General features: G+C 34.8%; 4 protein-coding genes across 10 annotated transcripts; 1 reads left to right on the top strand and 3 right to left on the bottom strand.

Annotated features, from left to right (window-relative positions):
- Positions 1 to 22,810: 22,810 nt before the first annotated feature.
- LOC128221078 (uncharacterized) lies at positions 22,811 to 34,159 on the bottom strand. The gene is made up of 6 exons (XM_052929522.1): positions 34,071 to 34,159; positions 31,368 to 31,445; positions 30,194 to 30,836; positions 29,594 to 29,752; positions 28,802 to 29,246; positions 22,811 to 25,966 (listed from the first exon to the last, which is right to left on the bottom strand). Exons 3-6 carry the CDS (start codon positions 30,749 to 30,751, stop codon positions 23,526 to 23,528), a joined length of 3,603 nt encoding a protein of 1,200 aa, XP_052785482.1. The 5' UTR covers positions 30,752 to 30,836; positions 31,368 to 31,445; positions 34,071 to 34,159; the 3' UTR covers positions 22,811 to 23,525.
- A 2,903-nt stretch (positions 34,160 to 37,062) lies between these two features.
- On the top strand, positions 37,063 to 38,236 carry LOC128221765 (histone-lysine N-methyltransferase SETMAR-like). The gene is made up of 2 exons (XM_052930366.1): positions 37,063 to 37,600; positions 37,860 to 38,236. The coding sequence occupies exons 1-2, from the start codon at positions 37,063 to 37,065 to the stop codon at positions 38,234 to 38,236; spliced, it is 915 nt and encodes a 304-aa protein (XP_052786326.1).
- A 766-nt stretch (positions 38,237 to 39,002) lies between these two features.
- Positions 39,003 to 55,064, bottom strand: LOC128222211 (bestrophin-4-like). The gene is made up of 14 exons (XM_052931137.1): positions 54,624 to 55,064; positions 50,709 to 50,843; positions 49,928 to 50,094; positions 49,311 to 49,465; positions 48,894 to 48,971; positions 47,065 to 47,205; positions 46,161 to 46,241; positions 44,834 to 44,988; positions 43,932 to 44,105; positions 43,607 to 43,754; positions 41,240 to 41,535; positions 40,717 to 40,876; positions 39,837 to 40,021; positions 39,003 to 39,530 (listed from the first exon to the last, which is right to left on the bottom strand). The coding sequence occupies exons 1-14, from the start codon at positions 54,800 to 54,802 to the stop codon at positions 39,464 to 39,466; spliced, it is 2,121 nt and encodes a 706-aa protein (XP_052787097.1). The 5' UTR covers positions 54,803 to 55,064; the 3' UTR covers positions 39,003 to 39,463.
- Positions 55,065 to 65,839: 10,775 nt separating this feature from the next.
- On the bottom strand, positions 65,840 to 120,006 carry LOC128221373 (phosphatidylinositol 4-phosphate 5-kinase type-1 alpha-like). Of its 7 annotated transcripts, XM_052929976.1 has the most exons (22): positions 119,777 to 120,006; positions 118,250 to 118,281; positions 114,212 to 114,334; positions 112,142 to 112,272; positions 108,248 to 108,365; positions 106,926 to 107,078; positions 106,279 to 106,338; positions 104,032 to 104,178; positions 103,552 to 103,644; positions 101,872 to 101,949; positions 99,658 to 99,778; positions 95,314 to 95,428; positions 92,994 to 93,126; positions 92,007 to 92,094; positions 85,880 to 85,921; positions 79,476 to 79,574; positions 78,615 to 78,744; positions 77,826 to 78,016; positions 77,227 to 77,364; positions 74,779 to 75,257; positions 71,593 to 71,628; positions 65,840 to 69,026 (listed from the first exon to the last, which is right to left on the bottom strand). In XM_052929976.1, the coding sequence occupies exons 1-21, from the start codon at positions 119,805 to 119,807 to the stop codon at positions 71,623 to 71,625; spliced, it is 2,508 nt and encodes an 835-aa protein (XP_052785936.1). In that variant the 5' UTR covers positions 119,808 to 120,006; the 3' UTR covers positions 65,840 to 69,026; positions 71,593 to 71,622. The 7 variants fall into 7 exon arrangements, with proteins under 7 accessions (XP_052785936.1, XP_052785939.1, XP_052785935.1 ...); XM_052929979.1 differs by lacking the exons at positions 71,593 to 71,628; positions 85,880 to 85,921 and adding an exon at positions 89,843 to 89,860; XM_052929975.1 differs by lacking the exon at positions 71,593 to 71,628.
- Between the last annotated feature and the right edge of the window lie 10,279 nt (positions 120,007 to 130,285).

Here is a 130,285-nt window from a genome sequence, read left to right as displayed (position 1 = left end):
AAACTAGAGTTATCTAACTTGGTTAATTAAGTAGGTTTGATGATTGAGTACCATTTTATAAAGTCTTTATGCAATACATCAAGTAGTTGCTGAGATATTAACCTATGTGTGCTTACATGCAAAACATTAACCAGAATTTCTAAGTCAAATAATAAAGGCCTATTATTTGCATTATATTTAAATATAAGTGTTATCTACATGTAACTTCATTAATTTAGTAGGTTAGATAGTTGGGAATATATATCCAAAGTCTCAATGCATAAATGATGTATTTACTGAGATAATTACTTAAAGCTGCACTCTCACAGATTGAACATTTTGACAACTTTTTTTTATTTTTTGTCTTGGAACGAGCCAATTTTTGCGAAAATCCATGGAAAACATTTAAATAAGGCAGCTGACAAAAAAATTAGAACACAGATTTTTATATTTTAGTTCAAGAATTGATCTTTTATGCATTTTTCTTAAACGTAACGGTTTGGGCCATAAAACATTAATTTTTGAAAGGAAATATGAAAATCTACGATCTGATTTTTTGTCAGCAATCTTATATCAATGGTTTTCAGATAATTACGCAATAACTTGCTCATTCCAAGACAAAAAAAATAAAAAAGTTGTAAAAATGGTAAATCTGTGAGAGTGCAGCTTTAAAGGTGCTTGCATGCTAAACCTCAACATAGATGTGACGCCGACACTGATGCCAGGGTGAGTAGTATAGCTCTCCTTATTCTTCGAATAGACGAGCTAATTAATAGGCTCATTTATAAAAACAGTTTAAAACAGACTTACTACTTAGCATGTACAAGTCATGAATTTTCAAGAAGTATTCAATTGTCGACATAGGACCTGACAAATTAAATTGATGCTTATTCATAGGCAAAAGCTCAACCTAAAATTATTTGTAAGGTTTAGCCAAGTTTAGAAAAAGGAAGATATTATAGAAAAATGGAAATGTTGCTATCAAAATGTACATTGTATCATGCTGTGAAGAACATAAATATCATCATTTTGAAAAACAACATTATAAATGTGTTCAATTCAAATAGTTTTAGGCTTCAACTGCCTGATTTATTAAGGAAGTATGTGTTCATAATCATTTACTGGTCACCATTATTGCAGAGGAGTGCTATTAACGAAAGACAGGGTGTAGCACCCTTCTATCACTCATTGCTAAAACTGAAGTTTATCACTTGAAATCAATATGAACATAAATAATTGCCAATAAAAACAGTGATACTGGTTTCATCAGCTCAGTGGCAGGATCATTCTCAAACCTTAGATTAAGTTTATATAGAGTACATATCAGCATATTAACATCAAGTGTTTGTTTTTCACTTATTTAAGGGTCTTGGGACTGTTGGTTTGGAACATACACTGGTGTTTAAACAATTGGGTAAATCGGGTCAAACAAGTCACAGAGCATTTTGCATAAAGTCCGTTTAGTTGGATGCGTTTAGGTTAATATCTGAGAAGAGCCATCATTGTGGGCTTGCCAACTTGAACTATCATCTCCCTGTCCTTCGCATAATCTCTGATTGGCAGAAGAGATTCAGTTTCAGTTGCTTTCTTTTCGTAAGAGTAACCTTGATCCTAGGGGCTCCAAACACAATCCCATGGAAGTCCTCCGTAAACTCTTCTTACATATCAAGTTTTGTCACAGTATGTCAACCATAACTGAAACAATGATCCATTTTTAGAAACAGTGACCTTGACCGTAGGGGGACCAAAAGAAAATCCATGAAAGCTCTGCATAAACTTGTCCTTTATACCAAGTTTGGTCACACTTTGTCAACCCTTACTTGAGTTATTCAGTAGTAACCATATTTCTATTTTTAGAAACAGTGACCTTGACCTAGACCATAACTCTTGAGGCCCAAAACACAATCTCAGGAAAGGTCTCTATAAACTCTTCCTATATACAATGTTTGGTCACAATATGTAGACCCTTACTTAAGATATTCAATACCAACCCTTTTTCTTTTAATGGTAACCTTGACCTTGATCATAGGGGTCTCAACCGCATTTCGATAAAAGGTCTCCATAAACTCTTCGTATATACCAAGTTTGGTCTCTTTATGTCAAATCTAGCTAAAATTATTCGATACATGAGGTGACTTTGACGCTCCCCTCCCACCAGCTTGCCCGAAGAATGATGCAAGTTATTCAAATAACTTGTTTTTCCTTTATGAAAATGCCGTTAAGAATATAAAAATGTGCCTTTCAAAAGAAATTAATATAAAAAAAGCATTAAAGGGCCATAATTTTTATGTATGTTCCTTGTTGTAAGATGGTCGTCAATAATTATGCGTAATATAAAGTGCATTGAATGAGGGGTATAGAAGTTTTCAGCTCGACTATTCGAAGAATAGATGGGCTATACTACTAGCCCCGGCGTCGATGTCGGCGTCGGCGTCCGGTTAAAGTTTTAGGGCAGGTTGGGATTTTCACTTATAAGTCCAATACCCTTCTTTCAATTGACTTAATACTTCACACAGTTGTCCATGGCTATCACATGATGAGGTTAGATAACTCCATATTATTTTTTACACAGATTATGGCCCCTGATTGACTATGAAACTTAGGTTAAAACTTTAGGGCAGGTTGGGATATTTATTATTAACTTCTATACCCTTTGGTCAATTGACTTAATACTTCACAGTTGTTCAGGACCATCACACAATCAGGTTACATAACTCCATGTTATCCTTAATACAAGTTATGGCCCCTGATTGACTAAGGTTAAAGTTTTAGGGCAGGTTAAAATTTTAGGGCAGGTTAAAGTTTTAGAGCAAGTTGGGATTTTCACTAAAAAATCCAATACCATTTATTCAATTTACTTAATACTTCACACAGTTGTTCAGAGCCATCACATAATTAGGTTAGATAACTCCATATTATCTTTCATACAAATTATGGTCCCTGATTGTCTATGGATCTAAGGTTAAAGTTTTAGGGCAGGTTGGGATATTTATTAATAACTTCTATACCCTTCATTCAATTGACATAACACTTCACACAATTTTTCAGGACAACCATCCAACAAGGTTGCATAACTCCATATCCTTAATACAACGTATGGCCCCTGATTGATTTATGTTAAAGTTTTAGGCAAGTAAAAGTTAAGGGCAAGTTGGGATTTTAATAAAAAAAATATTCTATACTGTTCATTCAATGCACTTAATAAAATTCAAAATTATTATTTACGACCATCTTACAACGAAAAGCATAACTCCATTTTAACCTTGAATACAAATTATGGCCCTTGATTTTTTTTTAAATTTCTTTTGAAAGGCATATTTGTATATGATAATGAGGGCTGTGTAGGAAGGCAGCATCAAAGTGTATCGAATAATTTTAGTTAGGTTTGACATAAAGAGACCAAACTTGGTAATATTACATCGGTATTGTATTCACCTCTAAGTCAAAGTGGCGTAGTCGAACGCGCTGTCTTACGACGGCTCTTGTTTTATTAAAATCCCAACTTGCCCTAAAACTTTGACCTGCCCTAAAACTTTAACCTTAGTCAATCAGGGGCCATAACTTGTATTAAGGATAATATGGAGTTATGTAACCTCTTTGTGTGATGGTCCTGAACAATTGTGTGAAGTATTAAGTCAATCGAATGAAGGGTTTAGAAGTTATCAATAAATATCCCAACCTGCCCTTAAACTGTAACCTTAGTTCAATAGTCAATCAGGGGCCATGATTTGTATGAAAGATAATATGGAGTTATCTAACCTCATTATGTGATGGCCCTGAACAACTTTGTGAAGTATTTAGTCAATTGAATGAAGGGTATTGGACTTATAAGTGAAAATCCCAACTTGCCCTAAAACTTTAACCGGACGCCGACGCCGACACCGACGCAGGGGCGAGTAGTATATCCCTCCTTATGCTTTGAACAGTCGAGCTAAAAATGCCCAGATATTTAAGATATGATATCTAACTGGGCCTTAGAATGAAATGGGTTCAGCTTGATTTTTGTTCTTAAAACTGTACACATGGTCCAAATTTCAAAGCTGTAGCTTCAAAAGTAAGAAAGAAGGCAGGGCTCGAATTAAGCATTCGCAAACTCTCAAAATTGAGTAAAAACTTGAAATTGCTAGTTAAGTTTTAAGGTTTTTGCTAAAAATTTCAAGTGGAAACTCTCAAATAAAAGCAACTTTCAATTTTACTACTCTCTAATTCCCATAAACACATATAAAATTATGATATTTATACCAGCATGTTACGCTTAGCGCACATTGTAGACTTATTTTTGTGTTCAGAATTTAGGCCTCAGTTTTTGGCTTAAACCTTTCTTATGCAGTCCTTCATCATGAAAATGTAAACGTAAATGTAAACAAACCACCGATGACAATGTTCCCAATGCACTGATATGCATATTCTTTTATCTGGTATAAACTTAGGAAAGGATAATACGAGTAGTTTCATGTTTGCTTTCCAAAATTTATTTTAGATAAAATACACATCAGTGATCAGGTTTAGACTAATTCTTAAATGAAATCATCGAAACTCCATTAAGATCTTTCCGAACATGTAAGGGCATTACAAATTCCATATTTTATGAACCGAATTATGTAATATAATTCCCTCAACCAATTCAGTGTTCGGTTCACCATTATTCTACTTTAACATAATGAACATTCAATGAAAATCAGTTTTCAGTCAACGCATCTCTACGGCTACCATAGTTCATTTCCCCCCAGCCATTCGTAAACAACTCATTTTCTTTAATTTATATTAAGATAACGTTAGTTGTCAAATCATTACTGTGAAATAAACTCATAAATGTATATCATTATTGCTGCAGATGGACAACTTTTTTTAATATTGATATGAAAAATTACAGAAACAAGGTCAGTTAATCCAAAAGTTTAAACATAAACCCCTGGTACACGCCATAGAACACTAAAACAAACAATCACAAACCAGAAACATGGAACAACAGCATAAAACCCCACAAAAACACAGTGCATATACACTATAGAAAAAACCATCATGTATGTTTATCAAGTTTATTATTGTTTTAATTTCTTTATTGTATGTGTACCAATAACTTCCCTGTATAAAGTATTTAACATATCAAACAATGAGTTTACAAATACATTATATCTTCCTTCCCTATTCACAAATTTTCAAAGCCAAGATAATGTAAGTTATTGCAATTTGCTACAACATTTATCATTTTAGACCTCCATTACTGAACTCTTTTACTTAAACAGAGTTTTGTTTATCTTATGGGGTCCATCCTCCCCCCCCCCCTCCAAAAAAAAAATTTAAAAAAATAATAAAAAATAATAATAATAATAATAAAATTAAACATTTTGTGATTTTATTGAACACATGTGTACTAGGGTTTGGAAATGACATAAAAATATGTTTAGAAAATAAGAAGTAACAACAGTGATACTTTTAATTGGAGTTAACTTCCTTCCTTTTCAATAACTGTTACATTTCTTCTCCTTTTCAAGTTTGCTTGTAAGATTTTCTAAGATCTACATCAAATATCAACCATAATAATTTAAACTGGGTAGCTCCCAAGATTATTTTTTCATTTTGTTTTAATTGACCTTAAGCTATATTTTAGGGAACAAATCCATCTTAAATAAGTCTTATCAAAGTCAATTTTCAAGCCAGAGTATTAAGCAAAATCATGTAATAAATTTAAGGTAGCATTCAATGATAAATCTTACCCATCAAGTAACAGAGATGTTTTATCTGCAAATCGGTGACCTAATTACATCGCAGGTCAAACGAAGGTTACAATATTAAGAAAAAGAATAAAAGGCCATATTTATTTGAAGATCTTATGACGTCATAATAACGCTGGAAAATCACTGCAACAAGTCATTTTTACCTGTCTTTTTATAGATAAGAAACAGTTTATCATATGACGTCAGAATATATCATGCTTTATCATGAAACAAAACAGATATTTACTTATTATATATGTGAAATGTGCAGTTTATATTGAACGCAGAAACATTATTTACCTCGGCTATTATTCTTCAATGAAGACCTTTAGGCAAATATGACAACATAATTTATTTCTAGATAAAAAGTTGATAACTGTAGAATATATATATATATATATATATATATATATATATATATATATATATATATATATATATATATATATATATAAAGATAAAAATTTGAACACGTTATAAGTTCTATGTTTACTGTATCCCGTTTGCAGGTCGAATGATTTTTTTATACCAGTCTCCTGTCAACAATACACCAATACCGTATAAAGCATTATGAAATCCGATTATTAATGTGTTGATGGTTGCAAATAAGGAAATTTGATTTCCTTTTATATCGTCATCCGATAAGGTAATAAAAATGATATTTTCAAGGAAATAAACAAGTTTGAAATTAGATGATGACGAATGGTTGTGTGAAACATCATCGATATGCGGCTATTGTATCAGTGCATGACTGGAATCGTACTGTTCGCGGAAAACGAACGCCAAAATTAGGTTTTTTTTAACAGCATCCGGTTTTAATTTTGCAAAACCGCTCCTAATTATCCATACTTCAGGATATATATTCTTTAATTTATATACATAATATATACTTAATTTTATAAAATTATTTTAAGGTTTCTTATATTTTCAATATTTTAACGTGTTATTATTTCAATAAAAGAAACATATTTTAATTAGATTTTTAAAGGGCAGTAATTCAAAGGACGAGGAAAAACCTTTTAAAATCTGGTTGGATGCAGATTAAGCTACACTAATCATTAATACATTGTCATTATGTACAATTTTAACTTAATTCCTGCTCGACGGCAAATGCTCACATTTATAAACAGCAGTGTATAAGCACGCAGTTACTGTTTCTCAGTTAAAGTAAACTATTATTCAAAACAAAGGGAAGTAACGCATGTTGCCTGTTTATAAAACAATCACTGAGACTTCCCCTGTGTTTTGAAGCGTCAGAAAATGCGCTATTGTACTAAGAGCATATCCGTTATTTTTTGTCTTATTGCTTTATATGACGGAAATGTGTAATATGGTATTGTCGAATGAATTCAGAAATACGCGATTTATTTATTGAATACTGTCGCTGACATTCAGTGCTTTTTTCAAATGACCGTTGAAATGTGATACTATGCCAATAACTATCCCATGTAAAGGTTTGAAATTGAAACAATTGGTGGTACTGGGTCGATGTTCTGTCTGAAAGGGTTAAAATCCGTTTATTTGGTTGATTTTTGTTAAATGAAATTCGAAACAAATAACATTTGGAAACGTGTAGTTTCAAAGAGCATGAAACTAACTGATGTTAATATGTCAGCTGCATTCGGAACTCCTCGGCCATTTTTATCGAAAACCACCTCGGATGTATGCCGGTACATCATTTCAAGTATTTTTTTTTTAATTATATCATTAACTAAATGTAGTGTTTTAGAGTTGTATTTATTGATCTAAGTTTAAAGTGATTGCCAGTGAGGTGAATTATTGCAAACATCAATAAGATCCCCAAGAGTTAAGTCATAAAGTTTAACTGCTGAATAAAATTACTACGCGATCTACTAGCAGCGGACTTAAACGTACCACTTTTTGATTATGTAAACCGTCCATATACATCCATCCAAACGTACCAAAATTTGGTGAATTAATGCAATCCGAATATGTTCAAGAGAATAGAAATTAAGCCATGTATGTTAATTATGCATTTAATTTAAGAAACATGTATCAATATTATTATAAATAGTTAGTGATAGCCTATACAAACGTTATTTCACACTGATCTCTCGCTGTCATATATTGTCATGTATTGATTTTAATTTCTACATGTATACAATAGTAACTGTATACGTTTTATATTCAATGCGATGTCATATATGTTCTGTATATTATAAATATTGCATTGATCACTTGACAACTTATATATATATATATATATATATTACTCAAATGTATACACATGGACAACATGTCTACATATATTTCTGAATAAACACTATAAAACATCCGAGGCTGTTTTCGATAAAAATGGCCGATGAGTTCCGAATGGTGTCAGCTGCTCGCGTGTTTTGGAGCAGATTTCATGCACGCCATTTAAATATGATTGGAATTGATATAAAGCAGTGTACTTTGTAACAGATATGACACATGTCTGAGATAAAGTGATAAGACTACTACAATTTTGTATGCATATTTTTATTGTGACTAAATATGACATGTTCTTTGTATCGTAGTTAAAGCTGTACTTATCATTTCGCGAGTTAGACGACTAAATGCTTTGTCGAATAGTCCACCACCATAATGGCACCTTTTTCTTTGAGCTAAGTGATGCCTTTAGGGACTTGACGTTTTGAAGAAACAGAAGAAAGCCGATCGTTTTTCAAAACAAAGTACTTTTCATGCAGATTGGTAGTATCTTGAAAAATACCATTTAAATTAACCAATTGATCTTGAATCCTAGTATTCTAATGGAAAATTCTGTAGTTGTGGTGCAAGTCTAACTAAAATATCAGTATTTTTTCTTCGAAACGAGGTACCCCATTTTACGGCATTTTCGCGCCATTTAGATCTTAAGCGAAAAAGTTGCAAGCGTAAGGAAACGTTGACGCCGACACGTCAGAGATGCTCCGACGGTCTCGTCACATAGAGAATGGAGATACCTAAACACCAATACCGGTCCAGACCGTCCCGCATTTTTGGTTCCGGAGATATCGTCGGCATTAACTTTACATTAACAGGTATGGCAAAACCGCTGAAAAACTACGGTTTTGGGAGCACTCTGCGGCCTAAGAAACCGGTGACCGAATAACGTCCCATGCACACCGAAAATTGCGCCACGTAGGTATGAGCAAACCCTACACAGCATAATTGGTCCCATCTTCCGCACGTGCAAGGATGCTTGGCTATCTTCGTTTAAGACTCAGACTCAGAATTTTGATATTGTCGTTTAAATGTTTTTATAGATTATAGCAAAAATGGTAAAAATGATTTATGTGGTACATATAATCTGTTTTACTGTAACCGGGTATACGATGTGTATAAGCGGCACTTGTACGGTCTCGCTATTGACCTAGCTTTTATAGCGACGCGTTAAAGTGTCAGCCTGCAGAGCGACAGGTCGTGGGCTCGAACCCCGACAGGTGCTCATAGCAATTTGTATAGTCCGTTACACTGCAATCAGTCAAAATATTTTGACAAAATTAGTAATACTATAGAAATTCTAAACCTATAATCTTTTTATTTTTCGCGTATCTGAGTCAAGACGTAACCAATACAAACCTAGAAAACCTGCTTGTTCCATTAAAAAGCGATAAAGCGACAATCGCAAATGAAAGGTGTATGAATAAATGATGTTTGCTGTCTATAATCATCATATCTGACTGAATCAATTAGATGTCAATTTGGAAAAGAAAAAAAAAACAGTAAAATATTTTAACTCGTTAAGATAAACGTTATCTGATCTGTTACTTATTCATAAGAAACGTCTAAACTGAACGTCTTCAGCGTTTCCCAGTATCACAAGATTTCCGCCGTTTAACATGGCGGAAGAAGAAATTTCGGTTTTGTCATACAAGAACAATGTTAACACCGGCATAGAAATATCTGAAGAAGCCACACAGGAACCATTTAAGGGTTTTGGCCAGTTTAAATCGTCTTTGCTGATTATTTCTGTTATTTTTACCATCGGTGGAATAATCGGCATTAGTGTTATCGTTAATCGTGACAAGCATATTATACCAAAAAAAGCACCAACCGGTGAGTGAACATTTTATTTCCTTCGAATAAATTTACGGAAATGTGATCCATAGATGATGAAATAAAGTATTGTTAAGTACTTATATGTATTCATGAAATTAAACATGTTTTGGAATGGCTGTTAAAGCTGCACTCTCACAGATTGAACGTTTTGACAACTGTTTTATTTTTTGTCGTGGAACGGCCTTGTTGGAAAATGCATGTCAACCAGTCATTGAAGACTGCTGACAAAAAATAGATCGCAGATTTTTATATTGAAGTTTAAAAAATGATGTTTTTATGTTGTTGTTCTCATAAACGGTTAATAACGGTTTAAGCCATCACACATTCATTTTGGAACAGAAATATGCAAATCATCGATCTGATTTTTTTTCAGCAGTCTTTTATTACTAGTTTGTAAATATTTATGCAAAGAATTACTCATTCCCAGACCCAAAAAAATGAAAAAAGTTGAAAAAATGAAGCTTTAACAAACATATATAAAATATAATTTCTAACACTAACTTCTTATTTTGTTTTGTACGTCCATTGCTGAACTGTATACCAGTTGTTGTGTTTAGTTTTGTGTCAATTAACTAAATTTTAGGGTAAAGTTTCTAGGCTAAACCGTGTTGTTTTTTTCTACATTCGAGTCCAATTGGCTCGAACTTGCTTGCCTCGAACTTGCAACGTTCGAAATCCTCGTTGGCTCGAATTGGATGTAAATGACCGATTTCTTGTAAACAGAATGCTTTTCTGTAAACATTCACGCTTGGTTCGAATTTTCCAAGCTCGAGGTATTTTCGTTGTCCCTCGGACTTCGAGCCAACGATGTTCGATTGTACATTCATTTAAAGATGCACTCTCACTCCCAAATAAGATTTAACACAATTAATGATATTGTTTCAATATTCCTTTAGGGATGAATAAGTGTCCAAAACAATGGTTCTTATAAAGGATACCAGATTTTATTTGAAAGAAATGTGCATAAAACACGGTAGTTCTACCCTATGAGACTTAAGTAGACCACAGTTCATCTTTTAGCATTCCCCAGTCATTTATCATTTTTGTGCATTCTGCTATTAAATACACAGTTACAATCTTGTTTTCATTTATTAATATTTTCCATAACTGCATTATTTAGTAAGTAGAAGAGGTTTATCAGTCAAAGTTGATGTTTGTTATACATGTGCATGTATTGATTTGAATTAATGTGTCAGTTTAAGGCTGCACTCTCACAGACATACCATTTTTACAACATTTTTATTTTTTGTCTTGGTAAGAGCAAGTTTTTGCATAAATATCTGCAAATCATTGCTGACAAAAAATCAGGTCGCCGATTTTCATATTTCCGTTCGAAAAATAATGTTTTATGGCTTAAACCGGTACTAACGGTTTAAGAAAAATGCATAAAACATCAATTTTTGAAATTAAATATAAAAATCTGCGATGTTTATTTTTGTCAGCAGTCTTATATAACTGGTTTCTATTGACTTAAGAAAAATTTGCTCGTTGCAAGACAAAAAATAAAAAAGTTGCCTTTTTTATCTGTGAGAGTGCAGCTTTAAGACTATTGTTATAAATAAGTAATCATGGGTATTCTTACAGTTCCAGTTCCAAAATGGACAATGATTCTCGAGACCAACGAACATGGTATTGAACTTTCCGGAAGCAAACTCGACCTAATCGAAAACATTCTGAGCGGATATGACGTCAGAGTAAAGCTAACACACGTGGTCAACCCTAATTTTGCGATTCTCACAAGTGTGCAAAACTTAAGGGTAGTTGGCATGACGGAGGTGTGCGGTCAAGCGTTGCTTCACGTCGGAAGGCTGCACTACAACGTGTTCATAGATATGGCCTATTGGTGGTTTATAACCTTTTGTAGCTCGGGATCGCATGAAATTGACCGGTACTACATTGGGAATTCGGAATACTCAGGGTCCACGATGGACTTTTACAAACTCCAGTGGTTTGTCAGGTATGTTATTGTAAATAACTGCTGCAATATTTTTGCTAAATCCATTCGGAACTCCTCGGCCATTTTTATCGAAAACAACCGCGAATGTATTTGAACGGTTTACAAACTCAAAAGTCCGCTGCAAGTAGATCGCGTAGTAATTGTATTAAGCAGTTGAATTGTATGACTCAGCTCTTGGGAATCTTAATTATGCTTGCAATAACACTGGCAATCAATTCAAACTTAGATCAATAAATACAACTCTAAAACATTACATTTAATAAATGATATAATTCAAAAAATTACGAACTATTTCTACCGATGTACCGGCATACATCCGAGGTTGTTTTCGATAAAAAATGGCCGAGGAACTCCGAATGTGCTAAATCATGACGTGATTGCCTCCCTTATACACATACAGCAGTGATGTCACTATTCAATGTGTACACAAAATCCCAGCCGATAGGAACTGTCAGCAAGTTAACAGTTGAACTCTGTTCCTGATATAATTATTTTATTATGTTATATTTTGTTTACTGTAAGGCGACAATCATAACTTTCGGTGGTTCATTGGAATCATAAAAAATAATGATCTGTATCTTTTACTTATTCAAAAATAGGTTTTCTGTGAACTGGGCCGTTTGACCCGATATCGAAATACTACGCATACAGCTCAAAAGCACATTAACACAAGGATCTTCGTGAAGTTATTCCTCGACAGATGAATATTCATAAATATAGGCATTGTGTTTTACCTTTAAGAACATCTACTAAAAGAAACGTTTGCGACTTTTCTATAAATAGCTAGTTGTTCTTAATGTCACCGAATATTACCTGTCGTTTCATTTCAGATCTAAATCACCAACCTTTCGTTCATATATTTTTTTATATAACACAAGGACATATTTTGGCTTTATTATTTCCAGGCCATTTTCGGATGAACGATTGCGCACGTCATCTGGTAAAACAGTCAGTGGCAACGCGAGTGACGTCATTCATGCTGTTAAGATGGGTTCGGACGTTCGAATGGTGTCTGATCACAGCATGTATGCATTTACGTTCGACAATGTCGAGGTAAATTTGTCAACACAGTATGTTTTAAATGATCATTCTAGCTCGTTCGATATGACGTAGTCATTATTTTAGGGTCATTATATACAGTCGAACCCCGTCGGCTCGAACTCGCGTGGCTCGATTTCCTTGTTGGATTGAACCTTATGAAAAGGACCTATTTTTTAAACTGAAGGTAAGTATTCCCGCTTGGCTCGATTTTTTCGTGGCTCGAGGTATTTTCGCCGGTCCCTTGGAGTTCGAGCCAACGAGGTTCGACTGTATAACGGTCTCGTTCTTTTGCGCTCATTATATAGAACGCAGTTATTTATTCTGGATCATTGGTTTAGTGTAGTCACGTATTCGCAATCATTCGATAGAAAGTAGTTATTTATTTCAAATCATTAGATATACTGGGATCAATCATTCGCAATCATTTGATATAACGTGATCATAAAATTAGGATCATTGGATATAATGTAGTCATTCATTTGCGATCATAAGAGTAAACGCAGTCATTACGTTGAAATCATGGGGTACAATGCAGTCATTTATTTGCGAAGTCATTTATTTGCGATTATTGGATATATGTAGTCATGTTTTCGCGATCATTTAAAATAACTTTGTCCTTCATTTGGGATCATTTGATACAACGTAATCATTCATTTAAAATAATTGTTTCACTTGAATTTGCAAGTTTAACCTTTTAATTTTATTTGTTTCTCTCATGAAATATTCTCGTTCAATCGGCGATAAGATTGCTTAAGTGTTTAATGTAAGTTCCACACAATATATTCCGATCGTTGCTTTTTTCCAATTCAGGTGTACGAAACTCTCAATATTGCCATTGGCCAATCGCTATGGCGCATCGGAAAAGAGCTAAGCTCCTTAAGTAATGGCTTAGTGTGGAAACTAACGAATTGGGCTAGTGACGGAACGGTCTCTGAAATGACGAGAACCATCGGAACTTACCAGAAAATAGCTGAACACTCATTTCCAATGCAAATGGCTTGGTAAGAATTGGTTTCAAATTCAGGCGCATAGCTGGCTGTACGCAAATACGCAGTTGCGTAATTAAATTTTGACAGGTCGAAGATTTTGTCATACCAAAAAAAAGAAAGATTTCATATAAAAGCCGAAGTGGGGTATGGGGGTGAAAGGGTTATTGTGCTGCCCGTCATCGATCTGCGTTATCCCAAATTGACCCTACCTACGCGCCTGAAATTATTGATATCAGCTTGATATTACTTAATAGGACTAAAAGTGTTCGGTGCTTTAATATTGCCACATACTTAAATGTATGTTTTATTGTCTGTTCCTAAGGATTAAAGTGTTTGATTTTGTATTTATTGAAAATAGAATTTCGTTTAAGGTCAGCGTAAAATTCACCGTTACTGCAAATGGACAGTTTCGAATTTTTATGTGTGTGTATTGTTTGCTAACAAAGGGTCGCTGTATTAAAATGCTTATATTATGTAAATTTACTGCCAATGAACAGTTTCGATCAAGCTTAAACTGCTATCTTCATGTTTGTGAATTGTATAAAACAAAGGGTCGCTTTATTGAAATGCTTTCATTATGTAAATTATGTGTTACGTTTGACAAGACATACTGACAATGTATTGACATTTCGAGCTATGACTATTCAAACTTTTCTAATTTCCACGGATTTTGTTTGCCATTTATATAACGTATACATAAAAGAATAATTTCATTCCCCAAATTAATGCATTGATATGTATTTTAGGTTTAGATTGCTTTAACATTCATAGTATCTCAAATATTATTCGTAATTAACTTAACTGCATTCTTATATCATGCTTGTAAATTGGTATTATATAATGTCAAACTATGTTTTGTAAAATGCGTACATATTGCTGAATAAATCCAAATTTTGAAAAAAAATAGTTTAACAAAAATACAAAAAAAGATTGATATGTACTTTAGGTTTACAGATGACAACTGGAGAGAGATATTTAGTCGTGACACCGAGGGAGATTCCAACGGTTTACACCAAGATCTTATTGACGCCGTTAAGGCTGGCCATCGTGTCAAGATACTTATCGACGATGCTTTCATGACTGAGCCAGATGAAATAGTTATTTCAAATGGGAAATGGTACGGTATCTTTTTGAATATTGCTCAGAGAAGTAACAAAAATATCAAAGAATTTGCTGTCGTTCCATCATGGGTATGGAAAGTAATTTGTACAGATGGCGTGGACAATACAATAACAATTCCCCTTGGGAGAGGGTCCATTAGCACAAGAGAATCAAAAACGCAGAATTTGAAATGGTTTGTCGATACAATGCGCTGGAAGAAGGTGCTGGAAGTTGACGCCAATGGCACAATATTGCATGGATCACGAGAAAAGGTTATGAATGCTGTGAACAGGGGAGCAAAATTTCGTTATAGCTTACAGTTTGCTGACTCGTCCAACGTCACGAACGTCACCTATCACGAAGCTGAGAATCTTGTCATTGACAACCATGGAACAGATGTCGCTGCCATGCACGTGCAATCTGTGGGAACACGTTTGTCTGGAAACGATGAAGATTTGGTGGAAATTGATCCTCAACTCTACAGGAAAATAACGCTTGTAGACACCTTTGGGAAGGTCTCAACATCTCAGTGGACCTTTGGCAAATTTGAAAGTAGGGGGATTCGGAATGATTTTGCAAGAATTGAATGGTTCGTTAACTATTAGCCTAAAGGCTTACGGAAACAAAACACCAGAAATGTGAACATTGTGATCGTGTGTTGTAACTCGATATGTGTATTTTGTTACACTCACAAATGTGAAAGACGATGACAGCGGTCTACATCAAAACCTTTACTGATTTATTCTACACTAAAAAAACATTTTAGTAAAAATATCTGTCTTAGGCCTGTCATTTTCGTAAGTCGCTGTTGCACATGTACAAAGAGCCGACGTACGAGACAATATATGTAGATAAAAGAAGTCCATTAAATGTTCATAAATATTACAACAGTAATCTAATACATAAGATTGTATTTATGATAGATATATGGAAGTAAGAGAATGTCATTAAGGTATTATCTCGCAAACAGCTAGAAATTACTATCAATTATTAAGTATTATGAATTTAAGTTTTCTAGAAAGGTCAAGTTTGGTTTGGTCGTTGATTCATATTGCATTCGCCTCGGTTTCTCTTTTAATCTCACGTTCGAAGTTTTGTTATTTTCGGTAGCGACGTTCCAACCTCATGATTTCCAGATTTAAAGAATATTGTAATTTCACGATTTCAATTACGTTACGACTGAGACTTTCATGATTTTACGAATTCCCGAGTTCACGTTAAAAGAATGTCAACTTCCTGAACTCAGGATTTCGTGATTTCAATTTATAAATTCACAAAAAAAATACACGGACGAACACGCACATACACACACACACACACACAGGCGCCCACACGGACACACACGCACATACGCGCGCACGCAAACACACACACTCACGCACGCTTTCGAATGTTGTCCTTAATGCATCTTGAATATTTCCCAATTGGGTTTCATATTTATAATATACTCAGTGATCTTTTTCTCTTCTTTTTAAATCCTAAATTTCAACTAAATAATATTCGCCTAAAAACACACTTGGTAGACTTTACGAAGATGCGAATACAACAAAAAATAGAACAAGCTTTGCTGTATGTTTTTTTTTAAAATATTCGCAATAAAGCCTCGCGTTTTTGTTGGTAATGAACTGTTTTTGGAATATTTATTGGTTTCACGAACTGTGTATTTGTTGTGACAGCTTCAAATAAAATCAAAACTAGTTGTATCGTTTGTTTTATGAAAACCGAAACTGTTTGTTTTAAACTATAGACACCCACTTTGAGGTGGCTTCGTCGGTTCCTTTCATTCGGAAACAAGCTCACTTAGAAAAACAACATGGCGGACAGTGATCCAACATGTGTGTTGAAACATCAATTAGTTAAAACAGGCAAACGCCCATCTGCGGCATCTTTGTTTTGAAGAAATTCACAAATAATAGTCTCAACATCTCAGTGGACCTTGAGTAGACTTGTATAAAGGGGGAATGACTCCGCTAGAATTGAATGGTTCGTTAACTACTTGTCGTAGAGGCGAACGGAAACAGAACAATACCAGACATGTAAACATTATGATCGTGTGTTGTATCTCGGTTAGTGTATTTTGAATGTGTGTCCAAGCCCCGTGTGTGCTGACTATTGATAAAAAATTGAGAAAGGGTTTAAATTTTAAAACAGTGAAAATATCATTGTAATTTTACAGAAAATTATTTAAACATCACCAGAAAGCATATAAGTATTAATCTTAATTTTGTTTTAAAAATAGACCGAATTATTTTTCGATTATAAACTTTCACGATGTCACAGTAGTGGTGTTTCGATTGATTTTCTTTTGTAGTTCTGGACCAAAATCTCTCGTAATAACATGGAATGTGGCTGTACTGATTTGCTGCTGTAAGTCCAAGACTAATACTTGTCGGTTTCTCCGTGGTCGTGGCTGTACTGCAATTCTTTTTTAGTCCTTCATCAGAATATTTAAGCGAAGTAATATCGTTTCGAAATCAAATTCAAATACCGTCTTGATTTTCAAGTCTTTGGAATCGTTGGAAGAGCCATATACATTTTTTGCACGCTTATTTTCCCAATTGTGAAGATTTGTGTTTCCCTTTCTTGTAATGTGACACAATTTGTAGCAGAATGAATCAGTGTCTGTGAATGGGTCAATAGTTTGAAAGCAGAAACACTAACAAGTATAAGGGATACATAATAGTGTGGGACAGGACGTTCTTGATCAGTAAACTCGTTGAACTTAACCCCAGATAACACCGATGGAAGTCTATTTTTTCATAGACAAAAGCGACAGTGTATTTGAACTTTGCAATAAGGAGGTTGATGGGAGGTACTTGAACGATTCTCATGTACAATCCAAGCAGCACGGGAATCACACATTGTACCATTGCGGACGGACATAATGCGGTGCTGTTGATGCTCTTCCGAAATCATCAAATTCAGCATCTAAAATATATGTATAAAAGTGTATCCAAATCAATGTTCAGTAAACACCTTCTTAACTAGCTTATTTACATAATTCAGTTGTTTTTATAATTTTAATCAATGAAAGGAAACATTACAACATATTTCAACATTTGATGGATCATCTCAAATCTCATATAATTTCGTCTATAAATGAATGAGTTGAATTAATTTGATTGATAAAAAAAATATCGGAAGATATAATGGCGCTTTCTTAACTGTGGAACTGTGTAGCCACTTAGCTAATAATAAAACATCCATATCTAAAGGTAATAGTTTGATATCTTTACCTAAATTATAAAGCCAAATGTGTCAATCATGATAATACATTAATAATGTTATATCCTATTCTGTTCGATTTTAAACAATTTGACTGTATGTTTTGACATTTTGAACAAATTGAAATAGTTCACCTATCAGGCTTGAATTCGTTTCATCATTAATCGAATCCATTTCTAAATTAGTTTCTATAACTTCAGCCAATCGAAAAGATGTTGAGTTAAAATGTCTAAGAATGCCATACATGTGCTGCAAGAGTTTGATTTTTATGTTAAATCATGTTTATTTGAATGCGTTTATTTGTGTATACCACTTTCATTTCATAACACAAACTTATGAATATAGATTTAAAGTTTAGCTAATTAGTTTAGTGTATATTTTATAACGATTGTGAAGAAAGTTATGATAACTTTTACTAAGTCACTCTCGTTGGCACGATGTTGCGCGATAGTGTTGTCTTCTGTTGTGAGGGGAACCGGAGTACCCGAAGTAAACCCACTTGTGCGGCTTGGTGACCACTGAACAAACTCACATGCACCCAGGCCTGGTCGCCTTGGTGAGAAGCGAGTGCGCTAACCACTGTGCTAACCGGCTGTACAAATCAACATCCTCGCCAAGTGTTACCAAACTTTCATAAATTGACTGCAATATTTATTTATTTTTTTAAAGCAATGACGCCATGTACAACTTTGAAAACAAGCAAACGTTATTAATCATTTTCTGACTCTTTGCACATGTATTTTTATGAATTTAGGGTTGATTAATGTAAATGAGCTTAAAATAAAAAATAAATTACTGCCTCAAAGGACCATAATTTTTCATCTGCTTTGTTACCATGCGGTTATTTCTAGCCGATGTTTATGACTGCTGAACTTCTTTGATGGTTACCGAAAGCATGCTTTCCATTTTCAAAGTGAGAAAACTAAACCGAATTCTACGCGCTTTTCAAAGGACATAAAGTGTCTCTTTCTCCCTACGAGTTCTCATCCAATTTTCTAAGAAATATCTGTATAAATATTTTATTTGAATATATTTGGTACTTGAAGGGTTGATTTATTGATATAGTTTTGCGATTTAAATTCTAATCTTCTAATTTATGTATAGTTCATTCTATATTTTAATTGGTATGTTTCGCATTTCTTTAAATAGTTTATCGCATAATGTGCTAATATTTTCCAATGCAATTGTCAGTTACATTGATGCAACTACTATAAGAGCTATTTTGTTTGCCAATGAATTCAGGCAAAAAGTACATGATGGATCTATAAAGGTTATATGAAAGATCATTGAGCAGCTGAAAATACGAATAATCAAATGCTTTTAGTATGTGTCGCATGTGTACATTCCCCGAAAGCAATTGACGTTGGATTGACGTTTTATATTGCTTGAAAATAAGACGTCAAACTCCGACGTTGTCTAAACGTCGGACAAGACATCGTCGGACTTACGACGTAGGAGCAATGTCGCGATAACGACCAAAATCCAACGTATAATCATGGATACCACACAATGCTTTATGTTTCCTTCATCTGTATAGTATTCCAGACAGTACATGTTTTGAAATCGTCGCCATTTTTTTTTGGTATTCGGCTATGATCTTCTGGTAAATAAATGTTCTGTTCTGTTATGTTCCATTATCTTGGATTTAAATATATAAGTCCATGTTTTACGTGTAACGATAGTGTTGTTTGTCATCATGTTTACGGAATAATCGAGTTGCATCTCCAGTTGCAATACAATATTAAGATTGAGACACAAACACCACACGTCTACAAGACGGCCGTGAGCATACTGCAATGTTGGTGAGAATGCAAAAACAGAACGTCTTGTTCAGTCATCAATTACATGAGAAATTTCAATCTCATTGATGTTTTCACCATCAATGACAAAGAAACAACTGAAATTATCAGAACCTTTGTGCCTGCAAGAGGCATCATTTTATGGTAGGAGACAAACTACCACTGCTTATACGTATTGTCATTGCGTGGAGTAATATGAAAACTCGTCAGATTTTAGCCGAACATAACTGGAGCGAGTGGGCGACAAAAATAAACAAAGGATTTTTTTTTAAATTTCGATTAAAAACAGCAGCGGGCGATACCATACCCGTTCCTTACTCTCCATTAATAATGAAACACGATTACTAATATTAATTTATTCTCTCTCTTAAGCGTACGCGGGAGTATATACGTGGCTAGAAATATTAAAACTTTATAACTGTTTAAGTTGTCAAACATATTATACCTCTATTTTGTGGTACTGGATGTAATGTTACTGCAGAAGAAAGCTGTCGAGCATTGTTTCCAAGTTAAGCATTTTCTGTAAAATAGTGGCAAGTGTTCCAATGGAGTATATATTTACAGTGACTAAACATTTTTTAAGGTTTCTGCATCTTTTATTACTGCATTTCAGGAGAAAAATTATTGTGGACCAAATATGTGTTAACAGGGTTATGTATATAATAAATAAAAGAACATATGTGCAATAAAAGGTTTCTGAAGTACTGTTTAAAAACAACATAATTTTGTAGCTGCTGGATTGTGCATTGATTGTATGTTGTATTAATTATTTTTTAATAATTGCAAAATCCAATTCTTATGCATACTGTACATTGTAATACACAAGCATTTCTGGGGGAAAATATTAAAAATAAGCGTTTTAATTCAATCATAGTTATTACATGAATATTATTTGCACGATACATCATAAAGAAGCGAAAGAGGAACAGTGCAATCATGAAAAGGGATTATACCACGAGTTTTCTAACATCAGTTAGAATACAACCTACATTTTCAGCCAATGAGATTGCAGATAGGTAACCAATAACTAGTAGACTTAATCACTTTCACGCGTGTTTAAAAATCCACCTACTGCCACTCACCCGATACATTACTCACTGCGTCAGATTGTGCGTCGACAATGTATCAGACAATGAGGTTGTATCCTTAGTCAGTTAGATAGCATGAAGTGAATTCTTAATAATTAAGAAGGACTCATTCGCTACGCTCACTCCGCCCATTCTTAATCATTAAGAATTCATGTCAGCCAACTATTTCTTACGGCCTTTTCCCAAAAGGGAACTAGTTCAATTATAATTATGGAAACCTACTGGTATCCGAGTATGGTCCGCTTATTGTAAACGTCACCAAAGTACTCGGACATGTTAATATAATTGGAAGTAAACTGAGGGTCATGTGTTCAGGTGGATATAATATACCAACCGGTAGAAACAAATACATCGAATGTCGATTGGAAGAAACTTGGTCCTCTACAATTGTTTCGATGTGTGCACACTGTTTCTTTTCTTCTATGCATTAGTTTATTTTAAAGCGCCAATTAGAGCACAATTTTAGCCAATAAAATTGCAGCTAGGCAATCATTAGGTACAAGGCTTAATCATTAAGTATTTCAACCTTCGCGGTTGTTTAAAGGTCCACATACTGCCACTTACTCGATACTCACTCCCTGCGTCAGATTGTTCGTTGACAATGTGTCGGCAAATGGGGTTGTATTCTAAGGCAAATAGATTACCTATACTCACGCCGCCCATTCTTATTCATTACAGATTTTCTTTATGTAATTTAACTATAACATTGTATTTTTTCTAGTTTAAAGGCATTTCTTTATTCAGGTATTTATGCTTCAACTACACCTCAGTATTTTTATTTTTGCGGAAAGTGTCCGTATTATTGTTTGTCGTGTTAATGCCAGTAACGTATTTGTTTGATTAGTTAAATGTTTATTACATTACGCGCTGACATTCACCGTTAAACTATTCAAAAACATTATATTGTAACATTATTTGACGGCTTTACAACAGTTTTGGGATTTATCATTATACAACATGAAATTATATCACAAATTAAAAGTAATGCGGACACCAAATAAAAGCCTGGTTTTATTGTTGCAATACGCTCTTTTTTCGTGATTTGACTTAAGAGTCCACGATTTGAACCAAAAATGACCTTTATTCACAATTGTCCGTTAATATCATGTTGTCAATATTTTTATACCGTGCTTTTTGAAGATAACATCTTTTTGAATGCAATTTTTTCCTTGGTTTGACCAACTGACATAGTTTTTGACCGGAAATGACCAATAATCATGCTGGTCATGAATACCATGTTAACACATACTGTGACCTGAGTTTCATGTAGATCGATCATAAACTGTTGTACTTATGACATGGGAAATAAAACGATTAATTGTATACGGCACTGGAATGACGCCCGTCCACCCGGGTTTTCGATGAAAAGTCCGGCAACATGTACGATCGTAAATTATTAATATTAAAGGACTAAGTTCTTGAACCTTTCTTAGGCGAAATGATGATGTATGGCGTGTACCAATTTCCTTGACTAGTTTATAATGAATACATCAAGAAGGTTCTGTTAACTCAATACAATTAAATAGTATGGAAGGTATAGGCGTTAGGCGCAACTCATCCTCATGCTTTAGTGAAAGATAATGACTGAACACGAAATATAATGAGTTTGACTGATAAAGCAAAACATAGTTCAGAAGTTATAACTTTGATCTTGAAGGTTGGAAAATGGGTCTTGTGCGCGACATATCATATAACGACGCACGTGATTCCAATACCACCCACTTTCACTTAGTAAAACCCGGGGTAAACAAACCAATATATATTCAATCCTTGAAAAATATTAAATGATATATATAGAGGAAATGTAGGAAGGAAACCATAAAACGGCCTTTGGTTCAACATTTTGTGAAACAAATATTACTTTAGTTTAAACAAATTTTATTCATCAGCGTGGACACACATAAGATAAAGACAAACAGAAAACACATGTACAATCTAGAAAAGGATTAGAACGAAAGATAAATATATTTTAAAAAAGTTCTTCTCCAAATACTTAGCTTATCAGGATGAATATTAAATAGTATATTGAATATTATAGTGATTCATATTAAGCATCAAACATTATTATACAAAGCATTTCTTTACTTAAATGCTTTCCGCTGGTTTATAGGATGTCATCAGCGAGATACAAATACTATTTCACTAGTGTTGATACACTCACTAAATTGAAGCTGTTGACCGTCCTGTTGTTCTGGTCTAACGAAAGCGCGCACTAAACTTGTCAATGACGTCATTTCCGGAATGACTTAAAGTTATCAATATTTCAGTGCACGTTTGCCATTAAATACCAACCAACACAAAATTATTAAGCATACAATAAAGAGTTCACATTTTCACTAGTGGATGCAGCACTCAGTAACATAAAAAACTGTTATCTCACTTGAACAAACAATTATCATTTATCTAAAGATTCTAATTATATTACAAACTTAAATAATTTATCATCATCATCATCATCATCATCATCGTCATCATCATCATCATCATCATCATCATCATCATCATCATCATCACCATCATCATTGTCATCATCATCAACAACAACAACAACAACATCAACACCTCCGTTTCTTGTCTTCAAACTATGTTATCGGTTCCTCAGTGCAACTGGAACGAGTGAAATGCACAGGGTGAGAGCAGTTCTCCACCCTCTCCTCCAGATCCCTCCAGCATCGCGGGGACATTATCACGGCGTTCATGATAACAACGTTGACACAGGGCGGGAGGAATAGTTGGTGATTGCCGAAGGTTGTACCACCGATACGTATTTCTTTTAAATGATTCAGCTTGGGAAGTGTCTTACAAAATAAGTAAATGTTATTAATACGTTCAATGTTGAATGTCATCAATTGCTCGCATTTGTGTTCTAACGACTGTAAAATACTACTTTCAACCTTTTCCGAAACATTCTGTAACTTCAGCACTATTAAACTCGTCGTATTTATCCTGATGTTCGTTGTGTATGTTCCTTGAATGTACAAATAACGTAGATTGCAGCAAGCGGAAAGGTTATACTGTCCAGCACGGTGACTCATTTCCACATGAGTGAGAGTGTCCTTTGAGCAGGTGAACCACTCCTGGATCTCCTCTTCTCTGATCTCCGATGTAAAGATATATATGTGTTGTATCTGAGACTTGTTCATCGATATCAAGGCCTTTAAGGACTCTGTAGGACGAAAGATATTAAGGCTAAGTAGTGACAGTTGAATATTCTGTACATTGTTGGCTTTTGATTCTATATAACCAGAACACATTGCTTCTTGTACTTCGTTTCCGAACGTGCAATACATAAATGGATCACCTTGCCAGTCACGGTTTTCCATTACAGCAATTGACATCATATGAGAAATATCATGTGCAACTTTACTGTTTAGACCACACATGAAGATGAAAACCTGCGAGACATCATACTTCATTGAACCGTACTCAAATTCTTGATTTGAACCTAAGAACTCCTGACGTGATTTATGATCATTTGGTTTAATTACTCTTTGAATATCTTCGGCATGGTGAGCAATGTGAACTGCAGCAAGGAATTCCTGTAATGTTTTGTGGATGAATGAGAAACTCGATGATTTTCTTATTAAAGATTGAGACTTTGTTTCTCGCATGATTCCCGACTTCAGAACGAACAGGATCTCCTCTGGTTTCAAGCAGTCTACATTTTGAAACACCAGGGATGATTTTCGGTCCCTCGAAAACAATTTCTCGAAGGCAAGTTGTGCCAGTTTCAAGACAATATTGTAATAATTTTTTACATGTTCAGTTTGCTTGAAACATTGAAGCAATGGAGTGCTTTCGGGCGCAGCCGTAAGCATAGGGAGCGATGTTCTCCCAAACATCATGTCCATCATGTATGCGTATATGTCACACAGCGACAATGATTCATGTACTCCCTCAAACAACAGACAAACTAGCAACAATATTATGATAGGCACTGAAATAAGATGCATAAGTTTCTTTCTGGCAACAAATATGATAAAATCAAGACATCTTCTCTTTTCTGCTACCCGTTCATTCATGCAAACTAGCGTTTTCTGAACCAATAGCTGTGTGTATGCTACTCCCTTTATCTCTAAGTATTTGCCTATTTTTGTGTCTTTAACGCGGTTTTGGGACATTCGCCAGGGTCTCGATGTTATCAAAACGGTTGCATCCAACATTTGCGATAAATGAGGCATAGCTTTGTCTTCTAGCGAACATCCGCACTTTGTTTCAGTAGGATGCGACCATTCATCCAGCCCATCTGCTATGATGACGCACTTTCGGTTTGACAACACACATTTTAGTGTGGAGTAGCCAGCGGCCATCTCTTCTGGGGGGAATATAATGTTGATGAGCTGATCTCGAATCATGTCTGACAGTTCACAGGTGTCACAGCAATCTCTCAGTTTAATGTGAAACATAAATTCGATTTCTTTAAGAGTATCCTCATCCTGAAGAAGATCATACTTGGGCTTTGACAATAATTTACAGAAATCCACAATATTGCACTCTACATACATTCCATCATCCTCAGACAATGCACGTTTTAGTTCTTGATATTCTCTTTGGACATTAAATTTTATAAGTACGGGGTCATCCAATGGCCTGCAAGCAAAGACGTTCCTCACTCCTATTGCCTGATCTAAACCCTTTTCGTTCAATAGCGGACATTCAAATGTGTTCTTCTCTTCTTCATCTTGATCAAAACCCTTTTCTACACAGTCTCTAATCGATACAGAGAACTGTGAAGCCCACTTTATTGTGGTCATAGCGGAAAATGATGACTTCCCCATCCCTGCCTCGCCGACAAGGAAAACTGTATTGGCCAATCCCTGATCTGTACAGAAAATCTGTTTGTAAGTGGAAATAGGAGAACTGTTTTGTTGTCGATCTTCTTCAACTCTTTTATGATCTTTCGCCACGATCTTCGGAGGGACGTAAATCTTATCCAGCCTCTCGGCCTTGTCCGACAGCAGGGGCGATATGGGTGCGCTGTTGAGTTGCTTCTGATACAATTTGACTAGCCGTTGACGTAGATCTGTGAATAGTATTGGATAATGTTATACAAACATCATGCATGTAAATTCTCGCTACATATTCATGTTGCACTGGATGTTAGTGTCGATAAATGTGACAAATTACTACAAATGTATCTTTGGCCACATATTCTAAAACAAACGGAAATCAACCAGGCCAAATCAGAGCTATCACTGAACGTGAATAATACCCCAAAACGCCGCCATCATAGAAATTGGCAGGAAAATGACAATGATGTGGAGTTTTATTTTCATTTTTATTGAAGGTAATATGTTTAAGGGACTGTCTCACAGATGATAAAATATCGAAATAAATAAAATTGTCGAATAGTGACATAAACTTGGCATCGATGTGTACAATGCATTGAAACTTACTAATTAAAGTACCACATAGTTTACAACTTTAAAGTTTAGCAGTTATATTGTATTTTTCCATTAAAAAGATTACTGGGTATGTCTACCAGGTAGAATTCATTCCTTATGCGTGATTGGCTAGTCGGTGTTATCACGTGATATTACCGAGGTAGGTATATAGCTTAGTCATGTCACTCAAATAGTGTAAGCCTTTACAGCTCATTAAGGAAGACGCTGGACTTCAATTGTGACGACGCAGGTTCGAATCCGGTCTCCGACACCATTTTTATTTTCGATTTTGGTACTTTTTTTACAATTTTTTGGTGCAAATATGTGACACAGTCCCTTTAATCTGCTGCACTAAACAAGCTTACATGACACTATATATATATATGTGAAAACAATATAGTTATACTGAATGACATTTTGATTGAAGAGAAATAAACAAAAGTGCAGTAGAAATAACATGAAATACAATTAAAACTCCCTTTGTTCGAATTACATGTAAACATCAACTTGGTTCTTCTATGAACTTTATTTTATCTGCTGTCACTTATAATGAAATGTAACAAAGGGCAATAAGTCCATAATTAATCATGATAAAGTTCAGACTTTTGTACACTGCAATTCATCAAATCATGCTTAACCAACGCATGATGTTTTATTAAATTCAATTGAGGAATTTACAAGTATTGCTGATGAAAAGAAAACGTTAAAAGTTCAATAACTCTTTAACTAATGAAGAGAGAGGTAAGGTTCTCACACAATGTACTTTATTTGTTTGTGGCCAACCAACCTATGTATGACAATTTCATTCAGTAGTTTTTAAGTTAAGCTCCAGACAAGAAATGTTACAAAGGGCAATAACTCTTGTTATTAACTTAAATAGAATTATAGTTTTTGTATATTGCACTTCCTTGCATTGTGCTTTACCATTGTATAAAGTTTCAAGTCCTATCCAGTAGATTGCAAAGATTGTCCGGACAAAAGTTAAAGACAAATATAAACAACAGCTGTGACCATAACGTGTCTTAGCCTCTGAAAGACCTCGTTGGACATATAATCATTAGTTTTTGGACATATATGGACAGATATCCCAGAGTATGTAACCTTTTTTTATGATAACCTACCATACCTCTCCATGACGTTTGGAAATATTGTTATGTAAAAGGCAAAGACTGTACATGGAGATGTAAAGTCACTGCAAATTGGAGTGAATATTAAATCGTCTTTTTAGGTCGAAGTCATAATCATCCTGATCGTTGACTACTGACCTAAAATCAATAGTTTTTGTCTGCCATTACCAACAAGCCTACCAAATTTGAGGTCTCATGGCCTAAGCGTTCTTCGGCTATTGATCGGAAACGAATGTTTAGCTCGCGGTCACCAAGACCTTGATCTTTGACCCATTGACCTTTTAATCAACAAGAGCAGTCACAACCTGCGTTATCCCCATGTGAAATAAGAACAAAACCAACTATTTCTTTCGACAAAAAATACCAATGAAACTGTACAAAGCACACAAAAAACACAAACAATGATGCAGGCAGAGTTATGGTCCCCCTGAGAACTGCACTCCTCCACAACGGGATATATCTGTATATAGAATTTGAAGTTAATACCTTTTAAACTTTTCATGTTATGCTAAGGACAAAAACTGTGAATGAAAATTTACAAAGGGCAATAACTCGAAAAAGTGAACCGAAAGATATTGTCCTTATTCATTGCTTCCTATATGGCATCCATCTGTATTTGAAGTTTGAAATCAATACCACAAACATTTTTCAAGTAATGCTCCATGCCCTGGAAACGGAATCTTGTGTAGTACCGACAGACCGACCAAGCATAGTGTGACTCCAATATATCCACCTTCAAACTATGTTTGTCGGGGGTTTTATGCAACGATTTCAATTTACTTAGCCACAAGTGAGTTTAAAGTATGCTTCTGTTTTTATTTGATCAATTTAAGCATCATCTGCTTTCACACTGATAGGAAATTGCAAACGTGTATGTTACAACTGATGATTTAAATTTCTTAGTTTTTCATTTACCATTTACGTCCCTTAACAAGTCTGTAACCACAAACCACAAAGATGTGTTATGCTTTTCATTGGATACACAGAAAACATAATTTATTATTTTCTATTTTTGATTGTGTATTTTCTTTAATTATTTACAAGTTTTCGTTTATATTAATTACTCAATTATTTAATCAGTTTTACTGCGAAGACCTACATCCGTTCAATTAACCATTTAAAACAAACAAATACTAAATAAAATGTTAATATCCTCAAAACACTTATCGGGATATTCGTATTTTTTCCATGGACGGAATATTTACATTAAACTTAAAGTGCCATAACCTGATGTGCCATAACCTGATACACATAACAATGAAATTAATTTCCATCTTAATATCATAATGAGTGTACACATATGTTTCCCAATATTGTTTTATTATGCTTCTAGATTTAGACAATTACCTTCTCTTTGTTCTGCTTCTGACATGGAAGAAACGGCTTTTATCCTCTGCAAGGCTTCGTCCACCTCTCTTTTACCGACTTCAACAGCGTCTCTACTCTTTGCAACTGCATCTTCAATCTCGAGTTTCCCTCTTTCTGTAGCCATCCTAGCAGTTGTCATTGCATCTTCTAGTTGAAGCTTTCTGGTTTCGAAGACAGTCTGACACTCCGAAAACTTTTCTTCCAGTCGACGAGTACCTGATTCCATGACCGCTTTGCCCTGAGACACCGTTTCATCTAATTTACGGATTCCAGTTTCAATGGCAGTTTTACCGTGCGACACAACGCATTCTAGCTCTTTCTTTCCGGTTTCTATCTGACGTTTGCCAGCTTCTATCGTCGCTCTAGCTTCTTCTAATAGTTCACGAACGTCTTCGGTCGATATTGGAAGTGCGTCTGTTTCAAGCTGTAAACGTTCAGATTATTTGTCTACAAAATCAATTTTACGTATTTGAAAATACACATTTACTGACGGTTCGGCATGGACTTGGGAATAACATCACAGCTATATAACTAATTTTAAATTATTTCAATACGTCAATAATTTCTTCTGTAGCAAGCTGTATTATAGTACTAGTATGTTAAGTATTGAAAATAATAACTTATTTTAGACACTTATCTACTTTAATATATCATAATTGTTATATATGCTTTTCCTGACAGAAAACAACATTTTAATAAAGATTAAAAGCATGTTTAACTTTATGAAAGTCCAAGTTGAGCTCCTTCTATCAAAGAAACACAAACATTAACCTGTTTCAGTTCAAGGACAGCTTGCTGGGCATCCTTGTCCTTTGCCAGAAATTTAGAGTCTGTTAGAAGCGTGTTCAAAGTGGCGAAGTAGCCAGCTAGGTCTGTGTCTGTCACCTTGAGATCCGGGGAATGGCGAATACTGCGGCCTATATCACGAGCCTAAAATCAATTATATGTCTTTTATTTTTTTAATTAAATTATGACTATATTATCAAGTACTTGTAATTATATATATAGACCTTATTAACAAATATGCAAGATACTTGAGTAAAATTATTTTCCGATGACATTGACATAAACGTATCGCCTTTGAACTTAACAGTTAACATTTCTCCATGTACGCCTTTATCAAAAACCTAAAAGCATGCATATACTGTATATGTAGTTTGTGTTAAATAAACCACTTTGTTCATTATGTCATAGTGCCAAACCTAAATTAGAGCTTGTTTAAACGTTTACGAACAAACACTGTCTATACCAAACACAAACATCACAAAATAATTTCCCTACTTGTACTAGTGCATCTACCTGCTCAAACCAAAATTCGTACGGTAATGTTTATTCTAATACACTTGCAAAAACAGAGCGTGTATATATTACCTCAGTTAATGTGTTGGGTTGGTTGCTAATAGGGAACGACATATTCTGTTGGAGCTCCGTACAGTTGATCATAACACTAATGATACCATTAAAGTCTGTCTCGTCGTACGAAGTGACATCATAGTAGCCATCCGGTGGCATAAAGCATTTTGCAACTTCCCAATGGTTTGTACACCATTGGTCGGCTTTGGTATTCTTCCAAGACGGTCCACCATATCTGTGGGCAGTCCATATTTCATCCCGAAAGACATCGCAAATCTGTGAGGGGCAAGGTCGGTATATCTTCAATGGAGAGTTGTGGAACTTGCAGTTTCGCGGATGTGAGCACAGTCCTTTTGTTGGACACTGAAAGATATTTTCTGTCTGACAGAGGCTGCATGTTTGCCCAGGAGTGTGGTGCCTGGGTTGGAGGACTGAAGAGTGGATCTTTTGCTGAACGCGGCGGGAGTCTCCCTCAACTAGGCCTCGTAGGCCAGCCTTTGTGATCCTGAAGGCGAGGGATCCTTTAAGCCAGTTCTGGTTATCTTTTTCTTTTAGAATGTCTTTATACGAAGCCATTTGCGTACTGAGCCTCACGCTGAAACGTCAGTGAAGTCAATCTCGACTCCACACTGTCTGACGTTGCAGGAATTGTTGGAATTACCTGAATATCACACCAAACATAACGAACTAGTGTGTGTTTCGTTGAAGAAATATATCTGACTTGAATTAAAACCCTTGACTAAAGCTGTAATGCATAATTATTAAGTATGCCGAGATGCAAATACTTGAACAGTCCTCAACGTCGCATAATTACGGGCCAAGATTTGCATTATATGTTTAAGAGAGTTATTTATCTTGATAATGTATGAAGGTTGCATAAATGGGAACTCTTATCCAAAATTTAACTGCAATACATGAAGTGTTTGCTGAGGAATTTACTTATGTGTGGTTACATGCAAAACTTAAACCATAATTCCTACGTCGCCATTATTTGCAAAATACGATTATTTTATTTGATTTATTAAGTTAGATGGATGGTTCAGAACCATTGTCTCAATGTTATACATCAAGTTGTTGCTGATATTCTTAAGATATGTGTGCTTACAAGCAAACTTTTAACTGAACTTTTTAAGCTTAAAGCTGAAAAATAAGTTGCATTGCAAAAATGAGATATTAACTTAAATCTTCTTACATGTGAAACCTTATCCAAGGTGTGATGACAACGCCAATGGTGCGTAGTTTAACTTTCATATTCCTTGAGCCAGTCGAGCTAAAAAGGAAAACTAAAAGTTATTCAGAGACTAATAAATATAATTCCAATCGTTTGTCAAACATAAAGGATGATGTCTAAAAATGAAATAATGATTACAATAAGGATGCATTTGATAAACTATTCACAAGACTAAATTGAATATGGAATCACGATTCGCGATGGGAATATTGATATGCATTTTTTTCTCAACAAATATTCCATCCCTTATTTGGATGCATGTGAATTATGTAACAGTAATTAAGTTGTGACGTTGTGTTTTTGGCCTTAGCATTGTTGCCTCTCGACAGGGCCTTCACTTACATTTATTGACCACCAGGGTCCTAAAGCTGTACTCTCACAATCATACCAGGAACAAGCTTAAAGTTTACACCCAGCTTTAACCTGCCCAACAACTTTGAGGTCCATTGGCGTCAGCGTTCTTTAGTTGTTGATCGGAAAAAGATTACCAGCCCAAGGTCACCACGATCTTGAACTTTGAACTATGCTTCTAACCTAAAAATCAATAGGATGTCCAACCTGTCTACAATGTTTACGATCCCTGGACCCAACGTCTCTAACAGATATTCAACTAAAGTCACCATGGCCTTGACCTTTGACCTACACATCACTAAAGCAATACATCTACTGGTCATATCCAACCTGTCTACAACGTTTAAGATCTCTGGACCCAAAGTCTCTGACATATATTTAACAAAAGGTAACCATGGCCTTGACCTTTGACCTACACATCACTAAAGCAATACATCTGCTGGTCATATCCAACCTGTCTTCAACGTTTTAGATCTCTGGACCCAACGTCCCTGACATATATTTAACAAAAGGTAACCATGGCCTTGACCATTGACCTACACATCACTAAAGCAATACATCTACTGGTCATATCCAACCTGTCTACAACGTTTTAGATCTCTGGACCCAACGTCCCTGACATATATTTAACAAAAGGTAACCATGGCCTTGACCTTTGACCTACACATCTCTAAAGCAATACATCTACTGGTCATATCCAACCCGTCAACAACGTTTCAGATCTCTGGACCCAACGTCTCTAACAGATATTCAACTAAAGGTAACCAAGGCCTTGACCTTTGACATACATATCAATAAAGCAATACATCTACTGGTCATATCTAACCTGTATACCATGTGTAAGATCTCTGGACCTAAGCATTTATTAGTCAATGATAAGGAACCATGGTGACAGACAGACAGTCTTCAGACAGTCGGAAGCATAAACACAAAACACTTACTACCTGATTAATATAATTAAGTTTAATATTCAAAGTTGTGCTCAAGTCAAATGTAATCGAAAGCTTATTGACCTCAAAAGCCTTGTGTACTATTAATTATAATGCATAGCTTTGTACTAATGTCTAGAGCTAATAGCAGAATCAAAACTTATTTAATAATGAATAACTTCGAAGAAAAAATACTTTTGAACTGTACTATCATACAAAAAGAAGCTAAGGTCTAAAAACAATATATTTGTTTCGGGTTACCCGACCCAACCGTTTTTAAAGTCAGATGAAAAAAATAAATAAAAAAATAAATATATTTAAGACTGTGTTTAACATGTACTTTTAAACCTTTAACACATTGTGCAGAATATTAATTTAACACCATTCGAAAAGATGACAGTTACGTTCTTGTATAAAGTGTAATAAAAAATAAAAAGCCTACCTACCCTACCTGTTTTTGAAAAGAATGTAACCCTAACCAAACCATTTTGTTTGGCCTTATAATAAACAACCAGTTTCAATTTAAACAAAATATACAAATTTTATTTACTACTAACCAGACTGATGCTATACTGTGGATATAATTGATTTTGTACAATCCTAAAACATGTGTATGTGCAAATTTTGAGTGAACATGTTTAAATCTGACCATTTTATATTTGAATTCTACAATACTGATATACATAAAGGTCGGTTTGGTACGAAGTTCAGGTTCATAACAAGAATAAAAAATAAAGTTTTGCCTACCTGTTTACCCTATTTTAAATGGAAACAAAAAACTTTGTTTGGCCTTACGTAATAAAAATAGTTTAGTCTCACAATGATGTAGACTTCCTTGTATTACTCACAATCCTTCTAAAACAGCTTTGATATATTGTGGTAATAAATTAACTCATACTGATCAATTTCAGGACGTTAAAGTACATGTACATGTTATTGATTACGAAAATTATATATTTGTTGTATATATATAATGACTTCAATGTTTTGTTATTCTAATTCAACTTTCGATTTCCCTATACTATACTATAGTATCAGTTGTACGTGTAGGGAAATCGAAAGTAGAATTAGAATAACAAAACATTTCAGTTATTATTCACTTTTGAACTTCACAAAACGCCTTTTGTGATAAGGTAACATGGCTATGCTTACTCGGCTACATAAGTTAAGATTGTAAATTCCTAGAATTGTCACCTAATTAATTAACTGTTACTGAATACATTATTGAAAACGGAAGTAGAATTTAGGTTTCATTTATCAGTACTTTCTGTCACATTTAATGACCCATCTATAGATATAATAATGTAATTTAATCTAACAATATATTTCATTACTTTGGTTTAGGAAATTGCAAACAGTAACTGAAGAAAACGATCTAAATTACCTTAAAATTACTTCTTGTCCGCCATAGCTTGAAGTATGATGTTAGGTCGTCATCATTCTCTATACAACCACACGCACTGACTATTGAACTCTATGCAGTCAGAAGGTTTACCGTAAAGTAAACCTAGGATCTGTTGACTGCAGCCAGTTGTCTGCTCCATTTCGGACAATGTTACATGTAAAAAAGGATAACAGTTATGTTTAAGGAATATATTTGACAGTGGTTCTTACAATTATTCGAGTATACGGAAATGCATGGAAAATTAGATATGCTGTCCGAATATTTAACGATTTGTATTTCAGCAGCACAACCAATCAACGCTATTTTTAAACCTACTGGGGTGTACATAGTATACAACTGTAGACAATTTCGAATTGGACAAATGCGTAAAAACTGGGAAACATGCTAGTGTCGTAAGCGATGTGATTCATTCATATATGTTTTGAGTCCAAATACATGTTAATCAAATTACAACGTACTTTTTTGTTCTTAAGTGTCATTTTTAGCCTTTAATATAGCTTGAATACTATGCAATCGTGTAGAAAGTACGGTTCATCTATTTTACGACATTCCTTTCTGACCGTATATATTTCCAATCGTCAGTGCGTGTGGTTGTATGGAGAAGAACACCGTCCAACAAACAAATAACAATAACAAAAGGTTATCTACAACTAATATTTACTTGCTTACACTAACGATAGATTGAAGTCTTGCATCGCTGGCTATAACTTTTATGAAATATTATGTAGTTTTTCTGTAGGCGCCCAAGGAGGGCTTCGACTTTATTGGATATTGTGCGAAAGATAACTTAACTAGGAACGAGTTCATGAATGGCAGAAGGGTTATGCTGGCACGGACGTATGATACTGTTTATATTTTATTTGTTGTACGATAACATGTGAGAGCTCGTGTTTTAAAACATTGTTTACTTTAATTGATAATGAAATCTTGGAGCCTTGAATTTAACAGCCTTGTATATTGTTTTTTTAACAATGTACATACGATGCTTTTAATATTTTATTCGTTGTACGATAACAAGTGATAGATAGTATTTTAAAACATTGTATACTTAAGTTGATGATGAAGACTTAAAACCTTGAATTTAACGACCCTGTATATTGTTGTATTTTTTTAAATTATTGATTTTAAATACCAGCTTTTCCCTAATGAATTTGATATTTCACGGTATCATTACAATTACCTGTATGTTTCTCATTTTCTTGCGCAGTAATCTCCCTTTGCTAATAGCGAACAAAGAAAGTTTTGAAAAAAAACCACTTCATGCTTAATCGATTGTTTTGCAATGCCAATCAAAAGAATTTATTCAATATTGTTTCTTCATTATTTATAGTCATTTTGTTTCATATTAATTTACTCATTGCAGTAAAATATATTTCGAATACATGTATATATCACGGTACTAATACCGATACGGGTTGTGAGGTGTTTTTGGAGTCCGGTAGCTCAGTCGGTAGATCACACGCCCTGTAAGCGATGAGTAAGTAAAAGTACGATGTCGAGCTGTAATGTCGAGCTGGACGGAATCATAGCTCGACATGCGGTATTATTTATTGACATGGACTAATAGCTCGATGTTATTCTGTGAATGTTCAATGTCTAGCTGGAATGTCGAGATGAACGGAAAGCTAGCTCGTCATTCGATAATTATGATATAGTGAAATTTCAATGTCGAGTTGGATTTGGATTGTCGAACTTGATGAAATCCTAGCTTGACAGTCGACATTATAAAATAACCTGACTTTTCAATGTTGAGTTGGATTTAGATTGTCAAGCTGACGAAATCCTTGCTGGAAATGCGATATTATAAAGTGTTTTTTCAATGTCGAGCTGGAATATCGAGCTGGACGGAATCCTAGCTCGACATGTGATATTACAAAGTGAATTTTAATTGTTGATTTTGTCTGTCGAGTTGGACACAATCGTAGGTTGATATTCAAAAAATATATAGTGAAATTTCAAAGACGAGCTGTAATGTCGAGCTGGACGATATCCCAGAACAACATTCGATATAACAAAGTAAATGTTCATTGTCGAGCTTGTATGTCAAGATAGACACAATCGTAGGTCGATATTAAAAAATATAAGTTAATTTTCAATGTCGAGCTGAAGAATATCCGAGATCAACATATATCGATATTACATAGTCAATTTTCAATGTCGAGCTGCAATGTCGAGCTGCAATATCGAGCTGGACGGAGTCCTAACCTTGACCCATGACCATGGAGCGTCAGTGGAAGGTTGCCTGTACCCCTATTGTTTAAGGTCAGTAGGTCAAAGATGAAGGTCACATTCAACAGTCGTTCGAAATCTTTGTTCGCACATGACTTCGAGAACTGTTTGATCTATGACCGCAACATTTTAGCGGTAGGTTGCACTTAAACATCATTTAACCCTTTATGTTTTAGGTCAGCAGGTCAAGGTCAATAATCTAATGAACACTTTGTCCGCACAAACGGTTTGATCTTTGACCATGGTATTTGAGTGGTAGGTTACCCTTAGGCGTTTTCCTGATTATACAAGGGCATAGCCAGAAGTTCGTGGAAAAGCTTGATAAAATGAAAACAATATGCAGCATATCTTTAAAACTTTCATACAATAATAATCAGGTAGTTTGAAATTAGGAATGCGAGTTTCAACGTATAGCATGTTATAACGACAACGTTGTTATCACTATGGAAATAGGTGGTCGCGCATTCCTCCGCAGTTGACAATATCTTGTTTTGTTGACCACTCACATTGAAACCAATAAAACGGCGCGAAAGTTGGCACATTTGACGTGACGTCAATAACGTGTGATGACGTGGAGTTTTAAGTCAGTGCGTTTGTTTGTTTATTTCATAGGAAGCATTTTAGACTGAACGGTATAGTTTAATTGTGTTTAAAATGACGCCAGAAGACATATTGAAAAAAACGGGCAGTGATACAGTTCTGTGTGAACCTAAGAAAAACTCCATCGCAAACCCTTAAAATGATGAATGAAGCATCGAGTAAAACTCCAGTAAAGCGAATGCTCGTGTACAAGTGGCACAAGCGGTTCAGTGAGGGGCGGGACAGCATTTGTGACGACGTGAGGTCTGGGCGACCGGTTTCACAAACTACGGAGAGTGACGTCGAGGCCGCGAAAAACATCGTTGACGCTGATCGTCGAGTCACTCTTCATGAAATATGCAAGATGTTGGACATGAGTTATGGGTCGGTACGGAGGATAATGAAAGACAGTTTGAAAATGAGTCGAGTGAGTCCGCGTTGGGTTCCACGGCTGCTGACAGAAGATGAGATGAGCAAAAGAGTACGGGAATCACGCCGATTCTTAACTCGGTACGAACAGGAAGGAAACCGTTTTTTTGAGAAGATAGTCACTTGCGATGAAACCTGGCGGTTTTTTTACGACCCTGAGACAAAACAGCAAAGCAGTCAATGGAAGACTACCGGTTGCCCGCCTCCGAAGAAGGCACAATCACCCCGCTCGATAGGAAAGCATATGTTCATTGTCTTCTGTGATGTGCAAGGTGTTATTCTACTCCATGCAGTTCCACAGGGCTAATCTGTGACGGGTGCTTACTATTCTAAGGTAAAGTGATATATAACAAAATTCATTTTTATCCATATTTAGTTCTTGATTAAATCTGTATAAAACAATGTTTAAAAAGTTTATGATTAAAAATATGGAATTTAATAAGTGTCAGTTTTAATTATGATAGTTGATGAAGTACGCAAAACGCGACAAATGCATTATGTTATAAGCCTCAGTTATGTTATCCATTTAAGGTTTTGGGCGTGACTTGTACAGGGCGATGGCATTAAAGAGATCACAGGCGTTGCATGATGGGTGGATTCTTCACCAGGATAATGCACCAGCGCATAGATCGGAGGAGGCCGAGACTACCGCGACAATCCAGCTTGAAGCGGAGATCCTTCCCCCTCCTTATTTGGCGGACCTAGCACCATGCGATTTTACCCTATTTCCGAAACTTAAATGTGAACTGAAAGGTAAACGCTTCAATGACTTTCAGGAACTACAGAGTGAAGCTCAGACACACATGTATTCTTACAAGTCAGAGTGGTTCAGTTACATTTACCGGCAGTGGGTAGCGAGACATCGACGTTGTATTGCGGCGAACGGCTCTAACTTTGAGAAGTTATGACGTTGACGTCAGATTATGACGTTTGAACTGCGGGGGCTATACTGACCTCATGTTAATGAAAAAGCTGTAGTTTCCTTTATATTGTATGCATCAGTTTGAAATTTTATATGTCATTTACAGCTGAAATAGATTTTATAGCAAGCTGACGTTCGTTGAAAAATGTTAAAATGTGTTGATTTTATTCAGCAATTACACGAACTTCTGGCTATAACCTCGTATAAGACTAAAAAGGCACAGTTTTTTAAATAAAAATGCTGTGGAAGCCCTGACTTTCATTGCCCACGTTGATCTTCACCAGTGAAAGGAGGTTATAATGTTAGGGCAGGTTGTCTTCATTCTTTTAGAATCCGTATTATTCAAAATATTTTAAAACAAAATAACCTGAATTTTAGCAATTGAGTTAGTTACATTTAATGATTAATTAGTTTTTATTAAGTGTTGTAACAGTTTGTAACAGTCCCTATGCAGTCTTCGTGTTTCTGGTTCATATTTCAAGGCACTTGTGTGACCGACATACATTGTGACCTAATTGATAGCAAAGAGGAATGCACGTGAGTACGTTTTTTTTTAATATAACTGCTTGCTCATAAGGCCAGACACCACTCAATAAAATTTCCTATAATATTCAATAGTCGATTGACCAATTGGAACACAAGAGAACACAGTTTCTAGCCCTTCACGACCACCAACACCATATAAAGCTTCACTTGTGTACTGAACAACATTAGAAAAAAAAAAACGTTTTTTTATCAGAAAATAAAATTAGTTGAACGTTACCACTGTGTATTCGGTAAAGACCGTATCCGGTGTACGAGTACAAACAATGCTGTGAAAATGTAAACAAAAAGTACATCAAGTAGATCCAGCCTTTTGTATGAAATCACGAACCACTCAGCTTCAAAATCTATAACGATGGAAAGTAGTCAATGGTCTGAGATTGTATAACCATGCTTTAATTCACTGTCATATGCTATTTAAAAGAAATAAGCCATGTTACAAAAAATAAGTAGGCACTTCCGAATTGGTGTAGTTTGCCCTTTAGTAGCAAATTTAGCTAAATGAATTGAGATACTAAAACTTGTTATGCGTAACAGTTTCAGAGAAATTGAGCTCTGCACATGTCCTGCGTCTATGACGTCACTTTCGAGTCCATGGTGCACCTCTCGCGAGACTATGACGTCACTCCTCGCGAGTATATGTTTTTTTATTTCTTGTGGGTATAGAACGTCACTCATCGATACTTGGCGGCTCTTTGTCATCGTCGCTTTCAATCAATATCTGATGCCTCCCTGTCCTGATACAGAGACAAGAATACAATGTACACTTCAAACACACAAATTAACAAATACTAGTATATCAATGAATCGATTTTGTATGCCATAAATTGATATAAATACAATCAGACATGTACTTTAACCACATGCATACATGTACACGTAAATAAATACACGGATAATTCAAACATTTTCAGTCATGTACACTTGCGGCCGATTATACAAAACTGGCCAATAGACTCTTCTTCGATTGGCTAACGCTCATGCAATAATTATAACTAACCAATCGATTTCAAATGTGTCCTGAAAATAAGTACCTAACTAACCGTTTTGGAAGTTCCAGGCGCTCGCTTAATTTCGTGTTCTCGAGGTCAGATGGGTCACCTTGCCCCTCGTCCTCGGAAAGGAATACGTCGTCCGCCTCCTCCTCGATGGTTTCCGGAATTGGCTGGACAGTTTCGTCCGTCATTTCTAGTGACAAAATGGAGGGACTGGTTGGCGTCAGGATATCCTGCAATGGACGAAGATTACCTGTTTAACAAAGGTGGATGTAATACTGGGTGTTGCTGGTAGATCCAAACCAAGCTACTTGGTGGGTTCGACCGTCACATCCAGCGCAAATAATGCTTGGATGTACTGGAATGACGGCGACTGCCATTTCAAGGAGAGGATGCAATAACAAAGTGTTGCTGGTGCCAACTTTGAGGCATTGAGATTGACTTGATCTCCTGCAATGAACTGAGACTGTTATTTCAACAAGAATGGTTGCCAATAATTTATGGGTGTCTCCGAAAATGGCACCTACAGATACTGGGCGGTTACGTCTGTCATTTCTAGTGCCAAGCTTAGGGCATTGAGAGTGCCTGGGTTGCCTTTAAACTGCCATTTCAACATGGAGGGAATATAATATAGGTCTGTTGCCGGAATTTGAAGTTCTCACTCCATAACATCACTTCCAGCAATGTTGGATGGGACTCGAGCGTCTCAGGATCACTCACAGAAGGGGCACAATTTCCTGTAGATAATTAAACAGCAGTTTGAGTACATATATAGCATTTGAAATGCGGCGTCCTGGCCCCAATTTCTTGAAACTTATTATTGAAAAACAAAAATAGTGAGCTTAGCTTAATCCTGTTATAAGGGACTTAAGAAGTTTCGAGAAATTGGGGCCTGAAATCAGTTTGACAAGATGCAGCTGGGATTTACCTTGACGCTTCCAATAGTGCTACCCTCCTCAATTGCTGACAAGACTGTTGGGCGGTAGACGGCCATGTTTGACATGTGCTTATCGATTATCTGTTTGTTCCGGGCCGATTTGCTCGCGTCCACCTCGTGGTCGCCTGGCACGACCTCCACCGTGAACCGGCTGCCGGGGGAAAAAAAACGTATGAGTTGTATCAGATATTTTAGGACTGAATGTTTTAGTATTGTAAAGGACCTATAAACCATTGCATAAGTTTAAAGGTTTATAGGTTCGTGGTATAAGCGCTTTTATAAAGAGTGAGCACATAGAAAAATTAGAATCATGCTTGTATGTTTTTATGTGATAAAATGCATTGAGATTGAATTTGAGATTCAAAAAAGGTATTTTCGTTATATTAAGGCCTATTCCTTATAAGTATATACAACATAATTAATAGAGTGCATCTCCGGGGTTATACTTGAAGTTTATTATTTTGCATTGAACACCAAGTTAATGGTAGTCATAGTATGAAATATCGCGGGTAACCTCTTTTGTTGACTTTTTGGTGTTCCCGGCGAGTTATCATCCGTGTCCATGTTGGAATCTATCGAGGGGCTTCCTGAGCGTATAGAGCCCCTTTCACCCAGAAACTCCCTTCCGACTGACGCCTTCGAGTGACGCTTGAGCAAACTGAGCGGGAAACTCCACTTCCGGTCCCGCTCACTTTCAATCAGACTCTTGAGTGGAGGATTGTCCGCGACGGAAGCAGTCCGCGCGCGCCTTAACGGCACGTACTCTGGAGGAAGGTAGACGAAGTCGTTCTGCGACCCCTGGCTTAACGCCTGAGAGAAAGAGTTGACATTAACTGACACTATAATAGTCCTCTTAGAACATCAACTATTTGATCAGGGAAGGTACCTAGGCTGTATGTATGTATGTATGTATGTATGTATGTATGTATGTATGTATGTATGTATGTATGTATGTATGTATGTATGTATGTATGTATGTATGTATGTATGTATGTATGTATGTATGTATGTATGTATGTATGTATGTATGTATGTATGTATGTATGTATGTATGTATGTATGTATGTATGTATGTATGTATGTATGTATGTATGTATGTATGTATGTATGTATGTATGTATGTATGTATGTATGTATGTATGTATGTATGTATGTATGTATGTATGTATGTATGTATGTATGTATGTATGTATGTATGTATGTATGTATGTATGTATGTATGTATGTATGTATGTATGTATGTATGTATGTATGTATGTATGTATGTATGTATGTATGTATGTATGTATGTATGTATGTATGTATGTATGTATGTATGTATGTATGTATGTATGTATGTATGTATGTATGTATGTATGTATGTATGTATGTATGTATGTATGTATGTATGTATGTATGTATGTATGTATGTATGTATGTATGTATGTATGTATGTATGTATGTATGTATGTATGTATGTATGTATGTATGTATGTATGTATGTATGTATGTATGTATGTATGTATGTATGTATGTATGTATGTATGTATGTATGTATGTATGTATGTATGTATGTATGTATGTATGTATGTATGTATGTATGTATGTATGTATGTATGTATGTATGTATGTATGTATGTATGTATGTATGTATGTATGTATGTATGTATGTATGTATGTATGTATGTATGTATGTATGTATGTATGTATGTATGTATGTATGTATGTATGTATGTATGTATGTATGTATGTATGTATGTATGTATGTATGTATGTATGTATGTATGTATGTATGTATGTATGTATGTATGTATGTATGTATGTATGTATGTATGTATGTATGTATGTATGTATGTATGTATGTATGTATGTATGTATGTATGTATGTATGTATGTATGTATGTATGTATGTATGTAATGTTTCAAAGGAGAAATGGAAAGAAATACCTTACATTTTCAAACTTATTCGCGAAAACATAGTTACGTGTCTTTGAATGGCACGAACAAGCTTAGCACCCGTATGGGTCTTTCATAAACATCATGCATTCATTTAAATGTTCGGCTTTAAAAATAGAGAAGCATTTCTTTATTATTGACATCAGTTGAAATGTTGCTTGCTTGTAGCTTCTGACACTCAAATCCATAGATCCATGCAGAGCGAGAACACACGTAATATCAATATAGACATTTTCGCGGATACCGTTTTGAGCCGGATTTTAAAAATCGCTACAAAATCTATCCATTTTCGGAAAGTTTTAACCGCGATTTCTTTGTTTTGAATTGAAGACATGAATGGAGGTGCATATCACGTGATGAATTGTGTTATAAAAGCTTCGTCTGAAGGCAGTATTTTGCTTCGTCTGTAGACTTTAAACAAAGATCATTTAACTATTTCTTCACCATTTTAAATGAAACATAGCGCAGTCTACACCGCTTACAGAGCCTTTGGTCTTTTACCAGAGTTTGATTGAGAGTTAAGTGTTTTAAAACACTTCGACAAACCTTTTCACAAAGCCGCCGCCTCATGGAGCACTGTCAATACATTATTTTGGAAACAAATTTGTCGAAGTGTTTAAAGAATTTTATCACCTCATAAAACTTTGGTAATAAAAAGAAGGCGGGGCTCTTTCAGCGGCGGCGTAGACTGTCATTTGTTTCATTTAAAACGGTGGAGAAAAAGAATAGCTATCTTTGTTTTAGTTCTTTTTAAAGCAAAATATTGCCTTTGAATATAGCATTTATCAGGAAATTTATCACGTGGTATACACACACTGATCTGAATTATCCGGGTGAAACTTCGCAGTGAACAATGCGACAGTAGAAGGTATCCGAATAAAATACCATTACACACACGTTATGGTGAATATCTACTTAAATAATTCGTTTTGCAGCCAATCCTTACAAAGCTGACGTCACTGACGTGGCTGCTCCTGCTGTCCCTGTTTTCCATCTGGGGGTACTCGGCGTTCGGCGGTGCCGAGAAATTGAGCGGACCTAACGCCGGATTGCCGTTAGAAAGATAGCTCAACCTGCCCCGGGAACCGAACTTCCTGTTTCGCAATTAAAAAAAGTGTGACAAACATATATATTTTATGGCATATTTTTTATTAAATTTATGTAAATGAAAAATGTCTTTGTGTTTCAAATGATGTAAGTATTCTTCTAACGAAATGAAAATAAGATGGACAACATTGGGTCGATTGTTCAGAAATGATATATTTTCTTACGGTGAACTAGATCTATTCCCAAACAAACTCCAACTTGATCCGCTGCCGACGGCACCAGCACGCATAGTGGCATTTGAGCGCTTTCGAAGGCCGGCAAAGCTCCCGTTGTTCATGCGCGCCGCCTCGTACGCCTCCGGATTAGGGACATTCCTTTGGGAAACAGTACTTGGCCGCCTAGGATGGACGAAATAAGTCATTGTTTTTAGCTTCACAAAAGAGTGTACAAATTTCATTGTAATTGACATATTAATGACAGTTTAGACCCGCAATACTTAATTACTCCTTAACAATAAAGGGTTTGAAACATAAAATATTTAAATACAGTCAAAGTTCGCGTGGTCAAACTCGTTGGAACTTCGGTAAAAACTTCGGGATAACGAAGATTCGTTATAAACGAAATACAACAAGTGTATAATTAAACCCAATATATTCCAAACGAGTTCGACATAACCAGACTATCGAGATAACAAAATTTAACATAACGAAATTCGGCGGTAATGTATTTACATACAAACTGTAAATATGTGAACTGCTATCGCATTCAAAAACAGAAATAGCTGCTGAAAATGCTTGTTTATACTATTTGATTTAAAGTGAAAAATAGCCTCCTCGGTATTATACAGTCGAACCTCGTTGGCCCGAACTCCCAGGGACCGGCGAAAATACCTCGAGCCTCGGATTATTCGAGCAAAGCGGAATTGTTTACCTTCGGTATAAAAAAAATCGGTCCTTTACATCTAGTTCAAGCCAACTAGGAATTCGAGCCAAGCAAGTTCGAGTCAATGGGGTTCGGCTGTATACCGTATTATAGTAAGCGACTCGTGGGGGATAAGGTAAGGAGGAAGAACAAGTACGCTTCCGCCCCGTTAACTCAAGTCCTCCAAAAACGCCGTTCTACCTACGCGAGGTTATACGTTGATCCCATGAAGTTGGGTCGGCGTGAGCCCATTGCCGCCTCGGTGTAAGGCAGCTCCTCCTTAGCCACGTCGTCAAAATGGATGTCCTTCACCAGCGGCGGGTGCACAGAATGACAATAGTCTACCAGGTTCATCGCCACCTGCGCACAGACAGGAGATCAAAATGACAATGGGTTATTTTAATATATTGTTCACATTACCTATTCTTAGGTATTCAATATTTTATTTTATTTGCTAAATCTATTAAAAAATGTGGGTTTCTTGTGGGGGTTTTTTGGGGGGGAGGGGGGTGTAATTGTATTTGTATCATATTCAGTGCTACGTAAGCGGCGTAGAGTGCGCTATGTTGTATTTAAAATGGTGAAGAAATAGTGAAGTTATCTTTGTTAAAATACTTCATTCGAAGCAAAATATTGCCTTCAGACGTAGCATTTATGACGCAATTTATCACGTGGTATACACACACTGATATTGTACATGTTCAACCGATGTTACCAAGGTTGCTTTTTAATATTTGTAATATACATATGTGTTGTCTTGGGTGGCCGATGGCCTTTAGCAAATAAAATAAAATATATTCTTAGGTAATGACAGGAACTTATCGGTTACAGTTTAGAGCCACTCAAAAGATTGTTTGGTTTCAATTTGTATTGCCTATGCACATTACTGAAATGAGTAAAATCACGCTTGTCGCGCATATCTATAGCCTTTCACGCTTTCAGCGTTTTTATTTGACATAGGTATAAAAGATGCACTCTTACTCCCAAATAAGATTTAACACAATAAACATTGTTTTAATATTCCTTAAAGGATGAATAAATGTCGAAAACAATGGTTCTTATGAAGGATACCGAATTTAATTTGAAAGAAATGTGCATGAAACACGGTATTTCAACCTTCGGAGACTTTAGTAGATCACAGTAAATCGTTTAGCATTCACCAATCATTTAATTTTTTTTTTCACTTTTCTGCTATTAAATACACGGTTACAATCTTGTTATCAGTAATTAATATTTCCCATAATAGCATTATTTAGAAACTACTTAAAGGTTTATCAGTCAAAGTTGATGTTTGTTATACATGTTTATGTATTGTTCTTGAATAAAAGTGTCACTTTAGGCGTTGCATTGTGTGTGGGTTTTTTTCACCTTGAGCTCTAAATATGGTTTAAACTTTGGTAAGATGAGAGCCAAATTCATGGAGTTTTAAAAACTCGCAGCGAAATAGAGCAGGCATAGTTCTAGTCGATGAAAATAACTAAACAATAACATAAATAGCTATCAAGTTTCTCGTATGTATTGTTCAAACTTACGGTAAAATGTCTATCGAGGAGCCAGTTCATGTCAAAATCGTCGTCGTCCTCGCCAAATGGGTTTATCAACTGCTCAGCTACCTACAACTCAGATGAGACAACTCATGTATAAAGTTAAGAAATGAAGACAACTTAGGTAACAAGTTGTCACATGGGAGACAACTCAGCTTAAATGTTTGAATATGGGAGATTAACTAATGTTTAAATAGTACGGACAACTAAGGATATCAGTGTAAGCAGGGGAGACAAATCAAGTCTAAATTTAAATTGGAACACCCCTTGGTTTTCAAGTTTAAATGGGGAAGACACCTAAGGTTTTAAGTTTCAACAGGGGAGACACATCAGGTATCAAGTTTAAATAGGGGAGTCAACTCAGGTATCAAATTTATATAGGGGAGACAACTCAGTTTTAAAGTTGAGACAGGGGAAATAACTCGTGTACAAAGTTTAATTAGGAGATGTTACGGAACTTGTATCCAACTCAACAGAAAAGAAAGGTCATTTATCAAATTTAAATAGCGGAGACAACTCAGGTATTCATTTTAAACAGGGGCGATAACTCAGGTATCAAGTTTAAATAGCTTTTGTGACGGTATTGACTATATGCATGAATTTTAATCTGAATAATATATTAGTTTTTTGTTTGAAGCCAATACTAATACAGAAAAATATACAATAAGCCATTTTCAGTTACTCATGATTTGAATCTTGAGCCAATTGACCTTTGTTAGAACCCACAAAATGACCTTTATGAGTGGGAAAATGCATGTAAGGGTGTCAGTATCGGTAACGGGGGGGGGGGGGGGGGGTGAATACTTCGGTCATACTTGACTGATAATGTCAACTAAGTTGTAGACCGTAAGCCGTATCTCATACCCTGTCATTAACATGTTTGAAACCTTACCTTGAGCCAGCCCATATAAAAGAGAAACTGTAGTAGTGTAAAAAACGGAATGTAGAGATCTGGCATGTCATCCTCGTTTTCGACGTATTGACGTCCAATAAGGCACGCCCCGAAAAACATGTAAACCGCTAAGGTCACAACCTGAAAAACGCCCGAAAACGAAATAAAAAATATGTATGTGTGTACTCTGTGTGTACGTAAGTATATGGGTATGTATGTGTATATTGTATGGATATACATGGATATCATTTCTTAAACATAAACATCCTTTTGTAGATTCAGAATATTTACAAATTCATGCAATATACTTTTTATATTCTTTCAAATAAAACACAATCCATTTTATAATATGATTTTGTTATACTCTTTCTATTCGGGAGTTGTTAAACACTTGTTACAGACACTTTTGGGTTAATTGCTATTGGGTACAATTGTATTTGCAGGACACCACTGTATTTAAGATTAAGTTGCAATGGGTTTGATGGTTACTCAGTTGGCATTCATGAATAAGGTAATAATATACATGTTCAGCATAAAATAGGTTATACAACTATACCCCCAGCAGAGCTATTGAAAAAGTGTATTACGGTTGTTAGCAGACCGTGCACAACTATACCCCCAGCAGAGCTATTGAAAAAGTGTATTACGGTTGTTAGCAGACCGTGCACAACTATACCCCCAGCAGAGCTATTGAAAAAGTGTATTACGGTTGTTAGCAGACCGTGCACAACTATACCCCCAGCAGAGCTATTGAAAAAGTGTATTACGGTTGTTAGCAGACCGTGCACAACTATACCCCCAGCAGAGCTATTGAAAAAGTGTATTACGGTTGTTAGCAGACCGTGCACAACTATACCCCCAGCAGAGCTATTGAAAAAGTGTATTACGGTTGTTAGCAGACTGTGCACGAGAATTTCGAGTTATCACACTAGCCGATACATTGTATTTAGGAAGGCCATAATAATAATATAATGTTTATATTTCGGGAAATATTTCTATTCATCTATTTATGAATCTGTATTTATAAATGCATTTATTTGCTCACAAATATATGCAATACACTTATCGTCGTATAAGTCAGATACAGTTACTCGTTTTTTCTCCAAAAGTGTCCTCGCACAGACGTAAGAAACCGTTTCACTAGGATAAACGAACACCAATTTTGTCCGAAGCTCCGAAAACTCGTACTGTATCTATTACTTAATAGTATACTTTACCGGTCAAGGTTGGACATGACTATTATCACAAATTGATAGTACGACGCTTGATCTGCTCAACAGCTTAATGAGACCCGCTCATGATTTGTAAAATGCACTTTTTTCAAATACGGAATTAAAAGTTGCAAATCATTAGGAGTAAGATAAAACTAGATACTGACACATGGAACCCTAAAGCAAATGTTGATATTTGCTGAAATATCGTCATTGAAGAACACAATTTTAAATTGAGTTACTAAGGAGTTTCAGTGATTAATTGTTGTGTGATTGGTTTATTATCACGTGATGTTATCAATGTATTTTTAAGACCTAAAAAATATCCCTCTCTGTTGTATAATTCCTTGTGACCTAGTGGTTAAAGCGTCGGTTTTCCTTCTTTTTTACTTTACTGGCGTGGGTTCGCACCCAACTAAAAACATTTTTCATCATTTTTTTACTGCAATTTCGATATTATAGAGTAAAATAATTAAAAAATAAGTGTATTCAGATGCATTACCAGAAAAACTTATGCTTTTTGGTGAAAAAAATAGCAAGTCCTTTTAGCGTAGTTATCATACACCAGAAAAACAACGGTATAACTTTAGCGTTAAAACAGAATAGTGGATACAATACCTGAGTATAGACTAATGGAATAGTGATCCAGTCATACACGAAGCAAATGGAGCATTTGTCTCGGAAGTCAGCAATTTGCTGAAATTATTATAAAGTCGTAATTAGTATGCTTCTGTATTTCGCAAGGAGGTCAATTAAAAAAAGCTTGTTAAGTTTTATATAAAAACGTCACAACATGTTCGCTTGACACATGTTATATAATTATTTATTTTTTTACAACAGAAGAACTATTGTATTATACATACGACCATATTTTGTATACATACATGCATGATGTGCCATATGATATGACAATGACATTACTCAGTATGATGCAATGCTAATTACTAGGTGAAAGAAGACATCACCATGTTTACACATGTTTACATCACTACACAATATTTGTATAATAAATACTAGCATAGCTATGAAACAAACCTCTAAAACGAATTTGAACCCGTATTCCGACTCTATTCTACCCTCCCTGCGAGCTGTTGTGAGTACGGTGTTGGCCCAGACAAGAGGCACCCAAAATTTGTTGTATTTGCACCTCACATTCTCAAACATAGCCACTTCTACTTGCGTTAGGAAACCTGCGATGCGAAGGTATGGGCGGAAGATTATTTAATACGTTAGAAAGAGTTCAACTGCGATCTTATGAAAAGCATTCATGTTAGTATACAATTTTCTTTTATGGAAATTATACCGTATGTTTCCGCTGAAATAATGATTTTTAACTGCAGGTCGAGCAGTGTTAGCAAATAACAATCTTACCGGAACAATGCATGTTGTAATATGGTATTCATAATCTTATTTTATATAAATTGATTTGATATCTATGGAAAACACAATAAAGCACCAAGAATATTCGCATAGAGATTAAAATTACAGTCAAAACTCGCCATATCTAAAATAGTTCGAGATAAAGAACATTCCACATAACGCAAATATATCAAGTGTATAATTAAACCAGAACATCGAGATAACAGAGTTCCACATAGCGAGTTTCGACTGTATATTGCAAAGTAAACGAAAATGTGTCAAAGCCAAGAAACCTGCATCAACAATATGTTCCATTGTGGGATAACGTTTCATCACCGAGACGCTTACAGACCGCAGAATGAGGACGAGACTCGCTAGCATGTACCGCGCAACCGTTCTGCGCAACATCCGGCGGTTCTCATCCCGGCCAACAAGATAACTACCCATGATGTACAATGTTCTGTAGAGAAAAAAGGTGAGTTGCATTATTTAACTTTATAATTGAATCCTAAAGGCGATATTGTAGATGAATGAAAATACAGGCGGTAAGTGCTTAGGTATTTTTTTTCAAATATTATCAAAACTGATGAAACATAAAACAATTCTTCAAACTACGTTTATGCCAATTGTAAGAATTTCCTTCTTTATCTACATGGTCAGCTAATGGTCAGCAGTATCCCTCTGTATCATATCGGCAGCTCATTGGCCAGCACTTTAGCACAATCGGATATTAACACAAGGAAGGAAACAAAGCAAAACCGAATTACACCAAAAACAATCAAGTCCGTAAGCAATGTGTATACGCGTTTTACTCGTTAAATTTACCCTTATAAGATAATCTGTCTTACTTTTTCTGGAAAAATCGTTCGCGGAGGAATAACATGCATCAACTTTTAAGCAACCTGTCATCTAAAGAGCTCCTTTATTTTAGCTGCACAGGTCTGGTACTCCTTATTTCCATAACTTGCACAAAACCATGAATGCTCCTGCAGTTGGTTAAGAAACGGCGAACGGACGGATGGGCCAAACAGATACAGTACTAAAACAGATATCGTGTTATAACAAAAAAGTTACCTGTCGGGCCAGGGGACGTTTGTGAATTGGGTCCACCATCGACCTACAATCAAGGACACGTAAAAACCGAGCACGAACGACACGGGTATCATGTTCGTGTAGGCGTTACAGTATCCAACTAACTGCTCAAACAACCTGGAATCCAAGAGTGTAAATAATACAATAAAATACAATGCGGTACAATACAATACAATACAATACAATACAATACAATACAATACAAGACAAGACAAGACAAGACAAGACAAGACAAGACAGTATTATATAAATATCATATCCCATGGAGGGTGATAGCATATAATGTTAACCCGAGAAAGATAATGTCACTTCGGAAGTTTTCTCGACAAGATGTCGGAAATCACCATGGCCTGGTTGGTTTTCAATCTGCTATAATTGTTTAAGTTTTTTTATTGTCGATGATCTAAATTATTTGATAAGGCGGGACTCCTTTATCATTCAGCTTTTGAATGATCAAATGTTATCATTTTACTCGAGCCAGAGTGAAATGATCAAGTTATCATTCACTAATTCTTTTCATTCTTTCACCGATATGCATGATATAATCATATCAATACTGAAACCAAGAAATATATTGCTTCATTCACTAGTTGTTTGGTCGTCTAAGCCGAGGCTGGTTGTGTTCTAAATCGTAAAAATAATTTCTTCAAAGTAAAAATGCTCAAAATATTGTTCATAATAATGAATTCTTTAGCAACCAGTGACCCTTATTAAAAAATCCATTGATTTCCCTTGCAAACCAATAATGTCCTTAGCAATCACTATCTTCTTTAGCAACCAGCGACCTCATTAGCAACCAATGACGTAATCAACACCAATCAATTCCTGAACAACCACTCACTAACTAAGCAACCAATGACCTTTTTATCAACCTGTGACTACATCAGCAATCGCTTCACACCTACTTATTTTTGCCCCCCCCCCCACCTCGGCAACCATTTACTTACGTAGCGACCTATTTCTTATTTAGCAACCAATGTCTTCCATAGCAACTAGTGACTTCCATAGTAACCACTTACATCCTTAGCAGCTATACCTACATTCAAAACAACCAAGGACTTCTTAAGCAACCTTCGACTTTCTTAGCAACCAATGACTTCCATTGATACAAATGACAACCTTAGCAACTTTATTTATTCAATGACTTTCCTTAGCTACCAATGACATTTTTATCAATCAATGGATTCCTTAGCAACCCCTTAATTTTTAAGCAACCAAGGATTTCCTTTGCAACCATGACTTCCTGGCCAACTACCTTCATTCATAGCAACCAATGACTCATAAACCACGTATTTCTTAGTAATTGCAGACATCCAAACCAAAGAATGACTGCCTTAGCAACCTATTACTTCCTTAGCAACACCTAACTTCCTTAGAAACGAAGGATATTTTTGCAATCAATGAACCCCGTAACAACTACCATCATCAAAAGCCACCAGTGACGTTCTAGGGAACTTGTGACTTTCTTAGCAACTGATGATTACTTTAGAAATCACGTTCATCCATATCAACCAATGACCAACCAAAATAAATTAAAGAACACTAGCAGTTATCAATCCGATCGGTGTACTAGTGGTAAGTTGATTCAAAGTTGATGACATTTTCGCCGATTTATTTTTTTCTTAAATAACACACTTTTCTTTGACCAACTCCAATTAATTGTTTTTGAAAACTATTAGAGTTAAAACTGGCCAAGAAGCAGTAACCAAATAATTGACACTCTTATTCAAAATTAGTGCATATACATGTATAACAAACATACAATTTCAGTGATAAATCTGTGTCTACTTACTAAATAATGCATTTATGGAAAATATTTATAACTTAAAACAAGATTGTAACAGTGAATTCAATAGCTGAAAACGCAAAAATATTAAATGATTGGTGAGAGCTGAAAGATTATCTATGATCTACTCTTATCAATTAAGTTAGTAAAACCATGGTTTTTGCACCTTTCTTTCATATTAACCATTGTATTCTTCATAAGAACCATTATTTTTCGACATTTATTCATCATTTTGGTAATTTAAAACAATTGAATTAATTGTGGTAAATCTAATTTGGGAGTAAGAGTGCATCTTTAAGCCCCATAGATATTTCTCGGATTACTCGTTTTTGATAGGCCGGAAAATGGTCAACATGTTCTTTTTGTGAATAAAATTTGTGTTATGAATTGTTTAAAAATACACTCTTACTCCCAAAAACGATTTACCACAATAAATGCAATTATGTTATTATATCAAAAAGGATGAAAAAATATCGAAAACAATGGTTCTAATGAAGGATTCGAGTTTAATTTGAAAGAAAGGTGCAGAAAATACGGTATTGCTTCCTAATGAGACGATATCAGATCACAGTAAATATTTAACAATCATCAATCGATTAATATTTTTTTTGCGTTTCCCGCTATTCAATACATGGATACAAACTTGTTGTCAGTAATTAATATTTTCCATAAATGCATTATTTAGTAAGAAGTTAAAGGTTTATCACTCAAAAATTATGTTTGTTATACATGTGTTTGTATTGATTTTGAATAAGTGTGTCACTTTAGCATCTGCAGGTTCCAAGTTTTTTTTTCAATTGGGACTGTTATAAACTTAACATCGGGTTTAAAGTGACTGTATATAGCATACAAATTTAGTTAATAAAGCTGTGGCCTTACGCCTGTCATAGTGTTTTCTGGCTATGCCTTTCCATATGCATTGTTATTGAGCAAAAACTGACATATATATTTGCATTATTTTAATTTTTTGTGTATGTAACCTTGTTCAGGCCTTGTTTGATTACCTTCGTGTCATAAACAGGTTTTGTCATTTTTGTAACTTGTTATAATTTAACGATTCGTCTTGTCTCATTTTCGTGCCTTAAAAGCTTTATCTCACAATCAGTTTTTATTTTTATTAGTTCTAAAAACTCACATTTCATGCTTGTGTTTTTGTACTTTATTGCGTTTTAAGGCTTTGATAATAGCAACTTATATGAACGAGTGATGTATTGTAAATTAATGTTCAAGGGAATGTTAATTTTAAAGGCACGTAAGCTGTAGTATTAAAGTAATACAAATAATGATATAAGTTATAATCGAAATACCTTTACAAGCATAAAATCAATTCTAACAACACAAGCAAAATAAAAACAAAACAATAACGTTAAGATTGGAAACCGGATGTGAAAACGTACAACACGTGGAGTAATAGAGTGTGCATACACGTGCAACACACGGAGTATCAAAGTGTGCGTACACGTGCATCACATAGTGTCAAAATGTGTATACACGCGCACCACGTGAAGTGTCGCCGTATGTGTACACGTGCACCACACGCAGTGTCACATTGTGTCTACACGTGCACTATTTTGAGTATCACAGTTTGATTACACGTGCACCACGTTGAGAGCCACCATATGCGTACACGTGCACCACGTGCATTGTCACAGTATTCGTACACGTGGAATGTCACCGTGTGCGTTCACGTGCACCACGTGAAGTGTCACAGTATGCGTACACTTGCACTACATTGAGTATCACAACTTGCGTTATCGTACACCGCGCAGATCGTAAAAGTATGCGTACACCTGCACCACATAGATTATAATAGTGTACGTTCACGTGTTTGGCATGTTGTGTATATGAGGAGCACGTACAATTGAACAAAGTGGAAAGTGTGTATACGTAAATCGCATAAAGTTTGTGTAAACGACATCATAATTATGGAGTTTTTATACACATGAAACATTCGTGCACGTGCAAAAAGTACACTTTACCTTTATTTACATCACGTGCCATTAGCGTTCACCTTAAGTTTACGGGCACCTGCCTTTCGTATGTAGCGTTCCATGTACGCACCCGTTTACCACGTGCATTAAAGGACTATAAGGGTGGGGGTGGGCACCTACCTTCGTTGGGTGGCATCCAGGGCGAGTCTATATACGAGGCTTATGATCGCGTACATGACACAGAACACTATTGTCTCCTTGTAGATGAGCTTGTAAACGCTCCCCCTCCATGCCTTAAGCAACCGGAAGAACCCCAAAAACGAGGCGCTCGCGACCTTATATTGATATATGATAGTCATCTTCACTTAACAAGTTTATTGGCTAATGAATGTCATCTTCTTTTCACACCTGTATAAATATCAAACGCAATAATCACTTTTATTTATCGAGTCACACTTATTTTCACTCAAACTGAATAATCGAGCTTAACAACTTTCCAGCAACATCTCAAGAATATACGAATGTCAGCGACGCTGCGTTCAGTATTTTATACAGTTGTAACGTTATCGTGTTAACGTCAAAACCGTTACTTTCCCCAGGCTTAACGTAAAGCCAGCGTCGAAATATTTACATATGAAGCTTTTCATAAATGCAAACTGTCTTGACATGAACTAACCCAGTATCTATGTTTTCCTGCATTGATGTCATATTAGTATTTAAAGTGACACTCTTATTCAAAATCAATACATACACAATCATGTATAACAAACATAGATTTTGAGAGATACACCCTCAAATACTTACTAAATAACGCATTTATGGAAAATATTATTACTGATAACAATATTATAACCGTGTATTTAATAGCTAAAAACGCAAAAATATTAAATGATTGGTGAATGCTAAAAGATTTACTGTGAACTACTATCGTTTTATAAGGTAGCAATACCGTGATTTCTGCACATTTCTCTCAAATTAAAATCTGTATACTTTATAAGCACCATTTTTTGTCGACATTTGTTCATCCTTTTTGGTATATTAAAACATTTCTATAAAACATGTTAAATCTTATTTGGGAGTAAGTGTGCATCTTTAATAAGCAGTGTTTTCATTTAATTTCCCACGCGCAATATGTATATCGCTTATGTGATCATTTCATTAACCAACCACGTTTTGTCTTCATATAATAATGGCACTATACGTAATGAATCAGTTTACTCCTTGTATTAATATTTAATTTTTAAAAAACATTCCTATACAAGACGGTAAAGTTGGGAGTAAGTTGGTAGTGTTGGTTTCGTATAATCAATTAACTACTAGTTGATAGATGATTATTCGAATATTCAACTACCTGGTAGTTGCCTGTAGGGGATTCGAATAACTAACTACATATAAGTTAGATGTTGTTGATATTAAGCTTCACGACCAATTTTGGTTATTTGCGAATATCCAACTACCAACTGGTTATTAGTTGGATATTCGCGGATTCAAATTTTGTCTTGTTTGAAGCGAAAAGATACGCAAGTGAAGAACTCACATATGTATGCATGCTTATATATATTTAGCTAAATGTATTTTATGCATGTACACAGATGTATCTTTGTGAGAAACATTGTTTTATTTGAGTATTTTTTCTACATTTGCCATTTGGATATTCAAACATTTCCAGTTGATTTTTCACGAATATTCAACTCATTCGGAGCTCCTCGGCCATTTAATCGAAAACAACCTCGGATGTATGCCAGTACATCTGTTGAAGTAGTTCGTAAAATTTTGAATGATATCATTAATGAAATGTAGTGTTTCAGAGTTGTATTTGTATATCTATGTTTAAATTGATTGCCATTGAATTGTATTATTGCAAACATAATTAAGAAACCCAAGAGTTAAGTCACAAAGTTTAACTGCTAAATAAAATTACTACGCGATCTTCTTGCAGCGGACTTAAACGTACCACTTTTTGAGTATGTAAACCGTCCAAATACATCCGAGGATGATTTTGAAAAAAATTGCCGAGGAGTTCCGAATGTATTCAACTACCAACCAGTAGTCATAAATAGCGTCATCAGCATCATTCACATTTCTACAGTAACCACTCTGACCCTTTCATTGTCTTAACCACAATTGCATGTTTTAGGACTATGGGCAGCACTCCGCCATGTTTCCCGTGGGCTGCAATGAAGTCGTGTTCTTTTCACTGGACACAAACTGTGTTCAGGAAATTGACGAAATGTACTGGCTCGTAAGAAGCCTACTTGCCCCTCCCATTCTGCCACCGCAACACATAGAGAGAGCGTTGGATGTCAAACTCTTGCTGGACGGTGCGCGGGTGTTCTTGCTATCGTCACTCCGTCAGGACAAACAATGACTGCGAAGGTAATCTATTCTAGCAACAATAAACGTTCAGTTGCACAAACTCAAGATAACGTGCAATTATAACTGCAAATGTTGATTATTGAAAAACATGACATTAAAGTAGAAAAACAAACTTCAGATCGTGCTGTAAATCTTGATACCAATTTTAATAACAATACATGTGCATACAATTTATGGATGTCATTGACGGATCAACGATAAAACAGGTCGCACCAATTTGCATTCTACGTTGTTTTGACATTGCTTCAATGAGCCAGTCGGATATAATACAGCTTGTGTTTGAGCACATTCAGGTCACAGCTGGGCAGTATATAGGGATGTAGACGATTAAGCGGGTCGCAGCAGTTCTACATTCTTGTGCCATTGATGCAATGAGCCAGTCGGACGCCAAATACAGGTTGTGTTTCAACATATTCAGGCCATAGCCAGGCGGTGTATATATGGATGTAGACGTGAAGCTGCAATGCTTATGGACTATTTTGATGACGGGGAAATAAGCGCTTCAGCCTTTCTGAGGTCAATTGGTCAAAAGTCAACCCGTTTGAAATGCCCAACGGTGTATCACTGTTTTTACATCTAAAATGTGGCATATGTTTAAATGTCACAAACATTGAAACAATTGAAATTGAAGTAAAAGAAACAAGGAGTATTAGTATCTCTTTTTTATTTTATTTAAAAAGCTCGGAACGGGAAAGAGTCCACAACCCATAAACGATCGGCAGGATGAACTGTAAAAGCCACACTAATTTTAATACGCCTTATAGGTAACAGGAAAATTCGCTAGCAGGTAGAATGATCATTTGCAATCAGGTGATAAGGGAATTCGCAATCATGTTGTAGAGAAATTCCCTATCAGGTGGGAGGGGAATTCGCTATCATGTTGTAGACAAATTCCCTATCAGGTGGGAGAGGAATTCGCTATCATGTTGTAGAGAAATTCCCTATCAGGTGGGAGAGGAATTCGCTATCATGTTGTAGAGAAATTCCCTATCAGGTGGGAGGTAAATTCGCTATCATGTTGTAGAGAAATTCCTTATCAGGCGGAATTGGTATTCGCCATCATGTTGTAAAGAAATTCCATATCAGGTGGGAGGGGAATTCACTATCATGTTGTAGAGAAATTCCCTATCAGGTGGAATTGGTATTCGCCATCATGTTGTAGATAAATTCCATATCAGGTGGGAGAGGAATTCACTATCATGTTGTAGAGAGATTCCCTATCAGATGGGAGGGGAATTCGCTATCATGTTGTAGGGAAATTCCCTATCAGATGGGAGGGGAATTCGCTATCATGTTGTAGGGAAATTCCCTTTCAGGTGGGAGGGGAATTCGCTATCATGTTGTAGGGAAATTCCATATCAGGTGGGAGGGGAATTCGCTATCATGTTGTAGGGAAATTCCATATCAGGTGGAATTGGTATTCGCTATCATGTTGTAGAGAAATTCCCAATCAGGTGGGAGGGGAATTCGCTATCATGTTGTAGAGAAATTCCATATCAGGTGGGAGGGGAATTCCCTATCATGTTGTAGGGAAATTCCCTATCAGATGGAATTGGTATTCGCCATCATGTTGTAAAGAAATTCCATATTAGGTGGGAGGGGAATTCACTATCATGTTGTAGGGAGAATCCCTATCAGGTGGGAGGGGAATTCGCTATCATGTTGTAGAGAAATTCCATATCAGGTGGGAGGGGAATTCGCTATAATGTTGTAGAGAAATTCCTTATCACGTGGAAGGGGAATTCTCTATCATGTTGTAGGGAGATTCCCTATCACGTGGAAGGGGAATTCTCTATCATGTTGTAGGGAAATTCCCTATCAGGTGGGAGGGAAATTCGCTATCATGTTGTAGTGAGATTCCATATCAGGTGGGAGAGATATTCGCTATCATGTTGTAGAGAAATTCCCTATCAGGTGGGAGAGGAATTCGCTATCATGTTGTAGAGAATTCCCTATCAGGTGGAAGGGGAATTCGCTATCATGTTGTAGGAAGATTTCCTATCAAGTGGGAGGGGAATTCACTATCATGTTGTAGAGAAATTCCATATCAGGTGGGAGAGGAATTCGCTATTATGTTGTACAGAAATTCCCTATCAGGTGGGAGGGGAATTCGCTACCATGTTGTACAGAAATTCCCTATCAGGGGGAGGGGAATTCGCTATCATGTTGTAGAGAAAGTCCCTATCAGGTGGGAGAGGAAATCGCTATCATGTTGTAGACAAATTCCCTATCAGGTGGGAAAGGAATTCGCTATCATGTTGTATCGAAATTCCCTATCAGATGGGAGAGGAATTCGCAAAAATGTTGTATCGAAATTCCATATCAGGTGGGAGGAGCATTCGCTATCATGTTGTAGAGAAAATCGAAATTCCCTATCAGGTGAAAAGGGAATTCGCTATCATGTTGTTGAGATATTTCCTATCAGGTGGAATGGGTATTTGCTATCATATATTGTAGAGAAATTCCCTATCAGGTGGGAGAGGAATTCGCTATCATGTTGTAGAGAATTCCCTATCACGTGGAAGGGGAATTCTCTATCATGTTGTAGAGAAATTCCCTATCAGGTGGGAGGGAAATTCGCTATCATGTTGTAGTGAGATTCCATATCAGGTGGGAGAGGAATTCGCTATCATGTTGTAGAGAAATTCCCTATCAGGTGGGAGAGGAATTCGCTATCATGTTGTAGAGAATTCCCTATCAGGTGGAAGGGGAATTCGCTATCATGTTGTAGGAAGATTTCCTATCAAGTGGGAGGGGAATTCACTATCATGTTGTAGAGAAATTCCATATCAGGTGGGAGAGGAATTCGCTATTATGTTGTACAGAAATTCCCTATCAGGTGGGAGGGGAATTCGCTATCATGTTGTACAGAAATTCCGTATCAGGGGGAGGGGAATTCGCTATCATGTTGTAGACAAATTCCCTATCAGGTGGGAAAGGAATTCGCTATCATGTTGTATCTAAACCCTATCAGATGGGATTGGTATTCGCCATCATGTTGTAGAGAAATTCCCTATCAGGTGGGAGGGGAATTCGCTATCCGGTGGGAAGGGAATTTTCTATCAGGTGGGAGGGGGATTGGCAATCTGTTGGAGAAGGGAATTCGCTGTCATGTTGTAGAAAAATTCCCTATCAGGTGGGAGGGGAATCCGCTATCATGTTGTAGAGAAATTCCCTATCAGGTGGGAGGGAATTCGCTATCGTGTCGAACGGGAATTCGATATCTGTTGGAAGGGGGATTCGCTACCAGTGTGTAGGGTTACTCGCCATCGGGTATAAGAGAATTCTCTATCAGATGATCGGGAAAGTCTTTATCACGTATTTAGACATGTGTGTGACATCATCCAATGTTCTTTATGTTTTCTATATGGGTTATAGGACTGGCGTTTGTACTTTATTTATTCTAACTGTCCAATTTTCGAGGAATGGACAGTCCAATATTTTAATAATGGACAGTCATTGTTCAAATAATACACAGTCAGTAGAAATACTAATATGGTGTGTTTAAATGTAGAATCAAGACGTGTGTTGACAAACTTTCTTGTTATCACAATTGTGTAAAACTATGCATATTTGAAGAAAAAATATCATTTAAACCCTTCTTATAAAGGTTTAATATATAATCATAGACATGTAATTTTTTTGATAACATTCAGATATTTAGGTTTTAACAACTCAATGCCGAAGGAAGATGTTACTAATGTTTGCGCAGTCATTAGGGAAAAGTTAAATGTGTATGTGTTGTATGTCCCTCAAAGAGTAAAAACACAGAGAAAAAACGTATTAAGCAAATCACAATGATGGCACAATTCGCATTTGTTATATATCCGTAAGAGTTTAATTTCAAAGACGATCATTTTAGATAATAACCAAAATATTTACAAATCATATGTATAAAAGCGCAAAATTATTTTGATTTGCCTAAGAGATTCACATGATTAGTATCTTTTCAATGGGTGTGACAGTGTCAAATAAGTTGATACTAGCGCATTGAAGTTCAAAATTTGGACCATGTTTATAACATGTGTATGTTTAAGTAAATGAAACGCCTCAAATCGTCCATTATGTCAGCGAAAAAGAAAACAGCCTCGGCAATGCGCCCGTCGGACTGTTCTCCCTGACATAATCGACAGTTTTCGGCCTTTCACCCTTACATAGGGGATTTCGCTATCAGAGTATTTAAAGTGACACGTACTCTTATATTCAATATCAATGCATACACATGTATAACAAACAAATATTTTGACTGATAAACCTTTAACTACTTACTTAATAATGCATTTATGGAAAATATCAATTACTGATAACAAGATTTTAACCGTATAGTAAATAGCTGAAAACGCAAAAATACTAAATGATTGGTGAGTGCTTAAAAATTTACTGTGATCTTCTATAATCTAAAAAGGTAGAAATACTGTGCACATTTCTTTCAAATTAAAATAAGTATCCTTCTTCAGAACCATTGTTTTCGACATGTATTCATCATTTTTTGGAATAATAAAACAAAAGTTTTAATTGAGGTTAATCTTATGTGGGAGTAAGAATGCATCTTAAAACAGAACTTTTAAATCTTATGCACTTATATATCGGTTAAAGCAGAGAATGTGTCCCTTTAAATAAATTAGCGTATACGCCACAAATAATTGATAAAAAAACAGTGTACTTACGTAAGTTAATTGAAATAACAAAGCTTTCATTGTCGGTTTTTTTATTTAAATTGTGTTATTTTTGCGTCAGTTGTGCGTATGCGCTTTTTGATTACATGACAATGAAAGATCATAAAGGATTTTTGTGATAAATATTAAATTCGTATTGCTATTGTTTGTTTGATTGCTATTTGAGGCGTTGTTGTGTTAAATTTATAGGCTAAACCATTAGTTTTTGAACTAGCTATTTCTGAAGAAAGTAGGCCTTTTATTAGCTCTCGAGTCCGCTTTCTGGTTCAAACTTACCAGTACTGAGAGTCCATTGTAAATTCTCTACGAGAATATTCATCGACCGAGGTTCGAACATCTGTTACTGTGTATATATTTGTTGTTGATTAAGGGTTTACATGATTGTGGTAAATGTAGTATTGATTGTTGTAGTTTTTGTTGTTGTTGGAGATATACGTGCTGTTGTACGCACAATACTTCCGCAATAATTGGAGATGGCACGTGCTTAATAGCGTTCCGCTCAGCTGAGCACAAAATGTGAAATATTTGGATCACCATGTACAATATGTCTTTCCGTTGTTCATATTTTTTTTTAAATATCGTCTTTTCTGGAGTCCAGTCCTTGATGTTTGGTAAGTTTAGAACCATAAAGTGACCCTTGATAATTGATTGATAAATGTTGCCATAGGGGTCAAATCTGGACTCGCCCCTCAGCCTGGGGGCAAACTTTTCATTTATCCTTGTGTATGAAAATAGTATTGTCTGCATTTGCAAGTCCCATAGCTTTGATATGTGGTATGTGGCGACATAGTATATGCAGACTAGTGGTCTTTTACCGACACTTTTCAAACTAATGCCTGATCTCTCATTCGGAACCCCTCGGCCATTTTTATCGGAAACAACATATCGGATGTAATTGGACGGTTTACACCCTCAGAAATCGGTATGTTTGAGTCCGCTGCAAGTAGATCGCACATAATTTAATTTAGTAGATAAACTTAATGACTTAACTCTGGTGAATCCTAATTATGTTTGCAATAATGCACTTCACTGGCAATCAATTTAAGCTTAGATCAATAAATACGAAATGGCCGAGGAGTTCCGAATGACTTCCGAAGTTGTTTTCGCTAAAATGGCCGAGGAGTTCCGAATGCCGATCTCTTTGATTCTGGTGTGGAAAATTCAGCCATAACACGCGCATTAAACAAATGCTGAAAATAAGTGCTCATAAATAAAAAAAGGATGAGGAATGATAGAGTGGTGCCTGACCACTATCAATACTTTCCGATGATGTATACTGGTAACTTATATGCTGAAATGACGTATGAATTCGGACGCGGGAGTGTGTAAAATCCGGTCATCTTTGCAACGTTATGTGAAAAACTCGGTATTTATATTATTTTTGATTCTTAATAAATTATAATAATATTGGTATGATGTGAAGAAGAGATGATGTTGTTTGTACAAATATAAAATATAGACATTTGCTTTTTTTAAAGATGTACATAAAATATTTACAAATTTCTCTATTTATTATTGAACACGTTACGGCCATCCTTATCCACGTGGTGTGAAACAAGCGGCCATACGATGTATTATCAGGGATGTGATTGACCTGGCAACTGGAGGGCTGAAACCATTTCGGCCAAGAAAAACTGGCATTTTAGAAGCTCTTTTGAAGGTTATTCTGACTTTAAATTTGAAACAAACTGGGATATCAACTCTAACAACCAAAAGCACTCTAGTGACTTTGTAAATTAGCTAAAGGGGGGGCTGGGGCCATTGGATCCGCGGAATTTCGTGGGTCCACAGACAAATCACATCCCTGATTATGTATATTTTTTATGTGTGGTTTTTAATTAATCATAATAATGTGAGTATGTTGTAAAAGAGCAGATTATGTACGTAAATGAAAATAGCGTCATTGACCGCGAGATTCATATTATGACATATCTGATTTAAGGATTTATGACCACAGTTTGCAAAATTGCACATACTAAGTATGGAATACTTTTTGGAGTTGGGGCAGGGGGGAGCTTCTCAATAACTTGTACTCAGCTGGGTAAAGGTTAAACTTTCAAATTGAATTTGTTCATGTTCGACGCATTATCAAAACAAGAGGCCCAAAAGGGCCTATGCTCTACTTGCATGGCTTTTGTGGTCATATCAATCCAGAGCATGTATGTATTGGTAAAAGGCAACAAACCTATAGTTTATGTTTTGGGTTTGGGTTACCTGAAAGCGTTGCACGTTCAACATCTGAGCCCAGAAAGTAGTGTAAGCAGATTAGTTGCATGAACTATTTCAATATGTGCCAAGTAAAAGTCATCTGACAAAAAAATGCTTTCAAAACTGTACTCATAGTAAAAATTCCTGTAGTTTTAAAAATTAAATAAAGTTGGTCAAAAGGTCAAAGTCAAGGGCATCCTAGGACAACATTGATCAATTTGAACAAACATTCACAATCAATTGTGCTGTTCAGACCTTTCCCGATTTAAGTTTACCAACCCTGTGAACCCTGGGCGTGGCCACTAATGACACCAGGTGCATAACTTGAACAAACATTCACAACCAATTTTGTTAAGATGAATGCGCAAAACTACAGAACTTAAAGCTAAAATGGCCTTTGGGCTTTCAACAAGAACAAGGCAGAGTAATTCACAAAATCAACTGCAGAAGCAAAAAGCAAATTGTCTCTCTTAATCCTAGACTTGCAAATTGTCTCCCTTAATTCTAAACATAAATTTACATGTACATGTAAACTTGGCTAAAAATAGAATTCGCTCATGCAGACCTGGCTTAAAATAGAAAGCATTTCTTTAAAACTTTCAAGGCCCATACTCTAGGCATTCATGGGCGGATATGGCTGGTTTTCGATAGGAACCAAGCCCTAATTGGTATCTAAATACTGTACAAGTTTCATCGAGATACAATCAAAACTGAAGACTGTATCGCGTTAACAAGAAATTGTTTACAGACGCACGGATGCACGTACGCACATACTACGTACACATTACCATCACATAAGCTCTTCTGGCCTTTGGCGAGTAGAGCTAAAAATGTTAGTTTAAAATAGCACTTTAACCTCAGTTAAGCCGTGTATTGATAATGTCCCTTCAACATACGAGTGCAAACGTTTCTCGAACCAGCTCTATAATTATGACTACCACTATTACCACTGCTACTACAGCTAATAATACTTCTGCTGCTAAAACAGATTGCATAGGTGTTGTTTAAGCATTAACTTTATGGTTTTAGGAAACAGAAAACTCTCAAGGAATAAAACGCCAATTAAACAAGAGCTGTCACAGAGACAGCGCGCTCGACTATTCCGCCGCTTTTCAGTGTAAGGATTGAAAAGTTTTGGCGAAACATGCATGTTAGATTAGATTTCAATGCAATACATGATGTGCGGAGATATTAACATAAATGTGGTTACATGCAAAATTTTAACCAGAATTTTAAGTGTAATAATAAAGGGCCATTATTTGCAAAAAAAACAGTTATCTAACTTGGTTATTCAATTAGGTTGGGTGGTTGAATACCATTGTATAAAGTCTCAATGCAATACCTCAAGTAGTTGCTGAGATATTAACCTATGTGTGTTTGCACGCAAAACCTTAACCAAGGGGTGACGCCGACGCTTGGGTGAGTAGTATAGCTCTCCTTATTCTTCGAATAGTCGAGCTAAAAAATGAGGAAAAGAATCCGACTCACACACACTATTTTTGGATTGAAACCTAAAACAAACATATGAAGATGAATTAAACATGCAAACACACTCAAAATAGGCGAAATAAATTTCTCCCACCCCAGATGAGTAGATCCAAATATTGGCCATGCTTGAAATCCTTTTCTAGTTCACCGGTTAGGCATTTGCGGTGAATTCAGCTGTGCTGGAAAACATCATCTAGCACCCCCATGCCAGATGAGTCACGCGCTGCGACGTAATACCTTCAATTTCTGTTATTATACACTTTATGTAATCATCATTATGAGATTTCAATAGATGAGTTCCATTAACATTAATTTTTCAAAAATATACCCTAAAAACGAAACAAAATAACCCTTAAAAGACGTGATGTCGAAGGAACTTGTTGACGTAAGCAGTGAAAACAAATTACAGCGCGTCATGACGTCAGTAAACAAAATCGCACCCGCTTTTTGTGAAATGTACAAAAATGTGCTTTTTATGTATTTACTTCACAAAAAAGATGTAATTTATGGTTTGCTAGAAAAAAATATGGCCTCGTTACCTAGAAACGCAGGTGCCCTCGGGTCGGATTTTTTATCCGGAACGGGAACACATGACAGATGGCTTCTCGAAACAATGAATCGGTATAAAGAAATATCAAAAACTGCTCAAGCATTTCAACTAATTTATTACAGATGAATCCAATCTTCACAGAAAATTGACAGTTTATGGCAGTAATATACAATTTTTATTCAAATTTAGGACTTCCAAGACTGGTCAGTCCAATCAATATATCATCATTAGAGAATTATGTGTATAATATCAGAATTATAAATAAGTCTGGGTTCCATTTCATCAAGACGCATGAAGAAGCAGTTTCGACCTAGGAGAGATTTTCAATAATAGAAGGTGAAATTGTCATAGAAGAATTTAAACAGTTGTTTCAGAGATTTTCATCAGTTGTAGGAGAGATTTTTAATACTAATGTGAGATATTTTCAACACTTGTAGGAGTGATTTTCAACAGTTGTTTCAGAGATTTTCAACACGTGTAAGAGAGAGTTTCAACAGTTGTAGGAGAGATTTATTTTCAACACTTGTAGGAGATATTTTCAACAGTTTTAGAAGATATTTAGAAGATATTTAACAGTTATGGGGATTTCAACAGTTGTAGGAGATACTTTCAACACATGTAGGAGAGATTTTCTACAGTTCTATGAGAATTTCAACAGTTGTAGAAATGATTTTTAACAATAGTAGGAGAGATTACAACAATTGTTGGAGATATTATGAACAATTATAGAAATGATTTTCAAAAATAATAGGAGATATTTCTACATAAATAGGACAGCTTTTCAACATCTGTAGGAGAATTTCAACATTAGGACTCAGAGTGCTCAGTTTTCAATTCTTCCTTGAACAAATCGCTGCTTAGGATTAATTCTCATGTATTTTTCAAACAGAGTACAAATCGATACATACATATTATATTATAAATAAAACTCCTATTAAGGTCTTAATGAAATGGCTAGTGGTATTAAAGCCAATGGTATATTCAATTGTAAAAGAGACATTGTTTAATCTTCAATTTAATTCCAATCAACGGCGACATATCATCAGGTAAATGCAGGTACATAGGCCTTTTATATTTGAATACAGTTTGATACCGTCTGGTATTTACCCTCCGATACGATAGCGAGTTACACACATCTATGCTCCATATAGGACAAACATTCAAACCGTGGCACACTTTCCTAAGCTTGTCACAAAGCAATGACTGCTAACAAACTTTTGCACAAGATAGTACCAATATTATTACAGTCGAAACCCGTTGGCTCGATATCGCTTGGCTAGATTTCCTCGTTGGCTCGAATTTGATGAAGAGATTCGATTCTTTTACTATAAGGAAGCATTCCCGCTTGGCTAGATATTCGCGAGGCTCTAAGTATTTTGGCCGGTTCCTGGCGTCGAACCAGCGGGTTTCGACTGTATTATCAGTACAACTTATTCTTTTTGATACTGGCCCTAATTTCATGTAGGCTCTGAAGCGAACAAGCATTAGCTAAATTCATTTCTTAACATTGATTTCTCCTTAAAAAATAGTCAATCGTGATTATTAAAAAAAATCCTTTAATTAAAGCCCCAAAACTCCTAAGAATGCAAATATTACACAAAATATACTAAAGCAAAATAAGTATTGTCACATATATATTGGTGATGAATTACCATTAAAGACCTGTAGTAGAACAGATACATGTACATGTCACAATTAGAATTCGGGTCTATTATGGATAGATAACCTTTTGTATATATCATTGACAACCTTCTCGTGCTGGTTGAACATATTGATCGCTAACAAAGAGCAAAGTATGAACACCAAGATGATATTTAACTACAAGATGGAATGGATGTCAGCTCGTTTCTGTTGTCCATTTAAATGAGATTGTTGGGCAGTATTGAAAATGAATGTATTTGAACACTTTGCATAATGCTAGAGAATTTGTTTTGCTAGGGTGCAATTTCTTAATAAAAACATAGAACTGTATTATTGGTACGAAAAATAAAACTCTCAAGTTCAAGATAATGAAGAAAGAAAATGATCACCCAGTGATATAAAACAAATATTCTCTGTCTGAACTTTAGAATTTCACAAAATTTATACAAGTGGACATTTAACATTCAGTTTTGTAATAGGACTCACAGTGCTCCAGCCAGGATTTCAAAATGGCAGTGTGCTAGCTTAGAAAGGGCACTTCTGATGGGCATTGCATGAGCCTTCATGGGACACTTGTAAGGGTCAATGTTAAATGCCTTGTGTGTTTGTGTTGTAATAAATAACTTTCAATACTAATAGGTTGTTCTGAATACCTTAGCTGTTATCTTTACTTTAGTGCCAAAATAATGTTGCTTATTATTTTGAAACTTATTTCTGAAAATTGACATGACAATATGTACAATAAATATCAAATATAGTTCAAAACTGTAGGAAACTAGGTTATATGCAATCGATTAAATACACATCAAAGCTTCGTCACCTAAAGGCCTCGGCAGTGTATAGTAAAAAGGCAGCCGAGTCCCGGAAAGGGGGCAGCACCCCCCACCCCCCATTCTACACGCTATATTTAGGCAGGCCTAGCTGGAGCACTATATGACTACAGTGAAAAGGTCAACAATCACAATGACAGTGGCAGTGTGCATTCACATTTCCTATGAATCTGATTTCTCAAATGTTGAAACTAATTAATAAATCTTGATGGCACTACTTTGATTTGTTATAAAAAAACACAACACAGCTTCCTTAATTATGGCCTTTAAATACATTTTCCTTGTGTACAGTTCCACGCAATATACATTTAATTAAAATAAACAATGTATTAAAACATTTTCAGTTTTATCCATGATGGTTCAATTAATGTGATTATTTAGGGACATTTATATACACTACCGGTATCTTTTCATAATACAATAATTGAATAAATATAAAATCACAAGTGAATCAGGTCAACTGATTGTACTAAAGACATACTACATGATTTCAATTGTTTCGTAATATTCTAATACATCAAATGATTGGTTAATGTCTTATCCAATGGAAATGTACACTAAATCCTCACCCAATTAAATACAGTTACGAGATGATTGGCTATTTTTTATCCAATGGTAATAAACACTAATCCCTCATTAATTCAAATGCATGTTTACACAATGGTTGGCTGTAATGTCTTATGCAATGCAAATATCTTCTAAACTCTCATCCAATAAAATTCAGATACACATTGTCCAATCCAAATGCTTCTCGCATACACCCTCAGCCAATGGAATTCTTTAAAGTGAGTATAGTACCTCCTCATAAGTATGTCTGAAATAAATAGAAAAGACGATGATTACAAATTCGAAAATTATGTTATTTGAGGCATACACTAGTCTCTATAAATTAATGCTAAACAACATATGCTCATGTTAATTATGAAATGAAAATGTTTGTTGGAACCGAAATCAAGCAAACATAAAATAATTACGTAAAATCATGTCCATTTTTTTCAAAGTATCTCGAAATTCACCGTTGTTTCCTGTATACATTCTTTTCCAAGAAGCCTTACCCTACACTAGTGTATATTTTAGCTGCATATGTATAAAGGGTTATTGTGCATAATCTAATACAGCATATTAAACAAATAACTTGACATATAATTATCCTGTAAGCAAATTACTTCTTTTGCGAACAACTTAACTGCAAATAATTTTTAAAAGCAGTAAAACATGAACAATATTCATTTTGGGATTTTTAAGCAAATAGCTTTTCTGTTACAATTAAGTTGCTATGGCAAAATATCTGAACTTTAAAACATTAAAGATGCTCTTGAAACAAACTTTTTAAACAAATAACAGAGCAATTTCTTAATGGATAACCTTTGCTTTCGTATACTACGAGGATTTAAACTATAAAAGCGTAAAGAATGATGCGTTTTAATAAACTTTCTCTGATTTTCACAAAGAACATATAGCATGCAAGGAGTTAGAAATTGGACATTAAGAACATTTATGGGATGGTTCAAAGTTAGAGAACAGTCACTATGTTTGAAAGAATTTAGACCTTTGATCAAAATTATTTAATCTATATAGAAGGCTTCTAAGCGCAAAATGGTTGTTACGCCACGTAAACATAGGATGTACATCATTGTATGACCCCTCGTTGTTCTTTATGTTACTCTATATATTACTTATAGTACGATTTTCAAATCAATGCCCAATCAAATTGGTATCCAAATAAACCATGAATTGACAACAAGTTGCATAGTAGCGTATACTTATTGTATTTTTTTTATTTATCGATGGCCAAGTTTAAAGTCTGTGCACAACACTGCCATTTATGACACCAAGGCTGTGACATTACCTCCACATGTTTCAATTGAAAAACAGACAAGCTTATAAAATGCCGTGTCATATCTTAACGGACTTAATTGATCAGGGATGCCAACACAAATTTGTAAAAAAAAGAGGAAACCAGTACGAAATAAGTAGATCACCATCACACTATATACAAATTAAGATCAGATTGAAGGCAACACTTTTATTTTTAAAGTTGTGTGGCCAAAACAAAGTGGGAAAACACATGAAAAGAGGAAAATTGGCATCCTTGTTGATCTGATGTCTTTCATGGATTTGTGAAATTGCGCTCTATTGCTAAAACTGCATGAAAGCATTAAATAAAAAGAATATCCTTAACTGAAGGGTTCTAACATTGAAACTGATTTTAGATACTTAGGGGAGACTTAGCTTAAAACAAATAAGAACATGGCTAATAGATTACAAAGAACAAAAACACAACCACATACCAAAAGCTATGTCCTCCATATGAAACAACATTAACATAGGAAAACAGGGTAGTTAAAACATTTTTAAATCCTTTAACAGGCAATATAAAAAGCTCCCACAATTGTCTCTGCTTTGGCTTGTGTCTTTTAACACGATTGATCATCTTATGGTATTAGAATTGGTCTATTCATCATGTTTACTTTTATTGTAGTTTTGGGGAATGTTTGAAGACACACAAGATAGATTTGTGTATAAAATTTGCCAAAAACAGCCTTTTTGGATAGAAAGTTTAGAAAAAATGAAGAAAAACTGGACAGATTTTTTAGCCATTTTCTTTAATACTATATTTCGGTCTGGAGTGGTCAAAACCGGTCAAGATCAACAAAGTGAGGGATTTTATAAATAAAGTTTTTAATTTCATATCAGAAAAGTCTTATTTACTGCAGAGTCGAATTGAGCTTTTTAATGAACAACCAAAAAATAAAGAAAAAGAATTTGCAAAGTCAATATTCCTTTTCGAGGTCAGCAAAATAATAATAATATATACATAACTCATAAAAGTATTACATCATAATCTTTTCAGGAAAATTTTGACAAAATAACACCATTTAAACATGATGAATTTTCACGCATTTTGAAGACTAGAGTCTAGAGTGAGACTGGAGACTGCCCATAATCGTGGGCATAGGGCCTATATAAATCATGTACCTGAATTGAGACTTAGACTCAGCAAAGCAAGATTCTATTCTGTGGTTAAGCTGCTATGCCAGAAGTTATTTGACTTCGACTTGACTTGATAAGCAAAAATGGTCATACATCTTTAGTCAACCATACGTCTTCTGTTAAATTAATTATATTGAAGACATTTAGAAACATCTAAAATTTATATTTTCTGTGCCCAAGTCTCAAATTCAGACTGAAGACATCAGTGAATATGGCCCTGGCTGTCAACAACTGAATTAAGTCTGCACAAGCACATAAAGCATGTGATACTATATTAAATGGGCCAAGTTGTTTGTTAACTTATTAGCACAATATGGAGGACACTGTTTGCTAAAGCTAATGATTATATAACAAACATAAACAGAAAAAAGGTTAAACACACAAACCATGAATTCAAGCTGGACATTTCTTTTCAATTAATTCTGTAAAATCAAATTAAGGATGCATGTTCATACAATGACAAGCTAAAAACAACTAAACATATTTACTTGTCTACAACTCTAAAATTGTTTTTTATCTAGAAGTATTCTTGGACATAGAAACAATACACACTATCTGACCGGGGTTTGATCGTTATTAGACCTAAAGCAATATATCTGTTTTCTGCAACTATACTGACTTTAATTTTTAACAGCCGTCAGAAAAGTTATTATTGCCAAACTTAAAATGTCAGATTCAGTTATCTCTAGCCTGTCCTGCTAACGATATTGAAGGCTGTCCAAACTCGTCGCTAAGTAACAAACAGTTTCTTTTCGGGAATAAATATGAAAACAAGGCAACAAATTTTACTACTAGCTGTTACTTTGAAATTACTAAAGATTGGCAAAAAAAGCATTGAGAAAAAAGAAAAGAAAACATGAATGCTCTTACAAAAGACATTCCGTGTTTATAAAGTGAACAGAAATGTTCCAAAAAAGGGAAGAAAAAGACTACCTACTGACCTATATTTTATTCAGCGTGTTACAGAAAACAGATATATTTTTTCTATTTCAGGCCTTACGTAGCTAGATCTGTGGACTATTTTAGTTAATCAACTAAATGGACACGTAAGTGTAGGCTAAAACAGATAATATAGACGAATTAAGTTAATTTCCTATTCACAATATACAAAACTACAATTAGATACAAGTATGTCTCAGTTTAAAGTAACAAAAAGTTATGGTTGAAAATTTCAACCAAGAATGACGTATGCATAATGTTATTTAAGAAACATATCTATGAATTGATATATACTACGAAGGTTGTTTGTAAACTTCGTGGAGAGGCTTTTTCCTATTGATTTTTTTTTGTTAATATCTTCCTTTAATATATTATATATAGTTGTGTCATGATGGTACATGTATATTAATATTTGTTAAGCATAGAAATAATCTTGAACATGATTAAACAAAGCTCACTATTTTTTTTTCGTATTTGGAGTCATTGTATTAACAATCGTTCGACAAAATAACCTAAGATCCAGAATTTCAATTCAATAATATTATTTGTTTGTCTTAAATCAAATTAAAAGTTTACTTGCAAAATCCAATAAAATTTGCATTAACTGGCCATTTAAGCTCGTAGTTTCAAAATATATAATAATAACTCAGAAATATTCATTCGAAAAATGGATTGTTTGATACGATCGTTTATAAGATGTGTCCTTTATGTGAAATTTTCACGTTTTTGGTTATGTGAATTTTTCACATTTTCTGAGTTTTTTAAAATTTGTCTTAATAATGATCACGAGTAATTATTTTTATTAATTAAAATTAACATCAATTAAGAATTCGGGCATAATGAAATAAGCTATGTAAACCTGTTATTCGTAAGACCTTTGAGAAATTGCGGCAAAATTTTACCAGCCTTTAATTTAACAAGAGGATCAGGCCTTAAACCCTTTCAATTACACTTAAACTTAAACATTTAGCAATGGGGTAATACATTTCACACTTCTACATTGATAGTGTTTCCAGTACAATTATCTCATTGAAACTATGCATTCTCATTTTGGTTGAGAATGTGTATTGATATAAATTGTAAAAACATTATAACAGAAAATGCCTACTTTTAGGTTTTCAAAAATCACAAGATGAAATCTAATGCCCGTCAAAGCCTTTGTTTTAATTTAAACACATATCCCCTCAAAACAGTGCAACTATATGCAACCAATTTTTAGCTACAAGTAAGTTCTACTAACTTAAATGTAAAGCACTGCACACATTAAACAAAGCCATTAAAATACCACATCAAACCAATAATAAACATAGTTCACTTAGCGTTTAAGCCAGACTTTTTAATGGTACTCGCTGATGTTTTTGACCAAAAAAAATAGTTTTCCCATAACGCACGTTATAACACTTAATTTATCATTACTTTCCTCTATAATAACGAAATTGCAGAAAAAATAAAATAACAGAATAAAAAGGTATTTTGGTTTTTAGTGGGTTGCGAACCTACACCAATTCAGTCAAGAAAAGGTTTAATAGGTTTAGACATATTTACAATATATTGATAACAACATGTGGCAGGTAATAAATTAATCACTAGCCTAAGGGTTGTTAACGAGAATGAAAACTGTGGTCTTCAAAGACAATATTTGAGCAAAAATCAACATTTGCTTAAGGGTTCCAGCATTTAGCATCTTTGTTTGAACACTCTTAAGTGATTTGTTACACATTATTTTCGCCATACAAACAAGTGCATTTTACAAAAACGAGTACCTTTAAATGGGCAGGGTGCTGCAAAAAGGGACAAGGTGCTCTGGGTAAAAGGGCATGTTGTATCAGGCTGTGAAAATTTACATGATAAAAGTTTGTTTGTAAACTATTGTGTTTAATTGAAGAAGTTTCTGGTTTTAACTGCCACACATATATAGAGTTGTATGTTTCTATAATCACATGAAAGAGCTGTGCTTCCAAAAAGGGCAGGGTGCAACACCCTTCTAAATCCCTCCGGCTAAAACACTAGTCACTTATCTAACTCTTAACCATTTTATAACCATAATCCTGCAACTGCCCCCATTTTATTGACATAAAAACCAATTCTACCCATTACCATAGAAAGTCATATTTAGTCTTGATAAAAGCATTTATAACATTACAACAAAGAACAATTTGTGAATGAATCTGTTTTAAGTAAGTTTCCATTTTTTGAAATCCAAAGTTCTAAACAATTTTGGCGGTATTTTTGTCAATGGATTTTGATAATTTGTCATATTTTGTTTTATGTATAAAATTATAAGTAGTAGATAAATATTCTCCTGATTACACTGCCAAAGAACTAAGCATAAGTGTATACGGTTACCTACAATTTTGCATAAAGAAAGTAAGAAAAAGCAACAAATATTGAAATATGTTTGAAGGTATAAAAAAAACAGAAACAAAGGTACTGCAAAGCAAACGCTAGGTTGTTTCAATCAGTCAATAGATGAAGCCAAGGTTTTGCAAATTGACACGATAAATGAAAGGACGCCAATGTTATGACAACACATTAAACATTTTTTTACTTAGAAAAACATACAAACTAGAAAGAAAGTCAACAGCTACTATCAAACTTCAAAAGCACCGAATCACAAATTAAAATATACTCACGGATTCTTCAACCTCGTTTTCAGCTTCATCATAATTCTGACTTCCTGTTTCTGTCTTCTTCGATCCTCTCCTAATATCACCTTTATTAACATTTCCTATATTTTCCCCATCATCAGCTAGCAATTCACGTTTGTTTACTTTTTTCCCACTGTCAGTCTGATCTTCACTTTTCCCGCCTTTTTCAGTCAAGTCTGACCCTTCAACAGATGCTGAATAATCTCCATCTGCACTGGTAACAACAGAGGATGACCCGTACGAAGTGTCCGAATACCTATGCGTCACTTCTGAGTCTGTTTCAATTTGTTCAAAACTATTGCTGACGATGTTTGATCCACGATGTTGTGTGGGTGGCTTTATTTCTATAGTGGTTTTTATCTTTTGTTCGCTATTTTCGACAGTAATGGTGTCACTACTGCTGTCCATGGTTGTGGTTACATCAGACGGAGTAATTACCCTCTCGTCAGACCTTGACGACTGACCTGAAAGTATAACAGAAAATAAAATTTATTCCAGTCATTTTTTTCTAAAATTGTTTTTAAGTTGCACTCTCACAGATTAGCATTTTTGACATCTTTTTATATTTTTATCGTCACAGAATCAAATGATTTGGGTATAAATGCCTTTAAAGCAATCATAAAATATAACTCACAATACTAGAGCATATCTTAATTCGTTGGGAAACTGGCGAAAAATTCATTTTTTCGTAAAGCATTAGTAACGCGTTCAACCATTAAATAACAACTGTTCGAAAGTAAATATGAAAAACTGTGATTTGATCTTTAGTCAGCAGTCTTGTATAACTGCTTTCCAGAAATTTAAGCCAAATTAGGTTCATTCCAAATCAAGTTTGATGATTGTCACACATAATGTTGCTGCAAATAAATACACTGACTATTCAAAGTTGATTCGTTTGTCTGTCAGCTTTGATAAAAAATGTTAAATTTAAAATTATTTACTCAGTCACATCATTGAACATTTTATTTTATCTTAAATTTAATTTATAGTTTAGTCAGGTTACTCAGTCATCATGCGACCTGGCATCTTGTGATACTTGTTAGATGCTGCAGTGGATGACAATTTATATATATATATAAAAAATGCCTTAGAAATATATATATCTTTTTTTTAAATAGCTGACTGGTCAAATAGTTTCACGCAGTACACAAGCTGCAATTGAATAATTCAGTGTTCAACTATGTACATGTAGTTTATCAGTTTGATACCTAATAACTATGTACATGTAGTTTATCAGTTTGATACCAATCACTATATACATGTAGTTTATCAGTTTAATACCTAATCACTGTGTACATGTAGTTTATCAGTTTGATACCTAATCACTATGTACATGTAGTTTATCAGTTTGATACCTAATCACTGTGTACATGTAGTTTATCAGTTTGATACCTAATCACTGTGTACATGTAGTTTATCAGTTTGATACCTAATCACTATGTACATGTAGTTTATCAGTTTGATACCTAATCACTGTGTACATGTAGTTTATCAGTTTGATACCTAATCACTATGTACATGTAGTTTATCAGTTTGATACCTAATCACTGTGTACATGTAGTTTATCAGTTTGATACCTAATCACTGTGTACATGTAGTTTATCAGTTTGATACCAAATCACTATGTACATGTAGTTTATCAGTTTGATACCTAATCACTGTGTACATGTAGTTTATCAGTTTGATACCTAATCACTGTGTACATGTAGTTTATCAGTTTGATACCTAATCAACACAATATTGTAGTGTTGGGAATCGGTTGCAATTTTACTATCGATGATCGGTTCCACTCAAGTAACCGATTATCGATAGTACAATCGGTTTTTAAAATACTAGATAGTACCTGAGTTGCAGTTTTATTCATGTACAGTATTAAACTCTTAATTATTATATGCATATACCTTATGTCTATGATTGAAGTTATTAAGTGTTGTTGTATAAAAAATAGTTCATTTTCTTGCTCATTGTGGCTTTCATCAGCCATTTTGTTAAAGATAACATCTGAACACTTACTAATTTTTTTTCATTTTTTTTTCGATAATCGATTATAACTAAATACTATCGATTGTCGCCGATTTCAGGCCCAACAAATCGATTTTCGATTATAATCGATCATCAGAACATCACTATACCTAATCAACACAATATTGTAACAGTTGTTTTTTGTTGTTGTTGAACGCTATACTTGCACTAAGTTATTACTTATTTCCATGGGACATATCATCATAGGACAACAACATCCCGATGTTTGCAGGCATTTATAGTATACAAGTTAAACACAACTTATATAACTTCTGTCAAAGATGGACATGGTGCTATATAAGGAGGCTTCAGTCCCACTCCTGGCAGCCATTTACGATGAGGATTTGATTACAAAGACTACTCTACACAGGTTCTTCACCAAAGATCACATGACAACAACACTTATTTTACCGCTGTCAAAGTTGGACACAGTGCTATAGAAGGAAGCATCGGTCCAACTGCTTGCAGCCATTTTGGATGGGGAACTGGTTACAGAAGGGGAGGCTGAGGGAGTCGCAGAGTCTATGGGGAGGTTAGGGATATTGGTGTCTGAAAGGTGGGATAATACATGTCATTGATTTGATAAGAGTAATTTGCAATGTAAAGTCGTGAAATGGAAACAAATGTATTTATTTCCCAAAATAACAATAAAGGTTTTAAAAAAGGATTGCTAATGGAAATAGTATTTAGATGTGGAGAAGGACCTCAGGATGCAGGGCTTTTTCTATAGTACCCACGGGTCCGACTATCGGACCCATTCCCAAAGCAAAATATAAGATATTTTTCCCAACCTTCAGAAAAAAATCCCAATAAAAAATAAACTAATATTAAATCATTTCCTAATCGCAGGAGACTAGACGGGGTTTTTTAACTGTAAAATTTACAAATTTTGGCATTTTCCCAAAATGTCTAGGGTCTTTTTCCCAAAATGGGCAGAAAAAGCCCTGGGATGTTCACCCAAATCTATCTTCATTTAGAATACAAGGCAACTTGTCCATCAAACCACCTACCAAGCACATCGCTAGAACAGCTTGGACTAGATGGGGTATAGCTTGGTGTCCCTTCAGTAAATTCGGTGTAAGTTGGTGTGGAGTCTGATACACTGATGGGGGAATGCCGAACTTTTATATTGCTCATTGTCTGTATATGTGTCTCCTGTTGAGGAATTGTTCGAAACACATTTTGGTCTGTTCTATCTGACCTGAAGAAAAAATATATAACAAATTCACAAAATGATTAAGTTAAGTTGACCAATTCAAGTCCAATGTTCTTTACTGAAATCTCTTAAAATTGTTGATTTTAACGTATGATTTCCTTACTAACATTCTAAAATTTTGGTTGGTGTACAAAATATTCAGGGTATGTAGAGTAAACAGTTTAAATCTGCTCTGTGTCTCTTTATGTAGCAATGAGAAAGTTGAGGGCTTAAAAATAAACCAAACTCAACCAAAATTAATAATCTGAAAAAAATATGTACATTATGTTATAATAAATGAAATCAACACGGACAACCCTCTTTAAATAAAAATAATTCCTGTTGACAGGCAAAAGGTAAAGCAACCTATTCTTACATCTTATATTAAACTATGTGTTGGCAGCTGAATGGCATGGACTATAGTAGGTCTCAGTGAACTAACAGTAGGCAAAATAGTATGTATCAAATGTATCAAAATAAAATCTAACTTAACGCTTACCTTGAAATGTCAATTTCAGAAAGTGTTGGCATCTGGATAGTCATGTGCTCTAAGCCTAACGACCTTTATTAACACACAAACCCTATAACTAAAATGAAAACCTACCTGGACATTTCAATGTCCGCACGAATCGGGGAGGTGTGTGTTCTAGGCCTTGCTCCTGCAACAGCCTCTGAAAACGGAGGAGGAGGCGTAGAACTTCCCATAAGTATGTCTGGCCTAGCTCCCATGGTTCCTGCAAAGACATCAAATTATTCACACTTTCATGATATCCCTCGACTGATATAGTAAAAGAGCACAAGTTTGAGAACAGTATAATGTTGACCCAGTATATAAGCTTATTTGATTGTTAAAAAAGTAAAGATAACATCGCTTTCAACAATGATTTAGTTTCAATATCTTAAGAATTTCCATAAAAAGGAATATGACATTGACTGCACAAATTGATTTAAAAATATAATATCTTACCCGAGTTGCCAAATAATACAAAAGATATAAAACAAGTTGGTGAGCATTATATAACTTTAGCAGCAAGTTTCATACAATTTTGTATAAAATGAAGATTCATAGGTAAAATTATGTAAATTTTAAGACTTCAAGGTTGGATAAGGCTAAAAAAGCATATTTCAGGATATAGATAAAAAAAAATATTGCCGAAACTCTTTTGGAGCGCAAAATAATTTTCTTTTCAACTTTAACAGACAAACATTTGGTCTGGCTAATGCTCAAACAACATTTTTTCAGTCTCATGCATGTGATAAAAAAAATCATTTACCCAGATTTATGGGAATATTTCAAAACATAAAGTAGAAGTTTACATCTTTAATAGTATTCATGATATAACCAGAATGCTATTTCAGCATGTTCAAACCAACTCCACGGTTATGATAATACCTTTACTCTGAAAATAAACACACACACGCACACACGCACACACACACACACACACAAATAAATAGAACAAACCTGTGACATGGGAATCCTTTGAAGTGTCAGCATCGTTCATGCTTTGAGTTCTTGGACCTCTGTCACCAGGTTTACGTTTGGATGGGGAATGTTTCAATGCTGAAAGATTACAATACTGACCATGTTATATTATTGAAGTTCAAAGGGCTCTTAAATAATGAAACTATAGACTAAAGAACCAGTTAGCAGCTTTTTATGTTCTTCGTATGTGAAATGCTAGTAAGCTTTATCACATAATCTTTAAAACACATAATAAGCGCAAGTATGATAAAGAAATATCTGATGAAACTTTATCTTATTTACCAATTCTGTTCATGTAGAAATGTTATGGGGCCCGTATCAATAAAGTATTTTAGTCATAACTTCAAAAAATCTTAAATCTGTTGTTTCACCACAGATTTACCACATCAATTTTTGTTTCCCTCTAATGTATTTTCATCCTAATAATTGGTTATTATTCAGTTCAGGGTGAAATATTGCCAAATAATGAAAATATGACACTATGATAACTTCACTTGATGACTAAAATCTTAATTGAAATAGGCACCTGCAATAACTAAATATAATACAAAGTGTTTTGAAACACTCTCACAGATTGAATGTTTTGACGACTTTTTTTTATTTTTTGTCTTAGAACGAGCCAATTTATGCGAAAATGCATGTAAACCAGTCATAAAAGACTGCTGACAAAGCATCAGATGCAGATCTTTATATTTACGTTCAATTCAATTGATGTTTTATGCATTTTTCATAAACCGTTAGTAACGGTTTTAGACATAAAACATTAATTTTGGAACGGAAAAATGAAAATCAGCGATCTGATCATTTGTGAGCAGAAGTTTGCAGATATTTACGCAAACAGTTGCTCATTCCAAGACAAAACATAAAAACGGAAAATCTGTGAGAGTGCAGCTTCAAGGACTTATTGGCAACTACTTTTAAGACTTATTATTTCAATGTTATGAATAGAGAGGGTGAAAGATCATTCTTTAGATGAAGAAAAGCATTCATTTTGATTCTGGGGCCATATATATCCAATACAAACTGAAATTAACTTATTTTAAGAGCAGGAAGATATTTTTAATTAGGACTGTAAAATTTATTCCAAAAACATGCATGAAATCACTGAGGCATGTCTAAGGATAAGTATAAGAACTACATTAAATATGGGCCCAGAAGTTTAAAAATACCCTAAGAGTTTATCAACACAAAATTTAACTAACAATAAGAACATGACACATTCAATAATTGACAGACATTTTACAAAATTTGTATTTACAAGAACAATATGGAATATGCAGGAATAATACAAAACTGAAAAGGACCAAGGATCATAATTTTGAAATAACAGCAGCTATATAATACAAAATGCCATGCTCAAGGAAAACGTACATGTCATGTCCAAAACAAACACATCATTGTTCCATTCCAACAAAATATAAACAAAACATCTTAGCTGACTATCTGGAGAAGCCGAACAGCCAAGACAAGAAACAATTTACAATGGCATACAAGTTAATGCTTTAAAGTCAGAAAAGCACTGTATCTCATTGTTTTTTTATTTAAAACAATTTGCATGCATAACAGTCCCAGTCACTTGTGCAAAGAAACTTACAAAAAAACATAATTCAAACGTTTGACAAAAAAATGTTAAAATGCTTGAAGCAATTTTATTTCTTGAAACAAAACAAACACCGGAACAGAAACAATTTGGTTGTTAATATGTTATGAATGTTTTTAAGTGTTCATAATAAATGAGGGCCCAATATAAAAACAACATTAGAGTATGTTACATTGGGTATAGAGCTGGAATACACAAAGTGGTCATGTGACCATGACAACCAAAATGCAACATCTTTTTGAGTATTTTTGTATTTAGATCAGGCTTAAATACCAAGAAAAGATGATGGATACAAACCTTGACCTGTTAAGCCAATAAAAATAGTATAAATAAATTTGGTTATTTATATATAAAACTGAGCATCTTTTTGCAATGAACAAGGGTCAAGTTGTAAGCGGTCTGACAAATGCTCAAACAAGCTTCACAAATGGATGCAGCCACTGGAATGTGAACATTCCATTCCATTTTTTTTATTTACAGGGCGTTAAAAGCACGGTGTTTGCATCCAACAAACTGTGTTCAATCTTAAAATATTCAAGTTAATGCTTTTTTTATCTAAAATACAAATAATTATGTATTTCCAAATTATCATATAAGCAGAGCAATTTAACGAATAACCTAAGGAAAATACATAAAACATTTTAAATTCGCAAAGGTACAAAAAGAACAATAATATCATGCAACAGTTAATATCACAGAATAAGGACTCTCGTTTTTAAAAATTAAGATGATTAGAATACCCATTAAAATTAAGGTGCTTAAAATACATTTTTCAACTTAAGTGCTCAGAATACCTCCAACAAATAAGGTGCTCAAAAATAGCCCTTAAAAATAATGTGCTTAAAATACCCTTTAAACAAAGGTGCCTAGAATACGCTTCGAAATTAAGGTGCTTGAAATATTTTTTGAAGTTAAAGTGCTAAATATCCCTTAAAATAAAGGTGCTTAAAATACCATTTAAAATCATGAAGGTGAAAATAATCTTTAAAATTAAGATGCTCAGAATAAACCTTAAAATCAAGGTTTTAGAAAACCTTTCCAATTAAGATGCTTAGAATACCCTTTAAAATTGAGATGCTCAGAATACCCTTTAAAATGAAGGTGCTTAGAATACCCTTTAAAATTAAGGTGCTTAGAATACCCATTAAAATTAAGGTGCTTAGAATACCCTTTAAAATTAAGGTGCTTAGAATACCCTTTAAAATTAAATGCTTAGAATACCCTTTAAAATCAAGGTGCTCAGAATACCCTTTAAAATTAAGATGCTCAGAATACCCTTTAAAATTAAGGTGCTTAGAAGACTCATTAAAATAAAAGTGCTTAAAAACCCTTAAAACAAATGATGTTTGATGTGGCCTAACCAAAACATTTTCAGTGGTTTCCAAGGACAGTAAATATTATTTTGCCTTAATCCAGGCAGTTTTAGATAAATTGGTTGTGCCACAGAAAACAAACAGTTTTACTAAGAATGAGTTTAAACTGTCCCAATAAAACTGATTTATTAGAGTCCAAACTTTGTGAGGTGAAACTTATGTTTTTGGAATTTCAAGGGTTATAATTGATAATTTACGCATTTTTAGACAGTTTTTAAGTTTGTATATTTGAATTACACGAGAGAGAGAGAGAGAGAGACAGAGAGAGAGAGAGAGTATAGCATCTGCATGTATATTAATATCAAACTAATCACAGAAATGCCTTTAATCAGATTAAATTAATAAATATTAATAAAAGTCTATGAAGACCTTTTCTGTTAATAAAATATTTTTGACCTTTATTTTTGTTATAATTGCAATGAACCAACAGTAATTAAGAAACACTAACTGTTTCAACAATCAAATATTGTATTGCAAAATTCATAGGCCTTTGATTGTTCATTTTAAAAAAGTCTTGTATCTGACATGCGTTCTCCAAATTATCATAGATTTCATGAATGCAAACCATGAACAAGCTTTTTTCAGCTTCAGCCACACTTATTTATCTCTACATTTAGCAATACAATATTTCAATGTTTGTCAAAAATCCCAAATAAATTGATTGAATACCAACATATTAAGCATAGCTTACTCCATTTAAAGCCTGTGAGATATAATTGATAGTACAGGTTAATGTGAATTAAATTAAAGAACTATCTGATACAACAAAAGTTACTTTATCATAATTGCATACAAGTCATGTCATGTGCAGTTTAAAATTCTTGACCAACGAAATAAGAGCAGAGATAAGGGTAACTTTTCAGTGACCAATCAGGCAAAAACATAAACTCATGAATATATATCTTATGGCCATGATTTCAATATATAAAAATATATCTAGCTTAGAAAATGCTTGAACTTAGCATAATTTTATTTAGAAACATGCAAAGAATGTGCTTCAACTTAGCTTAGTTTTATATACAAACATTGTAAGAAAATGCTTGAACTTAGCTTAGTTTAATATACATAGAAACATGCTAAGAAACAGTAGAATCATAGTCAGTGCTTTTATACAGTATAAAGAAATGCACTGGACTCCTTCGTCCAATACAAGTTATCAAAAATCATTGTGAAAAATGTGTATGACATATTTTGTAAGCAGACTTAATTTAACGGGAGGATAAGATCATGAAATAGATTTTAAGTTGTACTTCATCAAGACAAACTTTTATCAGGACACCTATGAACATTTACTGCATCATTTTCTAAGTTAAGTATGTAAACTGTTGTTTTGCAGAAATGCTGTTTTTCTTATGTTTATAAAACTGAATAATTTTTAACAATTTGTAACATTCAAATATGATATGATACTTTCAGAGCCTGATTGAGATATAACGATTGTATTGTATCTATAAACAGGGAATTCATTACACCATTTATATAACAACTTCTTGTCAAAATACTGCTACCATATTAAATAAAATATAATTTCAAACACTAAAATAATTTGATTAATTCAAGCTGTAACTGTTAAATTTCTCAAAAAGAATTTTGATTTCAAGAGTATAAATTTTAATTATTATTAATAAATTTTGCAGGCTTAGTGCAAGATGGTTGTAAGTCAATATAGAAAAAGAAGTCATTACACCAGTCTTGTGCTAAGCCTTGTTTAATTGTATAATTATGTTCAATTCAAATTCATGCCCAAACAAAGGGCATTGGGGTCTTTTAATGGGTGTTGACCAAGTGAAGTGCGTCAAAAATTAGTTAACTGAAAAATTCCAAACAAAAATCATAGAAAAGTAACATTCAAAAATTTCTACAAAAGCGGAAAAAGGTACAGCCAAATTTGGAGTCATACACATTTCTAAAACAAGAACATTGCACAGCCAACACTCATCTGTTTGTTTGGTGTTGTTGTTTTTCGGTAGAAAAAGGGCCAAAAAGCAACAATTATTTAAGCCATAAATATGGCCCTTGCATTTCATTGAAATATTATCACTGGTAACATAAGTACATTATTTTATTCAATAACTTGAACCATTTTTGAATTATGGTCAAGGTGAAAGACCGTTCATGACAGCGACAACAGGGAAAATGACACCACGGCAATCACAATACCTCGACTAACTTTTGGAAAAATAAGACAAACTCATAACATACTTGAGGCTCATAACAAACTTGAGGAAATATCGTGCTCTTAATTTATACAGCCAAAATGCAAGTCACAGAATTATTTAGTTATAACGGCTATTCAACAAAAACATTTATGCACAGTGAGTAATTATATGCAGAAACTTACATCTTCTAAACATTTGAGCTTGAAAAAAATAAAGAAATCAATATTTAAAAACTAAACATAACCATTTTTTGACAAAGGTTTTAAAATGCTTGTCAATGGTTTACTTTGAGAAATGTTGAGTTCTTATCATTTTAATGAGAGAGTGCTAATCAATTACTATAGTTGGTGTTTAAATCAATATTTTTTTACCCATTTCTGAATATTAAAATCAAATATCAAAAACTATCATAGTTCTTTGAGCGAGTCGAAAAAGCCATAATTCATGTAGTTTTCTTTTACATTTCTTCTCTTTTTTTTCTTAAACAATTATTTGTCATTGTATTGCAAATACACAGAAGGGATTCTAAGATTGTTACATTATATAAGGTTTAACAAGTTTTAATTGCATTTGATAAGGTATGTCATCAGAGACATAAATCCAGAATCATCATCATCATCATCATCATCATCATCATCATCATCATCATGACAGGGTAAATAAAGCTTGTCGCATTGGTATAAGGCTTGATGATTATTGTTGCAATGGACATAATGTCATTTCATAATTATAGAATATATAAAGGACTTTAACTTAAAGATTTAGGTGTTGTTGAGAATATATATAATGACATAACTGGTGTGCATGTTTGGAATTGCTGAAGGCCAGATGGGAATAGATGTATGAGACTTAGTAACAATTTAAATCATGATTCAGAGTTTTCTGAGATACCTGCAAATATATATAAGGGAAAAATATACGTAAAATACTTTAATCAATAATATAGGTGCTGCTGAGAATATATATATATATATTGGAGACTTGAAAAACAGGAATAAGGGACTTTAAATCAATGATTTAGGTGATGTTGCAAATACATATTTGGAACTTAAAAACAAGGTATAAAGATTTAAAATCCTTGATTTAGGTGATGTTGCAAATATGGAGTAAAGACTTTAATTAGATATATAAAGGACTTTAATTCAATTGCATAACCAGTGTGCAAGTTTGGAATTGCTGAAGGTTGAATGGGAAATGATGTATGGGACTTGGTAACATTTTAAATCATGATTTTGGGGGTTTCTGAGATACCTGCATGGTGTGAAAATCTTCCAATACCCATCCATCCAAACCCTAAAGAAGTTACAGAACAAATATAAATTTTTATTACAACAGGGTCGTAGCTTTGTCAACTGGATAAATTGATTTAGGTGTAACCTACATTTCAAGTCAATGAGATAACATATCATCCTTCAATAAGTACCATGCTTTACCCTCAGGATTTGTAGTTTTACAAGTTAACAGACATGACATCATAATTAAGTTCCTCTTCTGCCGAAAACAGGTTACAGGCTAGTTATTTAGAACTGGGTAAAGCCAAGACCTAGTTTAAGGAATGTTTGACATGATAATCCCCTGCTGTGCATCTCCTGCTAATTGCACTGGTGTCACAGTAGGGGCCAATTTCCTATGTATTTGTTTTATTGGCTCAGTGCCATTTAAGGTCCATTTCTAAAATAAAACTTCTAAAACTGCAGGATACTCAAATCAAGGCAAGTAGATAAAGATCAATAAACAGAGGTTGTGTACCATACAGTTTTTTTTTTTTTTTTTTTTTTTTTTTTTTGGGGGGGGGGGGGGGGGGGTCACTTATAGAAGGCTTAAACTAGGCCTGTAATGACTGAGGACTGCTTGCTCCTTGCTGCATAATCATTAGGATTTTACCGAATATGTTTTAACTTTTACCTAGTTGCATTGACTGACTCCACATTTAAGAGGAGGGTAAATGACAAAAAAACTGGGGTGATAAATGCATTTCGACTAAAATAATGAGAAGCATGTATTAAAATGAAGGAGTTTCTCATAAATATTATTAATTCAGTACTTCATTCTCAAAATGCTCAAATCCAATGCATATTGTATAAGTATTTTAATGTGTTTGTGGGTTGGGCTCATAAAACTGAAGTAACAACAGAAACACTGCAGTCAAACAAATAGTATATACCCGGTATATTCAAAATGTTAAGATTTTTAACAAGCCCAGCAAACATTGCAGGAATTCGGGATTGCATTCATTTCGGCAATTATTTTCATCGAAATTATACCTTTTAATGCTTATATTAATTTTGTGCCATATAAATTTGTTAATTTGAATAAGCCCAGAATACATTAACAGGAGAAGGGCTTACAGGCTTGCGCTAATTTTGTCTACAATACATCCCTTGAAATTCCGAAATAGAAAGCTTAATGCAAGATAGATATATAGACAACTGTCTTGCAATGAGCCATCAAATTATCTAATATAAGACAAGACAAAAACACACTGAACATTTGAGATATATAATGACTTGGTAAGTGAAAGCGAAAATGTTCTAACTACTTTTTTATTTAATGTCATTTAGAACCTTTTCGCTATCATTTTTTGTTTTTATACGAAACTTTTACCTAAACCAACTATTTTCCGAAACCTTTGGGTTGCTTTGAACGTAGGCTGTTCTACTTAGAAAATAGAAGTTTAAATGATTGAATAAGTTTGTATGTGATATTGTATGTGATTATTTAAAGAAAAATAAGAGAACTTGTTAAACTAAGATGATTTGATTTTTTCTCTAAAACATTGGAAAATCTAAACAAACAGCTTAAGATATATAAACAAACTCTAATTGATAATTGTAAAATCATAATTGATTTTTTTCAGCAATTCTTAATTCAATGTTTGCCAAGGTATAGGTCTTGAAATTAATTATCAATTGTAAGTTCTATACAAAGGGTTTCGTATTATATTTTAGAATAAAGTACAGTGTTGTATTGTTTATCTTTTTATTAATGGGTCAGGACCCTTGAAATAGTGAAAATAACAACAAAAAGGCTAAAATTGTGAATTTACCATAGTATATTTCTAAAAACAGAGCAAAACCCCTTTTTACCTGGATTTAATTTTTTAAAGAGAATAAGAATGCATTTATATATATATAAATATATGTACTACTGCAGCTAAGCTAAGATTTTAAAAAAGAAATAATAATTTAGTATGGGAATATTTAGTCCAATTTTTGTGAAAAGCGTATCCTGTTTTGATCGTAAATGGGGCTGAAATTGGCCCCATTTTCATTTTTTTTTAACAAAACACTTAAGTTGTTTTAAAACAAAAAAGTCATATTTTTTTCATAAACATGTTTGGCATAGCCTTTCGTCTGAGCTTTTTTTCCCCCTGCAACATTCAAAATAACAGCCCATCATGTAAAAAACCCTGAGGGGAGTAAGTTTTGTTAGTTACTAATGAAGGGCTATGTCTTAAGATTTTATTAGAACAATGTTAAAAACGACTCCATCATTGAATTGAATCACTTTCCTTAAGAGGATAACAAAAACAAGAGGCCCAAAAGGGCCTATGCTCTACTGGCTGGGTTTGTGAGGTTAACATCACTGTTTTCGAAAAGAACCGACCTCTTATGGATATCTGAATACTGTACAAGTTTCATCGAGATACTGTACAAGTTTCATCGAGATACAATCAAAACTGAAGATTGTATCATGTTCGCAAGTATTTTTTACACAATAGCATTTTTTTATACTATCAAGGCCCATAATCTTATCATTTCAAGGCCCATAATCTAGGCATGCATGGGCAGATCTAGCTGGCTCGGGACCGAGCTCTAATGGATATTCAAATACTGTACAAGTTTCATTGAGATACAATGAGGACGGTATTGTGTTGACAAGCAATTGTTTACACAATAGCATTTTTTAATACTATCAAGGCCCATAATCTAGGCATGCATAGCCAGATCTGGCTGGTTTTCGAAAGGAACCAAGCTCTAATGGATATCTAGATACTGTACAAGTTTCATCGAGATACAATCAAAACTGAAGGCTGTATCATGTAAACAAGGAATTGTTTACAGGCACACTGATTTTTTATACTATAAAGGCCCATAATCTAGGCATGCATGGGCGGATCTGACTGGTTTTCGAAAGGAAAGCTCTAATGGATATGTAGATACTGTACAAGTTTCATCAAGATACAATCAAAACTGAAGGCTGTATCGTGTTAACAAGGAATTGATTACAGATGCACGGACGCACATACTACGTACACATTACCATCGCATAAGCTCTTCTGGCCTTTGGCCAGTAGAGCTAAAAATATGTATTCCTTACTGCAGCTTTATTTTTAACAAGAAAGACTGGTCTTATAATTTGAATCATCAGCTTGATTTTATGACCAATAGAATATAAGTTCCTAACGATATATCGCTCTATGGTACATAATAAGAAACTAAGGTAATCTAGCTGATAACTAAGTTATACATAAGTACCAGGGGTACATGTAGATTACTATTAATAAGTTAATAATAATAATAATAATAAGCCTATGTTCAAAAGTATGGTAGATATATTAAATTTGAAGCAGGTTATATAATGTAATAGTAGGCAAATCTACATGTATGTTAGAAACAAGTGTATTATAATTGATCCTCAGGACATGAATGACAGTCAGCTCAAAATTTAAATTTGTAAAAAAAAAAATTGAGTAAATAATTTTCTAAGTTTCAGCATACTATAAGTGTTATCAAAATTTACCTAATTGGACTGCATGAGACAATTTTACCTCGATTTAAATATTGAACGAGTTACCGATCTTGTGCAAAGCCTTCAATTTACTTTTTTTCATTTATTTTGACGAATAAACAGTTCACTTTATGATATGCTCTTTAAATTTCCAAATGAATCCATGTTAGAAAGCTAGTGACTCCAGTTAAACAAGCAATAATCGTTATGACAGAAAAAAATTCCATCACCAGCAAAAATATATTTGATCTTGGTTTCCAGCGCATATTTTTTCCCCATAAGGCATTAAAAATCATAATAAAAATCCTAGCACCCCAGAGATTTGTTTGATGCTAAAAACATTTTATTTCCAATCAGGCTTGTGTTATTTCATGATCGAAAGGGAAACTGTATTAACTCACTCTATATATTAAGTTATTAAATACAGTTTTTCACTCGGTATTTGATAATGTTAAAAGTATGAAAATATAATGTTGTTTTTACCATCTACCGTTGAAGGTTCTGAAATATTCATAACTTAACGTACATTTAAGAACTTTTAATCATTCTTCAATGGTATATGGCACATACTGGTAAATTATATATGTTTGCTTTGCTTTGCTTTAAAGCTGCACTCTCACAGATTGAACGTTTTGACAACTCTTTTTTTGTCTTGGAACGAGCAGTTTTTTGCGTAAATATCTGAAAACCAGTGATAAAAGACTGACGACAAAAGATCAGATCGCAGATTTTGTCAGCAGTCTTTCATCACTGGTTTGCAGATATTTACACAAAAACTTGCTAATTCCATGACAAAAAATAAACAAGAAACGCCGCAATGCGACGAAACCAGGTTTTTAATGATTGACAGAAGAACTTCAGCCTGTGTCTGTTTTTCTATTTTTAGTAACCTTGACCCTAGGGACCCCAAACGCAATCCCATGAAAGGTCTCCATAAACTTTTCCTATAGACCAAGTTTAGTCAAGATATGTCATCCCTAACTAAAGTTATCCAGTTTCAACCGTTTTTCTATTTTTAGTAACAGTGACCTTAACCTTGACCCTAGGGACCCCAAACGCAATCCCATGAAAGGTCTCCATAAACTCTTCCTAAACACCAAGTTTAGTCAAGATATGTCAACCCTTACTAAAGTTATTCAGTTTCATAGGTGAGTTTGACGCCGCCCGGCCGCCTGCCCGCTGCCCGCCCAAACAACGACGTTCATAATTCTAATAACCAGGTTTCACTATGTGAAAACCTGGTTAAAAAAGTTGGAAAACAGTAAATCTGTGAGAGTGCAGCTTTAAAAGAGAAAGCAATGTTCTAAAAGCATGTAGAGGTAGATTTTGTAGATTCTGCCATAATTTTACGTTGCAAGAATTCAACTTAAGACGTACCAGCAACAATTCCTTTTGTTCCGATTCTTTTCTGTATTGATATCATAGTATAAAGAGTCATTACCTGGGGCAGTATTCATAAAGCATCTTAGTGAAAAATTTCAACTTAATTTTTTTTTAATTATAATTTGGATTAAAAAAAAACGAACAACGCTTTTACACCAAGAGTAAGAAATATTTCAACAAATGTCAAAATAAGAAAAGCATGAGAATAAATGTGATGAAAAGATATTCATTGTTAAAAAATCATAAGTTGATTTGTTTTCACTAAAGTACCTTTATGAATACAGATCCCATTCTTTATCATAATTTTTCCACTGTATATTACCTTTCCTATGATATTATTTACAGTAAAATTCAATAAATACCTTAATAAAGAAAACAAACATTATCTGTACCAATAAAAACTCGGTATTAACATAATATCAGATAACTGAGTAGAACTTTTCATTTTAATAAAAGCAATCACCGATTTGAAATGAAATACTGTTACAGCTAGCCTAAGTTTATTGGTACGCATTTTTGACGTCTTTAGATGTTGCATGAAATTTACATTTTTAACAGGGGATCAAATCAAATTGGTTTTCACTTGTTTTAGAAACAAGTTTTTTTCAAGGAAATGTACAATAACAATCATAGGCTGTAAGAAATTATAGTAACAACATCTTAAAGAGTACAATAAACAATGGACCGATTGCTCATAAATTTGTAAAAGCTTAAAACATCATTAATTGCATCATTGTCAACTTTCAGGTGAATTAAATTATGCTGTGGCAGTGTGCCCAAACATTAAAAAAAACATGGACAGTTGAAACCGTCCTCTGTGATTACTTATATCTTAGGGCTATTCCAGTCAAACATATAACCCACGGCAGAAAGGCGATTATTTAAATAGTATATAGGTGGGTGTCTTTTTTTCAGTAATTTGGAGTCCTCAAGGGTTAATTTGCTTCTGTAGGTGGGTGGCATAAATTAAATATGCCTTCCCCCGGGGGTTATATGTTTAAATGCAATAGCCTTTATTAGAATTGATTGAAAATCACAAATGTTTCCATAACACAGAGTGAAAAAGATTTGAAAGTTCGCATTGACGTTAACAATGTTGTTAGCTTTGACAAAGTTCTGTACAATTTCTTACTATCAATTTGACTGTGAATGCAAATGAAGGAGTGAAAGCAAGAACACTTAATCAGCTTGTATCGTTATTGTTACTAAGAACACTTTCACTTAAATCTGTTAAACTAAAGTTATTATAAGCATATATACTTACGGGATGGAGCCTTTTTAAACACGGTATTCGTAAAAAACTTTTGAAACCTCTCGGAGTAAAAACTGGGCCGCGTCACAGAAACTGTATCCTGAAAAACGAGTAGTTTATTTTAGCATGATTCATCCTCAGCACCCCAGTGTATCATAACCTATATGATACCCTGGGTAAATCAGCTGTAAAAATCTTGTACTCATGAATAATTAATAAGGTGAAATCCAGCCGCTTGATCGGTCGCATGAGACACATGCAGAAATGGCCGAAAAGTTACGGATGCAATCTCGGTTCGAAATAATCCAATGAGATCACGGCTTACAAATTGCTTTAGGCAGGATATTGTTAAACATGCCGATAGCTCTTCACAAAGGAGATTCTTTCCTTTTTGTTATCGGCTATTTCGTTGGTCTGAAACTACTTATGAATATTCAAGATTTAGGAAGTTTCCCTAGCCAATTGGCCAAGGGTATCATATAGGTTAAGCTAGGGTGCAGGGGATTGTGCTGAAAGCTGATTTGAATCACTCTCAAGTCGAGCCCACAACCTCTTTAACTACTAAAACACTCTCACCCTGCTGGGGATAGAGCCCATAACCTATTTGGTGGGAGGCAGACAGGTTTACCCCAAAACCACTCTCACCCAAGTGGGAATACAGCCCACAACCTCTTTGGTGACAGGCGGACAGCTTTAACACTAAACCACTCTCACCAATTCAGTTTAATTTGACAATGAGAAAATATGCTAAATAATGAGAAAAATGAAAATAAAAATTGACATGAGACATGGTAGGTCTTTAGACTTACTTCGCTTTTCACCTACACATTTATGTATGGACCATTTTGATGAGGTTTTAAAAGTATTTACGACATCATGATGATGTAAATTGCTTCAATATACACAGAGGTTATTAACAAAAAGAATGGTGGCATTTGCATTCATGACTTGATGAATCCAAAACAAAAAAAGAACATCACAATTTACAGTTATACTTACCCCATCCGTTATCATCCGTTTAAATGTGTGTTCAGCCTTCTTTCTGAATCTATAACACTGCAGAATGTCAATAATTCCCAGGTATAGAAGTAACCTCTCGCCTCGGGAGTTCTTGGCTGGTATGCCACCGGGTCTGTAATCAGGAAGATTATGTTATGAATGAGATTTTTTTATTATAGATTGGGCTAATTGTTGTAAACATCAATTTTCACATCTTTACAGCTCTGGAAGTTTAAAGTTGCACTATTACTCTCAAATAAGATTTACCACAAAGCTGTAAGTTTTAAGTTGCACTATTACTCTCAAATAAGATTTACCACAAAGCTGTAAGTTTAAACTCCCAAATAAGATTTACCACAAAGCTGTAAGTTTAAACTCCCAAATAAGATTTACCACAAAGCTGTAAGTTTAAAGTTGCACTTTTACTCCCAAATAAGATTAACCACAAAGCTGTAAGTTTAAAGTTGCACTATTACTCCCAAATAAGATGTACCACAATTAATACAATTGCTTATATATACCAGAAAGGATGAATAAATGTCAAAAATAATGGTTCTTATCAAGGATTCCAAGTTTGATTTGAAAGAAATGTGCAGAATACACGGTATTTCTACCTTTTGAGACTTTAGTAGATCACAGTAAATCTTTTAGCACTCACCAATCATTTAATATTTTTTGGTTTTCAGCTATTAAATACACTGTCACAATCTTGTTATCAGTAATTAATATTTTCCATAAATGTATTATTTAGTTGTTCAAGATTTGTACCTCAAAATCTATGCCTGTTATTCATGTGTATGTATTGATTTTGAATAAGAGTGTCACTTTAATGAATACTCTTGTAATCTGCGGTGTTCCTAATAATCATTTCAGCATAACTTGTTTTATTGAAATATATCAGAACATGATCAAGAAGTTATCAATCAAAGATGTCGTAAATCACCCTGTTTTATTAAACAAAGTCCTGAACAATCGTCCCAATGACTGACACTAACTCATTTTAAACCTGATTGAATGCGCCTTTTGGATATTTTAAAACCATGTGTACTTGGCAAAAGATTTAGAGTGTCAGGCATAGTTTTGTGCACAGATTACTTTAATATTAGCCCCATGTAAATGCCAACACTCATCTGTGGTAAGTCAAAAAAGAGACAAAATTCAACAATTAGTAAAGGGACTGGACACCAGATGATACCTTTGCAAGAAAAAAAATAATTGGTGTGTTCAACGCATTGTGTTTTACTTACTACTGATTATCACATGCTTACAATCTTCCTTATCCAATGCGAAATTTACTGGGTTTGTCTACCACAAAAATCCCAGTACAGTTAAAAATAGTGCAGCTATATGTATCTGTACTAATCACAGGACCTTCACTTGCTAAACATACACACTATAAAAAGAGAAACCATTGTGCGCTATTTTTTAAACGGGAAAACTCAGCTGAGACAGCGATAAAATATTATTTTTTTCATGTAAAATAATGATTCATCGGCCTCATACTAGCTCTAATTGATAATTCAAGGCTTTTTTGAGGAAATACTAAATTTGCCGATTTTGGTACCCTGTGGTATCTAGTCCCTTTAAAGCCAGAGGTATGGGTCTTGCTATTGCATGTCTGTTTTATCTCATGTGTACTAAGTTTCAATGGAATAATCAATGAAGGTTTTTAACCCTTAGGCTGCTGATGGCGATTTTAAAGGCTTTGCAAACAGCTTGGAACCAGACCAGACCCCGAGTAACTCGGCGCCTGGTCAGGTTCCAAGCTGTTTGCCACTCAGTCAATATATACCCAAAGTTTTAAGTGAATTGAAAGAAATTTAGAATAAACCAGACGACATTTTTGACCAGACGACAATTTACCCAGCATGCAAAGGGTTAAGGTATGGTCAACTTTAAAAATGTTGCTCCATGACACCATGACAATAACTTAACCTTTTTTCTACAAAGAACAGACAAGCTAAAAAATATACATCCTGTGCATGCACAGTCATGTTTAAGAGTAGGTCCTCGGGATATTTTGAATCAATTCAGAATTCATTTTTCTGAACCCAAGTCTGAAACTCAGACTCAAGATGTTTGTGACTTTCCGAAGTACAACCAGACGCAGTGATTACCAGCGGAAGCCAGGGTGTGGGGGCAAAAGGCAGGCAGTTGAGGATTGAAAGGTGGGGAAAAAAAGATGTTTGGAGGCTTGGAGGCTTCAGCGTATTTTGACCATTGACATTTCCAGCTAATAATTGTTCAATGAACAAAGAATATATTAACCTCCGTATGCTTTCAAACCTGTTAAGCAATAATGTCTGTATAATCTACTTACGGAATGTCATCGTCATCAAATTCCTCTAGAATATCGCGAACTTCTGCTTGTATAGACTCCATTGGTGTGGAATACTGGGTCACTTTGGTACGCATCGACTTCCCTCTAGCTAATCCTAGATAGAGCAGAGACGTTTCATTTGTTACAGAATTATATGGAAGATTATACCAAAGGATACAAAGTTGAAAAATAGTAAAAAAAAGTCAGGTAAAATCTCTTAATACTATGTTTAATACCAAACGAAAAAACAAAAGAGAAACAATTTTTAAAGTACATTAATACTATTTACAATACACAAGCAATAGTTATAATCATATTGTGTGGAGACAAATATGCACACTATCTTTTTGGGGGGAGAATAATATGAATGCTATCTATCGTAAAATTAACACTTCTTTTGATTTTCTGTACCACATATAACATAGCTTATCGTATTTATCATTCAAGGATTTTGATATTATTCTTTTATACTTGAAACAGTCCCAAAGAAAACTTTTTTCTTCACAAAAATTTAAAAGAGTTCAAATTTACCATACCACAACTGAAATCTACACTGTATATCTCCTTTATATTCATGTTACAAAATAGACTGGTCACTTTATGTACACTTCAGATTCACAACACAATTTAACAAGAGATGTTTGACAAACATTATGCCCCACCTGAGCGCCATTGTTGTCAGTATTATTTGGACAATTGAATGAAATATGCATGAACCTCCAAGTCAAGTTTAAGGGCCATGGGTGCAGGCATTGAGATATCACTTAAACAACAATGTCGCATTCAAGGTCACTGTGACATTGACCTTTGACCCGATGACTCCTAAAATCAAAAGGGGTCATCTACTGGTCAGGCCCAGCCTTCATGTCAAGTTTGATGATCATAGGTCCAGGCTTTGTTGAGATAACACTGAGCATTGTTAACTTTTTCATGTTTAAGGTCACTGTGACCTTGACCTTTGACCCGATGAAACCCAAAATCAACAGGGGTCACCTACTGGTCAAGCCCGACCTTGATGTCAAGTTTGATGACCATAGGTCCAGGAATTGTTGAGTTTGCCATCAAGGTCACTGTGACCTTGACCTTTGACCTGGTGACCCCCATATATATAGGGTCATCTACTGGTCAGGCCCAACCTCCAAGTCAAGTTTGTGGGCCATGGGTGCAGGCATTGTCAAGTTATCACTCGGACAACCTTCTTTCATTCAAGGTCAATGTGACCTTGACCTTTGGCCTGATGACCTCTACTGGTCAAGCCCGACCTTGATGTCAAGTTTGATGACCATAGGTCCAGGAATTGTTGAGTTTGCCGTCAAGGTCACTGTGACCTTGACCTTTGACCTGGTGACCCCCATATATATAGGGTCATCTACTGGTCAGGCCCAACCTCCAAGTCAAGTTTGAGGGCCATGGGTGCAGGCATTGTCAAGTTATCACTCGGACAACCTTCTTTCATTCAAGGTCAATGTGACCTTGACCTTTGGCCTGATGACCCCCAAAATCAATATGGGTCATCTAATGGTCAGGCAGACCGGTCAAGTTTGAGGTCCATGGGCGCAGACATTGTCGAATTATCACTCGGACAACTTTTTATCATTCAAGGTCAATGTGACCTTGACCTTTGGCCCGATGACCCCAAAAATCATAAGGGGTCATCTACTGATCAAACCCAACCTCCAAGTCAAGAGTGAGGGCCATGGGTAAAGGCATTGTCAAATTATCAATCGGACAACCTTTTATCATTCAAGGTCACTGTGACCTTGACCTTTGCCCCGATGACCCCTAAAATCAAAAGGGATCATCTACTGGTCAGACCCAGCCTCCAAGTCAAGTTTGATGACCATAGGTCTAGGCATTGTTGATTAATTACTCTGACAAGCTTTAAAATCCTTTAACTATTTAAGGTCACTGTGACCTTGACTTTTGACCCGATGACCTAAAAAATCAATAGGGGTCATCTACTGGTCAGGCCCTATCTTCATGTCAAGTTTGATGACCATACGTCCAGGAATTGTTGAGTTATCACTCGGACAAGCTTTGGTCTACCGACGGGCGACCGACTGACCTACCTACCGACCGATCGACATGTGCAAAGCAATATACCCCTCTTCTTCGAAGGGGGGCATAATTATTGAATAAATATTTGACCAAATAGCACAGGGTTAGTCACAGAATATAATTGTTTTTAATCTACACCATGTACATGTCATTTGTTTCCATCAAACAGTCAAACACAGACATGTATAATTGTTCAGGTGACATTTCATCAGGAAATTCTAGGAACAAGTTCACACCCATGATAGATTTTCGACAGTCTAAATGTAATTGAAATCTCAACTAGGTACCAATTGCTCATAGGATTTTTCATAAAATGGCCCCCAGACTTGTGCTCTTGGTTAGATAATAAAAGAAGACTGAGTGAGTATTAATCTGGATACACACAACATCATATAGGGTGTTATTTTGTAAAGAAGAACCCTTTATCTAATACAGTGAGGAAAGGTATCATTGTTAAAAGTATTAATATATATAAATATATATATATAAATTATTTCTTATTATTAAATGTATGAATACATTACACCAGCTTCTAAAACCAAATTTTAATGAAGATTAATCATAGAGCTGAAGAAATATCACCATAAAATACCAATTGTAATTGTTTTAACTGCTGAGTTTGAAATAAACCAATTTTTGTGGAATTTTGGAAGTGACCATGTGATCTCAGTCGGTTTAATTCTCGTAAAAGTATTTTAAATTCTTGTAACCCTTAAAAAAATCTCTTGAAAATAATATTTTTTCATGGTTAACTGACTCTAGCTCTAACTATAAAGACAACCCTGACATGCTAAAACAAGATATGTGAGTAGTGAACACCATCAGGCATCTCTTTATTTTAAGCCCAAACAAGTGATATTATTCAACAAGTAGATACAGCCAGAGTTATGGCCCTTGCTTAACATGTGTGTATTATATCTGGTAACAAAGTTTCATTTGAATATCTTGGTCGATGTTTGAGTTATGACCAAGGTTGATGTTTTCAGACATTGAATGACGACATAAACAACAAGGCTATGACAATACTTTTCTTCTTTGAAATACAAATGACCTTAAATTTAATGGAATAGTAACTAAAGTGTGTGTCTATTTTAGGAAAAGAAGTCACAACAATAGCAAGCCAATCTGACACCCAGGGTTCAAATTTAGACTCGCATACTCGAAAAATGCGAGCGACATTTGTAAATTGCGAGTGACTTTTATTCAAGCTCGCAAAATTCTGCGAGTGGCTTTTTCTAGACCACAAAATGTTGAAAGGAAAGTAGAATAAACATGAACTTAACTCCGCTATGTAGTTGAGTGTATACAGCCTATAAGTGGCATGTTTACATAACCAGTATAAAGAAGACAGTACGGAGTCACGCTCTAGTAAGTTTTCAAAAATAGAACAAATACGGAAAAAGCCGAGTTTTATTTCGAATCTTTCCGGAATGCTCCGAGGCGTGCATAAAACAAAGTGAATTCAAATGACGTTATCACCTAACTCAATCATTGGCTAAATTTAGCCCAACTGTCAAAGTTTTTGTTGTCAAAATATGGCCAGCATCTGATGAGTCTTTCCATACTTCCCAAAAAGAATAAGCCATCAACAAGTTCTAGTAGTCGAGTCACTCAAGATTGATACTTTTTAATATTCATAATATGTCTTAGGTGTAAATTTCTACTTTAATTAGACAATATAATTATAAGGGAATAAAGCAAATGATAAAATTGCAAGTTGATTTTTCATTTTGCGAGTTGCCTCAAAAAGCACTCGCAAAATTTTGCGAGTGCTCCTCAAAGTTAAATTCGAACCCTGATACCATGCTGTTTCATTTTTCTCAGTTATTCAAAGAGCTTAACTTTACAAATAACTTTACCATAGTTTGGCAAGAGGAGTCCCTATTATCATATTTACATTTTACAGTTAATCTTATGCCCATTGAATGCATGATGCTGCTAATGACACAATAATAACAACATCATGGCCTGACAGATAAGGTTACAAATGCCTCAAAATTTACCTTTTGGGCTTGATTTATCATTCCAATAATTCAAACATAAATTTTATAAAAAAAATCACCATTTCCACTTCCCCCATGTCTTAAACACTTTTGATTGGAGAGTATAAATAAATGACCAATGGACTGAATGGATTCACTGAGGCGTGTCCAAGGGTAAGATAGATATGGAATATGGCCTTTATTTCCTATACTTTTAAAAAGAATCTAAAAACTATTTTTCTCCCGTATAAAAAAGCTACATTAGGTGTGTTGGTTAGTAAGTGAGTAAAAATACATCCTCCACCTTTGTTTTTACCGGCGTCATGCACTTCACTGGCGCTGGTTCCCTGTGATGAGGACAGGCCACCGCCCATGGTGTTAAATCCCGTTGTGTTGAGGTCGGTTCTGTTGTGAGCAGATGCAGCCTGTAATAAGAGAGTATTCAAATAATACAAAGCAATTACTTGGAAACATGAAATTTGGTTCTTAGATCAATTGCAAAGTGTGTCAAAAAATGTTGTGATGTCATTTAGAAAATAACCAGAAATATAAATATCACAATGTGATGAGACCAGGTTTTCAATGATTGACAGAAGAACTTAAAAGCCTATGTTGTGAGATCTTAAAGTAAGCTGATTTGTTGCATCTTGTGTGTTTGTTTACTCAAACCAATCAAAGATTTCGACATTCCTTTCCTACATACAAAGTTTCTTGACAAGATTTTGAGTTTCAAACATTTTTCTATTTTAAGTTACAGTGACCTTTATCTTGACCCTAGGGGCTCCAAACCCATAAAAGGTCTCCATAAACTTTTCCTATATCAAGTTTAGTCAAAATATGTCAACCCAAACTAAAGATATTCAGTTTCAAACATTTTTTCTATTTACAAAAATAGTGAGGCTTCCATAAACCATTCCTAGGTATCAAGTATGGTCACGATATGTCAAACCAAACTAAAATGATTCAGTACCAATCATTTTTCTATTTTTAGTTACAGTGACCTTGACCTTGATCCTAGGGGCCCCAAACACACTTCTGACATACCAAGTTTGGTCACAATATATTAACGCCAACTTAAGTTAGTACCAACTTTTTTTGTATTTTTAGTAACAATGACTATTACCGTGACCTTAGGGTCCCTATGAAAGGACTCCATAAATCCTTCCTATAAACGAAGTTTGGTCACAATATGTCAACTCTTACTCAAGTTATTCAGTACCAACTCAGGCATCGCTAAAGTTCAGAAAAAGAATCGCTCAATTGGACCAAGCCTCCAATATTTTATTGGTCCAAAATAATATTTGCTGGTTTGAAAACTTGTTGCTAATTTTACATTGACAGAAAATAAAAAGGTAATAAAATATGAATTATTTTTGCAAGGTTTTTGCTCTAAAATAAAATTTAAACAATGCCATTTCTTGACACTCGCACTTTATTCTAATGAAAATTTTGATTGGTCCAATAACATGTTCCAAAGAAGATTTTTGTTTGGAACATTTGGAATTATCCTTTAAAACATTCAATTATTCAAGATAAAAGATCATTCTTTTTTTCAAAACATTGTGTGATAATTACACAGTAATTATAAACATTATTTTGTAACATATTGTTAAGGGAGGCAAATGCTGCATGGTGTTTGTCTAATTGCAGTACACATTCCCACATCTACAAAATACAACATCAGTTCGTAAACAAATGGTTATTTGACAACTCCATTATATATCAGAGAGAACAATTTTTTTTCTTATTTACAGGTAAGACACACCAACCCTATTACTAATGTAGTCGGACTGAGTCATAATTAACCGGTCAGGACTGTTAGACCAACAGTTTTCGCGATGTCTGCCAACTGTTCTACTATTTTTAGTAGAAGTGACATTGACCCCCCCCCCAAAAAAAAATGACCCAATGAAAGGTCTCCATAAAACCTTTCCAACATATAAAGTTACGTTGCAATAAGTCAACCCTAACTAAGTTATTCAGTACCAACCTTTTTTTTCTATTTTTATTTACAGTGACCTTGACCATGACCCTAGGAGCCCTTACGCAATCCCATGAAAGTTCTCCTTAAAATCTTTCTAAATTCCAAGTTTGGCTGCAATATATCAACCATAACTAAAGTTTGTCCTATGGTATTAGTTGTTTGAAATCGCCCGCCTCCCCAAACAATGATGTACGTCATTCTAATGACCAGGTTTCGCTAAAATGTGAAAACCCAGGTAAAAATCACCCTGGTATATTGAATGCTACTTTACTTTTTATCATGCAACAGTTGAAAAATGTGAAAATAACATGATATGTCACTAAAAAGCATTAAGGGAAATCCTTCACTGGACAATTGAACCGTTGAAAAGACTTATCAAGCTATGCTAAATTTGTTTCAGAAAATGTTTTTGAGATCAGAAAACATTTGATTGAAATGGCATCATGATGTTAATGGTTAAATGCAGGGGAGGCTAGTTTCTGTTATTTGTAACTTTGGTTAGAAACTAGGCATAGTATTATATGTGTTTCATACTGCTTCTTTCTTGGCGATATCCAGGTTGTGAATTCCCACCAGCAAACTGTAGTCCATGATCTTAAAACTCTCCAACACCTGAAAATATTTGATAAATGACATGTGAGCTGTGATGTGATTAGGGCTTTCACTCAAGAGATGTAGCAGGGTTTTTCACCCTGTCCTTTTTGGTAGCACCCTTCGGAACTCATATGTTTGTTTGTTTATTTGAGTTTATCAAGGTCTGCCCTCTTTGTTCTTTAACATGCTCGGTGTAAAGCACCGATACACCGGACACAACTTTCCTGGGTTGAACCAGTACTGAGTACACAACTTTTCCAAGCACTACCCTTTAAATGCAGAGCACCTTGTACCAACTTTTAACATCTTCCGGTATGACGCGGCCAGGGATCAAACCCACAACCTCCCGCTCCGTAGGCAGATGCCTTAACCACTAGGCCATGGAGACAGAACTCAAAGAGACCAGCTTGTGCATCCTTCTGCATAAATGTCATATGTGAATAAAGTCTACTTCAAGAAATAAAATGGTTTCAAATTGTTATTCAAGTGGTCTTATTATGTTAATTTCTTTTAGTTTTCAGGTTAAAATTGTCCTGATATTGACATAGGCTATACAAATATTCAAACTCATAGCCCCATTGAGTACGGTTAGCATCAGCAGTCATGCTTCACTTACATTTGTTGAAACAAATGTGGTGGCGCGCGATTTTGATATTTTTCTCTGCCTCTTATCTGAGATATTAAGGGTTTTTTTCAGACTTTTCTCAGATTTTTTTAACTGCTTCCCATCTATGATAGCATCATATACACAGTGATTTTAGTACAGTTGAACAACGCTATTCCGCACACCGTTCATCCGAAATTATCTATTTTGAAATTAATTTCCCGTTCCGATTTTACTACTTCTTTGTTTAACTAAATTTTTGGTCTTTTATCCGAAATCGCTATTCCAAAATAATCACTATTCCGAAGTAAAAATTACGGTCCCGATTTGGTATTTCACACCTATTTATCAATTCTTATTTCAAACCTGATCACGTCATAGTTTTTCACACCATACTGCGATTGCACTTGGGCATCGGCTTAAGGTGACAATTGAGCACAATTAGCGATTGTTAAAGAATGACATTGAGCATGTGTATGTTACAAACATTGATACCGTAGATCCCATATCCAACCACCGAGCGACATCCTTCATCACCGGAATGAGATGATATTTGGAGCAGCAGACAGATGGAAGCAAATTCTATGACTTCATTAACAAACTTGATGGATACGTGACTAAGAAACACATCAACGGAATCAACAGAGTTCAGCGAGACATCACATCATTCTTTAAAAAATAGACCGAAAGATACTGAGTAAACAACATATAATTTCAGTGATAGAAAGATAACTCAAAGCGAGTGTATCATATTGGTAACGTGTAACCCACATTGCAATTTTCACGACTTAGTTTTTCACGTCATCTATAATTCCCGAATGCTGTCATTTGCGGAAAATTGTTAAACTGAAACACTGCTATTCCCAAGTAATTTGTTGGGTCCCTACGATTTCAGATTAACGGTGTTCAACTGTATTTTGTTGGTAGGGTCGGGTAACTGATCCAATTTTTCTTTTAGGCCTATTCTTGGGAGAAAAACTGCATACTATATATCATAAAATTCACTATCCACTTACTCTACAATCCCTCTGTATGGTTTTAACGAGGGCATCGTAGGTGTCTTTTTCCAACATCAGGCCATCTGGATGTAATTCCATGAAATCCAAATCCTGAAAGAGACATATTTGGCACTTTATCAAAGGCTGTAATTCTGAACATGTTTTTACAACAGTTTTGCACCAATCCCATCAAAAATTAGGGAAGGCCCGAGGTACAGTAAAGCAGTTAATATTTTTTCCATCTACAGATTTCCTTAGAAAAATGAAGTCATTGAAATTACAGGTTTTTTTTAACAAGCCCAAATTCTTATATTATTGCTTGACATCAAAATTTTGAACAAGCACTACTATATAAAATCCAGAAATTGAGCAAGCCCGTAAAGCATTTTACCAGTGTAGGGCTTGAAGGCTTATGCCATTTTCAACCACTGAATTGCTTAGATATCATCTGATATGGTTTCCTTTGCCTTGTAACTTATGATGGCATTAACAAATTACCTTCCAAGTGGGAGATTTCTTGTTCCGTTCACTTTTGGAAGCCTTTCTCTTGTATGTGCTTCCTTTCAAATCATATTTCTCATGCATTTTCACTACAGAAGGGAGCATATTGTTCATAACCACAAACCGGATATTCTTGCCACCACACTGGAAAAAGAAACACATCAATTATTAGTTGTGTTGGGAATCGGTTGCAATTTTACTATCGATGATCGGTTCCACTCAAGTAACCGATTATCGATAGTACAATCGGTTTTTAAAATACTAGATAGTACCTGAGTTGCAGTTTTATTCATGTACAATATTAAACTCTTAATCATTATATGCATATACCTTATGTCTATGATTGAAGTTATTAAGTGTTGTTGTATAAAAAATAGTTCATTTTCTTGCTTATTGTGGCTTTCATCAACAATTATGTTAAAGATAACATCATTCTGAACACTTACTAATATTTTTTTTTTTTGATAATCGATTATAACTAAATACTATCGATTGTCGCCGATTTCAGGCCCAACCAATCGATTTTCGATTATAATCGATCATCGGAACATCACTAATTATTAGCATCATGTAATTAAAGAAAGAGTACGAAAAAAATATTGTAAGAGAACGAGAAAATTCAGTGAAATTATTTTTGAGGGTCACAAATCAAATTTTGAAAATTTTCGTATGCAAAAAACAAATATACTTTGAATTAACTGTCCATTTCAGGTTTAGTTAAACAAAATAAAAATAATAACTACTCAGATTATGTATTCTAAAAGGCGATCAAATGATAACCACGTTGACAAACTGAACCCAATGATTTAGGGCTAAGCACACAGCGGGGACTCCAATCTTCATAAAGAGTTATGTCCATATTTTCACAATCCGGATATTCTTGCAATAACATAGGGAATTTTAAGGGCACAGAGCAATACAATAGGGTTATTAGTACTGCGTTTTGATCCAGGAGGTTGTATTCGACAAGAGTAGATTTTTGCAGAGTCCGATTTCAAGAGACGCAAGCCAGGTGAAATCAAAATCAGCAAAAATCCACGAGAGTCGATCAAAGCACAGTACTAATGACCCTTTTATTATATACATTACTGGTTAGATCACTTAAAAGCCACATGTTTTCATAATAAATGTCCTTTTAAAGCCGCACTATTTTGTTTTATGACATCATTTTAACATCGCACAACAATACTTGTTATGATGTGATGTCTCATAAAAAATTGTGATCTGATCTTTTGTCAGCAGTATTGTATTACTGATTTCCAATCATTAACGCAAAAATTGGATCATTCAAAGTCAAAAAATAAAACATTTGTCAAAATGGTCAATCTGTGAAAGCGCAGCTTTAATGGCTCAAAGCATTATTCCTTTGATCTTTATAGAGTTTTATGGGTATATTCACCATCTATATATTCTTGCCAATAAACAGTGAATTAACCGCCTTCGCACACGACAGATATAATTCCTTCTATCTTTATATGGAGTTATGACCGTATTTTCACAATCTTAAAAATAACCATCATAAGATGGCTGGAAAGATAAGATTGATATGCTTACTTGAAAATGACATAACTTTCAAATTAGGAATACAAAATCTTACAACCATTATATAAAGAAATAACTTTCGAAAAGAAAACACTCTTAATAAAGAAAAATTGAACAAAAAACTTTTAATTTTGCAAAATCATAAACAAATGCCTTTGTTCTTTGTATTAAGGTGGAAGAAATTCCCTCATACTGTGAAAAAAAATGTTTACATATCATCTGAATAAGTATAACACTCATGATTCAACCGTACATCAACATGATATGTACAAATTTCAAAATTTATCATAAATTATGAATATGGTTATTTTCCTCTTTAAGCAGACATCAAGAAAACTGTCGATCTGACGGTCCTATCTGGTAAATTTTGACTCGGTCCAACTAAATATGTGATGTGGAAAGTTCGTCTGACTGACAGTTTTCACGAAGCAGATGAAAGCAGAAAGAAAAAACAAGATTATGAAAAGAATCGCAATGAGCGTTGTTTTAAAGACAAATGGAAAAATAGGTCCGAATGACCAAGACTTTTTCTGAACTTTCGCGATATCTGCTTCAAATACTGTGTTAACCCTTTAGCGCATGTATATGAGATAGGCCGACATTTAAGCAAACTTCACAACATTTTTATGCATATAACTTCACTTTATATTAATCATATATGCCAAAATTTGATGTACATAGTTCAAAATTGAAGAAACTTACCTGGTAACAGTAAAGACCATAGAATTTTGGTAGCAATGTTCTTGGATTCTGGTTAAGATTCTAAAATAGAGCAAATGAGTAAGTATTAGAAATTCTTAACAGTGTCTACATCTTCTAATATTTATAGTGAATATCTTATAGAAATACTAAAGACTGTCTACATATTCATCTACAGTGGATCTTATAGAAATACTATCTACATTTATTCATCTTCAGTGGGTATCTTATAGAAATACTAAATACTATATACATATTCATGTACATCGGATATCTTATAGAAATACGAATTACAGTCTACATCTTCAATTATAGTGTATGTCTTATAAAAAACACTTTCAACTTATTCATCTCCATTGGGTAGCTCATATAAATACCATCTTTATATTCATATACATCGGATATCTCGTAAAAAAACTAAATACTATTACTATCTACAAATTCATCTATATTTCATTTCTTATAGAAAAACATTTTACTTAAAACCAGAGTGCTAAATAAACACAAGCCCGCAAGCTTTTATACAGCAGGGCTTGTTAAGAATGTCGATGCCAAGCACAGAATTCGGGCTTGTTCACCCAAAGTCTAATTTCAATGTTTGAAAAACAAAACAAATTTCGGGAAATATTGCTATATGTTCATCAACCCACCATATAATACCCAGGAAGCAACTTTTGAAGGAAGTTGGCCTCTTTATGCTGGGCAGTTTTGATTATAAACTCATCATCCGCGGAGATGTAGAATATACTTCCGCCGGCACCCGGATTTGTAAGCTCCGTCATGGGATCATCACATAGCGACAACTGAAATTTGAAACATGATTTGAAAGTGGAAAACATAGTTTGAAATGGGAAACATGATTTGAAAGTGGGAAACATAGTTTGAATGTGGGAAACATGATTTGAAAGTGGGAGACATAATTTGAATGTGGGAAACATAATTTGAATGTGTGATACATGATTTGAAAGTGGAAAACATAATTTGATGTGGAAAACATGATTTGAAATTGGGAAACATAATTTGAATGTGGGAAACATGATTTGAAATTGGGAAACATGATTTGAAAGTGGGAAACATAATTTGAATGTGGAAAACATGATTTGAAATTGGGAAACATAATTTGAATGTGGGAAACATTATTTGAAATTGGGAAACATGATTTGAAATTGGGAAGCATAATTTGAATGTGGGAAACATGATGTGAAATGAGAATTTGGGCATCTTTTATAGCTTTAAACAGGAATTCTTATCATCCCTCTAGATGTGAAAATACTGTTGCTTGCATCTGGGATTATTAGTTCGGACATTGGATCATCCCGAATGGAAATGCTAACTTGTGACTGTGTAAACATATATCGAGGGCTCAACGCAATAGATTTGTAACTCCATTATTTTTTTCATAAATTGGTGTTATGGCAATTTTTACATGCTTTAACAGTTTTCCATCTGTCATAAAAATATTTTTGAAAAATATTGATTTTTAAGTACTTAAAATGAAAAATTGTCCAAACTAACAAACAGCATTGTTATGTTCAAATATATCAAACACAAATAAATTAAGAATTTTTTCCTTCTCATTAATAATTTTGAAAAATTGGAGCTATGACAGTATTGCATTGAGCCCTCAATATATAAATCCAGTTTACAGGGTAACACAAGTTCTTTAAAGTGCACAGCGGGATAGTATATCATATGCTGCAACATTTTTTGAGATTGAGGCAAACTAACCATTCCAAATGGAATCCTTTATTTTTCAGTTACAGTTTAGGAAAGTATAAACTTTTGCATGTACTGTACACTGTACATTCCTTGGAAAATAACGTCCATTTCATTGGTTTCAGTTTTGAAAATACATACAAACTGCTTTCTACAACAAAATCTGAAAATTTTAGATACGGTACTGTTTATTTAGGATTTAATTATATCATACTCTGTTTTTAAAAAAGTTTTTGTTCACATAAAAAAATCTTACCATAAAGTCATCAGGTCTTATATTGAACAGCTCCCGAAAGTATCGAAAGGCCATCGGAGCGTACGTCTTGAAGCGAAAGTCACTGTAATGATGTGCAGGGGTCATGTTGCTGCCTTCGCTGTAAAGGAATTCTCACTTTTTAACTCACATACGGGACAAGTTTACCAAAGGCTAATTCTACACCATTTTTTCTATTTTTAGTAACAGTGACCTTGACCTTGAATCTAGAGACCCCAAACGCAATCCCATGAAAGGTATCCATAAACTCTTTCTATAAACCAAGTTTGGTCAAGATATGTCAACCCTTACTAAAGTTATTCAGTTTCATAGGTGAATTTGATGCCACCCAGCCGAACAACGACATTCGTCATTCTAATAACCAGGTTTTCACATAAATGCTTTAGTGCAGAGCCTTATTAAAAGTAATAGGGAAGACATTCTCGCCCTTTTTGTGGGAAAAAAAACATGTTTTTTTCAGTTTTGTGAAAAAAATATTTGAGTACCTTTTCAAACATTTTGGGACCAAATGGAGTAAAATCAATAAAAGCAGTAAATATATCACACAAAAACATCATTTAATGAATCATAAGATACTCGCTATATAATTATGATTTATTTTAGAAAAGGGGGAAATTTCAGAAGATTTTAGGAAAAAAATAGAGTCTGACTGGGTGTTAGCTATGGCAAAGAAGGGTAAAATGGTCCTGCAGTGTACAAGTTCAATCACACTTGGGCAGTGTGTGAGTTACTGTTTTGAACCACATTTCAAGTACAATGTTCAATAACTAGTGTGAAAATAAGTGAGTGAATAGCATTGCCTTTTATCCACACAATAGTGAAGAATGAATAAGCTCCGCCTTCTTGATACTACTCTGTTATGGGAGATAACGTATGAACGTAAACAAAGAAAACAATCTCCAACATGGTGCATATTTAAAAAACTTCACTGAAGGGTCATTGAATACCAGGAAATTATACATATGCCTAATTGACATAAGAATCTTAAGTCAACAGGGCTTCCGTTAAAGGAAGTTTGGAAGTAAATTACTCCCTAGAAATGGATTAAAGCTGCACTCTCACAGATTGAATGTTTTGACAACTTTTTATTTTTTGTCTTGTCCAGAACGAGCCATTTTTGCAAAATTCCATGCATAGAAACCAGTTATAAGACTGAGCACCGATAAAATATTATTATATCACAGATTTTTATATCTATAATAAAAAAATTGATATTTCTTGCATTTTTCTTAAACTGTTAGCCATAAAACATCAATTTTCGAAAGAGGAAATATGAAATCTTCGATCTGTTCTTTTGACAGCAATCTTTTACATTTTGCTTGCAAATCTTCACACAAAAAAATGCCCTTTCCAAGACAAAAAATAAATAAGTTATAAAATGGTATATCTGTGATAGTGCAGCTTTAACACGTGGAAAATCGATTCTTTTGAAGTACAATAACTTCCATATTTTTGAAGAAAACATCCAGAGTTGAAAGCTTGGAAGTTCAAAATATCAAAACTTTTTGTCAATATTACTTTTATGGTCACAATTTCAATCAGTTTAACTGTTTTTAAGTGAAATGAATTATTATAATATTATAAGTCTGTGAATTAGGCAAGTTAAAGAACTTTGCAAGTTATTTGATTTTTGATATACTTGTTGAAAAATAGCTAAAAAAGATATTGTATTCCGGAGAATTAGAACCTCCACATTTCAGTGTAAAACTTCCAAAATGGATTGACAGAAAGTTAATACTTCAAATTCTTAATGGAAGCCCTAATTCAATTTCCAACAAGAGTTCTGTAGAGCAAATGCTACGCTTGTCTGTTGTGTTGTTTTTTCTGAGTGGAATAAGGAGAAGAACTTATTAGGGCCAGGCGTATAGGCCTCGCGTTACAATGAGAATCCAATATTGTCTCTGGCAACATTTATACCAAGTTCCATTTGAATATATCTTAAAACAATTTTAGAGAATAGCCACAGATGCAGTTTTAGCAGGCTGATAACATGGGTGAAAGTTGCAAATTTTCAAAATACTGAAAAATTGAGCTGGGGGCAGGGGGGCGCAGGGCCCCTGGTGGGTCCAGGAATTAAGCATTTTAAAACACATTTCAAAGCCTTTCCTGTCTTTTTATCAATCAAATCTATGTTGTATATTTTAATATTTCTGGCAGCTTTTGTCAACATACATGTACATAAGGCCCCTGAAAGAAACATCCCTCAATACTTCAATTCTTGCTCATTAATCAAGAATTCATTTAACTCTGTAACTCATTCAATAAAAGTTAAAAAATGAAAAACAATACAATTAAAGAATAGAGTTTTGTATTTTTATCAAGTTACCAATCGGACAATTTCACACTTTTGACAGACATTGCCACCTCCATTTGTTTTCCGCAGGCTGTTCAAGCTCTTTAGTATTATACCCTGGGGGTACAAACTTCATTGTTCAATTTTGAAAGCAGTATTTCGATTTATTTCATTGTTTATTTTTGACTCCAATTTGCGGTATGTCGTAAAAGTCGTAAAGGATCCTGACATTCGGAACTCCTCGGCCATTTTATCGAAAACAACCTCGGATGTATGCCGGTACATCTGTTGAAGTAGTTCGTAAAATTTTGAATTATATCATTAGTTAAATGTAGTGTTTTAGAGTTGTATTTATTGATCTAAGTTTAAATTTATTGTCATTGAATTGTATTATAGCAAACATAATGAAGAATCCCAAGAGTTAAGTCACAAAGTTTAACTGCTAAATAAAATTACTACGCGATCTACTTGCAGCGGACTTAAACGTACCACTTTTTGAGTGTGTAAACCTTCCAAATACATCCGAGGTTGTTTTCGATAAAATGGCCGAGGAGCTCCGAATGGGATCCTGACCGAAAATATTCGGCGAAACCCGGCTTTTTCCGCCATCCAAGTTTTTGTTGGCGCGGAAACTGCCGAGATTATTCGGAGAACATTGGAATGACAATGCTTTTTACGAAAAGAAACGACTATTTTCGGAAACCTTCGGCTGATATCGCCGAAATTTTCTTACCACTTATGGGAACGCTATTTATAGAACGAAATAGGGAAACCAGAAAATTCAACTTTGTTTTATCTTCGATTTTGAGTGGATCGCGATGTTGATGATGGGGTTTGGGGTACCCCCCCCCCCCCCCCCGGAAAAACTCCCCCGATTTACACGATTTAGAAAAATGACACCTGAGAAGACCGAAAATACGGAATTCCGTATTAATACGGAAAACTTTCACCCATGTGATAATGACACCAAGTGTATACCTCACAATACCTAAAATTTTATCTCTGAAAAAACAAACAAGCGGTTTAAAGTTGGCAAAATACAAAAATTGTATAGTGGGGCAGGGTTTCTGTTTAAGGAAGTTTGGAAGTATATTTCTCCCTAGAAATGGGTTAAAACTGGATTTCCTGGAAGTACAAAAACTTCCACAATGTTGAAGAAAACTTTCAAAGTTGAAAGCTTGTAAGTTCAAAACATCAAAACCTGGTGTCAATATTACTTTTATGGTCACAATTTCAATCAGTCTTCAAGTAAAATTAATTAAAATAATATAAATCTGTGAATTTGGCAAGTTATAGTTGCAAATTATTTTATTTTTAACATCTTAGTTGAAAAAAATAGTGAAAAAAAATAATTAAGATATTGTATTCAGGAGGTTTAAACTTCCTAATTTTGGTGAAAAACTTCCGATATTGATGAACAGGAAGTTCATACTACCAGTTTCAAATTCTTAATGGAGGCCCTGGTGCGGGTTTAACTTTGTTTTTTGCTTCTCTTTGAAATAAACATCTAAAGGGGGACAGTACAATCTGAAAGCGCATGCTTGGGTTGGAATGTATGTTTTTAAGAAATAGCTCTAACTTACCCAGGAAAGAAAACACTCTGAACAACTCCGAAATCCTGCATGAGCAAATCCCTCTCAGCTTTCGCAGACAAACCTCCCACACTCTGCCCAATCCCTAACTGTATGGCAGCCTGCAGCTCACTCGTAGGTTTCTGTAGAAATAGAATACAAGATTTAGACTTGATCAAGTGTTTACAGCATCTTATTTAAAAACAACATCGGTTCAAAGAAATTGTTTTCAGTCATCAAAAGTAAAATCTTGATGCTCATTTCCTATACAGTCAATTTTATTATATTATAAGAACTGGTATAAATACAGAGTTCCCACTTACTATTTTTTTCAAGGGTAAACTTACCGCCTGGGAACAAAAATTGGGGGTAAAATGCAATTTTGGGGGTTATGAAATAAATCAATATATTATTTATTTTTATTGAAAAGTTACATTATAAAAAATTGTTGGTTTTGTATTGAAGTTACACCTTAACAACTATTTAAATTCCTGTCAATCAAACTCTATTGTCTACAGGTTACATTTCTGAACTGCCCTTTGGATGACTTCATCCACGTCTGTCCCATGTTATTTCATGTAATAGTCAATTGTCATCCTGTTTTCAATTTTTTGACCAGACGCCTGCTTGTGAACTTGCTAATGTGTCTATTCTGCGATGAAAATCCCCTTTCACAAGGCACAAATGCAGATGGAATTCCCGCATGTAGATTGGTTACAATGTTTTGCTGCTTATCATTCATTTTGCCAGACGCAAAAACTTATAACCTGTTTACATTGTAATGAAGTCACTGGGGCTAGATAGTATTTGTTATTTCTATTTTTAGAATACGGTGTGGGATTCCAACGAAATTAATATTTGCCCCCGTGATTTTTGAATGCTTGCGATCTCGTACCGGGTGAAAAATGTATGTCTCTGAAACTCTGAAATAAACATACAGTAAAACTGCGATCGCTCGAGGTCGCCAGGGACCGAGCCAAAACCTCGAGGCAACCGATGTTTCGAACGACCCGATTTTCAATTTTCCAGTTTGATATGAAATATCTTTCAGTGTATTTTAAGTTTGAAGTCGTCAAACAGACTGTTTAAATACACCGATTATGTGTTGCGTTGTGGAAATCGCTAATATGTTGACGTAAACTAAATGTAAAACGCAAAAGAAAAAACAATAAATGAATAAATAGAAATGTTTATTTTAACAAAAAAGCACATTTTCGTAACAAGCAACATTTAAATGAGAGAACATATTGTGGCATTAGTCAGATTAAAGTTTCGCAAAATCAAAGATTGTTGATTGGCGCATCTTGTCGGTTTCGCGAAACTGTTCAATCGTAATGTGACGTGACAGCGTACAGAGCGTCTGAAGATCACGGTCAGCATCGGCAGTGAATTCAAAAGACCTTTTGACCACATCTAAAGCGTTATCTTCTCGTCATTAACTTCTCATAATTATCATCTCAAATGCCCATATCAACTCATATCGATTATGCGTTAACAGTGCAAAAACGGTTTTTCACACCTTATCAAATTGCCTTTCAACAGTCATTGCAATTTTAACTACTTGCGAAAATTTTAACACCTAGCAATTGTTTGTTTATTTTGGAACACGCGTCCGGGAAAAAGTGTGAAATTATGTCCTCGAGGGAGCCATAAGGTTTTGTGCACGATTTGTGTACTTGGGACCAAGGATATTGCTCGACTGCTCGACATAATTAGGTTTCGATGCAGCGTGGGTATATTTTATATGAAAATAGAAGGAAAAAAGTTCGGGACCAAGCCCCAAATGTTGTCAACAATAAGAGAAAAAGGACCCTCAGCTGGAAATGTACAGGTAAAACTCGTCATACATGTTCACCTTGCAGCCATCACAGCTGGGTTACTAAGATATGACAATCTGTGGGTTTTGACCATTTTTGATCAAACTGGTTTCAGTTATAGAAAATGACTAAAACAATATACAATTTCGGTCCAAAAAGCCAGTAAAGAATGTTATATACACAAACCTTGTTTGTCCTGAACACATTCTCAAAAATCCCAATAAAAAGTTTTAAGGTAATCAATAAACCGACATGATCACAGTACCTTTTTATATGTAACAAGTCCTGTCTTTTCATTGTATCTGCGATGTCCAATCTTGCGTTCTCGGTCCTTAGGAACAGCCCCGGACCCTTTACCATGGCTACTGCCTGCATCTGATTGACCGCTCTGTGAACAGAATAAAAAGTTTAAGAGCAGCCCCTGAACCTTTACCATAACCCATAGGCATCTGACTGACCGCTCTGTGAACAGAATAAACAGTTTTAGAGCAGCCTCGGACACCTTTACCATGGCTACTGCCTGCATTGGATTGACCGCTCTGTGAACAGAATAAATAGTTTAAGAGCAGCCTCGGACACCTTTATCATGGCTACTGCCTGCATTGGATTGACCGCTCTGTGAACAGAATAAATAGTTTAAGAGCAGCCTCGGACACATTTATCATGGCTACTGCCTGCATTGGATTGACCGCTCTGTGAACAGAATAAACAGTTTAAGAGCAGCCTCGGACACATTTATCATGGCTACTGCCTGCATTGGATTGACCGCTCTGTGAACAGAATAAATAGTTTAAGAGCAGCAGCGGACACATTTATCATGGCTACTGCCTGCATTGTATTGACCGCTCTGTGAACAGAATAAATAGTTTAAGACCAGCCTCAGACACCTTTACCATGGCTACTGCCTGCATTGTATTGGCTGTTCTGTGAACAGAATAAACAGTTTCAGAGCAGCCTCGGAAACCTTTACCATGGCTACTGCCTGCATTGGATTGACCGCTCTGTGAACAGAATAAACAGTTTAAGACCAGCCTCAGACACCTTTATCATGGCTACTGCCTGCATTGGATTGACCGCTCGGTGAACAGAATAAATAGTTTAAGAGCAGCCTCGGACACCTTTATCATGGCTACTGCCTGCATTGGATTGACCGCTCGGTGAACAGAATAAATAGTTTAAGACCAGCCTCGGACACCTTTATCATGGCTACTGCCTGCATTGGATTGACCGCTCTATGAACAGAATAAACAGTTTTAGAGCAGCCTCGGACACTTTTATCATGGCTACTGCCTGCATTGGATTGACCGCTCTGTGAACAGAATAAACAGTTTAAAAGCAGCCTCGGACACCTTTATCATGGCTACTGCCTGCATTGGATTGACCGCTCTGTGAACAGAATAAATAGTTTAAGGGCAGCCTCGGACACATTTATCATGGCTACTGCCTGCATTGTATTGACCGCTCGGTGAACAGAATAAATAGTTTAAGACCAGCCTCAGACACCTTTATCATGGCTACTGCCTGCATTGTATTGGCTGTTCTGTGAACAGAATAAACAGTTTCAGAGCAGCCTCGGAAACCTTTACCATGGCTACTGCCTGCATTGGATTGACCGCTCTGTGAACAGAATAAATAGTTTAAGACCAGCCTCGGACACCTTTATCATGGCTACTGCCTGCATTGGATTGACCGCTCTGTGAACAGAATAAACAGTTTATTACCAGCCTCGGACACCTTTATCATGGCTACTGCCTGCATTGGATTGACCGCTCTGTGAACAGAATAAATAGTTTAAGAGCAGCCTCGGACACATTTATCATGGCTACTGCCTGCATTGGATTGACCGCTCTGTGAACAGAATAAACAGTTTAAGAGCAGCTTCAGACACCTTTATCATGGCTACTGCCTGCATTGGATTGACCGCTCTGTGAACAGAATAAATAGTTTAAGAGCAGCCGCGGACACATTTATCATGGCTACTGCCTGCATTGTATTGACCGCTCTGTGAACAGAATAAATAGTTTAAGACCAGCCTCAGACACCTTTACCATGGCTACTGCCTGCATTGTATTGGCTGTTCTGTGAACAGAATAAACAGTTTCAGAGCAGCCTCGGAAACCTTTACCATGGCTACTGCCTGCATTGGATTGACCGCTCTGTGAACAGAATAAACAGTTTAAGACCAGCCTCAGACACCTTTATCATGGCTACTGCCTGCATTGGATTGACTGCTCGGTGAACAGAATAAATAGTTTAAGAGCAGCCTCGGACACCTTTATCATGGCTACTGCCTGCATTGGATTGACCGCTCGGTGAACAGAATAAATAGTTTAAGACCAGCCTCGGACACCTTTATCATGGCTACTGCCTGCATTGGATTGACCGCTCTGTGAACAGAATAAATAGTTTAAGACCAGCCTCGGACACCTTTATCATGGCTACTGCCTGCATTGGATTGACTGCTCGGTGAACAGAATAAATAGTTTAAGACCAGCCTCGGACACCTTTATCATGGCTACTGCCTGCATTGGATTGACCGCTCGGTGAACAGAATAAATAGTTTAAGACCAGCCTCGGACACCTTTATCATGGCTACTGCCTGCATTGGATTGACCGCTCTATGAACAGAATAAACAGTTTTAGAGCAGCCTCGGACACTTTTATCATGGCTACTGCCTGCATTGGATTGACCGCTCTGTGAACAGAATAAACAGTTTAAGACCAGCCTCGGACACCTTTATCATGGCTACTGCCTGCATTGGATTGACCGCTCTGTGAACAGAATAAATAGTTTAAGGGCAGCCTCGGACACATTTATCATGGCTACTGCCTGCATTGTATTGACCGCTCGGTGAACAGAATAAATAGTTTAAGACCAGCCTCAGACACCTTTACCATGGCTACTGCCTGCATTGTATTGGCTGTTCTGTGAACAGAATAAACAATTTCAGAGCAGCCTCGGAAACCTTTACCATGGCTACTGCCTGCATTGGATTGACCGCTCTGTAAACAGAATAAACAGTTTAAGACCAGCCTCGGACACCTTTATTATGGCTACTGCCTGCATTGGATTGACCGCTCTGTGAACAGAATAAACAGTTTAAGGGCAGCCTCGGACACCTTTATCATGGCTACTGCCTGCATTGGATTGACCGCTCTGTGGACAGAATAAATAGTTTAAGACCAGCCTCGGACACATTTATCATGGCTACTGCCTGCATTGGATTGACCGCTCTGTGAACAGAATAAACAGTTTTAGAGCAGCCTCGGACACCTTTACCATGGCTACTGCCTGCATTGGATTGACCGCTCGGTGAACAGAATAAATAGTTTAAGAGCAGCCTCGGACACCTTTATCATGGCTACTGCCTGCATTGGATTGACCGCTCTGTGAACAGAATAAACAGTTTAAGGGCAGCCTCGGACACCTTTATCATGGCTACTGCCTGCATTGGATTGACCGCTCTGTGAACAGAATAAACAGTTTAAGAGCAGCCTCGGACACCTTTATCATGGCTACTGCCTGCATTGGATTGACCGCTCTGTGAACAGAATAAACAGTTTAAGAGCAGCCTCGGACACCTTTATCATGGCTACTGCCTGCATTGTATTGACCGCTCAGTGAACAGAATAAATAGTTTAAGAGCAGCATGGGACCCTTTACCATGGCTACTGCCTGCATTGTATTGGCTGTTCTGTAAACAGAATAAACAGTTTAAGAGCAGCCTCGGACACCTTTATCATGGCTTCTGCCTGCATTGGATTGACCGCTCTGTGAACAGAATAAATAGTTTAAGAGCAGCCTCGGACACCTTTATCATGGCTACTGCCTGCATTGGATTGACCGCTCTGTGAACAGAATAAACAGTTTAAGAGCAGCCTCGGACACCTTTATCATGGCTACTGCCTGCATTGGATTGACCGCTCTGTGAACAGAATAAATAATTTAAGAGCAGCCTGCATTGGATTGACTGTTCTGTGAATATATAAATAGTTTGACTGTTCAACAGCCAATTGTATAAAACTGATAAGGTGTCCATAGGTTATCTTTAGGCCAATTGATAGTAGTCCATTATTGCATAAATACAACAGTACGCATTATTACATTTTCAACAAATATTACGATAGTGTACTTGCTTGATTCTAAGAATCATAATAAATTATACCACAGGAATTTTAATCAAATTAAATCATACTACTTGAATGTATATTGTTTCAGATATCATAACACATTAATGAAGTTATATCAGATTTACAGTGTCTGATTGAACTTCGTTATTTATTGATAATTAAATCGACTTACCTCAGACATTTGAGTTTTTATCTGTCTCAGAGCTGAAAGTAAAATAGAAGGAAAGTTTAAGGATGTTTTCCAAAAACATGTTTTTGACTCACATTTGACATGAAAGACGCAAGAAAATGAAATATTTTGATCAGCTTCGTTTTTGCTTCCTTGTCTAACTTCAATCCAATTGCCACTTGAACCTGACCAGCAGGCCTTAAAATGACACAAATAAATAAAGGCTGGTAAAACTTACCAAACTGGGCAATCAAGCAAGTTTTAGAACAAAAAAGTAACATTTCATGTCTAGTTAACAAAAAATAAAACAGGTCGCCTATAAAAGAAAATCAATAAAATATTAATGTCGCTTCCTTTAATATATATATATAAATAAGACATATAGGCTTATATATAAGCTACTTTGTCCTTTTTTCAAGTTCATGCAAAATTCAAACAGCTTCGTCCCTACTCATGTTTTTTTTGCATGTAGGGGAAGTGGCCCTAGGCTTTTAGGATGGGTAAAAACCACACATTGTTTATCAATTTAGGGGGGAAGAGCGTGATTTTTTCCAAAAAGAGGACATTCACTTGATATATTTAATATGGTATAAGTACATCACTATCAGTCTATGTAAAAAACTACTAAATTTAACATCTCCACACATCTCTCACATGATAACAAAGGTTGATCAGTGGTTGATACTGTTTCTGAAGAAGCAGCAGTTTTGTCAGAAGCCAACAAACATGCACACTGGTCTGCAGTTTTATCAACATCAACAGAGTCTATTTGATTTTCAATGATATCTTCAGAGAGACTTACATATTCGGAGCTATTTGTGTCATAGGAGTGTCAGCGGTAACTTTTTGGGCTGCGAAAGAATAATTTTATGTTGGCTTGTTTCTGATCTTTTTTCAATTTTTGATAATAAATTTCTTATTTTGAGACATGTTTGTAACGTTTGAAAGTGGTCTGAGAAGGATGTCTTTAAAAAGTGCTTAATCAATTAAACTTATTATCAAGCGCTGAATTATTCGATAAAAAGGTTTCATACTTTTATTTTGTGGTAAGATTCGAACATCTGTTAACATCGTAATTTGCCAGCCTTCTGTTTTTGTGAGAAAATTGTTCTAACAAAACATGCCTTCTCGGGGGTAAGCGGAGGGGTGAAGTCTGTTATGTAAGGAAACAAATTCTGCTTCTACAAAGCAAAACCTAGTGTGCTTGAAAAACTGACATTAGATTAAAAAAATATATATATATTTCATAATAGGCTTACTTTTGAGACAGACAGCATCATAAAAAACACACCATCCTCAACCTTTTTTTTATTAAGATTTCCGATTTTGTTTATTTTTATCTTATTAATTGCCAGACAGACAGGTCATATTTCTCACATGTCCACCATGATTTTTAATTCCCACATACTTCAGGCAAGATGGATATTTCAAAGAGTGGAATCGTTGATATAAACGCGAACAGTTATTTGCTTATAATTAAGAAGGAAAATAAATAAAGAAAACAACAAAATTGACAAGAAAAAAAGTCACCTGACACATCCAAGTCGGTTGAGGCATCCATTTTATAAATGACGTAAGTTCTTCAAAACTGGAAGTAAATTTGGCATTTTGGCTTTACATTGATAAGCTCGGCTGACAAATCAGTTCAAAATTAAGCCTAAAATATGAGCTAAAATTGAGAATAGTTCTAACAGAATTTGGGTGTTTTTGACGCATTGCGCATGCGCTAATATTTCAATCGGTGACTATTAAACTATTGATCCGTGGAAACGGCGTATGTTGGTTACGATGAACTAATTTAGGGTATGAAAAATTAAGTTGCAAGCAGACTGCATGTATAGGTTACACACCACCATTGTCATTTCCTCTACAATTCAATGTGAAATGATTATTTTTAAACAACATTTAAAGACATTTCGAGCGAATGCAGACTATGATAAACATATATATTCTTAAAGTACAAGCTTTAAATTACCGTTTAAGCCCATAAAAAGGGGGGTCAAGTTATTCCTAAGAAAAATCTCTCCACTTGAAAAATAAACTCTAAAAATTGCACAGTCCGCCATGACAGTTCTTCCAAAATGACCTTTCAACTATAGGGCAGCAGTTTATGCTTAAATCACTATTATAAATGATAAATCGAGCAATAATAGATACTCAAGGTATAGAAGTTTCAGGAATAATGATATATTTTTTATTTACAGTGTATTGAGCATGTGAAAACATGTATCAGTCATAAAAACATTATTTTTTATTGAGAATTTTCCACACAGCCGAGATACATATGACGCAATGGTGACGTAATACCTGTATGTTATATACTTCTTTTACGCAAAACACATGCACATTAGCTTATATTCACCAGGGACCAAATATCCGCCCGCATAAATTGATTCCTTGGTTTAAAACATCTACTCAGAAAATCCATCAAAGTATCCTACCAAAGTTATCTTGAAGACATTCTCGACATTGCATGCAAGGATTAAACCTCCAAACCTAACACGAAAAAGCTATTTACGCTTTTCAAGCATTCAAAACAAGATTCGGACCACCAGGACGACACAGCAAAAGCAACTATCCTAAATGAGCAATTCCAGTCAGTTTTTAGCCCAAAATCTCCCAATAGTCTCAGGTCCCTTTGTAACATGAAACTCCAAGACATCCCTTACCCTGGCAAACTTCAAAAAACAATGCCAGACATAACAGTCACAGCAAAGGGGATTCAGAGAAACTTATATCAAACTTGAATCCCCACAAAGCATCAGGCCCAGATTAGATTAAGCCTGTCATCCTGAAAAAACCTTTCGACTTCATTGTCACCAATTCTGAAACATCTCTTCCAAAAGTCTTTTGACTTAGGAATTATACCCCGAATTTGGAAGGATGCAAATTTGGCTCCTGTCTACATAATCTTTTTTCAAAAACACCTTACTAAGCTCAATGCCTTTTATGAACTCCAACATGGCTTCAGGGAAAAGCGCTCTTGCGAATCCAAGCTCCTTATGCTGGTAGATGATCTTGTCAAATCCCTCCATAACAAAAAGCAAACTGATCTAATTTTGCTTGACTTCAGCAAGTCTTTCGACAAAGTTAGTCACGAGATACTTGCTCTAAAACATCATGGTTATGGCTCTGCTCTAAACTGGATTAAGCTAGGGGTTCATGGATAACAGACGTCAGACTGTTGTTGTGAATGGGTCCTCATCAGAACCCATACCTGTCTCATCTGGAGTCCCCCAGGGATCTGTACTGGGGCCAATTCTCTTCTTAGTCTACATTAATGACCTCCTCAGAATTGTTCAATCCAAAGTCAGGTTATTTGCTGGTGATATTGCCAATTATTTAATTCTTTCAACAGCAACATAATCAAAAATTCTCCAAAAAGATCTTGATACACTAAAACACTTGTGTACAAATTAACACATAACCTAATAGCAATCCCTATCTCTGGTTACCTTATCCCACTGACAAGACCATCTCGACATTATCACAGCTCATGTTACAGATTAATATCTGCCACCACGGACTACTACAAATTCTCATTCTTCCCAAGAGCTGTCACCCAACATAGTGGCCTGCCCTACCCTGGAGCAGTTCAATCAGGCTGTCTACCACATTGAGCATGTATCGCCATAGAACTTGCAAAACTCTTTTTAATTTTTAAACCTTATCTGTACCTCCTTATTTTTACTTTGTTTTTAAAAAGTACTGTTTCTTTCACAACTTTTACTAACATTCATGCAGCTTGACACGCAAATGTCTAGGTCCCCAGTAGGGGTTTGACATTAATGAAAGATAGGAAGATATATAGATTATTTACTCGAACTCAAATTGAGCTTTTAAATAAGTAAACTTTTTTTCTCAGTAATGGTATACTTCAACACCGATATACTCCAATTACTTCCCTTGTATGTCATTTGTTAATAGTTGCCTCTAACGCAAACTCATTCCTCATATAAACTTTAAAAGAATACCTTTTTTAAATTTGATTTCAAACATTTAAAAAAGTTGAAATAAAATTAGGATATATAATGCACTAAAATTACACAATAATTACGGACATTCATCGATTCTAATTATACTGATATCGCTCATCTGAGTTTATTCAGTGATTTTATTTTGTAAGTGGCAAAGCCGGTAATACATGTAGACATTCTTAATGACAAGGGGTCTGATATTGAAAACGTACATTATATGTTTAACGCACAGCAACATCGCTCAGGTGTACAAGAAATGTAAAAGTAAATGGCAAAACCGGTTAAGTATACAGTGTATTTATTTGTAAATGGAAAACCGGTTAAGCATTCAATGGAATCATATGTAAATGGCAAAACCGGTATTTAAAGCATTCAGTGTATTCGTATGTAAATGGCAAAACTGGTAACGCATTCTGTGTATTCATTTGTAAATGGCAAAACCGGCAAAGCCATTCAGTGTATTCATATGTAAATGGCAAAATCGCTAAAGCATTCAGTGTATTCATTTGTAAATGGCAAAACCGGTAAAGCCATTCAGTGTATTCATATGTCAATGGCAAAATCGGTAAAGCATTCAGTGTATTCATTTTTAAATGACAAAACTGGCAAAGCCATTCAGTGTATTCATCTGTAAATGGCAAAGTGGCAATGCCATTCAGTGTATTCATCTGTAAATGGCAAAACCGGCAAAGTCATTCAGTTTATTCATCTGTAAATGGCAAACTGGCACAGCCATTCAGTGTATTCATCTGTAAATGGCAAACTGGCAAAGCCATTCAGTGTATTCATCTGTAAATGGCAAACTGGCAAAGCCATTCAGCGTAATCATCTGTAAAAGGCAAACCGTCAAAGCCATTCAGTGTATTCATCTGTAAATGGCAAAACCGGCAAAGCCATTCAGTGTATTCATCTGTAAATGGCAAACCGGCAAAGCCATTCAGTGTATTCATCTGTCAATGGCAAACCGACAAAGCCATTCAGTGTATTCATCTGTAAATGGCAAAACCAGCAAAGCCATTCAGTGTTTTCATCTGTAAATGGCAAAACCGGCAAAGCCATTCAGTGTATTTATATGTAAATGGCAAAATCGGTAAAGCAGTCAGTGTATTCATTTTTAAATGTCAAAACCGGCAAAGCCATTCAGTGTATTCATTTGTAAATGGCAAAACTGACAAAGCCATTCAGTGTATTCATCTGTAAATGGCAAAACCGGCAAAGCCATTCAGTTTATTCATCTGTAAATGGCAAAATCGGTAAAGCCATTCAGTTTATTCATTTGTAAATGGCAAAACCCGTAAAGCCGTTCAGTGTAGTCATGTGTAAATGGCAAAACCGGTTTTAAGTATTCATTGAATTCATTTGTTAATGGTAGAAACGGTTAAGTATTCAGTGAATTCATTTTAGAAATGGGCGCGTGAAACCCGGTTAAGCATGAAGTGTTTCAATTTGTAAATATGATGCCCCCCCCCCCCCCCTACACGTTTCGTTACGGAATGATTACCAAAAAAGTATTTATACTTATTTGATCTGAGAGATTGACGTTCAAATTGACCAATCGGTTCAAAAAGATGATAAAAGAGCTAATTGATTAAAAAGATTTATAAGTGCCATTATTGCGCATATTCACAGTTTTGTTAAGGTTATACAGGGGTAACACCCACGTTTGCGTTGTTGGGCTAGAAAATACAGTTTAAGGGCCTTCCACAGTGCCAAAGTGGGTGGGGAAGGTAAAAAAATTAAAACGTTTCAAAATTAAGTTCACGTTTTATTTAGTTTTGAGAAAAGATCTTTTGGGGGAGTAAAACATGCATTCTTGTTGACATGTTTTGGGGTAGTAAGGAGTTGAACAAATTTTAAAGACGATTTTATCAGATTTGGGATAAAAGACATTCACATTCTTTCGGAAAAGTCTATCAACATTAGTATTTTGTTTTGTGTCAAAATGCCCAGACTACCTAAACAACATTGTCTTGAGAGTTTTTGATGATATTTTTTCCAATAAAAAAGTCATTCAAAAAGTAATGAAAAATAGGGGATGAAATTCATTTCCTGGTTTAAAAAATGCAAACCGTGATCTTTAAAAAAAAGTAATAGCTGCAATCACCACAAGTCCTCAAGTCATTGTTGATTGGGTAGTTCGGATAAATTTGACTCAAAAACATATTCATTTTGAATTAAGACATTCCCGGGAAAACGTTAACGCTTTTGATTGGAAACTTGATATAATCTTCTTTCGTAAAAAATGCACAACTCCTAATTAATTACAGCTTTACATGTTGCAATGGATATATATGAATTTTGCTTGCTTAATATTGAACCTCAAAACTAGATAAAGAATTGTTTAAACAGTTTAAATTTTGGTCCTGCAAACGAAGTTTGCATTGTGGCCGTCCCTTAAACTGTTATGAAGATTGCCTGTTAATACCTTTGAATACAACATTCGAGAGGCGAGTGGTGTCAACAATTACGCCCATGCGTTTCGATGTTGAAAGCTCAAATCGCCGCTGTAGTTATACGAACGTTACTGTTCATTTAAAGCTAAACTTGTAGCAGTAAGCTTTACTTTATTGACATTAATTCCACACCATGTAATAATAAATTATTCGAAGGGTGAAAGCGAAAAGGTTCTATCTGCTTCTTTATTTAATGTCACTTAGAACCTTTTCGCATTCACCCGTCGGTATGTAATAGCTAGTATTTTAAACCTTGCATATATAATGGCATAGTCTTGATGTCTTAAAAGACTAACTACTAGTGTAAAGATTTCAAAGTGTCACCAGGAATAGACATTATATATTTCTATTATTCGTAAAATCCTACTTAATCACTTGATAAACCATGGGATTTGGAAGGCAGTGTACACGACAATTCAATTCAAATCAAATCAGTGTCAGTTACTATGGCACGGTAAGACTTCTGTCGATATATGTTCTTCTCTTCATTAAGTTGATCCAAAAAACCTTACTGTCCGTGAGTCACCACAAATAATTTTGTCCCTGTGTGACCCTTTGACGCAAGCAATGTCAATGTATTCATAAAGGCTTCGCACTATATTCTTGCCCAGAAGAAATAAGATACCCCGCCGCAACATGTATAGGTATGCCAAACACATCCACATTAGCTGATATTGACCAGGGACAAAATATCCGTCTGTATTAATTACTTTGTACATACTCAAATTGAGCTTTTAAATAAGTAAACTTTTTTCTCATTAATGGTATACTCCAACACCGATATTACTCTAATTACTTCCCTTGTATATCATTTGTTAATATTTGCCTCTAACGCAAAATTGTTTCTCATATAACCTTTTAAGTAATACATTACTTTATATATGACTTCAAACATTTAGAAAAGTATAAAATAAACCTAAGATATATAATGCACTAAAATTGCATAACGATTACGGACAATCACCTATCACAATTATACTGATATCGCTCACCTGAGTTAATTCAGTGATTTTATTTTGTAACTGGCAAAGCCGGTGATGTAGACAATCTAATAAACCAGGGGTTTGATATTGGAAACGTACAGTATATGTTTTACGTACAGCAACATCGCTCAGGTGTACAAGAAATGCAAAAGTAAATGGCAAAAAAAAAACGGTTAAGTATACAGTGTTTTTATTTGTAAATGGCAAAACCGGTAAAGCCATTCAGTGTATTCATTTGTAAATGGTGAAACCGGTGTATTCATTTATTTATGGTAGAAACGGTTTAGTATTCAGTGAATTCATTTTATAAATGGCAAAACAAGTTAAATATGAAGTGTTCCAATATTTAAATGGCAAAGTCAGTGCATTATGTAATGTTTAATTTTATAAGTGACAAAGCCGGAGAAGTTTATGCGGTATGTATTGGCAAACAAGTCCGTGAGTAAATTCAGTGTTGTTATGCATGTATGATAATTGGTGTACATATAAGCAAGTCATCAAAATAAATCAATGCTAAAACGCAGTAATCATGTAAAGAGGATAATTTCTCACATGTTTTCATTAATATCTTTTGCAGATTTTGGGGCCATTTTTTCTACAACCTTTAATGAATCAATTCTAAGACTATGCGGTTAGGGGCCTGAGAGACACCGATGAAATCATGTTTTTTTTTTCGTTTTATGTGCAATTTGTCAGCAATAACTGACAATGAAACAATTATATGCACTACTTAAATCTTCTCTTTCACAGATTTACCGTTTTGACAACTTTTTTTATTTTTTGTCTTGGAATGAGCCATTTTTTGCGTAAATATCAGATCGCAATTTTCATTTTTCGTTCGAAAATTAGTGTTTAATGGCTAAAAGCGTTACGAACGGTTTAAGGAAAATGCATTAAACAACTTTTTTAACTAAAATATGAAAATCTGCGATCTAATTTCTTGCCAGCATTCTTATATCACTGGTTTCCATGCAATTTTGAATAAAATGGCTCGTTCCTTCGGAATGACAAATTTACCACCAAGACCAAAACACGACCCGCTAATGTTCATAATACAAGGGGTTAATTTAATGTACTACTAATGATGAACCTATTAAGTGCAACCTTTAATGTCAATGAGCTGAATATAATATATAAACATAAAATTACAGTGTAATGGAACACTAAGGTTTACAGAATCGCCCCCATAGTTTAAAATGTATTCCTAGGTTCTATCTAAAAAAAATCATATATATATATATACAGTACCTCATAATTCAAAAAAAGTTTAAAATATAAAAAAGAACATGTAATAATTGATTCTTTTAATATAAGATAATATTTCCACTCCAATAAACATACAGTAAAGTGTCAAGTTAGATGACCCAACATGTAACCGTTACACGGTTAACAATATCCTTTTTGGTCGATGTTTTACATATGGCACCCACGACGAGTGTCTGAGCACTGTACCGAAATTTCAACCTTATTAAAGATAATTATTCCCCGATCTATGGAGCTTGATAAACAGATAGTCTTATATATGTCCTTTCGAACTAGCCATTCAGACTGTTGATCTTTTTAATCTGTACTATATATCATTCAGGAATTTCACATTTAAACGTGATTGTTGCAATGAATCGAATTCTTTGATAACTGGGTATCGTCAAAAATAAGGAATTGCATGTACAATGTAACACTTTTATTTCTTTTTCATAAATATATTCATTTTAACAAACTTGAGGGTGGGATGAAAGCCGCATTTTTTTTTTTAACATTTATTCATATAAAACAAACATGAGGTGATGAGCATCAAGAAAACACATTAACAAAACTAACTGGAATATATATATATATATATATATATATATATATATATATATATATATATATATATATATATATATATATATAATTTTATATACAGGTACAAAATATGTTTTAGAAAAGATGAAAGTCACATATTCACATTGATGCCACGAAATGTCACTGGAATGTTCACAATTAGCTTTATATTAAGTAATTGAAAACCGTTCATAAGTTATACGAATAATCTAACACCGTAAGGGGAGCATCATTAAAAAGTAGACATTTGTAATTTTACAAATTTCGCAACAAATTAATTGCGTTTCAAACGCTTTAATATAATACGTTTTGATTAACTCATTTTAAAAGGAAGTAAATTACTTAATGATATAAGAATCAAAACTTATTAACTGTTGCCTGCCTTTCTATAATTTTTTGAACAACATTTTAGTATTAGTTTTGTCAAGGGAAGTAATAGAAATGTTTGACATTTTGTCCCTTACTTAAATTTCCCAATAACGTTGCATTGCTAACTCACTAAAAGAATAAATACTATTTTCATTTTTATGTATTTTTTGGTTATAATTTAACTTTTACTAATCATAGAATGATATTTTTTTATTGATATAGTCAACTAACTCTAGAGCGTCTACCGTACCACGTGATTATTATAATATTCCAATATTTGACGAGGGGGAGGTATTACTTTACCCTCATATAAGGCGAAACTGCTATGAATAAATAATCCACATATTTACGGTTCAATAATGTTTTGAAATCCAGTATCGATTAATACTAAAATCAGATAGCTGCCATCCAGTAAACGAATCAACGTCACGTTTTACGTATTCAAGTCTATTAAGTGAGTGTCTCAAAATAAATTGAAAGCCTAATTTGTTAAATCAAACAAACGTTGCCAAAACTATCCAACGTATCTCTTTGTGCCGAAAACGATACAAGTATCGGCCAAATACAGTTCCGTTATTACCACCAAGCCTTTAGTGGCAGTCGGTACTTACCCGGTACCGGGACAATACTTTTCACGCCATCGGGTCATTACCAACACCCTAACTAGGCTAGCACAGGCCAAACACCTTTCACACCGTCTGGCCATTACCGGTAGCAGTGATATCTTTCGGCTTATTGCAACCATAACGAAGCCGTACGACCATATACCGGTACAGGTTTAATGCCGTGGTGCTGACTGGCTGGTCTGAAATTGTACTCGTACGAGGACAAGGCAGGTGCTTATTCAAAAACACGTTTACTTAGCATGCCTTTATAATCTTTTTATTGTACACTACCGATGGTGGGTTGACTAACCAAACAAGAACCATAGTTTAAGGGCAAATAATCCGTTACATTTTATGAAAATGGTAAATTGGCCAATGTTAATATTTTAGTAGTATTTTACGTGTATAGTTATCCACAAATGCTTTGTTTTCTACATATGAAAATATATTAAGTGATAAAGTTGTAATACTAATAAGTGTTCTCGAGACTATTTAACTTGACGCAAAATTGGGACAGTCACCCTGGGTGCAGGGTGTTATGGGAATCTTTGTCATGGATATAATTCCCGATTTAAGTAGTTTCACTTTAGAAAATTATGTTGATAACAAAAATGTACACGGTAAGCAAAAGAGATTGCCATAAGATATAATATATATACAGTATTGCCAATGCATACGTACCAAAATTTTACTAGTTGATTATCTTGCCATTTTATTTTACTTTTAAATTTGTCTCTTTCTTGCGCGTTTACAAATTAAGATTTTAATCCGAACCATATACATTTACAAATTTGTTTGGACATATTGTTAATGAAAAAGACAATTGAGTTAATTTGACTAAGGTTGTTTTTGTTATTTTATAAAAATTAGATAAAATTTATACTATCATATAGCTAAATGTCACAAAAAGTATATACGTATAGATCTCTTCTTAAATGACGTAAATCAATGTATAAACCTGTGCATATAAAATGACTATGATAATTTCTTACTCCTATGTTGCACGATTCATTTAATATAAAATCATTGACAGAGACATAACGGTAGTTTTATCAATAATAATAAATCACTTGTATAAAAAACAAGCGATTCTTAAAGCTGTACTCTCACAGATTGACCGTTTTGACAACTTTTTAATCTTTTTTAAAGCCAATTTTTGCATCAATGTCTTTAAACCAGTAATATAAGACTGCTGACAAAAACCATATCGCAGTTTTGTTTTATTTTCAACCGTAAATATGAAAAAATGCGATCTGATTTTTTGTCAGCAGTCTAATATCACTGGTTTTCAGCCAATCACGAGAAAATGGCTCATTCAAAGACACAAAATAAAAAAGTAGTCAAAACGGTTAATTTTTGAGAGTACAGCTTTAATTGTGAAAGGAAGAAAAAAACAGTAAAATCCATTTGATTAAAAAACACATCATTTATTGTTTACTTTCGTCAAGTTCGCTTCCCTGAAATTGAGTTTTACAATAGAGACTGATTTCCTATTGCAAAAAAAACCACAGTTATTTAGAAATAAATTATTTTAAAGATTAGACATTAAATTATTTCTACTTGAATCAAACATTGCATTCAATTTATAATAATTAACTAATTTATTGTTATACCATACCTGCCTTTATTGCTATTGTTTACCTCGTTCCATATTGTTTTATCTGATTGTAAGGTAAAACTTCTGTATTAGTATAGACATGCTTCTGCGTACATGTCGGAGCGCCCCTACTAAGGGCTGGTTTCTATTTTTCTTTTTGACTTTACCGGCGTGGGTTCAGCCTACTAAAACCAAAATACTTTTGCATGTTATTACTGTATTTTTTTCTGC

Source organism: Mya arenaria, chromosome 16 (assembly GCF_026914265.1).
Source record: "Mya arenaria isolate MELC-2E11 chromosome 16, ASM2691426v1".
NCBI classification, from domain to species: Eukaryota; Metazoa; Mollusca; class Bivalvia; order Myida; family Myidae; genus Mya; species Mya arenaria.
Note: the sequence above shows the minus strand (reverse complement) of the source record. Positions and strands in the feature narration are given on the sequence as shown.

Bases quoted from the DNA above. Each gene is read 5' to 3' on its own strand.
- LOC128221765 (XM_052930366.1), top strand. From the start codon at position 37,063: ATGAATGAAGCATCGAGTAAAACTCCAGTAAAGCGAATGCTCGTGTAC. The intron at 37,601-37,859 runs GTGTTATTCTAC...TATCCATTTAAG, and splicing joins TGTCTTCTGTGATGTGCAAG to GTTTTGGGCGTGACTTGTAC.
- LOC128221373 (XM_052929975.1), bottom strand. From the start codon at position 119,807: ATGGATGCCTCAACCGACTTGGATGTGTCAG. The intron at 118,282-119,776 runs GTGACTTTTTTT...TTTTACTTTCAG, and splicing joins AACCGACTTGGATGTGTCAG to CTCTGAGACAGATAAAAACT. The intron at 77,365-77,825 runs GTAGGTGGTTTG...CCCACCTTTCAG, and splicing joins CTGTTCTAGCGATGTGCTTG to ACACCAATATCCCTAACCTC.
- LOC128221078 (XM_052929522.1), bottom strand. From the start codon at position 30,751: ATGGCTTCGTATAAAGACATTCTAAAAGAAAAAGATAACCAGAACTGG. The intron at 29,753-30,193 runs GTAATATATACA...AATTGATTTTAG, and splicing joins AACCCAACACATTAACTGAG to GCTCGTGATATAGGCCGCAG. The intron at 25,967-28,801 runs GTAATTGTCTAA...TACTATTCACAG, and splicing joins AGAAGCAGAACAAAGAGAAG to ATCTACGTCAACGGCTAGTC.
- LOC128222211 (XM_052931137.1), bottom strand. From the start codon at position 54,802: ATGACTATCATATATCAATATAAGGTCGCGAGCGCCTCGTTTTTGGGG. The intron at 46,242-47,064 runs GTAAGGTTTCAA...TCTGAGTTGTAG, and splicing joins TTTATATGGGCTGGCTCAAG to GTAGCTGAGCAGTTGATAAA. The intron at 41,536-43,606 runs GTAAGGATTGGC...TCTTTCTCTCAG, and splicing joins ACGTCAGTGACGTCAGCTTT to GCGTTAAGCCAGGGGTCGCA.